The sequence below is a fragment of the Anticarsia gemmatalis genome, chromosome W (genome assembly GCF_050436995.1).
Source record: "Anticarsia gemmatalis isolate Benzon Research Colony breed Stoneville strain chromosome W, ilAntGemm2 primary, whole genome shotgun sequence".
Classification (NCBI taxonomy): Eukaryota; Metazoa; Arthropoda; class Insecta; order Lepidoptera; family Erebidae; genus Anticarsia; species Anticarsia gemmatalis.
Window position 1 is genome coordinate 9,245,836 of NC_134775.1, and position 144,179 is coordinate 9,390,014.

A 144,179-nucleotide genomic window follows, 5' to 3' on the forward strand; every position below is an offset into this window, starting at 1 on the left:
AGATCGTCACTTTGGAAGAGCTGAAGACGTTAACTGTCCTGCATGTAAAGGTGGCCACTGCAGTCCCATCCCCGGCCGAGGCGCGGAGCGGCGAACGCAGGATCATCCACGGCGGGATCTACTAAACCGCGTAAGATCTAAGTAAGTGTACTTGATCGTATCGTGAAGCGTGTGTTGAGGTATTGTAGTGGCTCTGCACAGTTCGGTACGCGCGGCCATCAAGTATGTTCATTATTTTATTTAATAAACTATCACCCTCGTATAAAATTATTGTCATAATTGTTATTTGCACACCCACTGGGTCGCAGTGTTGTCACTTGTCAGCCGTCAAACTGATAGATGACAACATTGTGACTTTGACAGTTATGTTCAGAAACGTTCGGTGTTGCGTTTTGTTGTCATTAATTTTTTTTGTTTTTCAATTCACTTACCGTTTTTATTTTTTCTAGTACTGTGCTTTTTTTTTTTTTTTTTTTATTTAGCCTGTTTCTGGGCATTTTCTAAATCTTTTGACCATTGACATAACATAGTGTCTACTGACTTTGCTATCATATTATTTAATAATTATAAGTGGAACTCCCATGTTTAATATGACAATCGATAGCAAATTTAAATAAAAGTAAATTAAAATTAAAAATTTTCAAAAATAACATTTAAATTTAAAAAAAATATATAAATGTACATCTAAATGCCCCCCAATTTCACGATGTCCCATGCATACCGACCTTACTTTAAAGTATCGTAATCACCAAATATTATTATAATACTCCTATTAAAATCATTTGATTTGTGGTAAAACAAAATAAAATTATGTTTTTTAATGTCTTTTATTTCATTTTATATCAAAAGAAGTAAATAAATCAAGTTTTATTTTGTCCTAGAATTACGATAATACCGGAATTCCCAGTTAGTAACTATGATTTTCGTCAACTTTTTAAAAGAAAACAAGTATTCAAATATTTTTTTTAATATGGCAATCATTTTTTGACAGTAACATCATGTGTCACTGTCATTCCGTGCCTCTTTGAATTGGTTAATTTCCGTTACTTAGTTTAGAGCATTGTGTCGACAAAAACATTGTTCCGTTTAGTAAAGTAATTTTGTACGATTAAATACTATTGTTTTTACACGAACATTCTATAAAGTTTTGCACCAAGTATCTAAGAATAACCTAAGTTTATTAGAATCATAAGTTTCAGTGTATAGTTTAAAAATATCGTGATGTGAAATCTTCAATTGTACTTTCGTAACAGCAGGTTGGTAACGTTACATATAGCCGGAATGAATTTTGTCACTAACTGGAATTATAAGGCCGAGTACTCAGTAAACTAAAAATAAAAGTAGGTAGGTAATTTCCTTAAATTAAGTGCTTTTTATATTTCTTGTGCAAAAAGTTGGTAGGTACCTAGAAAACACGTTTACGGACTTCAAAAAAAGAGGAAGTACAATTTTCGACTGTTTATAATATATTATATTTTTGTGCACCTACCTACTTATGTTCACTGACTTCTCTGCCAATTCTGTTAGATTTTTAGTTACGGGGTGAGTACATTCGAAAATAAATTATGGGTTATGTTGCAGGGCTTCATCTTAACTAGGTATAAGACGATATGCTGGAGATAATGTTTATTTATCTATTCATTCAGACTGGAAAAAATGGTAGTTTTTCTAGACATTGAAAAGTTTTTGACTCGCAAAGATTTAAATCTTCTCAAAAGGACCAAGTGGCCATGGAAAATAACACATTTTATACTAGCACGGAAATGTTATAACTGCAACACTTATACTGACACATCCGCCGGAATACCGACCCATTTTGTTATTTTTAGTGACAGCCAAATAATTCGTCTTTTGAATCATACATTTTTCTGGTGCCAAACCTGTTCACTATTTACTATTTATGATCACTTTTTGGAAGACGAATGTGAATACTGTCACAATTAACAAAACTACTCAGTTATATTTACAAAAACAAAAATGCCGCTTACCGGAGCTGAACGAGCTAGGAGATATAGAGAAAAGTTAAAGGAGGATCCTGAAAAATATAAAATATATAAACAGAAACAAAGAGAATTAGTAGGAAAGCAAAGAAAAAGAATTGCTGATTTAGATGATAACGAGAAAAAAAAGCAAAGGGATCAGTGGAGAAAACAGAAAAGAAATCAGAAAGAAAGAAAACAAACATTAGTTAATCATGAAACTATACCAAAAAATAAAATTAAGAAACAAAGTAGTAAATTAAATAAAAAGTTACGACGGGTATATTCTAGTTATTTATAATGTGGCACAAAAAAAAATTCAAAGGTTAAATACAGTCATTGGTCGTCTTAGAAAGCAGTTATTCCGTTCTTAACAAAAAGAAAAAGATTTGGAAGCGGCTAAAAGTAAATCTGAAAAAGAATTTGAGAATTTGAAAGATGCAGTAAAAGACACTTATGCAGATTGCAAGACACTTAAGGAAAAAAGGTTATTGAAAAAAGTCGCTTTTAAAGTTTCGCAAAAATCTGGATCAAATCTGCTGAAACTGCCTAAAATTTTGGGCCTAAAGAATAAAATTAGATTTTTCAACCGGAGGAAGAGCGATAGCTATAGAACATCATTAAAGGTTTTTTCCCTTATTATTATTAATCTACCTATACGACTTGAATATTCCACTATAGAGTTATTTTAATCATATGTTTGTTGTTGGTTCTTATTTTTCAGGTTCGAGATAGCATTGCGGAATTTTATCTCCGAGATGACGTAACTAGATGTGCAGCAGGCCGAAAAGAGTGCAAAACCAGGAACAAGACGAAGATGCAAATTAGGTATTTGTTGGACACCCTTCTGAACACTTATCGTATGTATAGAGAAGAAGGCGGAAAAATGAGTTTTTCAACATTTTATAGTTATAAGCCTTTTTATGTTATAGCGCCCACCCGTGCTGCTAGGGATACGTGTATGTGTATAAAACACAGCAATTTTGAATATTTGTTTACTGCTTTGAAATTACGATCGATCATTTCTTACAAAAATATTGACGAAGTAGTCAACTACTTTTCTTGTGATATTACTTCATATAATTGTATGCACGGACTCTGTGAGGTTTGTAAAACTCCTCGCTTGATATATAATGACGATCAAGCCAATGATAGTATTAAGTGGTACCAATGGGTAAGAGTCGACCACAAATACCAAAAAGCCGGTAGAGAATATGTAACCAAAAAAACTACTAAACAAGAACAGGTTGGTACTGTCGCTGAATTGACATCCTTATTCCTAGAAAAAATACCAATTTTTAAAATGCACTCTTATAACTGGAAAGAGCAGCACAGACAGTACCGAAAATGTGTTCAGAATTTAAAAAGTTATGAGATTGCAATTTTATGTGATTTTTCAGAAAATTACGAATGTAAGTATGCACATGAGGTTCAGTCGATTCATTTTGGTGCATCCAAAAATTCTATAACTCTCCATACCGGTGCAATATTTTTTAATGATAAGTGTCAAACATTTGCAACCGTTTCTGATAATAATTGCCATGAACCTGAAGCAATTTGGGCACATTTACTACCTGTAATTAAATATGCTAAAGAACGTTATCCTGACATTTCTGTTATTCATTTTTTTTCGGACGGACCTACTAGTCAATACAGACAAAAAAAAAATTTTTTTTTGCTTAATTTGTTTACTTGTAAACTAAAACTAGATTATTCTACATGGTCGTTCTCAGAAAGTGGCCACGGTAAAAGCGTGGCGGATGGTGTCGGGGGTAGTATAAAACGCCAATTAGATAAGAGAGTGTCCTACGGCTGTGATATCACTAATGCAACAGAAGCCCATAATGTTTTGTTGAATGCAATGAAAACTGTAAAATGTTTTTATGTTAACGACACCGACTTAACAAATATTGCTAAACTCATTCCATCTAATGTTACAGCTGTGCCTGGAACGATGAAATTACATCAGATAATTTCGTCATCTGAAAATACCATCAAATATCGCTTGCTTAGTTGTTTCTGTGGTGACAAACCCGGTTTATGTAATTGCAGTAGCCCTAAGTAACATAAACTTGTTCCTAATAAACCAAGCTCAAAAACCGAATCAAAAGACAAAGTCGTTTTAAGTAATGTTAGAGTTAATAAGCCATTAGTTAAAGAAACCCCCCCAAATGTATCTACTATAAGCTGTGATGCTGATAATAAAGACCAACCAATTGTTATAGCTGTGCCCTCAGAGTTAGAATACGCTTTACCTTCTCCGTCTCTGTCAATTATTGATGTTGTAACCAAGCAAATTGATCTTACTAATTTAAGTTTTGATCTCGATATAAATTTCGATGATGTGGGCAGCAGCTGTGATTCTCCTGCAGTCTCAACTCCTAAATTTGTGAAAAAACACGTCCGCGTCAAATATCCTGGAGACTCCCCACCACAACCAAAAAAAAGATGCGTGAGGTCTCTTCTGTACAATGATGGCACTTCTAATAAACTTAAAAAAAATTGCATTATCTGTAAGTTGTGTGAAAAGGTCACAAAGAGTAAAGTCAAATGCATGGTTTGTAAAAATGATGTATGTATTCAATGCAGTGGAACAGACTTTTTTGATTACATCTGTCCTTCTTGTTTGGATGTATCAGATGAATGCTAAATAAAATCTAGTTTTATCCAGATATAAATAACTAATTAAGTAATCACATTGTCACAAAATAACGAGTCAAACATGCACGTTGTTATTGTTTCTAGTTTTCTCATTATTTAGTAACAACATGATGGTCGTTCACTCTTGAAGAAAGCCAATCACTATTCTGAAAGAAATTGAAGTTGAGCATGATGGTTATTTTTATGTTTTAGTGAGTTTCAAGTTCAAAAGATGAGACTAAATTTAGCGTTTAAGCATTACGACGTACAAAGTTAATAGACTGATTTGAAGAAAATTATATTTTGATAGGTTAATCTATACTAATATCTATACTAATATTATAAAGCTGAAGAGTTTGTTTGTTTGTTTGATTGTTTGTTTGTTTGTTTGAACGCGCTAATCTCAGGAACTACTGGTCCGATTTGAAAAATTCTTTCACTGTTAGATAGTCCATTTATCGAGGAAGGTTATAGGCTATATATCATCACGTCTACTAATAGGAGCAGAGTACCAGTGAAAAATGTTACAAAAACAGGGAAAATTTTGACCCATTCTCTCTTATGTGACGCAAGCGAAGTTGCGCGGGTCAGCTAGTTAATAATAATTGTGATAATAATGTAACGGATGTTGTTACCGGGTAATTCTCAACAAGTAGGTAGGTAGGTACATTAGTTTTCAATTTCGGTGGTGCAATATTATCTTTTCTCTTTGTTAACATTGTGAACTATTGGTCTTAATAAGTACCTTTATCTAGCACAATGAAATTGTGTCATCGTTATAGAAAAATCAGTACCTAAGTACTTACCTATTTGTTTAAAATAACCCTTTATATATGTGATTGAATTGTGATTTAAATTAAAATTTACGAGAGATATTTACTGTCATTATTAAAATTGTAGAAGTATCAACTTACGTCTACATGTTAATTTAGTAGGTATTAGAAGTTAGGTAGTTTTGTGAACTCAACTTTATGTTCCTGTAAGTAACTAACATTTCCAATTAGTAATTTGTCAAAGTGAGACTTCAGTGTAGAAAGTGTTATGTTTTTTGTTAATTTTCTTAAAAGATGATTAATGTTACAACTAAATATTGTTTGTTTTAATATGTTTTATCCAAATTTCTAAGACATTGTGTTTTTTATCTTGTATCTTTCTCACAACAGAGAATAATTTAATGTCATTATGAAACAAATGTTACTAATTCGAAGTATTTTCATTAATATTATGTGAAAATATGCATATTATTGATTAAGTTTGCTAATTTAATTAATGTAACTGATTTGAATGATCACATTTTTAAATAAAAAATTACAGAATACCTAGGCTTTTATTAAAAACAGAAAATTTAAAAGTGTTATTAACTGGAACTACTTGTTGCCTGAGTGCTCAAAGAAACTCATTTTTTGTCTTAACTGCTTGTTTAATTATAAAACGATTAGTATTTTTAAGAAGTTCATTTAATAGGCTTTTCAAACGTTTAAAAAATATTACAAAATCACTTATTAAAAAAAATAACATTCCGGTTCCGTAACAGTCAGCTTTTTTAGAAAACGCCCTTCTATGTCCTACTGCTGAGCAAAGGTCTCGGTCGATTGTTGCGTCCGGCCATCCATCCAGGAACGCATCCAGGTCATCCCGCCATCTCCGTTTAGGCCTTCCTCTTCGCCGCCGACCATCTTGTGGCGTCCACTTCGTGGCAATGTTAGCCCATCTTTCCGTGTGCATTCGGTGGACATGTCCGGCCCAATCCCACTTTAGCCTAACGGTTTTTTGGCTACATCGGCTATGCGCGTTTTGGAGCGTAGCGTTGAGTTCCGGACGTGATCCGTCCTCTTTACTCCAAGAATGCTACGCTCCATAGCTCTCTGACAAACCTTCAATTTGGACTTCTGAATCTCAGTCAGGGACCATGTTTGGGCACCGTAGGTTAGGATGGGCAGTATACACGTGTCGACGAGCTTCCACTTTAAGGTGAGTGGAAGGTTGCCCTTCATTAGATGCTTCATGGACCAGAAGCTCTTCCAGGCGTTCTCAATACGTCTTTCAACCTCTTTGTGTTGCCTGTTGTTGAACGAGACTATCTGGCCCAAGTAGACATATTCGTCGACATAGTGTATGACATGCCCATCTACCTCGATCCTACGCGTCGTGCTATTGGTCATGACCTGAGTCTTTGTCCGATTCATGTGAAGTCCAACTTGAAGGCTTGCTGTGCTTAGATCTTGAAGCATCAACTGGAGCTCGGATGCCGATGTTGAAAAAAGGACAATGTCGTCGGCAAACCGTAGATTTGTCAATCTTTTTTCGTCAATAATAATGCCTTGTGACTGCCACGGAACCGCTAGGCTGCGGAAAACTTCCTCCAGGGTACTCGTAAATAATTTCGGAGACAGCGGGTCTCCCTGTTTGACGCCTTTTTCTATCTGGAAGGATTGACCAGAAGACTGAACCTCTGCTGTACTATTGTTAAATATGGTTTTTATGACTTTGATGTAACTAGGCTATATGCTTTTATGTTATGTTTTTTTTTGTCTTTTTACTTGTGTGTGTTAGCTGGCGGGTTGTGCAGAGAGCAATTTGCACCGTTTAATATTTTGTTTTTTTTTATACCTATTTGTTATAATAATTATATTTAAATATATATATATATATATATATATATATATATATATATATATATATATATATATATATATATATATATATATATATATATATATTATATTATGTATAGCAGCGATGATGCTTCTTTTGCAACAGCTGACAATTCCAGCTCTTCTTCAAGTGACAGCTTTTGTTCCACAGAGGACACGCTCGGTGATTTTGTACGGCAAACTTTTATAGGCTCTAATGAAAATATTTTTAATGTGTGTCACTTTAATGCACAAAACATTCCGAGCCACTACGCTGACCTACGAGAAGAATTCGCTGATGCTGACGTTCATGCCATCCTGATTTCAGAGACTTGGCTCAAACTTTACCTACCTTCTTCTTCCTACTCTCTCTCTGGTTTCTCTTTAATACGCAACGGCCACACAGATAAGAGAGGTGGTGGCGTCGCTATCTACTTTAGGGGTGACTACCCTTATCAAATTCTTAATTCCTTCTGTCCTCATTACTCTGCATCAGCCGAATTTGTTTTTCTCGAGGTTTGTGTCAAAGGAGTCAAAGTCCTTCTCGGCGTTGTATATTCTCCCTCTTCCATTGACTACTTCTCCAGCATCGAGGCGGTGCTGGAATCTACAGGGTCTAGTTACACACATCAAATCATCATGGGCGATTTCAACACCGATATCCTTTCTACCCGCTCACCTCGTTCCTGTAAACTCCTTGAGAACGTCGAGTCCACCAGCCTTCACGTTCTACCCCTACATGCCACTCACCACAACACTGAAGGTAATACATGGCTGGACTTAATCCTCACGTCTGCTTTTCTCATCTTGTCTCATCCTCTGGCCAATACCCAGCTCCTGGTTTCTCTCATTACGACTTGATCTTTATGTCCTATACCCTAAAGCCTCCTAAATCCCGCCCAAAGGTTCTGTACAAGCGCTGCTTCGGCCGTATGAATGTCGACAAATTAGATACGGATGCCGCTAACCTTAACTGGGAGGAGCTAATAACAGCTTCGAACATTGACAACAAGATTTGTATTTTCAATAAAGCTGTTTGATGTCCACGCGCCGGTTAGGAAAGTTAAGCTCAAACGTCCACCCGCTCCCTGAATGTCCGAAGGCGTTCGTATGGCCATGAGACGAAGGGACAGAGCCTTTGCCAGGTTTCGCCGAGACCGCTGCGACGAAAATTGGATTAGGTTTAAAGCTGCAAGAAACCGATGCAATCAGCTGATGGTACGCAATGCTAAACGCCGACATTTTCAACAGTCTTTCCTCCTCCTCCCCTGTCGATATCTGGAGGTTTCTCGGGACCCTGGGTATTGGCAAACATCACAGTAACGACTTACATTGCACTGTTGGTTTGGATGATATAAATCGCCATTTCACTTCCACTTCACCTATCGATCACCAAATCAAGTGCAATACTGTCCGTTCTATTTTAGAATTACCCCGCCCAACCTTTAAATCCTTCTCCTTTTCTCCAGTAACGCCGGAGTATATAAAGAAGATAACCCTGTCCATTAAATCGAATGCAGTAGGCGCCGATGACGTCAGTCGTCGGATGATTGTCACTGTTTTGGAACACTTGCTCCCAGCTATTTCCCATATTATTAATTTCTCCCTTACCGTCGGTTCTTTCCCTTCTTTGTGGCGCAAAGCCTACATTATCCCTTTACCTAAATTCAAATCCGTCGTTTTCAGCTCACTTCCGACCTATTTTCATTCTCCCTTTTCTTTCCAAAGTGCTCGAGGCCTGTGTGCACAAACAGTTAACACATTTTGTGTTCAACAATAACCTTCTCAGTCCATTTCAATCCGGGTTCAGACCAGGCAGGGGATGGAGGATACAAAAGTCATTGTGATGGCTCTGGTAGACTTCTCAAACGCCTTCAATACCGTCAGTCGTGATATCCTCCTGTCTATCCTTTCTCATCTTAATATATCTTCCGGTGCAATAAAATGGTTTTCCTCATATCTTCAAAGACGCCAGCAATCAGTTCACTTCGGTGAATCCTCATCGAGCTGGCGTGAACTTGATTCTGGCGTCCCGCAAGGCGGCATTCTTTCTCCCTTATTGTTTTCTTTCTTTATTAATCTGGTTACCCAAAATCTTCAAGGAGCGTATCATCTGTACGCTGACGACTTGCAGAAATATTCGCATGGAACCGTGGACTCCATATCAACAGCGATTGATGTCGTGAACGGCGACCTAGAACACAACAAGTCCTGGTCCGAGAACTTCGGCTTAGCCGTTAACCCTACCAAATGTCAGGCTATACTGGTAGGCTGTCACCGTAACATCAGCAGGCTTGGTCACGTTCGCGTTCCAACTATAGTTTTTAATGGCTCGATTATTGAAACGAACGTCTACTGTGCGAGATTTAGGATTATACATTGACTCATCTTTAAGCTGGAAAACCCAAATAACCAATGTTTGTCGCAGAGTCACTAGCACATTGCGGGCTCTATATCGCCTCAAGAACATGCTGCCATCTAGGACGAAAGCGATGCTTGTACAGACTTAAATTTTCCCTCTCATCGACTATGGTGACGTGTGTTACTTTGACTTGAATGCAGATCTCTTCAACAAACTCGACCGTCTTCTTAACAACTGCATTCGATGTATATTCAAGTGTCATGGCGCGAGCGTCGGTGACGTACCTAGCTCCCGGGAATTTATCTTGATTTGAATATTTACTTGGACTATAAAGACCTAAAATGTGTTAATTGTGAACTATAAACCTTTATCAGCTCGTGTAAATGGAGTACAGTGTGAACTCATTGGATTTTGTGAGTTATTAAATCATAAAACTTGTGCATAATAACCGCGTTACCGACGCCAAGCGAACCATGCACCGTTCTCGCTCGCACTTAGCGCGCGTGAATCTATCCGTCTTTGTAACGCAGTGACTTGGTGAATTTTGACAATGAGTTGTGGTGAATGCAACAATAAAATTGCACCGGGGGAGCTACTCAAATGCATTGGATGTAAATTGGAATTCCATTATACTTGTTAGAACATTACTTCGGCTCAGTACATGGATAAAAAGATACAATTAAAAAGCAAGTTCAAGTGTGATACTTGTACGAACGTTACTAAACGCGTTCGAATAACCGATGTGACGCCGGCACGCACCATGAGCACTAGATCGGGTCTGATGGACAAAGAAAAGAAGGACGACGCGTCGCAATCTATTGAGAATTGTACTATGGAAGAAATATTACTGGTCCAAAAGTCAATCCAAAGCGGTATATCAGGTATTTTAGACAGTGTTAATGGAAGCATTATTGCAAAAATAAATGCTTTGGAATCTAAACTTACGCAAGAAATTAGGACTACAATTAATAACTTAATACTGGAAAATAATCAATTGAAAGATGATTTGAATATACATATGTAATAAACGATGTATTATTTTGGAAGAAGAAATGAAAGTTCTGAAGTCGGAAAAACAATATGAAAGTTTAGCGAAAGTCGATACTCGCGCTAAAACTCACTTGCATCAACTGACGTTGATCCAAGTACCGAATATCGTCGAAATATCGGAATCAAACGTAACCAAACGCAGCGTAATCAACTCGTTGCATAGGCCGTCGTTCCCGCCACTGGAGCACCTACCGGTGCAGTTCGCGCCGCCCGCGTCGTCCCCGCCACGATTGCAGGGAGTCGCGCGCGCTGACGTAACAGCGACAGCGGCCGATTGCTCGACTACGTACGCGAGTGTGGCCAGAAGCACAGCGGAAACTCTTGACAACGGCGGTTGGACGGAAGTTAAAACAAAAGCAAGGTATAATCCTATCAAAAAAGGTGGAAGTAGCACTGCTGAGTTGTTGAAAGCCGTCGAACGGAGGAAATTATTGCACGTTTGGAGGTTGGATAAGGCAACTACTGAAGTGGATTGAACTGAGTATGTAAAAAACATTCTAGGAGATAAGTCAGATATACAAATTGTTAAACTAATTCCAAAGACAGACAGAAACTATGCGTCGTTTAAAATAGGTGTTAATGAAAGTTAATTTGAAAAATTATGTGATCCTACGGTGTGGCCATTAAATGTGGAGTTCAGTGAGTGGATTTGGTTTCGTCGCTCAACCCCAACCGCAACAAATAACAAAGCTCAGACAGTCAACATATTTTATCAAAATGTGCGTGGACTTAGGACAAAACTAACAAAATTCTTATCAGAAAAGGAGTCGTCATCATCGGATATATTTGCAATTACGGAATCCGGATGCAACGAGTCAATTCATGATAACGAGCTGGTATTACCAGGTTATTCTGTATTGCGATGTGACAGAGCGGATGGGCGCAAACAGGGCGGAGTGATTTTAGTGGCCACATCGAAGTTTGAGTTACGTCGAGTACAAACGCCTGATAATATTAATATTGATAACCATAAGTTTGAACTTATTTGTGCTACAATTCATATGCAAAATCGTTTTCTGTTTACATGTTGCGTTGTTTATATACCACCACAATGTGATGAGAGTGAGTATATGGTAATGTTTAAAATATTAGAAACTTAATGTGTTAAATATAAGAATAATGTTATAATATTAGGAGATTTTAATTTATTTTCGTGCAATAGTAATGTAAGTAATTATTTTGAGTACTTCGTGGCCTTTTGTGAAATAGTTCAGTTTTATTTAGTGTTGAGTGGACGTAGTGATTTAACAGTTTGTGCAAGCGTAGGGGGTCTACAACCGGTAGATGCATATCACCCGCCGCTCGCGGTCTCGTCGACATCACCGCGTCTCACCTGAATTCACCCACGAATAGTAGCGATGCATCACATGACCTACCGTTTAAACAGTGGAACTTTAACAAAGCTGATTTTGCCCAAATGTATAGTTTATTTGCTGCAATAGATTGGAATGATTTGTATAGTATTAATGAGCCAGATTTAGCATTAGATTCTTTTATCAGAAGTTTAACGAAGTTTTTGATGATTGTGTCCCTATTAAAATTAAATCAAATAATACCCCGCGTAATTACCCGGCATGGTATACACCAGACATCATAAAATATATTAATTTAAAATATAAATTACATAAGCTGTATAAAATGACAAGATCAAGCGCTGATTATGAAGCATTTTCTCTATGTCGGGCGAGAGTCAAGGCAGATACTAATTTGGCTCACGACCATTATCGTGACCAAGTGCAAAGTCATCTAGCGTCGGATCCGCAAGGTTTTTGGAACTATATTAGATCAAAAAGAGGAACCTCTAGTCAACATACTTTGATAAAAAATTAATGTACACAAACGGGTCAAGAGTGTGCTGAAGAGTTCGCGCGATTTTTTAGCTCTGTATACAGTTCAACACTGGCTGTACTGGACGTGGCGGCAGCGAGTGCGACAGTCACGACAGTAGTACTTGGGCTCACCTCGATATCCTGGAGCCGTCGGACGTAGGACGTGCTCTTTCCAGGCTTCCAACCAAACGGTCGGTAGGTTGGTACCGGTGGTTCCGGTACCAAAGGGTAAGGGTGGTAATCAAGCCAGTAATTATAGTCCAGTGGCAATTTTTTGCGCTCCTGCCAAAGTGTTTGAGGCGACTATCCATAACTCTTTATATTCGCAAGTGAGCGCGCATTTGTCCAATGCACAACGTGGGTTTCGTCCAGGCAGGGGAACAACTGGTAATCTGTTGCATCAAATGACATTGGTGACACCGGCTTTGGATGGTGGTCTACAGGTGGATGTGGCATATCTGGACTTCAAAAAGGCGTTCAATACAGTCGACAATGATGTCTTGATCTAGAAACTAGCGGCAATTGGTTTTACACCACACACGCTAAAATTCTTCGCCGGTTATTTGAGTAATCGCCGTCAGTTTGTCGACTGTGACGGATATTTCTCTGAATACTACTACACGTGGTCAGGAGCGAGTCAGGGGAGTAATTTGTAACCTTTTCTTTTCATTTTAATGATTAATGATTTACCGACAGTTATTGACCAGGCTTCATGTCTTCTCTTTGCAGATGATATTAAATTGAGTATTGTGGTGAGACTTGAAATTTTTGCTCTCAGTTTTAAAATTCGATTTTTATTTATTTACTAGCTGACCCGCGCAACTTCGCTTGCGTCACCTAAGAGAATGAGTCAAATTTTCCCCCGTTTTTGTAACATTTTTCGTTGCTACTCCGCTCCTAATGACTGTAGCGTGATGTTATATAGCCTATAGCCTTCCTCGATAAATGAGCTATCTAACACTGAAAGAATTTTCCAAATCGGACCAGTAGTTCCTGAGATTAGCGCGTTCAAACAAACAAACAAACAAACTCTTCAGCTTTATAATATTAGTATAGACTAGCTGACCCGCGCAACTTCGCTTGCGTCACATAAGAGAATGGGTCAAAATTGTCCCCGTTTTTGTAACATTTTTCACCCGTACTCTGCTCCTATTGGTAGTAGCGTGATGACATATAGCCTATAACCTTCCTCGATAAATGGACTATCTAACACTGAAAGAATTTTTCAAATCGGACCAGTAGTTCCTGAGATTAGCGCGTTCAAACAAACAAACAAACTCTTCAGCTTTATAATATTATCCCTTCCTCCGCCGGCTCTTATCGGTATCGGACGTGTGTTTGTTGCGGTAGCGATTTTATTCCTAAATTCATTTACTAAATTCTCATTGGTCAAGACACGAAGTTACGATTCCTTGTCTCTCAAGTGGAATTTGAACCAGTGACCCCACCTACTGGGCGGACCTAGAGCAGGACAGCGGCTGTGAGTGAGTTACATCTTTTGATTTATACGTTTTCCGAAGAAACAATCACTAATGACTCTCAAAAAGCGAAGCTGTTGAAAGTCAGGCTCGAACCGGCGACGCATCAGCGCAGTTCATATGCACTAACGACCACGCCACCAACGCATAGACGCGGCGCGCCAATTTGGCGACCACTATCACCTACGTACTCTATTTACTTATACAGCTAATAGGTGTCGCTACCAGTACTATTTGTTTACATTGAAACTTGGAACATCCATAAACTCCTACTCTTCAAAAATGCCACGCGTCCAAAAATCACCACAGTCTACGAACATAAGTGAAGCACATTCAGAACCGAATGTAGCGGCTATAAGCGCTTGTGAAACAGTGGATCCTATCAATGTAACTTCTAGAGCAAAGCGTTTACGCCGAGAGGTCTCATTCACACACTCTACTGAGATAGAAGAATTAAAAGAAATGTTACTTGCCTGGAAAAATGACCAAGCTGCGATACTGGGTGAACATTCTACAACATTAAAAACAATAGTTTCAGAGATAGCTGATTTAAAAACACAATCATTCCAAATTCAGAAATCTAACTCTGACATAGAGAAAGCAATGGAGTACTTCAATAACACTTTTGAAGACATGCAACGTAGAATTACCGACCTAGAAAAAGAGCGTACCTTCTACAAAACGGCATTTGAGGGCTTAGAACTGAAATTGAAGGATATTGAGCACAGGTCACGCTCCTCAAGTATTGAAGTTCGGAACATACCATATAAGGAAACGGAATCGATTGAGGAACTACAGAATATTGTAATCCAGATAGGATCTAAGATACAATCTAACGTGCAGCCTGCAGAAATTAGAGACATATATCGGCTGCCAGGAAAACCAAACACCAGTAGGCCGATTATTGCAGAATTTTCGTCAGTACTGATAAAAAATCGTTACATATCTTCCGTACGATCTTACAATAAAAATCGAGACAGAGAAAATAAGCTCAACTCTTCACATCTAGGCTTGAAGTGTGAAAACCGGCCAATTTATATCAGCGACCACTTGTCTTTATCTGCTAAAAAAATATTCTACATTGCAAGAGACTTTGCCAATAAACATAATTATAAGTTCTGTTGGTGTAAAAACGATAAGATATTTTTGCGTAAAACTGAGGGTGAGAAACAGATTTATATAAAATCTGAAAAATGCCTTGAAGAACTGTTAAAACCACAATGACTAAATTCTTTTAAATACTGTTTTAGTCTCTTTCAGTCACTGATTTGCTATTTTTATAAGTTACTCTATTTGTCTAGTTTTTCTAATAATTTTAAGATTTTATACTTTTTTAAACACAATCATGATCTGATTAACACAACTTCCACATCCAACTACAACACATCAACTCAAAACATCACTCTGTTAAATCTGTCACCTACCATACACACAACTAACCTACTCACCCTATACCTCACATACACTGCATACACAGTAAATAATTATGAAAATACCAAGTGCTTACCAGTATCAATAAAACCTATGATAAACAATATTACAATGTACATATTGATCTTTCATTTTGCGTTCCTTAATAATATAAATATGGTTAATCAAATTAACGAACTCACACAGGATTTAGAGTCCATCGAAGACTCTAAATCTTATAAAACTAAATATATAATACTCAAAACATCACAATATACAGTCACACAAATATCAATTTCAATACATACAATCTATTTAAACTTCAACATACTTATCCACCCTTACTTACCGTCCTCTCCACCATCATCGTACAATCATTCAATACTCATAAGTGCATTCAATCATCAACTTTCAACATATATCCCTACCTTTTTATTTGTGAACTTCCGCTATCAACTGCATAAATCAACCCTGCTTTGTATACTTTTAAAACTTAAAATTCGATAACTTTCAAGATCTACACAATGACTTAGATCACATTTCAGTGGCTCATTCATCGGTTTGTATAATTGAGGATTGCCCTAACATAGCTCGCTCGCATGGGGAATCACTGACACTTCTCTGTCAAAATATCAGGAGCATCAATAAAAATTTTGATGGTTTACTCAGTCTTGTAGAAAGAAGCAACGTATCATGGGATCTCTTGATTCTCACAGAATGCTGGTTACAAAACTCACCTCAATTACCACCAATACCTGGGTACTCTTCCGCTGCAACCAGTAGACTAAGTTCACAGAATGAAGGGGTAGTAGTGTACTACAGTAACAATCTTCAGATCTCTTCCTCTGAACCCCTTGTTCTAGATGCAAACTGCTTAGCTATTACGATAAATAACGACACGGTAGTGATAGCCATCTATCGCTCCCCTTCGAATCAAAACGTTTCATCGTTTATGACTTCGTTAAATGAGATTCTTGAATCCTACAAATCCTTTAAAAACATTATATTAACGGGTGATATTAATATCGATATCTCAGAAACTAATAACGACTCTCGCTCTTATGATTATCTCAATATGATGGCGTATCACGGAATGTTACCTGCTCACACACTTTACACGAGACTCAATCGCTCCTGTCTTGATCACTTAATATTAAAAACCAAATTACGAGCTTTTTGTTATGTAGCAAATACTTCTATCACCGATCATGACACACTCCTATTTTTTCTCTGTTCTAAACAATTCTCTAACAACTCCTCCTTTAATTACAAAACTATAAAAACCATTAATTTTGAAACTATGGAATCGGACATGATCAATACTGACTTCACCCCTGTGTATAATTACCAGGATGTAAATGAAGCAACAAATTACTTTATTAATACCATAAACACGATTATAACAGCAAACACAGTTTCAAAATCTGTGCCAAACCGTAAGAGGCTTAAAAATCCATGGATGACTCCTGGTTTACTAAAATGCCTGCGCAATAGAGACAACCTACATTTAAAACTTAAAAGCAATCCTAATAATGAAATTCTAAAACTAACATATACAAGGTACAGAAATTATTGCTGTAATTTAATCAAGAACATAAAAATGAACTATAATAAAAACCAAATAAACAAAGCAAAGGGTAATACTAAAAAAGTCTGGGAAGCTATAAAATCTATCACGCACTCAAAAAAAGATACCTCACAACCTATTGAGCTCCTGTCGTCAATAGATCCAAAACGCTCGGTAAATGAAGTTAATTCCTACTTCGCTAATGTAGGACGATCACTCGCAGAAAAGTCATCTACTGTGTATACAACTTCTAACCCGGCTAATGATCTTCCTTATCACCAACACACACTAGCACTTTTGGAAACAGACGAGGCTGAAATGGAGCTTCTCATAATGAACCTTAAAAGTAACTGTGCAGTTGGGAACGATAATATCTCTGGCAACCTACTCAAAAAATTCAAAAACTTTTTGGTTTCACCAATTACATTCATATGTAATTTAGCTTTTAACACAGGTACATTCCCGGAAGCATTCAAAGTTGCAGAAGTTCATCCCATCCATAAAGGAGGTGACAGAGACCTTCCAAACAATTACAGACCAATTTCTATTCTTCCCACGCTTTCCAAACTGCTAGAAAGATTAATGAACAATAGGCTGGTGAAATTTCTCGAACAAACCCAATTTCTGTCTCCTCGCCAATATGGCTTTCGTACTGGTCTTTCTACAACACAAGCGGTACTGGATCTTACTAACGAAGTTGTCGCTAAGCTTGACAGGAAGCAGAAGGTTGTTGGAGTCTTTCTAGATATCGCAAAGGCATTCGACACTATTTCTGTTCCTATCCTAACAGCTAAATTAGAAAAAGTTGGAATAAGAGGTAACCAGCTCTCCCTCTTCAGAAGTTATCTTACGAATAGGAAGCAGTACGTTAAAATTAGCGATTACTATAGTGAGGAACTTTCTATATCCTATGGTGTCCCCCAAGGCAGTATCCTCGGGCCTACACTATTCTTACTTTATATCAACGATCTTTGTCAGCTTCAACTTTGCAACACCACTATCTTTACTTATGCCGATGATACTGCCCTCATATCCTTCGGAGCCTCCTGGGACTCAGCATTTCAGACCGCTCAATCTAGTTTTAGTACTGTTACTGATTGGTTAGCTTCTAATAAACTCACCCTTAATGTTGATAAAACTACCTACCTCACTTTTTCATTAAAGAAACCCAATAACTTAAATTCTTCATCCAACTCTATCATTGCCCACTCCAGTAATCCTCATTGTCATCGTTCATGTAACTGTCCCTCTCTATCCCAAACAAGCTGTGTTAAATATCTGGGGATACTAATTGATGATGCCCTATCCTTCCATCAACACATAGACCTACTTACGATTAGAGTGCGGAAACTAATCTATATCTTCAAAACTCTTGGCCCTATAGTCGATACACAAATCCTTTACACCACTTATCTGGCTCTTTGCCAATCTATCACGCAATACTGTATCGTCGCCTGGGGAGGAGCACATAAGACTTATCTCTTAAAACTAGAACGTGCTCAAAGAGCAGTGCTAAAGGTTGGGTGGAGGCTTCCATTTCGGTTTCCAACAACAGATTTGTGCAAAAAGTGTAATATTCTCTCGGTCCGGAAACTATTTATTCTTAATCTTATTCTTATGACTCATTCTCTCACTTCTTACGACCCCGCAAAAGAAATCTCTGTACGTCGAAAACACCAAGTCCACCCACCGATTTTGGTAAAAACAAGCTTGGCCCAAAGATGTTACTACTTCCTTGGTTCTTATGTATATAATAAGGTAAACAAAATTCTAAGTCTATATCCCATGACTAGAAAAGAGTGCAAAGCAGCAGTAACGAAATGGCTTAGTGACCTTGATTATGAAGAAACTGAACAGGTCCTTTTCATTACAAAATAATACTAAAATATTTTCAACACATTTTCTAGCATAAACGGTTCGGGCACAGAGACACATATGCACACACATACGCATTCGCACTCGAACTTGTATACGCACACACACACGCACATGCACAGGCACTCGCACAAGTACACGCGCAAACGCGCGCACACACACACACACACATACACACACACACACACATACACACACACACATACACACACACACCACTCACATTAGTTAATCTCTTGCATTATATAACCTGTGACTTCACCATCTATAACATTCTGTAAGTACATTATTTACATCTGTGATTGTAAACCTAACTTTTGTAACCGGAAAGGAGGGAGCCTGGAGATTTGTAACACAGGTCTCAAGCCTAGTACAGACTCCAGCTCTCACTAAGGTATTAGTTTTAAGGCTTGTTATAAGTGAATTATGTACTTCACCTTTGTGAGAGATAATAAACTATTCTTTTATTTATTATTTATTATTTATTATTAGTACAGATTACGTATTTGTCAATAATTGTGTCTAAAAGTTGTAAATAAGTGCAATTAGGTTGTCTTCTGCTAATATAATAGTCAATCAAGATGGAAAAGTGTGATTAAGACAACAATATAGTTACGCCAACCAAGTGTCAAGGCGTCAACGTATTTCAAATTCAAACAAGGAATAAGTGTTTGATAAATACAGGGAGTATTTCGTATCGCTTGTTATTATAGACTTATTAGATTTATCTAAAATCCGCTAGATAAAGTGTAGCATATTCAGGCTCACTACCGCCATACTCTTCAACATTGAATCAACGCAGCACTGATTCAGTGTTATATTCTTCCATTGTAGCTTATTGCCCTTATACCATTCAGTTTAATTAGTATTGTAAGAGTCTAATTGTTAGGTTTCCTACTAACTGCAACGCTATAGTTTTTTTTATTTTATTAATTTTTTGGTCTAAACCTACCCACTTAAAAAACATTGTGTAATATCATTGTAATTATAGATTATTTAACTGCAAGGTCCAACTAACCCCTTATTATTTATCCCCTATATCTTTATCTGTGTTTTCCTCTTTCTTTTGTTAGTTACTTTGTGTATATTTCTTCTAGAACTATTAACAATACTAACATAGACCATCTCAATAAATACTAACTTTCCCCAACTAATTCTCTCTATATTCTGCTGTATATCTCAACTTCCTTTATAACATTTCAGATCCTTTGTTGTTAATATCAACCATGATGACCAGGAAGGCAACAGCAAAGGATACTGAGAACAAGCTTAAACTTGCTCTGCTCGAGCTCAAGAAGTGCAAAGATGAGAACAGCCTGCTGTTGAGGGAGCGTGTTGACTGTGAAGAAGAGATCAGCGAGGTTAACCACAAGGTTGTATCACTGAAGGGGGAACTTGCTGAGCTCCATATTGAAAATATGGACTTACTGGATCAGCGGGACAGGCTACAACACGAAGTTAGCTCATTTGGCAGCTGTAATGAGACCTATGAGTGGTCTCTGAGCCGCATAAGTGAGCTAGAGACAAGCCTGCATGAAGCCCACACTAAGATCATCTCATTGGAACGGTCAATACAATCATTTGACAGTAGTGCAACTCATCATTTGTATTCTGAGCTTATAGGCTGTAAATCTTTGTTAACTAGAGTAAGAAGCAATAAAAAGTTTAGGAAATTCACTAGAATTAGTAAGATAATTAAAAAATTAGAATGAAAACTCAAGAAATTTAACAAACTTAGATTATTGGTTAAATCAAATAAAGATTTGATTGAGGAACGTAGGGAACTAGTTTTAGAAGTCAATAGTTGTAGTGAAGAACTCCTCTCCAGTAGGCTAATGTATGACAGACACACTCTTGACCTTAAGTCACAAATCTCATACCTAGAATCTACGTTGACAAAAATTACCTTAGATTATGAACGTGAAACTCATGATTACATACTAAAATACGATGAGATTGCTAAAGTTGGCAGGGAAAATTTAGAGCGTGTTAGGGCCTTAGCTGATAGCACTCCATGCACTAGGTATTCTCAGTCTCAGGGACCCCCTTGTGACTTAGAACAGTTAGAACCTTCTCAAAATAGTTTAGGTACTGAGACTTCACTGACCGACTCATCTGACTGTATTCCCTCTTCCTTTATAGATCTTAACACAAAGAACAGAGTAGCTATGTTCTCAGATAAGTTAGGCATTAACTTAGGACCTATAATAAACAACAACTTACATTGTAGTTTTAAAAATAACTGTTACCATAACCTCAAATTAAATCAAATAGTAGATAGAATTAGTAACACTCGCTTAGATATAAATACAACAGTAGTTTTACTGATAGGTGATAGTTTAGGTTTAGATAAAACTGATATTATTGGTAGTATTAGCAGTTTATTGCAATTAGATTTAGGTAAATTAATTATCTGCGCATTCCCATACTCACAATCTCTTACAGAAAGGGAAAATAAGCGTATACATAGGTTGAATAATCAATTACATTTAATGACATCTTATCATAGTGATAAGTTATTGTTTTTTGACACTAATAAGTTTATTAGTAGTTTTATTTATACTCAAGAAACTATGTTTCTTAATAGTTCGGACAAACGACAAATTGCTACATTGTTAGCTTATAATATTAACACAGTTATAGGTGCTATAACGCAGTTTAGGTTAAGGGACGACCCAGTATTGTGTAGTTATTCTAACAATACTGTGATTAAATGTATAGGTAGTGTAGTTAGCGACAAGGTTACGAATAATGTATCCGATTCTTTAAACTGACAGATAGGACAATGGATAAACAGCTAGGCTCATTAAATTTAGTACATCAAAACATACAAGGTTTATCCAGCAAGGAATTAGAAGTAGAATTGTTTTTACAAAAACATAATGTAGGTGTTTTCTGTGTGACTGAGCATTGGCTACACACGGAACAAATAGCAATAAACAATGAGTTTTATACAATTATTAGTGCGTATATTAGGAACAAAGCTAGACATGGTGGTTCACTGATTATGGTAGCTAACAGTATTAAATGTAAAGAACGTAGGGACATAGTTAATTTGTCAATAGAACGCACGGCTGAGGTTTCCTGTGTCGAGTTAGAGCGACACATAGTAGTTTGTATATATAGACCACCAAATAGTGAGTTTACTTTATTTGAGTCGATAATGGAGGACATATTAAAGCGTTTAAGTATAAGCAACAAGTATGTAGTAGTGTGTGGTGATTTTAATGTAAATTTACTTGAGCAATCTTCGACTAGTACGAGACTTAAGTCATTATTTAAATCATTTAATTTAGTTTTTTTATTTAATGAGCCCACTAGAATCACTGCACATTCTGCTACATGCTTGGACAATATATTCTGCAACTGCGAATGCTTAGGTAGGGAAATCTTAAGTGAATTAACATCGGACCATTGTGGACAGAAGGCTATATTTCCTGTTAGGGTAGATAATAGGTTAAAGAAAATTACTTGTAGGCCTATTACTAGGGATCGTTTAGTATTATTTAATAGTGAGATAGCTAGTGCTATGACGAAGTTAGACGACACCGAAGAACACCCGGATAACCTTTACACATCGTTATTCAACATTATTGAATCCAAGTTCAAAACTATCTTCAAAGAGAAAACCGTACTAGATAACAATAGGAAACTCAAATTTTGCGATTGGGCTACAGCAGGTATTTATAAAAGTAGAGCTAGGTTGTATGAGCTTTATTCCATGAAACAGTTCAATTTTAATCCTAAATTTCTTCAATACGTTAGGAACTATTCAAAAATTTTTAAGAGAACTTGTGTTGCTGCTAAATCCTTACACTTAAGCAACAAAATTAAAAGCTCAGACAATATGATCAAAACCACATGGAATATCATTAACAACGAAACAGGTCGTGCTATCCAGCGCGAAAATAATTTTGAACTGAAAGTAAATGACACGATTATCACCAACAACTTAGAGGTTGCTCAGACGTTCAATACTTTCTTCGCTGATATTCCCACAGCTACAACTAGCTCCTTGGATTCCTGTCCTGCCAAGGCAGAATGTTTACTTCGAAATAGTGTAGAAGAGTGTGGTAGTGTTTTTTTCTTCAAACATATCAACTCTAATGATGTAGTTAAGGCTTTTAGGTCGCTCAACTCCAAAAAAACACCTGACCTCTGGGGCATCTCTGTTAAATTAGTAGAAAGTATTATCTTGGAAATAGCCCCCCATTTGGCTTTAATATTTAATAGGTGCGTAGATGCTGGTGTGTTTCCGGATTTAATGAAACACAGTAAAGTAGTACCACTCTTTAAGAAGGGATCTAAGAGTGAGCCCAGCAATTTCAGGCCCATTTCCATCTTGCCTGCGGTTAGCAAAATCTTCGAAAAGGTCATCTTAGAGCAGCTTGAAAGTCACTTTAACTCGAATCAGCTATTTCATGGTAAACAGTATGGTTTCACAAAGGGTAGGTCAACAATCGATGCAGGTATTTCGCTCGCCAAGCATATCTATGATGCTTGGGAGACATCCCAGGACGCCATTGGGGTGTTCTGCGATCTCTCCAAAGCATTTGACTGTGTCCAACATAATACGCTCCTTAGGAAACTGAACCACTATGGAATTAGGGATACAGCGCTCGATTTACTTGCGTCATATTTGGGTAATAGGATTCAACGAGTAGATATCAATGGTGTAAGGTCTTCAGGTTCAGCTATTTCTCTCGGCGTGCCTCAGGGTTCGATACTCGGTCCGTTTCTTTTTCTCGTATATATAAACGATCTCCCCTTTCAGGTGCAGGACTTATGTGATATTATATTATTTGCAGATGACACTTCACTCATTTTTAGAGTAGATCGTTCGAAGTCTTGTTTTATTGATATCAATAGTATTCTTGAACAGGTCCACAACTGGTTCACTTGTAATAATCTGTTATTAAATTCTAACAAAACTAAGTGCATTAGGTTCACTATGCCCAACGCGAGGAATTTAGGTACTAACATAGTCGTAAATGGGCAAACTATCGATTTGGTAGATTCGGCAACTTTTTTAGGTATCAGTCTGGATAGCAAGCTCCAATGGGGCACTCAAATAGCGCATCTCTCGGGGAGACTCAGCTCCGCCGCGTACACAATCAGAAAAGTAAGACAGTTTGCTGGTGTGGATGCGGCAAGACTGGTTTACTTTAGTTATTTTCACAGCGTCATGTCTTACGGTATATTACTGTGGGGTAAGGCTGCTGATATAGATGTTATTTTTGTCCTTCAAAAAAGAGCTATCCGTGCAATTTATAGTTTAGGAGCGCGAGACTCCTTGAGAGAGCTTTTTGGGCAGATAGGGATACTGACGGTGTCATCACAGTATGTGCTTGCAAACTTGCAACAACAAAATTTAGGGACTTTCGCAACAAATAGCGATAGACACAATTACAACACTAGAAACAGACACAAATTAGTAGGTCCCCATCATCGTTTACACAAGGTGCACAATTCGTTTGTAGGTCTCGGCATTCGTTTCTTCAACAAGCTTCCCAAGCACATCATGGATTTACCCCTGCCAAAATTCAAAGTTGCTGTTAAGGAACATCTCGTTAGGAAAGCTTATTACAGAATTGATGAGTATCTAAACGACAATAGCTCTTGGGATTAGTCGCTCGCTTGATTAGGATTCTTTGAAATTAGGGAACTTTGCTATAAATTGTATAAACTCAGTAGCAGTAGGTCTAAATATTGTAAAATATGGGCAATTAATGATGCAAATAGATGATGTTACGTACAATTTGATGTTATTCATAAAACTGTCACTTTTTTTCTTTTATAATGTTCACAACCAGTGTGCTCACTTGCTGCCCATATTCTTATTATCACATGCTAGTAGGTGCTCCCAACATACGGTATGATCAGAGACTAATGAATAACCTAGCTATACTCATTTAACTCAATTGACGTTTAGTCTATATCGCTGATTGTTGGCAGCTCCTCGCATGATCAATTATTGTATCAACCACATTGTAAAACTTTTGGCGATTGAAAAGAGTGGCCGTGAGTTTCTTGCTAGCTCTTCTCATAAGGCTCTACCCCCTTTCCGAGCTAGTGGTAGATTCAGTAATTGTAACGACTATCATAAGTGTCAATATTTGACCTAAATGAATAAATGATTTGATTTTGATTTTGATTTTTGAGAGAAGTTGGTGATCATTACTTGCTTCAGAAAGACATTGACAATGTTTTTAAGTGGAGTATAGAGAACAAACTATATTTCAATATAGATAAGTGTTCTTTAATGACATTTTCTCGTGCGCACAACCCAAGTTACCATCCGTACCAGATAGAAGGGCAGTTGATACAGCGATTTATGGAGGTTAAAGATCTGGGTGTTCGCTTCTGTGCAAGCCTAAGTTTCCGGAATCATATTGTGAACTAGCTGACCCGCGCAACTTCGCTTGCGTCACATAAGAGAGAATGGGTCAAAATTTTCCCCGTTTTTGTAACATTTTTTACTGGTACTCTGCTCCTATTGGTCGTAGCGTGATGATATATAGCCTATAGCCTTCCTCGATAAATGGACTATCTAACATTGAAAGAATTTTTCAAATCGGTTTAGTAGTTCCTGAGATTAGCGCGTTCAAACAAACAAACAAACTCTTCAGCTTTATAATATTAGTATGTCGGGGCACGGTGTGTTCTGTGGGGTTGTTTCCTGACATTTCACTTCTGATATTGAAGGCATATGGGGTACCTCGCTATCAGATTGGTCAGTGATGGCGAATAGTCCAAAATAATACGCACTAGACTTAGCTCACTGGTGTATTTGTCCATTACAATGATCACATTACAAAAATAGACTAGGATTTAACCGATCTAGCTGGATGCAAGACAGAAACGCGGTGAGTTCGGTACAACGTGGCAACGACGTCTTCTCTTGAGTTCGAATGTTGAATAATCTAACCACACTAACGTTCCAACCATCATACCTCTGAAATGACAGCTGTCGATTGTCACAAGTCAGCCGTCATCTGCCTGTGCTGCCAACATTGTACCGACCACACCCAAGTGTAAACACTTGACGTTTCCGTTACATTAAATTATTTCTTAATACTTAATCAAATCAATTTAAGATAATTTTAATTAGATTGTTCAAAGATATAGCACCTCGATGCTGACGTTCCGACACGGCTGTGCTTACCTCTCACACGTCCTCGTGTGAGTCATCTGTCCAAGAGGCCCATCCTAAAAAGGAGAAAAGAACTCGAACAGTAAAGTCCTTACCCGCTCGGTCAACCTGACCAATGATAAGGAAACATTTTTGTTTTCAATTCAGTCGATTAATCTCAAACTATCTTCATAGATGTGTCATAACTAGATACATCTTCCAAAAATAACGTTAGAAATTACGTCACTAACTAAGTATAACCAATTTTAATAGAATACAGAAAATAAATCTGTCGAACAGCATCAAACGTCACTGTAAGCATAAAAAATGTACTCTGTTCAAAATCTTTACAGCTCATTAAAACTCTTTAAAGACAACCTTCATCTGGCTCCTGATAGTCAATCTGCCAATCAAGACAACCAACACTGGCGTCTGACCAGTCGTCCGATAAGCCATTCAAGACAACCAACACTGGCGTCTGACCAGGCGTCAGATAAGCCATTCAAGACAACCACACTGGTGTCTGACCAGGCGTCTCATAAGCCATTCAAGACAACCACAATGGTGTCTGACCAGGCGTCTCATAAGCCATTCAAGACAACCAACACTGGCGTCTGACCAGGCGTCTCATAAGCCATTCAAGACAACCAACACTGGCGTCTGACCAGGCACACATTAAGACAGCTTCGCCTCCTATCCAATAATCCAATTATACACTTCAACACAGCCCAACTGGCGTCTGATGGTGTTAATGACTTTTCAAGACAACCTCTACACTCAGCGTCTGATGGCGAGTGTCCGAGTCAGCCACCAAAGCCAACTGCACTCCTTCAAGACAACTGCACTCAGGTGTCTGATTAAGTCTCTCACATTGGGTCAAAAGGCTAAGATCTTTAAAAACGTGGGTTTCTTGAAATTACCAAGGGAGATTAGTGCTCTATAATCAATACCTAAAGTACCTTGTCACAGTCCGTATCGTCAATTTCGCAAATACTGCGGGGCATTCTCCTAAAACGGTCGTGAGCGTATTCGTATGTGCGATTTAAGTGTAGGGCTTTCAAAACATACCAGACTTCTTTTAAGACTTCTGCGACTTTAAACGGACCTTTGTATTTGGGGTCAAGTTTGGTCTGATTACGTTCTGCGTTTTGCTAAAGAACGTAACCTCCAACAGAGAAAGGCTTCAAGCTAGCTTTAATCCTATCAAAACAATCCTTGTCGAACTTTTCAGCTCGCTTCATGTTTTGAATTGCGGTAAGTGCCTGAAGTGCCTTACTGCGTTGACAACCGCTAGGGTATCCAACTCGTAGTACTGGTATCTAGACTCCACAGCTGTTATACGCTTGTATTAAAGTAAGCGATAGCATGTAACTTACCTTCTGACTTTTGCATTAGAACGGCACCATACCCAATTGCATTTGCATCTGTGTGTAGCTCTGCGTCCAAGTCCGGGTCTTATATCATCAGCACTAGTTCACTCGTCAGCACTGAAATAATCTGCTGTCTGTCGTCTTCGTGTTAACGCTTCCAGTTTAACTTACCGTTACTCGTCGTCAGAGCATAGAGTGCACAGAAGTTTGACTATTCTTATCATAGCTACATCGTTATCAAATCTTTTACCACAAAGCTTGGAAGCTAATGACTCCTTCACTAAAGAACATTCTGTATGAGAATCATAATGAAATGAAAGTTGCTCACCGTTATGGCGTAGGATTCCAGTAGGTGCATCCATAATGCACAGGTCAACCTGTCTGTTACGGAAGTTACGGAGGAACTCGAAGATCGCTCGACGTAAGGTAAGAAACGATAAATATCACAGAAATCACAACGAACGAACTCAAGCGCACTTTGCCGATGGTCCGGCAAGGAGATGTAGTGAAACACTTGATGGTTTTTAAGTAATTTATTTTACATATACTGAGTGCTTATATACTAATAAAGGACGTGCGTTTTTGCTATCTAACTTAATCTCTACTTTATCTTATGGTGTGCCTTATCTGGTTACGTCGATTATATGTACGATGATGTCGCTACATATACTCCCCCCTTAATTAAAAAATATATAATTAAAAAAATGTTTGTTGTCACCCGTTGCACTTATGTTGATTACTTCATGTTATTGATCGTATTCTTTTGTCCACCGTCTTCATTATTCCGTATAAGAGGGCAATTCCTAAGGAGACTATGATTTGTCCGATGGCGATGTTCCTCGTCCATCGTAGTTCTTCTAAGACGAGGCTCTTGAGCTGGTCTGCCTCGTTTTGGTTGAGGCAGTTGTCCGTGTTGTAAGTGATCTGGTCCTTGGAACTTTGGTTGCCCATTCTTGAGATTTTGACGGTGAATGATGTTTTCCTTCTAATTGCCGTGGGTATTTATACAGGTGATTGGCTTGAATCAGCTATTTTTAAATCGTACCACTGGCTTGACGGCTCGTCCTGTTCTCGTGATGTACGTGCTTGAATTGCTTTGTGTGTTCTCTGAGATTGGCACGTACATAGTTTCACTATTCATCGTAAATGCAGGTTTTAATCGGTCTATGGATATTGTATTGTCTTTATTTCCTCTTTTAATGATAAATGCTTTGTCTGTTCTGCTAATCACTGGGAATGGCCCTTCATAGGGCGGAGTCAGACTTTTTCTTAACCTATCGCATCGCACAAATACGTGCGAGCATTTGTTCAATTCAGGGTGAATAAAAATGGTTGCACTATGTTTTTTGCGTTTTGGAATTGACGTCATGTGTGTAATGTCCCGTTGTATACTTTTGATGAATTCTTCGTACGTTGAATTTTGGTGTGATGGTTCAAAAAATTCTCCAGGGAGAGTGATAGGTGTTCCGTAAATCATTTCCGCCGCACTGTATCCTGTGTCTTCTCGTACACAGCTGCGCAAACCGAGTAAGACGGATGGAATATCATTCACCCAGTTAGCGTTCGATTCCCTGGTTGTGAGTGCTGCTTTTAAAGTTCTATGGAACCTTTCTATCATTCCATTAGATTGTGGGTGATAAGGCGTTGTCCTAATTCTATGTACTCCCAAAAATTGTGAAAGTGATTCGAATATTCTTGATTCGAATTGTCGTCCTTGGTCTGTAGTGATACGTACGGGACATCCGAATCTTGAAATCCATCCCTCATATAGTGTGCGAGCCACCGTTTCGGCTGTAATGTCTTCCACGGGAAATACTTCCGGCCATGAGGTACAGCGATCTATAATTGTGATTAGATATCGTTTTCCTTGAGAAATAGGAAACGGTCCGACGATATCTATGTGTAAATGTTCGAAACGCTGCGATGGCATGAAATTTCCGACCGGTGATATTGTGTGGCGTTGCACTTTTGACTTTTGACAAGCTATGCATGATCTACACCAGTTGTTAATGTCTTTGTTCATAGATGGCCATAAATATCTTTGCGTTATCATCTTTCTTGTAGTTTTTTTCCCAGGATGGCTTAGTCCGTGGATGACGTCAAAAACTTGTCTTCGGAATTTTTCCGGTAAATAAGGGCGATTCTTTCCAGTAGATACGTCGCAACTGATGTTTTTTGTAGAACCCGGAAGTTTGATGTTTCTGAATAACAATTTCTTATTGTCACGAAGTCTTATTAATTCTTGGTCGCTGAGTTGACATTTTGCTAATTCAGCGTAATTGATTGGTGATGGCATATCTATTTGTTCTATACGTGATAGTGCGTCTGCGACAATATTGTCACGTCCGTTTATGTGTTGAATATTGGTAGAATATTGTGAAATAAAATCTAATTGACGTATTCTTCGTGGTGTATCGTTGGGTGACGATTTTTGAGAAAATACGTAAGTCAAAGGTCGATGATCCGTAAAAATCGTGAATTCTCTTCCTTCGATTAATCTTTGAAAATGTTTGACTGCCATATATATCCCGAGTAATTCTCTATCGAATGTTGAGTATTTCTGTTGTGTATCACTTAGTTTTCTTGAAAAAAATCCTAATGGTTCCCAAATGCGTCCATTTTTTTGTTGTAGAACTGCGCCAACACAGGTAGAGCTGGCGTCCGTCATGAGTGCCAGTGTGGCCTTGCGTGAAGGGTGCACTGTCAATGCTGCGTTCATAATGTTTTCCTTGCATTTTTCAAAAGCTTTTTCGGCGTCTGTTGTCCAAGGAATAGGAGAGTTATCGTTCTTTTTTGAGATATGCAGGTAGTCGTTTAGGATGTTTTGATATTGAGCGGCGTGTGGAAGGTTGTTTCTGTAGAAATTAATCATGCCTAAAAATCTTCTTAATTCTTTGATTGTCTTCGGTTTAGGGAATTCCACTATTGCCTTGTATTTCTCTTCTGTTGGACGTATTCCTTGGCTAGTTATGTGATAGCCTAAAAAGTCCATTTCGTTTTTGAGAAAATCACATTTTTCGAGATTAATAGTAATACCGTTTTCCTGTAAACGCCTGAAAACTGTATCCAGTTGCTGAATATGTGTTATTTCATTTTCCGAGGCGATTAAACAATCGTCGATAAAAACGAATACAAAATCCAAATCTCTAAATAGCGAATCCATGAATCGTTGGAAAGTTTGAGCTGCATTGCGTAAACCAAAGGGCATTCTAGGGAATTCAAAAAGTCCAAAAGGAGTGATTATAGCGGTTTTCTCCACGTCTTCTACGGGAATACAATGGTAAGCCTTCCGGATATCGATTTTGCTGAATATTTTCTTATTTTCTAATATGTAAGTGAAATCTGTTAATCGTGGAAGCGGGTATTTATCCGGTACTGTCGTGCTATTGAGCCTTCGATAATCTCCACATGGTCTCCATTCACCATTCTTTTTCTTCACCATGTGCAAAGGACTTGCCCATGGGCTGTCCGAGGGGCGACAAATTCCCAGCTCCATCATATTTTGAAATTCCTTTTTTGCTATGTGGTATTTATCCGGGGGTAGTGGTCTTGCGCGTGCTGATACTGGCGGTCCTTTTGTTACAATGTGATGCTTAATCTTGTGTTTTGGAGTAGAGCTGGGTGAGGACGGTTTCGTAATATCTTCGTATTTTTTTAATATTTGGGTGATGCGTGTGTCGATTCCAACGTCAATAGTGCGTATTGTTTGCTGCGTCGATGTGATTAGGGTTGCCGGCGTTGTCAGCTCAGTTACCCTATCTATTAGTTTCCGACCAGCTATGTCGACTAATAATTTAAAATGCTCTAAAAAGTCTGCTCCGATAATTGATTGTGTTACGTCGGCAATAACGACGTTCCATTTAAAACTTCTTCGTAGTCCCAAGTTCAATGTAAGTGTTTTTTCGCCGTATGTTTTGATTTTTGTTCCGTTTGCGGCATAGAGTGTATAACGTTCGTTTTGTGCGATTATGCGACTCTGTGGCTTGCTTATATAACTGATATGTTTGCTCCCGTGTCAATCAAATATCTAATACCACTTTTTCGGTCCGTAATAGTGAGGCGGTTGGACGGGTGGATAGCACAGAGTTCCGCCGTAGTCTGTGCTTGGATAAGTTTCCCTGATTTCCTGAGTTTGTTTCCTGTTTCCAATCACAAGGTTTTACGCATTTCTTCGCGTATTTTCTGAATTTATCGTGATAAAAACAAAGGTGTCTTCTTTCCCGGCTGTTTGCTCTTGATCTTGACCTTAATGGATAATGCTGACGATTGTAATAATCTTGACCGCTGCGTCGATAGTCTTTGTGACCTTGCTGAATTGCATTTAGTTCCACTCGCATATTTGCTAACTGCGCTAATATGCACGTCATTGTGTCGTCATTTGTTTTGTTTTGATTCACAGCTGACACTTCTGTAAGTTTTGAGTTTGCTAATATTTTGTCGGCGATTTCGCTCATTTTGTTGACGTCCATATTTTCTGTGACAGCCAGGACCGTGGTCTCAACCATAGGAGTTTGATGGTGTCGTCGCCGATTTTTTCCTTACTCAGCACTCGCATTTTGCGTAGAAGGTGTGAAGGTTTTTGATCGCCGAGCTCCATTTTTGATAGTAATTTCTGGACTTGACGGTCGTCTGATTCTTCGTAGCAACCGATTAGACGTTCCTTGATGGCCTTGTATTTTTCGGTTGCCGGTGGGCTGGTGATGATATCGCTAACCTGTATTATTTCTTCTTTTGAAAGCTTGGCTGTCACAGTGTAGTATTTGTAGTCATCTCCTTGTTTTTGCGGTGCTACTATTGCTTCAAACTGCGTAAACCATAGTCTGGGCTGGTCCCTCCAAAACTCCGGAATGCGGGATAAAACGGAGGTACCGGCTGCTATTTCTAAGGTTTCTTGTGCGTTGTTGCTTGATTTGCAGGGTGATTGTGCTGAGGGGTACATTTTGTTTTGACGAATTTTCTTCTTGATCAATTGCTTGCTGTTCGTCGGGGTCACCAATTTGCCGATGGTCCGGCAAGGAGATGTAGTGAAACACTTGATGGTTTTTAAGTTATTTATTTTACATATACTGAGTGCTTATATACTAATAAAGGACGTGCGTTTTTGCTATCTAACTTAATCTCTACTTTATCTTATGGTGTGCCTTATTTGGTTACGTCGATTATATGTACGATGATGTCGCTACACGCACGATAACGTAAACGCAGGAAACGTTAGTAAACAAATTATTGTTTTTGATTAGTGTTGTCAATCTCGGTGCTGCCAGTTATTTTTTGTTATAAATCGATAATCGTTTACATAATTGTTTTAGACTAAAGGTAGCTAAATGCAAATTGATATCATTTTATTGAATCGATTTAATTGAAAAAATAATATGAATAATAGCTTGAGTAGGTAATCTATCTTGAATAATGTAACTACGGTATCAAATAACTAGACCTACTTATTTAAAATAAGATGTATCCGACCGCCAGTATACTATTGCTGCCGAATAGAATTTTAACAAATCAATAGCCAAACAAGTTGTATTATTTTAATAATAATAATAATAAGCCCGCAGGGCACCTTGAGGCGAGGTGACGGGGAGTAGCGACCCCGCGGTACCTGAGTGCTCCAGGGGGAAGTCACCCTTCCTCATCTCCGGCTTGCCTTAGTTGGCTGGTCGGAGTGAAAACTGACGAGGAAGCGGTCCCCCACCTCTGGCTTGCCTTCATTGGCCGTCCAGAGTGGAGTCGCGAGAGCAGAGCTCCCACTCTGTTCGGAGGACGGATGCTGAGCGTAAGTGGCTAGTGGGCCAGTGATGCCGGACCCTCAGGGAGCAAGTGATCTGAGTTTAACGTCCAGCGAGGCCTCTCCGTCCTTCAGCCGCTCACGTCCCTGTTGCCCCCTTGTTGCATTTTGAGCGACTAGTTTGGGGGGCCCAGTTTGTGAGTTGGCGAGTCTCCGCCTGCCACTTTTACGTGTTATTTACATTGTTATAGGCAGGCGCCATAGTTCCCGTAATATCCTAGTTTCCCAGTCCATAAGCACCCCATCCCAATAGCCCAAGTAGTATATCCCGTTAGTTTTGCCATAGGTCCACTCAATCCGGTGATTGTCCTTGGGTGCATTTCATAGTGTGCACAGGGATAATCACCGGATTGTGACATCATACATTTTTGAAATATTAAAGCAGTCGAAAAGGGCCTCTACGTGTTGGCTTCGGCCCCACGCATGCCTTCCAAATGTCCGGGACTCCATAGTCCCGAGATGTGGTAAAGACTCACATAATAATAATAATAATAATAAGCCCGCAGGGCACCTCGAGGCGAGGTGACGGGGAGTAGCGACCCCGCGGTACCTGAGTGCTCCAGGGGGAAGTCACCCTTCCTCATCTCCGGCTTGCCTTAGTTGGCTGGTCGGAGTGAAAACTGACGAGGAAGCGGTCCCCCGCCTCTGGCTTGCCTTCATTGGCCGTCCAGAGTGGAGTCGCGAGAGCAGAGCTCCCACTCTGTTCGGAGGACGGATGCTGAGCGTAAGTGGCTAGTGGGCCAGTGATGCCGGACCCTCAGGGAGCAAGTGATCTGAGCTTAACGTCCAGCGAGGCCTCTCCGTCCTTCAGCCACTCACGTCCCTGTTGCCCCCTTGTTGCATTTTGAGCGACTAGTTTGGGGGGCCCAGTTTGTGAGTTGGCGAGTCTCCGCCTGCCATTTATACGTGTTTTACATTGTTATAGGCAGGCGCCATAGTCCCCGTAGACACATAGTTTTCCAGTCCATCAGCACCCCATCCCCATAGCCCGAGTAGTTTTTTCCCATTAGTTTTGCCATAGTTCCGCACAGTCCGGTGATTGTCCTTGGGTGCATTTTATAGTGTAAACAGGGATAATCACCGGATTGTGACACCACACATTATTGATAGATTAAAGCTGTCTAAAAAGGGCCTCTACGTGTTGGCTTCGGCCCCACGCATGCCTTCAAAATGTCCGGGACTCCATAGTCCCGAGATATACAAAAGACATACATAATAATAATAATAATAATAATTCTTTATTATCTCTCCACAATAACTTTAACAATTGCAAAGTACACACAATAAGTTTAACAATTGCAAAAAGTACACAAAATAAGTTTAACAATTGTAGGTAATGTAGTTTGACTATTGTGGGAGACTGGTGCCTAAACTAGGCTATGACGCCTGTATTTCAGGTCACCAGGTCTACCCCTTTAGACCGCAACAAAAAATAGATAGGTATACAAAAAGAATAGCCATAACGTAATGTTTACAATTTTAGAGTAGTTAGTACAAACTTAATGTGAGGTGCCAAGTACGTGTGTGTGGACGTGTGTATGCTTGCATATGAGTGTAGTGCGTGTGTGTGTGTGTTTGTGTGTGTAGGTGTATGTGTATGTGTGTATGTGTATGTGTATGTGTATGTGTGTGTGAGTGTGTGTGGTTAATAGAGGCATAGGAATTATATTAGGCAGTGTTATAATCCAGTGGTTAATAATTTTTCGGTGTCAGCATAATTAAGCTGACGGAGCCACTTAGTCAACTGGGCTCTACATTGAATCTTAGTTAGTTTGAAGATAGATAACTTTTTGTTAATTTTATTATAAAGAAAACCACCAAGAAAACAGAAGAAACGGTTGGAAAATATAGTAGACAAGGGGGTTTGATGGTCACCTGCAGGGTTAAAGCGCCTTCTATCGCGGCTATGTGAGGGATTATAGGTAATTAGTGTGTGCTGCTTTAGAACAATATTTTGTATAAATTATTGGCGAACTGTTAAGACTTCTGCTTTTTTGAACAGCTGTTCGGTGGGGAAGCGGAACGGAAGGAAGGAGGCTACTTTCAAGACGGCTCTTTGAGTTCGTTCGAGTGTAATTAGAGTAGTTTTAGGAGCGCCTCCCCATATCGTGATGCAGTAGCTCAACAGGGATTGAACGAGGGCAAAATAAACAGATTTTATAAGTTTCTCATTAGCCACTTGTCTTAAGGCTTTAAAGACATATAGTAGCTTACGCAGTCTGGTAGCAAGAGAGTCTATGTGCTCGTGGAATCTCAGCATACAATCTATAGTTACTCCTAAATATTTAATTTGTTCAGAGTTACACAGTTGAACACAGGTGCATCCTTTAAAATGTGGTTGGAGGCATGAGTGAGCTACAATGGTTTGAGGCGCTGTTGTTGATTTGGGTAACATACTATGGTTAAGCGCAAAGGTGACATATTTCGTTTTATCTGTATTTAACGTCAGTACATTACCTCGCAGCCATCTTGACACTGTGTTAAACCCTATTTGGGCGTTAGCAAACACTTCATCCCAGGACTCAGCACTAAAGACAAGGGCTGTGTCATCTGCAAAACTAATGATTTTTCCCCGAGGAAGCGTTATCATGCCTAGGCTATTTATATAAATGAGAAACAAGGTCGGACCTAACACACTTCCCTGAGGCGCGCCATAGGTAACTATTCGGTCATTACTAATATAGTCGTCCACCTTAACACATTGGGTACGCTCAGTGAGGTAGTCTACAAGGAGGTCCAGTTGTATTCCCCTAATTCCCAGGTTTTCCATCTTCTTTGACAGGATAGGAACAGAAACCGTGTCGAATGCTTTTGCAAGATCCAAAAATATGCCAAGAACTTTTTGACCTTTGTCTATATTCGTAACTATAAAGTTCGTTAGGTCATGGACTGCGTCTGAGGTTGATTTTCCAGAACGAAATCCGTATTGTGTTGGCGAGAGAAGACTATGGCGTTCAAGATAATCCACCAGTCTGGTATTCATGATTCTTTCTAGAACCTTCGAAAGGGATGGTAAAACTGCTATAGGCCTATAGCAATCGACACGGTCCCTGTCCCCACCTTTGAAAATCGGGTGTATGATTGATTTTTTAAATACTTTAGGGAACTTACCTTTAGAAAATGCAAGGTTACAAACATATGTAAAAGGTGGAGCTATAATGGCATTGTGTTTTTTTAAAAGATCACTCGAAATCCCGTCCCAACCCACTGCACACTGACTACGCAAAGTCATTATAAAGTTACGGACTTCGTCCTCGTTGGTACGCAGAAGAGCCATGGACTGTAAGGGGGTATTGGGGTAAGTAGAGTTAGAATTTAGGGAGCCTGGGATTAGTTTCTCAGCGAGATTTTTGCCAACTTCAGCAAAAAATTGGTTTACCGAGTCTACGGAGAGTTCTGGAGTGGACGAAAGATGTAGCAGGTGTGTGGAGTTATCTTTAGTTTTAGACTTGTTTGTTATAGAGTTTATTGCCGACCATAGCTGCTTAGAGTTTTTACCTGCTTTTTGCAGTTCATTTTTTTCATACTCTCTCTTTATTTTCTTAAGTAACCCATTACAGTAGTTTCTGTATCTAGTGAAAGTTAGTTTTAAAATATAATTAGTTGGTTCTCCTTTAAGTTTTTTATGCAGTCTGTCTCTGTGGCGGATACAGCGGAGTAGTCCTGGTGTTATCCAAGCTTTTACAGTTTGTTTTCGATTAGCTACTTTTAGAGTTTTGGTGTTCTCATCAATAGTTTTTATGATTAAATTAACCATGGTTTCAGCTGCTTCGTGTGAATCCTGAGTGTTGTATACTTGGGTGGAGTCGAGTTTCACCATATCTGCATCTAACTTTCTACGGTCAATTCGCTTAATTGTCCGCTTTGCAACCGCTTTCGGAATTTCTTTAGCCAGAAATAGTACAACAGTATCGTGGTCTGTTAGAGCTGAGTGGGCCACAAGCGTTGAGGCTGGAAATTGAGTCTTGAGTATGACATGATCGAGACAAGAGTCCTGGCGAGTGGGAAGAATGTGAGCAGGCAGAAGGCCGTGGGAAGCTAGTAAATTTAAATATCTGTGCTTGTTAATATCACGGTAGTTATCGTGAATATTAATATTGATATCTCCAGCTATAATTATATCTTTACATTAAGCGATACGCGTTAGGTTCGAGTCTAATGAATTAAGAAAATTGGTAATATCCTTGTACCCCGGTGGGCGATATATACCTAAAAGCGTAGTGTTATGGTCAATTTTTATGAGAAGACAGTTGGCATCTGCGAAAGGAGGCTCTTCCACAGAGACGACGAGATTTTTATTTACAAAGACTACTACACCCTCATTTTGAGTTATGTTATTTGTGGTACTGAAGCGGTTGTATCCTGTCATATTGGGTAGACTATGTGTGTTAGGTAGCCAACACTCAGTCAATATTATTAAGTCCCAGTCTATTTTCGTTCTGGCAAGGAGTGTATGAAAGGAAGTTATATTTTTTGAGATGCTTCTAATATTCTGGTTCAAGATTTTATGTGTGCTGTTTGGCCTAAGGTTTGGGGGAAAACAATTATCCAGATCACACGTTGCTGAGTCGGACACAGAGACAGAGTCAATGTTAGTTATATTGGTTACTAAGTTATTGAATTATTACTGAGGGTATTTACCGTTGCCCGATAAGAGAAGTCTGGTATAAGTTTATAATGCAAGCTTTTGTGCGAAATTATTCCTGTAATGCCAATATTGAGTACGTTATGAGGTGTGTGATTTTGTGTGTGAGTGTCTGTGTGTATGCTATAACAATATAATGTAAGCCTAAGTGTTGTTTGAGGTGTTCGGTGTGTATGGTAAGCCATTTGAGTTACATAATGATGTTAGTCAATTTATACTTATAGTCAATAAGTCTTCTTCGTGGGAGATAAGTTTCGCCGGACCACCTTCCTTCTGCCGAATGTATATTTTTTCGTATGCAGTCCAACAACCAGCGTAGTTGTGCTTCTTGACATGTTCGCGAGCCAAGTAGTATAAGCGTCTGCCAAAAGTGGTAAGTGATTCCGAGATATATACTGGTTTTGGATCGCCTTTCAATTGTAAATGTGTCGTATTAAGTTTGTCTATGCTTGACTTATTAAAGGTTTTCGATGCTATGATTATGTTTTCTTTAATTGTTGTTGTAGAAAATTCAACAATAATTGGATTAGAACCACTTGAAGATTTTTTAGGCCTAAATATATTCCTGATATCAGAATCTGACACCTTAACTTTCAGTATATCTCCGACGTTTTTGATCATGGTTGTTAATGTTGTTTTGTTCTCCGATTGGGCTTGAGGTACGTTTCTCAGTTCCAGAGAAGACGATTTAGAGTTTAGTTCTAGCACTTCGAATTTCTGTTCCAATGATTTAATTTGATTTTTACAAATGATAAACTCAGAAAATTTTGCTGCTTTGAGTTGACGTAGGATATCGTCGTATTTATCAGATAAATGTTGAATAGACTCTTTAATTTCATTATTCTGTAATCTCATATTCTTCATTTCCTCCTCGAATTTAGAAGCCTGTGATTTAAATTGCTGTTGAAGGTCGGCCAGCATATCTTTTATTTCGATTAATGGGGAGTTGGTGTCTTCCACTTTACGCCTAGGTCGACGAGTAACAACATGCGAGTCCGGTTTTAACCCCGCACAGTCCGATACAGTTTCAGCCTCCTGCGTAGTTAACATAAGTTTCGGTTGGGGTGACTTCTCGGGAGGAGTACGCCGAGTAGTAGCCATCGTAGCGCAAAGCTATTACTATCAAGTAACAGGAGCTCAACAAGTTCAAGGAGTTCTTAGTAGTGTTAACAGGCTATTATTGCCGTCCTTATTCCTCTACCGGTATGTTACAAATAGCTGTCAGGTTCACACCTTGTGCGCCTGCGCATGTGATGTGCAAGGGGTCTAGCTCACTGGTCACGGATCGATGAATTCGAACAAAACCGCTTTCCGTCCAGTATAAGGTGAACTCCGTCGTTACAAAACAATTTTCTGCATGTGTGCGGTAGGGGTCAAGCTAATTGGACGCCAATCGACGAATAGGAGTAAAAATGCTTTCCGTCCAGTTTTAGTAGACCTCCCGTATTGTATGAAAGGATTAAAGGGTTGTTCTTACTTGGACGGTCTTTGATGTTCTCGCCAATTGTACACCACCTCCTGTCACCTTCTTGCGCCCTAGTACTTGAGAAGTTTATTTGCACAGTATTTTCCAAAATTAATGAATATTTAAGAAATATTTAAAATAAAGATTACACTGAGGACACGTCTAAAGCGCTCCGCGGTCCGAGGGGAAGGGGAGGGGGATTTGGACCATAAATGTGTTTGATAGGTGGACCGATGACCTAAAAAAGGTCGCTGGGACTAACTGGGCTCGGAAGGCGGAGGACCGTGTACTGTCGCGCGTATTGGGAGAGGCCCATGTCCAGCTGGACTGCGATAGACTGATTAATAATAATAAATATAACGTTCTACGCGGCTGTGCCTGTGCACAATTGCTTTCATAGCTAAACTCACAGTCGCCATTAAGTTTGCATCGACCCATATCAATGATAAAGGGCCTTACTTAATATATTAGCAACACTAGAGATTTTTTACCAGTTGTGCTAATATATTATTTTGTGTGTATTTTGTATAATAACCTCAATCAAATGAATCAAGAATCTTAGTAATCTATAATCGATTTTTAATTTCCAAAATAAATCGTTATTTGAAAATGGTAATCGATTTTCTGTAACCGTTTTTTTATTTTATTTTGGCAACTATGCTAGACTCTGACAGAAGTAAATCTAATTGAAAAATAATTTGAAAACTTATTAATGTAGTTTTCTATACCCGGCGAAGTTATAATTGACTATTAATTGGAAAAATCATTAAAATCAAAACCATATTTTTTGATATCAGTTTGATTTCAACGCAAGTTGAAACCATGAACGCCCTTACTCCTTTACGGTGCACTGATTCTATTTGATCACTATATTTTCTTCCTTCTGGCACGAGCCCTAAAAGGAGGCAAATTCGACATTGCTCTCATACAAGAACCCTACATATATAAAGGGGAAATCAAAGGATTAGACGACACTGGAGGAACAATATGGAACTCCAGAAACACTAATAACGGTGTGAGAACGTGCATATACACCAGGAATAGCGTAAATGCATGGCCTCTGCACGACTTCTGCTACAGGGATCTGACGGCAGTCAAGATCAACACAGGGGGAAAAGATAGCAGCAAGACCACCATCTCTGCCGCTGTCTACCTTCCCTATGAGGAACCTAACCCGATCCCAACACAACTTGAAGGTCTGGTTAACCACAGCACCCAGCACAAGATGGACATCATTATTGGATGCGATGCAAATGCTCACCACGTGATCTGGGGCAGCTCGGATACCAATAGAAGGGGAGAAAAAGTACTGGAATATCTGGTAAGTTCTCCTTTACAATTACTCAACCGAGGAAACAGCCCTACCTTCGTCAATGCGCGGAGAGGTGAGGTAATATAACCCTAGCCACTAACACTGCTAGCAATCATATCGCTAACTGGCATGTATCAAATGAAATCTCGCTTTCAGATCATAGATATGTCAGAGCGCTAGCATCGAGGCGCTATATCTTCGAAGAATCTTATTAAAATTAGCTTGATTTGATTGTAAAGAAATAATTTAATGTAACAAAAACGTCAAGTGCTTACATTTGGGTGTGGTCGGTACAATGTTGGCAACACAGGCAGATGACGGTTGGCACGTGACAATAGACAGCTGTCATTCAGAGGTATGATGGTTGGAACGTTAGTGTGGTTAGATTATTCAACATTCGAACTCAAGAGAAAACGGTCGTTGCCACGTTGTACCGAACTCACCGCGTTTCTGTCTTGCATCCAGCTAGATCGGTTAAATCCTAGTCTATTTTTGTAATGTGATCATTGTAATGGACAAATACACCAGTGAACTAAGTCTAGTGCGTATTATTTTGGACTATTCGCCATCACTGACCAACCTAATAGTGAGATAGATTCTATGGGATGTGAAGACCACGTGCCACGTACTATGGGATGTGAAGACCACGTGTCACGTGATGTGATGACCACGCACCACGTGCTGTGAAGACCACGTACCACGTGCTATGGACATCAACGAATGACGTGCTCCGAACCATGACAGTAGTGATGACATGCTTGTGCGTGCTATGAAGACATCAGACATCTTTGTCGGCTGAGCTACGACTACCCCATCTTGATCCCGATAAATCCGATGTGGATGCACGATCATGGTTTTCTACCGCGGCCCTGTGTATCAACGATGAACATGATCATGGTGCAAAGCTGATGGATGCTTTGAGCCGTGCTATGAATGGACAAGCCACCACGTGGCTGTCGACGATATCTTTTCCTGGAATGACGTGGAGTGACTTTAAGATGCTCTTTATACAAAGATCTGCCTACGATTGACTCGGAGAAGTAAGAAACAGACGCAAGATCAAGTGAACCAATGAACGAACTGCGAGCAAGAACATCTACGTCATCGTCGGATCAAGAACCGCAACAACCAGCAGCCGTGGTGTACCATAAATGTGCTGGCCACATAGCCGTCCGGTGCATGAGCGGCGCGGCGCGGCGACGGCTGTGGCGACGGCCACGGTGACGGCCAAGGTGACGGCGGTAGCAACGCTAGCGGTGGTAACGGCGGCGACGGCGACGGCGAAGGCGGCGGCCGGATGACGACGGGAAGCGGAATGAGCGGCGGTGGTAGCGGCAGTAGCGGCGGCGGCAGGCCAGGTGACGAGGGGAGCCGAGCGAGCGCTGCGTCGATGTATGACTCGTGCAACCATCATCGTGTACTTACGAACGTAAAGGTGAATCGTTACGCTTTGCTTATGATTCTTGTGCTGAATGCTTGTTGGTAATAATTATAATAAATCTGTAGAGAGGTCAATTCTGTACATTGAATATATTTAAAAAAAAAAACCAATGGGGGATGTTTAGTAACGGATACTGATACCGAATCTGCAATTTATAATTTTCTTTTCTGTCTGTCTATCTGTCTGTCCTCCGTCTGTATGTTACGCTGCCACGTAAAAACTACCTGATAGAATGCACTGAAATTTGGTATATGCATAGAATAAGTAGTGGAGCAACTTATAGGATACTATTTATCGCATAAAATTGTGTGCGTATGCCCAGCGGAAAAATATGTAAAATCGTAATTTGAGTTTAACAGGGAATTAGTGTGTAATATCGTGTAAATGTGTATCTATAGTACACATTTGTGTATCCACCCACTGCAGAGCTATTCAATAAAAACGGTTTCCGCTGGGACTACGTCATTTTTTTTTACAAAGACAACTTTTTTTTTCCAGTGGACGCAGAAGAAAAAAAATGCATGCACAAATTAGTGTGAATTTGTGCATTAATGTTTATCTTAAAACTAGCTGACCCGCGCAACTTCGCTTGCGTCACCTAAGAGAATGGGTCAAAATTTTCCCCGTTTTTGTAACATTTTTCGTTGCTACTCCGCTCCTAATGACCGTAGCGTGATGTTATATAGCCTATAGCCTTCCTCGATAAATGGGCTATCTAACACTGAAATAATTTTTCAAATCGGACCAGTAGTTTCTGAGATTAGCGCGTTCAAACAAACAAACAAACAAACTCTTCAGCTTTATTATATTAGTATAGATTATTATATTAGTATACATGAAATTTGTGCAACATCAAACTGCGAAGATATTCAAGTTTCCGCTGCGCTGACGTTTGGCCATTTGCTGGAAATGATATAAAACGGTCCACTGTAGGCTTGAATTTTTTTATGCACGTTGCTTTCTATTTGTTTATAACGTGTGTGAAAACAGAATATGAAAAAAACATCCCGTTCAGAAGATATAAATAAAAAATGAAATAGGGTTTTTAGGTCCTAGTACTTAAAGTAGGCACTCTAAAGCCTAACTTTCATCGTCAATATAGATCTTGTAAGGGTCTTCAGTGCATTGCCGAGTTTTATATATGTGCATTCAGTAATTAATGAGCAATAGCATAATTTACTACGACCGGACTACTGTATTGTATCACATCCGATTGTAGGACTTTTAAATGGAAACGGAAAATAAAACTTTTTCCAATAATTAGTGTATTGATCTAACTATTCACATGTTAAATTTCAGCTCATAATATTAAATAAATACAGAGATATACTAAAAATGCTGAAACCACCGAAATACTTGCATAACCCGACCAAGTTTGAATGGCCAGAAAAAAGCGACCGTTTAGTATAAACGTGTTTTTATTGAATAGCTCTGCAGTGGGTGGATACACAAATTAAACTCAAATTACGATTTTCCATATTTTTCCGCTAGGCATACGCACACCATAAAATTTCATAGATTTTTAGCAAATTGAAAAAAATACGTAGAAATCGTTTGAACCTGCGTTTCCCTAAAGAGACCATAGATGGCGTTGCAACCCATTTCACAACATTCGCATAGTTAACGCGGCGCCGGCCGTAACGATACCTGTTGTTCGCACCAACCAATAGATGGCGTTATAGTCAGCAACACAGCATGTCTTTCCTAATTAATTTATTTTGATTGCCTATTGTAAAAAACATACCTTTGAAACAGGCTATACATTTATAAGATTTTCAAACATAAATGTTGTATGATATATTACACAAAAATGTTGGTTTACGTGGGTCCGGTGCGGTCGGGATATCCTAGATGGCAAACCGAGTAATTTCGTTTGTTGTCGTTGTTTGCCGCAACTAACAGATGGCGTTGTAGTTCGTATCACATAACCAAATTAATTGGTTGCATTAAGGAAATAAATTGGGTAGCTGTGAAACAGACTATGTGGTAAGTTTAAAAAAATAAACAACGAATGATATATAAAAAATAATTACGGGTTACGCGGTTTCGGACGTATCATCGCAAGTATACATTATCACGCGTGTGAAGAGCTCCGGTGCAAATAGGTCTGTCTGTACCTATAATAATATTCTGGAATCCAGACGTGTAAGCAATGGTCAGTCTATAATAAGGTATTATATTATATTTTGCACTGTAAACTGATACGGATACAGACAAGAGCGGAAAATGAGCCTGTGTCACATTGTGTGCCCTTCGGGTCCCTTTCGTAAATAACCATTAGATGACAAAAGAGTTGTTAGCATTTTTATGTGTAGGTGTGTAGTGCTTCGCAATTCGCGTGTTCAAACGAATAAGCAACAGTACGAAATTCACGCGAGCGGAGCCGCACGGGTCAGCTAGTTGGTAATAATTAGAAAAGTATTAGATAGCAGGTTCAAAGAGCCTTTTGAAATTATTGAGATTGTGGATAGATGTTGGTCAGACAGGTCATGTACCAGTCGATATAGATTTTGATGATAATGAGATTGATGAGTTTGTGGTGAAGGTATTCAAACCAGTGAAGGTTTCTTTCGACCGTATTGAGTGGTTCGACTTTGGAGAAAGTCGTGGTCTTGAGAGACCGTATTGAGTGGTTCGACTTTGGAGAAAGTCGTGGTCTGTGGAGACCGTAGTGTAGTACAAGAGGGATGCACGTGTGAGCAATGTGATTGCTCGTCGGCTGGAGAGCCGTGGTGTTAAAAACTTTACTCGGGGATAACTGTCAACTAAGAATTGTTTTTGTACAGTGGTTTTAAAGATTGATTTGAACGGCTTTGGTACATGACTCAGGCTGATTGTTGTTAGTGAAACTATTTTGAATACAGTCCTAATGTTTGTTTCTAGAATGAGATTTAATTAAAAATCCAAGTGAAGCTCTTAGTAGAGTTATTGAGATGGACCCAGTAATTGTAGAGTTTGGGTCAGGAGTGGCCGAGTGTAACATTGTTCTGTCGTGAGATATTTTGTTCACAGAGTAACCATCACACGAGGACGTGTGCAAGCAACCCTGGGCAAAGCCTGCTGTCACCTGTTTCCGCTGTCAAGGGCAAAACACTACGCATTTAATTACCCGCAACTACGCAGTCACGAAGGAAGAAACAACGTAAGCAGTGGTCCCGGTGCAGCCAAGGAGAAACTGGTTGACCTGTGCATTATTGATGCACCTACTGGAATTCTATGCCATAACGGTGAGCAGCTTACATTTCGTTGTTGTTCTGATACAGAATGTTCTTTAGCGAAGGAGTCATTAGTTTCCAAGCTTTGTGGTAAAAGATTTGATAGCAATGTAGCTATGATAAGAATAGTCAAACTTCTGTGCACTCTATGCTCTGGCGACGAGTAACGGTAACTTAAACTGGAAGCGTGAGCACAAAGACGTCAGACAGCAGATTATTTCATTGCTGACGAGTGAACCAGTACTAATGATATACGATCCGGACTTGGAAGCAGAGCTACACACAGATGCAAATGCAATTGGGTATGGTGCCGTTCTGATGCAAAAGTCAGAAGGTAAGTTACATGCTATCGCTTACTATAGCAAGCGTACAACAGCTGTGGAGTCTAGATACCACTCCTACGAGTTGAAGACTCTAGCGGTTGTCAACGCAGTCAAGTACTTCAGACATTACCTTCATGGTCGCAAGTTATTGGTGGTAACGGACTGCAGTTCCCTACAGATGACACGCAAGCAGCTGGATCTGACACCACGTGTCCACAGATGGTGAGCCTTTTTGCAGAGCTTCGACTTTGTTATTATTCATCGTAGAGGTAAGCTTATGTCTCATGCTGATACGGATCCGAAGCAGATACGTCTGAAAGACAGTGTTTCGCTATTCGGCGCACTAACGAGGGTTATTGCAGACCAGGGACGATGTTAGTCGTTGCTAGTCGAGACTTCAAAGATTACTGTGAGTCTGTAAATATAAAGCTCCACTTGATTGCGACTGGTAGCTCGAGAGCTAGCGGTCAGGTCGAGCGCACGATGAGTACAATTAAAAATCTACTTACGGCTGCTGAAACAGGTAATCGTTCATGACAGGATGCTCTACCTAATGTGCAGCTTGCGCTTAACTACACTCAGAACCGAGAGACAAGAGCCAGCCCATTGGAGTTCTTGATTGGTAAGGTTGCGAGACCACGAGACATTATGTTGGCTAGTGATGCTGAACCTGAGTTTGACATTGATCAGGTGAAGGCAGACACCATTCAGAACAGCTGCAGAGTTCGACAAGGTTTGTTTCGATAGGACTAAAGCTAGTTTAAAGCCTTTCTCTGTTGGAGGTTACGTTCTTTAGCAAAACGCAGAACGTAATCAGACCAAACTTGACCCCAAGTATAAAAGTCCTTTTAAAGTCGCAGAAGTCTTAGAAGGAGACTGGTATGTTTTGAAAGCTTCAAACTTAAATCGCACATACAAATACGCTCACAACCGTTTTAGGAGAATGCCCCACAGTATTTGTGAAATTGGCGATACTGACTGTGACAAGTAAATGTACTTTAAGTATTGATTATAGAGCATTAATCTCCCTTGGTAATTTCAAGTACCCATCTATTTAAAGATCTTAGCCTTTTGACCCACTGTGAGAGACTTAATCAGACACCTGAGTGCAGTTGTCTTGAAGGAGTGCAGTCGGCTTTTGTGGCTGGCTTGGACACTCGCCATCAGACGCTGAGTGTAGAGGTTGTCTTGAAAAGTCATTAACACCATCAAACGCCAGTTGGGCTGTCTTGAAGTATAATATTGGATAGGAGGCGAAAGCTTTCTTAATGTCTGCTGATAATTTAGTTTTTGTGAATGCTTGCGATGTCCAGTCGTGTGAGATTCGCTCTGGCGAGAGGATCGACTTTGATGCTGTTGATACTGACGTGCTGTTGGCGAGTAAAGGTTTGCTGGTGGATATCTTGATATCTTTTAAGAGTTCCTTTACTAATGGTGTTCCTATTAAACGCGATGACATCGATTCTGATGCCAATAAATAGTCGTATGATACCTGCCGAACAGTACTTTGTTGTTTAATTAGTGTCATTGTAATGATTGAGCTCACAACGTCATCATTTGGCTTAATGTGCGCCTGGTCAGACGCAAGTGTTGGTTGTCTTGAATGGCTTATGAGACGCCTGGTCAGACGCCAGTGTTGGTTGTCTTGAATGGCTTATGAGACGCCTGGTCAGACGCCAGTGTTGGTTGTCTTGAATGGCTTATGAGACGCCTGGTCAGACGCCAGTGTTGGTTGTCTTGAATGGCTTATGAGACGCCTGGTCAGACGCCAGTGTTGGTTGTCTTGAATGGCTTATGAGACGCCTGGTCAGGCGCCAGTGTTGGTTGTCTTGAATGGCTTATGAGACGCCTGGTCAGACGCCAGTGTTGATTGTCTTGAATGGCTTATCGGACGCCTGGTCAGACGCCAGTGTTGGTTGTCTTGAATGGCTTATCGGACGACTGGTCAGACGCCAGTGTTGGTTGTCTTGATTGGCAGATTGACTATCAGGAGCCAGATGAAGGTTGTCTTTAAAGAGTTTTAATGAGCTGTAAAGATTTTGAACAGAGTACATTTTTTGTGCCTACAGTGACGTTCGGTACCGTTCGACAGATTTATTTTCTGTATTCTACTTCAAATTGGTTATACTTGGTTTGTAACGTTATTTTTGGAAGATGTATCTAGTTATGACACATCTATGAAGATAGTTTGAGATTAATCGACTGAATTGAAAACAAAAATGTTTCCTTATCATTGGTCAGGTTGACCGAGCGGGTAAGGACTTTTACTGTTCGAGTTCTTTTCTCCTTTTTAGGATGGGCCTCTTGGACAGATGACTCACACGAGGACGTGTGAGAGGTCAGGTCGGCCGTGGCGAAGCGCCAGCATCGAGGCGCTATATCTTCGAACAATCTAATTAAAATTAGCTAGATTTGATTGTTAAGATTTAATTTAATGTAACGGAAACGTCAAGTGTTTACACTTGGGTGTGTTCGGTACAATGTTGGCAGCACAGGCAGATCACGGCTGACATGTGACAATCGACAGCTGTCATTTAGAGGTATGATGGTTGGAACGTTAGTGTGCTTAGATTATTCAACATTCGAACTCAAGGGAAGACGGTCGTTGCCACGTTGTACCGAACTCACCGCGTTTCTGTCTGCATCCAGCTAGATCGGTTAAATCCTAGTCTATTTTTGTGCTGTGATCATTGTAATGGACAAATACACTAGTGATAGCTCACTAGTGTATTTGTCCATTACAATGATCTAGTCTAGTGCGTATTATGTTGGACTATTCGCCATGACTGACCAATCTGATAGCGAAGTACCATATGGGGTACCTCGCTATTCCTCGCCTTCGATATCAGAAGTGAAATGTCAGGATACAAACCCCACACACCACACCGTGCTCCGACATATATATTTTTTTTTAAATAAAAGGACGCTTATTGTGACGTAACTATAAAAAATAGAGACATGCTGTCCTGACATTTTTTGTAGACAGTGATGTATCCTGAAAAATTTTAATACATCATTTTGTTCTATCATTAATAGTTTTCGCAGCGCACGCGATTGAAGGAAGTTTTTTGATATTTTTTTAACACCTTAGGTTAGATTATTCAAATTTTAAAAAGCATCTCAATTTTTTTTTAAATGAATCCAACGGTGAAAGAATTTTTTAAATCGGTTCAGTAGTTTTGGAGCCTATTCAATGCAAACAAACAAACAAAAAATCAAACATTTCCTCTTTATAATATTAGTATAGGAGTATAGATATAGCTAAATGAGCGTGTAAATATCGAATAGAATTTTGCAAGAACAAATGGAACAAAGCGACAATACATGTTAAATTGTTTATTAGAGATTTTTATAGCGCTCAAGAATATCAATAGGATTTTTTGTCGTTCTGTATGTATTTGTACGTGTAATAATAAGATATCACACATTTTAAATCTTATGAATGTACCTTTTATCGGAGAGCGGGATAATTATGTTATTTTCATTTTTAACATAGAACAAAATTAAATACTAAGTAACACTGCATACTAGTGAGTGTGAGGCTGACGGCTGTGTGCGTAATCGTGTCTGTGTGGCGCGCGTAGGTACGCGGCGTGACGTCGACCGTCGCGGCCGGCCGCCGCACAGTGAGCTGAAATCGTGAAGTTGGGACTTAAGGACTAAAATTATTATTTTTGAATTCTATTTTTATTTATTTATTTATTTATTCATTTATTTCAGGCAACTAAAGCCCATAGAAAATACAATAAACAAATTAAAAATATAAATATACTAATACATACATAATTAATATAACTTATAATTATACACGATTACTACTATTGTGCAGCGTCGGCGTCGTGTATCGCGCAGTATCGGGTATCCGGCCACGGAATCGCCGGAAAACAACACCTTTCGGCCAAAATTCTGGCTCCATGAACTTTGTGAGATGCTCAGTTGGCACTCTCACCACGAAGGCATTAAAACCCACATTGTGACGTGATTCCAACCTCTGAACTCTCAAAGTCCACTTCGTTTTCGTCTGTATGTACTCTACAATCTCTTCAACCTTTGTGTAAAGAGTAATGCAGTCTGGACACGTACAGCGGCGTCACAGGTACAGCGGGACGCAGCAAGTAATTCGGTCCGGTCGGTCCAGTGCCGCACTTGTTTTGGTTCGGCTTCTTTTTCTTCTTCTGTACCACGATGAAGCCATCCTTGTCGGCCTGTTCTTTCGGTTGCTCCCTGTTGTCCTTCTGGGTGCATAGGCAGCTGTTCTGTTTAACCCCTTTTATAATTTGTCGCTTTGTCTGCGCTGCAGGTGTTTTCTTAGCGACTATATCTGCGTAGGCACGTGCAGGGGTCGTTGTACCTACGCGTGATGTCACAGTGGCCGGTGTAGAGGCGCATGCGACGACGGCGGCGAGCAAAGCTTCGTCAGCGATATCGGCAGCTGGTGACGCACTTTAGTTCGCCGATGCAAAACTGCCTATGGAGGCAGTCTGCGGTCCGCGGCGAGTGTTCACCTTTGAGGCCTCTGGTGACCTAATTACTGAACCAACGTTGTGCAATGATGTAATTTCTGCACGCAGCTCAGCAATGATAGTGTCTGAGGCCTCTAGTCTGGACTGCATCTTAGTCATCTCAGCTTTTAACGACGTGATGTCCTTCAGCAATCTAGTTACATCGACGTGATCGAACGTGACGGGAGGCAGTTTACTTAGCTCTTTCGCCACGAAGTCAGGCACGTCGTCTGGGTCGGTCTTCTTCAACATATCAATTATATCTTGAAGACTCTTCTCGGAGCCCTCTCTGCGACGAGACGGCATCTGGTCCAGTTTTCCAAGAGACTGGAACAGTAGCAGCTTTGCGCTGCTGACATCTTGAAGTTGGATCGGTATATTTGCAATATGCTCACCTCATCCATGTAATCAATTGCATGGACAAGGAACGCCAATAATTCGTTCAATATGAGTTTTTTCGAACTCATAATGTCACCGTGCAGCGGCTATGGCCGCGCCAAACGCGAATAAAATAATTCGTGCCGTGTACAGTGGATACACGTCCGTAGTCGAGCGCGCATCACACTGCACTGGACACTATGTACTAATACAAATATTTTATGTTATTTCAGGTTTTTGATATACTCAGTATTTTTCGAGCTTTGGAGCCCTAAACTTTGTATGAAATATTAATGGGTTTTTGGTTTTATCTTGCATGTTTTAATATCGTTTTACAAAATATAGTTATAAGTATTGGTTAACATTTCACACCACACTTGTTGACATGACATCATTTGTTTATAACAAAACTCAGTAGCGCGGTGACCCTCATTACCATGTCGTCCAATCAGAGCGCAGTAAAATGATGACGTGTCATTATGTGATTAGGTAATGAATAGCAGGTAAAAAATTACACCGTTACATTTGAAAAATCACTATTTCCAATACGCTGTTACACACGTACTGCACTACAAGTGAACATGAATCTACAGCAAAAGTGTCTACTGCCACGTGAACGAATGTGAAATCCAAGAAAACCGTCTAGTGAATTAGAACCTAAGCAAAAAAAAAGATGTACAGGACATATTCATACAACTATGACTACAGAGGAAATATCTCATGCATGTATTATGAAATTACGAGAGGGTGGTAATCAAGGAATAGCTGAAATCCTCAGACACCTACATACTTCAAAATCAACAGGATATTCAGGAAGCCAAAAATAGTCTTTTGGATAAGAATGAAGATCTTAAGTTTACTCCAGATGAAACTATTGAATAGTTTTTTGTATCAAAACTAAAGCCAAATTAACAAAGAGGCAACAATACTTTAAGAAAAAGCATCAAATAGCAAAAGAACAATATGTTTCCTTCCTGCTACAAGGTGTAAGATGCAAAAAAAGAATGTTACCCGCCCAAGGATAACATCACCTTAACAGATACAGCTGCTAGAATAAAATTACAGCCTTTATTAGACATAACCGCCAAAAGGATATTCAAGGCAATCAATATTGATAGCACAGAATGTAAGGAGTTGACAATTATAAACAAACTAGCTGACCCGCGCAACTTCGCTTGCGTCACCTAAGAGAATGGGTCAAAATTTTCCCCGTTTTTGTAACATTTTTCATTGCTACTCCGCTCCTAATGACCGTAGCGTGATGTTATATAGCCTAAAGCCTTTCTCGATAAATGGGCTATCTAATACTGAAATAATTTTTCAAATAGGACCAGTAGTTTCTGAGATTAGCGCGTTCAAACAAACAAACAAACAAACTCTTCAGATTTATAATATTAGTATAGATGATGGTGGATGGTGCCTCAAATCAAACAAACTAAGCAAAAAATTTCAACGGAAGACAGTGCTTTGGCAGATGATTCAAGTATTTCTACAAATTGAATTACTATAAATTGAAATTAATTGTGTATGATGTTATACACATACACATACACATACACACTCACACATACACATACAGATACACACTCACGCACACAGACACACAATTCATTTCAATTTCGTTTTTCACTCTAAAATCGTTGGCTTATTCTCCTTTTCAAACATAAAGAATATAGGATGACTTATTATTATTTTTATTAGTACTAGACTACCCATAGAAATACTTGAATCATCTGCCAAAGCACTGTCTTCCGTTGAAATTTTTTGCTTAGTTTGTTTGATTTGAGGCACCATCCACCATCATTTGCTTATAATTGTCAACTCCTTACATTCTGTGCTATCAATATTGATTGCCTTGAATATCCTTTTGGCGGTTATGTCTAATAAAGGCTGCAATTTTATTCTAGCAGCTGTATCTGTTAAGGTGATGTCATCCTTGGGCGGGTAACATTCTTTTTTTGCATCTTACACCTTGTAGCAGGAAGGAAACATATTGTTCTTTTGCTATTTGATGCTTTTTCTTAAAGTATTGTTGCCTCTTTGTTAATTTGGCTTTAGTTTTGATACAAAAAGCTATTCAATAGTTTCATCTGGAGTAAACTTAAGATCTTCATTCTTATCCAAAAGACTATTTTTGGCTTCCTGAATATCCTGTTGATTTTGAAGTATGTAGGTGTCTGAGGATTTCAGCTATTCCTTGATTACCACCCTCTCGTAATTTCATAATACATGCATGAGATATTTCCTCTGTAGTCATAGTTGTATGAATATGTCCTGTACGTCTTTTTTTTTGCTTAGGTTCTAATTCACTAGACGGTTTTCTTGGATTTCACATTCGTTCACGTGGCGTGGCAGTAGACACTTTTGCTGTAGATTCATGTTCACTTGTAGTGCAGTACGTGTGTAACAGCGTATTGGAAATAGTGATTTTTCAAATGTAACGGTGTAATTTTTTACCTGCTATTCATTACCTAATCACATAATGACACGGACTCACTGGGGACACTTCACCGCACACCGCACACCGCACACCGTACCTCTTCGACTCACTGGAGTTAGCGGCATACAGTTCCGACTCACTGGGACTAGCGGCATACAGTTCCGACTCACTGGGACTAGCGGCATACAGTTCCGACTCACTGGGACTAGCGGAATTCGAGTTCCGACTCACTGGAACTCATCAATGCATGGCACTGGAGAGACTGACTGACATGAAGAGAAGATCGACCTACGGTCTGAGGGGGAGTGATGTAGCGGCTCGCTACATACAGCGACATCTACTGGGACCAGCGCGCAACCAACCACCACGCGCAGTGTGACTGACGTCACAAGTCCTAGATCGCGCTATCGAAGTTTGCACTGCAACTGACTATATATACAAGTTCCCGACTACAACAGTCGGGCAGCCTAGGCCCACCAGGCATGATCACCTCGCCTGGTCGGAGAATCCTCCCTTTGTGTTGGAGGGACATGATCACCTCGTTCCTCCACAGACTTTCTCCTTTATTGGAAAAGGAAAATAAACTAGCTAGAAAACGCAAGCATGTCAGAATAAAGTGGAGAAAAATAAAATCGTTTAAAATTCCAGCAAAGCTTACGAAGGGTGCAATTCCAAAAAAACTATCCAGAAAAATCTATAGGTTCCCCATACGCGTGTAAAAAGGGTTGTAGTCAAAAACTTAGTCCATCGGAACGACAAGCTATATTTGATCAATTTTATAGTTTAACTAATCGCGAACATCAATGGTTGTATATTAGTAGATAATATATGTCCAAGCACAAAATATAAAAAAATTACGCTAAACAACCGCTCGCAAACTTAAGGTGTGTACGGATTGCGCGTACCCTGGTACGCGTACTCAGTTTACGCGTATCCGGAACGCCTAGTCCATACCTGCAGCTACGCGTTCACTCTTGGGGTACGCGTACCGCGCGAGCCACCGTCGGTCGGTTTTTGGTCGCGCGTCAAAGAGGACGCACGCGGCCGGCTACGCTATATTTGGACGGCAAAATGAATAAACACGCGTGTTCTTCGAGTTTCAATAATGAAAATATTATAGATTGATTCAACTTTATGAATTTCACCGGGTCTTGTGGGATAGCACACTAACTGATTATCGAAATAACGATTTACGCCAAGATGCATGGAAGGCAATTTCAAATGAACTGAACATTCCAATAGGTGAATTAAAAAAAAAGATGACAACTTTATTAGCAACTAATAGAAAAGAAAGGAGCAAAATCAAAAAGAGTTTAGTAACAGGATCAGGTAAGTTTGTCGGAGTCATGGCGAATGACTGGGGCTCGCGGAGCGCTCTGGATCGATTGACCTCGCGTACAAATTCGCGGCGGTCCGTACAGGAGCTGTACGCGTATCCAATGTACGCGTGGACAGTGTTTCCCAAGTACGCGTAACACAGGAACGCGCTATCCGTACGCACCTTGACAATAATTTATTTTTTACCTAATTCTAATAATGAAACAATTCCTGTATATAAAACACATTTTTTAAAGACTACAAATTGGAGAATATGTCGTTTATACGGCAATTGAAAAAGCTATGAAAGCAGATGAAGGACTTAAGATAAACGGGGAAGACATGAATTTTGGACGTGGGTAGTCAGAAGGGTTGGTCACAAATAATTAGCTCCACAAAGTTTTATTTAATTTAAATATATAAAACAGTATATTTACATAGTTTATGTACTCAACCATCAACTAAACACCCTACCTGCCGGTTACAATAATTTCCTGACTTTAATCTCCACTGTGCACAAATGGACACCATGCAGGCTACACTTGATGAGATGAACATCAGCATTCATAGTAGGATGGCAGAATTCGAAACTCAACTGTTGAAGTCCTCCCCTACAACCGTCTCCAGCTTAACAACTGACTTCACAGCCTACCGTGCCTTTGTCACCCAGGCTTTAAAATTGCTACAGTCCCAAATTGACACATTGGCACGCACTGTTGATGTTATGGAAATGCAGAGGCGGAAGAGGATTCTGCTGCTTCACGGTGTGGCAGAGAGTGAGCAGAAGGTCGAGGATGTGCAGCAGACCATCACCAAATTGGTCACCAACCAGTTAGGTGTCAGTGACTTTAATCATCAATGCATCAAGCGCTGCCAACGACTTGGCAAGAAACACTGTCCTAAGCGGCCTAGACCTATTCTTGTGAAGCTGGTGGACTCTGATGTTCGTGACAAGATGTGGTTCTCGAAAACAAAGCTGAAGGGCACGGCGTCACAATGTCTGAGTTCCTCACGAAGACTAGGCACGATGTGTTCATGGCCGCACGGGAGAAGTTCGGTGTCGCCAAATGCTGGACTCGTGAGGGTACAGTGTTCATAAAAGGCCCGGATGACACGCGGTATCGAGTCACCTCGTAGGTGGAACTGAGCAGGATTGGCGAACTCGTGCCTAAGTCGACCTCAGCCCCTAAGAAGTCCGAGGTACCAGTTGCTGCGAAGTCCAAACGCACAGTTGCCAAGAAGTGATGGAAAATCCTGCTATTTGTTACTAGTTCAGGTACACATTTATTTTTCTTAAATTTTCTTCCTAACTTCCTAATACCTTCACTTATGCTACTATTTTTAACTCAAATTTGCACATCATGATGCGTGACAATGACACGACCTTAAATGTTAAACGTCATCTGTCACTGCCCTTCCTTCCGCTTAACGTTTCATTCTCCTATTATCTTGATATATGTAATTATGCTATTATTTTTAAACTATTCCTAATTATTTATTTATTTCCTTTGAATTTCCTTTCTTTGTAGTTTTATTTTATTTAATATCTTTGTGCCTGAACTAGCAATTTTATCTTTTATTTATTTTTTACTCATCTTGCGTTTGCATTATCTGTTACGTTTAGTTTTCACAACCGGCAGATGGAACAATTAACGTTTCGTTACATTTTGTTTCATATTTTTTTTTTTTTTTTACATATAAATATTTTTGTTTTATTTATTTTATTTAGTTATTATATTTATTATTTTACTTTTATATTTACACATACATTATTATTGTTGGAGTATATTTATAGTATCACATATATTATTATAATATATTTCACATTGTTATCATGTCGCTACACGACGACAGTGTCGATAGTGATGATTTTTTTTCAGCTGACAGTGATTCCAGTTTTGCTAGTGTTCCTTCTCTCGCTGAGACAATATCGTCTCATTTCTCTGATGCTCTTAGAAATCTGAATGTTGTCCATATCAATGCCCAGAGTATTCCGGCTCATTATCCAGACATGCCGACTAGTTTTGACTGTACAAACCTACACGCCATACTGGTCTCTGAGTCATGGCTTAAGCCGTGCTTAGCCTCTTCCGCATACTCACTCCCTGGTTATCAGCTCATCAGAAATGATCGGGCTGTGGGAGGTGGGGGTGGCGTTGCCATATACCTTAAAAATAACATCCCCTATTCTATCATTAGTTCGTCATCACATGCTGATGCTGGCAAACACCTTTTTCTTGAGATTGTACTTCTCCACTCTAAAATACTGCTCGGTGTATTTTACTGCCCCTCTTCTCGCATTGATTATTTCTCATCTTTTGAGATTCTTTTAGAAAACTTTACTCCAATGTACAGTCAAACCATAATCATGGGTGATTTTAACACTTGTCTCCTTAAAAACGATTCCCGCTCCACCACACTCCAGTCTATAGTTAAATCCAACAACCTGTCTATCCTTCCTCTCAGTGCCACACACCACTTTCCCAACTGCACTCCCTCCTTACTTGACCTCATTCTTGTCTCCTCCTCAAATCGTGTCTCCAAACATGGTCAGTGTCCAGCTGATGCTTTCTCCTACCACGATTTACTTTTCCTATCCTACCGAATCCGACCATCTAAACCCAAACCGAAAACCCTTGTACATCGTAATTTTCGTGACATGGATGTTGTTAAGCTTTGCGAGGATGCCGGCAATATTAATTGGAGCTCAGTCTTTGACTGACTGCGTTGATGACAAGGTGGCTATATTGACAAATAAATTAACCGATCTATACGACACTCACGCACCTTTTCGTCAAATCAAAGTCAAACAGCTTCCGTCGCCTTGGCTTACTGACGACATCAAATCACTGCTCCATAAAAAATCTATAGCCAAAACTAAGTACAGATGTCGCCCCTCTGAAGCTAACAGAGAAAAATATGTAGCTATTCGTAATCACTGCAGCAAGGTGTGTAGGAATGCACAACGCCGACACATTCAAGAATCCGTTGAAAACGGAGATCCAGCCAAGGTCTGGAAATTTCTTAAGTCACTGGGGGTCGGCAAACCACAACAAAACCCTGTACCAAATAATACTAATATGAACCTTTTAAATCAACACTTCTCTGCATTATCACATTTAGATAGTACCATGAAACGTAATACACTCAGTTATCTTTCTTCTTGTTCGACTCCTGACTGTTCTCCATTTGTTTTCAGTCAATTCACTGCTTGTGATGTTAAGAAGAGCATCTTGTGCATCACATCGAATGCGCAGGGAGCTGATTGTGTCAGCCGTAATATGATCCTTCCCATCCTTGATGTAATACTCCCTATCCTATGTCATATCCTTAACTTTTCTATCACTAGCGGCATCTTTCCGTCCACATGGAAGGATGCCCAAATTATCCCTATACCAAAAAAACGTAACCCGACTACTTTTTCTGAATATCGTCCCATATCCATACTTCCCTTCCTATCCAAAGTACTTGAACGCCTAGTACATATGCAACTCAGCAACTATCTTTCATCAAACCTACTCCTAAATCCTTTCCAATCCGGTTTCCGCCCTGGTCATAGTACTACTACGAGCCTGGTTCATATTACGGAGGACATCAGATCGGGTATGGAAGATGGCAAGCTTACAACCCTAGTTTTGCTAGATTTCAGTAGCGCTTTCAATTGTGTTGATTTTGATGTTCTACTAGGTATATTGTGTTCTCTTAACATATCTCCATCAGTGGTTGACTGGTTTCATAGTTACCTGTATCGGCGCCGGCAACGTATTATCATTGAAAACAATGTCTCGGATTGGTGCGCTGTATCTGCTGGCGTACCGCAGGGCGGCGTTTTATCTCCCTTACTTTTCGCAGTTTTTATAAATTCAATATCCAATCGCTTAACTTCTTCCTATCACCTCTATGCAGATGATCTACAAATTTATTCTTCTGCTCCCGCGGATAGGTTGACGGAAGCTGTGGACAGGATAAATAGTGATCTGGTTCGTATTTGTGAATGGAGTAAGTCGTATGGTCTCAATGTCAATCCTCACAAAACACAGGCCATTGTCATCGGTAGCCCCAGGATGCTCTCTAGAGTAGATTGGACAGTAGTACCCACTGTGATCTTCGACGGGACTACCGTCCCTTTTAGTGATTGTATTAAAAACCTGGGTTTATATTTTGACAGGAGCTTATCCTGGAGTCCTCAACTCCAGGAACTCAGTCGTAAAATATGTGCTTCGGCGGGGTCCTTGCGCAGGCTACGCAATTTTCTCCCCATCAACACTAAAATCGCGCTTGTACAATCCCTTCTCTTCCCCATCCTTGATTATGCCGATGTCAGCTATCCCGATCTAACCGAGGACCAACTTAATAAGCTTGAGCGCCTTCAAAATTTCTTTATCAGGTTCATATTTGGATTACGCAAATATGACCACGTCTCAGTGTATCGAAACAAGCTCAAGTGTTTACCAATACGTTCACGCCGGAATGCTCACATTCTCTATCTTCTGTACAATATCTTGTTTAATCCTTCGTCTCCCTTCTATCTCAAACAACGTTTTGTTTTCTTACATGACACACATTCAAGGTTTTTACGGTCATTAGAGAATTTAAGACTTAAGATGCCTGTGCACTCCACTAAATTCGCAGACAAATCATTTACTGTGCAAGCTGTGCGGTTGTGGAATGCGCTACCGTTTTCCATTAGGCGAGCACAGAGCTTGCCAATTTTTAAAAATCGGGTGAAGGAGCACTACTTATCACTGCAAAACGCTTTTACTTGAATACTTCTCACTCTTTGCTTTCACTAACCTAAGTTCTTTACTTTCCCATGACTGTCTAAACTCCTCTTGCTATCTCTGTATTAATATAATTACATGTATATTTAAAAATATATATATTTATATATTTTATGTATTATTAATATATAATAATAATATATTCTATGTATTACTAGCTGACCCGCGCAACTTCGCTTGCGTCACCTAAGAGAATGGGTCAAAATTTTCCCCGTTTTTGTAACATTTTTCGTTGCTACTCCGCTCCTAATGACCGTAGCGTGATGTTATATAGCCTATAGCCTTCCTCGATAAATGGGCTATCTACCACTGAAAGATTTTTTCAAATCCGATCAGTAGTTTCTGATATTAGCGCGTTCAAACAAACAAACAAACAAACAATCAAACAAACAAACTCTTCAGCTTTATAATATTAATATAGTATATAGTAAGATTTACATATGTGCTTATTTATTTATAGATGATGTCTATTCTATTCTATTTTTTTTTATATGTATACGATTTGTATTTATTCTTTATTTTATATAACTCATACATTTAGGTTAACGTGACTTGTACGCAGTACTACCTCTTTTCTGGTAAACATCTCTTTCCATCCTATGGTTGCCTGTAAGAGATTGCCTTGTGCGATAAGGCCGCCGATTGTGCAAAGGAATTGTATCCAGCCTTAAATAATAGTTTTTATCTACTCCTATATTTTACTGATACATTGTGTACAATAAAGAGTTTTTATTATTATTTGTATGTCTGTTCATTATCTCGGGACTATAGAGTCCCGGACTTTTAGAAGGCGTGCGTGGGGCCGAAGCCAACACGTAGAGGCCCATTTAGACAGCTTTAATATTCAAAAAGTATGTAAGGTGTCACAATCCGGTGACTATCCCTGTCTACACTATAAAGTGCATCCAAGGACAGTCACTGGACTGTGTGGGACTATGGCAAAACTAAAGGGAAAAACTACTTGGGCTATTGGATGAGGTGCTTATGGACCGGGAAACTAGGAAATTACGGGAACTATGGCGCCTGCCGAAAACAATGTCAATAACATGTAAAAATGGCAGGCGGAGACTTGCCAACTCACAAACTGGGCCACCCTAAACAAGTCGCATGAATAGCAACAAGGGGGCAACAGGGACGTGAGCGGCTGAAGGACGGAGAGGCCTCGCTGGACGTTAAACTCAGATCACTTGCTCCCTGAGGGTCCGGCATCACTGGCCCACTAGCCACTTACGCTCAGCATCCGTCCTCCGAACAGAGTGGGAGCTCTGCTCTTGCGACTCCACTCTGGACGGCCAATGAAGGCAAGCCAGAGGTGGGGGACCGCTTCCTCGTCAGTTTTCACTCCGACCAGCCAACTAAGGCAAGCCGGAGATGAGGAAGGGTGACTTCCCCCTGGAGCACTCAGGTACCGCGGGGTCGCTACTCCCCGTCACCTCGCCTCAAGGTGCCCTGCGGGCTATTATTATTATTATTATAGACCTAACAAAATGGGCAGTGCGACAGAAGCTAGTGTAAAAACGCATGTCATCTATACTAATATTATAAAGCTGAAGAGTTTGTTTGTTTGTTTGTTTGTTTGTTTGAACGCGCTAATCTCAGGAACTACTGATCCGATTTGAAAAATTCTTTCAGTGTTAGATAGCCCATTTATCGAGGAAGGTTATAGGCTATATATCATCACGCTACGACCAATAGGAGCAGAGTACGAGTAAAAAATGTTACGAAAACGGGGAAAAATTTCACCATTCTCTCTTATGTGACGCAAGCGAAGTTGCGCGGGTCAGCTAGTCTCTAATAAACAATTTAACATGTATTGTCGCTTTGTTCCATTTGTTCTTGCAAAATTCTATTCGATATTTACACGCTCATTTAGCTATATCTATACTCCTATACTAATATTATAAAGAGGAAATGTTTGATTTTTTGTTTGTTTGTTTGCATTGAATAGGCTCCAAAACTACTGAACCGATTTAAAAAATTCTTTCACCGTTGGATTCATTTAAAAAAAAATTGAGATGCTTTTTAAAATTTGAATAATCTAACCTAAGGTGTTAAAAAAATATCAAAAAACTTCCTTCAATCGCGTGCGCTGCGAAAACTATTAATGATAGAACAAAATGATGTATTAAAATTTTTCAGGATACATCACTGTCTACAAAAAATGTCAGGACAGCATGTCTCTATTTTTTATAGTTACGTCACAATAAGCGTCCTTTTATTTAAAAAAAAATATATATGTCGGAGCACGGTGTGGTGTGTGGGGTTTGTATCCTGACATTTCACTTCTGATATCGAAGGCGAGGAATAGCGAGGTACCCCATATGGTACTTCGCTATCAGATTGGTCAGTCATGGCGAATAGTCCAACATAATACGCACTAGACTAGATCATTGTAATGGACAAATACACTAGTGAGCTATCACTAGTGTATTTGTCCATTACAATGATCACAGCACAAAAATAGACTAGGATTTAACCGATCTAGCTGGATGCAGACAGAAACGCGGTGAGTTCGGTACAACGTGGCAACGACCGTCTTCCCTTGAGTTCGAATGTTGAATAATCTAAGCACACTAACGTTCCAACCATCATACCTCTAAATGACAGCTGTCGATTGTCACATGTCAGCCGTGATCTGCCTGTGCTGCCAACATTGTACCGAACACACCCAAGTGTAAACACTTGACGTTTCCGTTACATTAAATTAAATCTTAACAATCAAATCAAGCTAATTTTAATTAGATTGTTCGAAGATATAGCGCCTCGATGCTGGCGCTTCGCCACGGCCGATCTGACCTCTCACACGTCCTCGTGTGAGTCATCTGTCCAAGAGGCCCATCCTAAAAAGGAGAAAAGAACTCGAACAGTAAAAGTCCTTACCCGCTCGGTCAACCTGACCAATGATAAGGAAACATTTTTGTTTTCAATTCAGTCGATTAATCTCAAACTATCTTCATAGATGTGTCATAACTAGATACATCTTCCAAAAATAACGTTACAAACCAAGTATAACCAATTTGAAGTAGAATACAGAAAATAAATCTGTCGAACGGTACCGAACGTCACTGTAGGCACAAAAAATGTACTCTGTTCAAAATCTTTACAGCTCATTAAAACTCTTTAAAGACAACCTTCATCTGGCTCCTGATAGTCAATCTGCCAATCAAGACAACCAACACTGGCGTCTGACCAGTCGTCCGATAAGCCATTCAAGACAACCAACACTGGCGTCTGACCAGGCGTCCGATAAGCCATTCAAGACAATCAACACTGGCGTCTGACCAGGCGTCTCATAAGCCATTCAAGACAACCAACACTGGCGCCTGACCAGGCGTCTCATAAGCCATTCAAGACAACCAACACTGGCGTCTGACCAGGCGTCTCATAAGCCATTCAAGACAACCAACACTGGCGTCTGACCAGGCGTCTCATAAGCCATTCAAGACAACCAACACTGGCGTCTGACCAGGCGTCTCATAAGCCATTCAAGACAACCAACACTGGCGTCTGACCAGGCGTCTCATAAGCCATTCAAGACAACCAACACTTGCGTCTGACCAGGCGCACATTAAGCCAAATGATGACGTTGTGAGCTCAATCATTACAATGACACTAATTAAACAACAAAGTACTGTTCGGCAGGTATCATACGACTATTTATTGGCATCAGAATCGATGTCATCGCGTTTAATAGGAACACCATTAGTAAAGGAACTCTTAAAAGATATCAAGATATCCACCAGCAAACCTTTACTCGCCAACAGCACGTCAGTATCAACAGCATCAAAGTCGATCCTCTCGCCAGAGCGAATCTCACACGACTGGACATCGCAAGCATTCACAAAAACTAAATTATCAGCAGACATTAAGAAAGCTTTCGCCTCCTATCCAATATTATACTTCAAGACAGCCCAACTGGCGTTTGATGGTGTTAATGACTTTTCAAGACAACCTCTACACTCAGCGTCTGATGGCGAGTGTCCAAGCCAGCCACAAAAGCCGACTGCACTCCTTCAAGACAACTGCACTCAGGTGTCTGATTAAGTCTCTCACAGTGGGTCAAAAGGCTAAGATCTTTAAATAGATGGGTACTTGAAATTACCAAGGGAGATTAATGCTCTATAATCAATACTTAAAGTACATTTACTTGTCACAGTCAGTATCGCCAATTTCACAAATACTGTGGGGCATTCTCCTAAAACGGTTGTGAGCGTATTTGTATGTGCGATTTAAGTTTGAAGCTTTCAAAACATACCAGTCTCCTTCTAAGACTTCTGCGACTTTAAAAGGACTTTTATACTTGGGGTCAAGTTTGGTCTGATTACGTTCTGCGTTTTGCTAAAGAACGTAACCTCCAACAGAGAAAGGCTTTAAACTAGCTTTAGTCCTATCGAAACAAACCTTGTCGAACTCTGCAGCTGTTCTGAATGGTGTCTGCCTTCACCTGATCAATGTCAAACTCAGGTTCAGCATCACTAGCCAACATAATGTCTCGTGGTCTCGCAACCTTACCAATCAAGAACTCCAATGGGCTGGCTCTTGTCTCTCGGTTCTGAGTGTAGTTAAGCGCAAGCTGCACATTAGGTAGAGCATCCTGTCATGAACGATTACCTGTTTCAGCAGCCGTAAGTAGATTTTTAATTGTACTCATCGTGCGCTCGACCTGACCGCTAGCTCTCAAGCTACCAGTCGCAATCAAGTGGAGCTTTATATTTACAGACTCACAGTAATCTTTGAAGTCTCGACTAGCAACGACTAACATCGTCCCTGGTCTGCAATAACCCTCGTTAGTGCGCCGAATAGCGAAACACTGTCTTTCAGACGTATCTGCTTCGGATCCGTATCAGCATGAGACATAAGCTTACCTCTACGATGAATAATAACAAAGTCGAAGCTCTGCAAAAAGGCTCACCATCTGTGGACACGTGGTGTCAGATCCAGCTGCTTGCGTGTCATCTGTAGGGAACTGCAGTCCGTTACCACCAATAACTTGCGACCATGAAGGTAATGTCTGAAGTACTTGACTGCGTTGACAACCGCTAGGGTCTTCAACTCGTAGTAGTGGTATCTAGACTCCACAGCTATTGTACGCTTGCTCAAGTAAGCGATAGCATGTAACTTACCTTCCGACTTTTGCATTAGGACGGCACCATACCCAATTGCACTTGCATCTGCATGTAGCTCTGTGTCCAAGTCCGGGTCTTATATTATCAGCACAGCACTAGTTCACTCGTCAGCACTGAAATAATCTGCTGTCGGACGTCTTCGTGTTCACGCTTCCAGTTTAACTTACCGTTACTCGTCGTCAGAGCATAGAGTGCACAGAAGTTTGACAATTCTTATCATAGCTACATTGTTATCAAATCTTTTACCACAAAGCTTGGAAGCTAATGACTCCTTCACTAAAGAATATTCTGTATCAGAATCATAATGAAAAGAAAGCTGCTCACCGTTAAGGCGTAGGATTCCAGTAGGTGCATTCATAATGCACAGGTCAACCAGTTTCTCCTTGGCTGCAACGGGACCACTGCTTACGTTGCTTTTCCTCTCGTGACTGCGTAGTTGCGGGCAATTACATGCGTAGTGGCTCGCCCCTGGCAGCGGAAGCAGGTGACAGCAGGCTTTGCCCAGGGTGTTGACATCTTCTTGCTGTGGTTTCCTTGTTGAAGAGGTGAAGAGGAGAAGGAGTTTCTAGAGCGCTCATCTGTCGTGCGCCTGCAGCTATGTCTTTTTGATAGGCAAACTGTAGACTAGTGACCCAATTTCCACAGTTAAAACAGTTTATAGAGGAAAAGTACGGCTTTTCTTCACATCCACACTGTCATGTTCAGCAATAAGTGCTTTTCAGTTGAGAAACGAAACAGTCTTGAGTTCTCGTTGAAGCTGATTACGAGTAGTCAGTAGTTAATGACAGTCGTTGAACACGTTGGTGGAAACGGGAAACATGCGCCAAAGCTGTAGCGATAGCAAGCTGATTGACTGTTAAATTCTTGCATCTTGACATGATTGAGGTCATCAATGAGGCAGCATAGGTAGCGAGGCACTCGTTTTGCTTAGGTTTGCTTTTATTCAAATGGAACAAAAAGAAAGCAATCGTTTCAGGATAGTCGTACCTTTGTATAAACAGCTCTTTAAAGTCACTAAACGTCATTCCAGGAAAATATATCGTCGACAGCCACGTGAAAGCTTGTCCCTTCAAAGCATCCATCAGCTTTGCACCATGATCATGTTCATCGTTGATACACAGGGCCGCGGTAGAAATCCATGATCGTGCATCCACATCCGATTTATCGGGATCAAGATGGGGTAGTCGTAGCTCAGCCGATAAAGATGTCTTGTAAAGGATGGATTATTGGAGACAAGTAAAACTCAAGACTGCTAGATACATACTGCGTATATTTGGAAAGCATAACATAATATATATCAAAAGTGCATTCTACATCTCACCTCCCCCGCAAAAGGAAAATAAAATAAATATTAATTTATTTTATTTTCAAACTTGAAAGTTTTTACCTGAGGTATTAATGGTTAAATATAAGGATTATACATTCATAGTACATAATTTTTAAATTTATAGTGATTACACATTACATATTTAGACTTATATGTATATATCATGAATAGCATACAACCTTATAATTAGGAGTATAACATAATTTATAACTATGCTGGTGTATACAACTTGGTTCTATTCTTATGAACTAAATAGCTTTTGTTGTCCTTCATTACTTCTACATTAGGTGAACCTGTAAATATATGTAAATGTATGGCCCTGAGTAAATACTTTGCAATTTATTACCCGTTTCGTTTTTTATTAAGACCAAATCATTAACTCTATAAGACACTGGATTAATATTGCTATCGTGTTTTATTTTCCTAATAATTTTACTTTTAATCAAGTTATCTCTAGCCTCTTTCCACGATAATTGAATTCTATATTTTAATTCAAGGGGATAGTTATCAAAGTTATATAACGGCTCTACTTTACCTGAACTCAAGTTTGATGGTAAAACACATTTTTTCCCAAAAACAAGCTCAAACGGCGTAAAATTGGTTGCACTATGGACAGATGTATTATGGGAAAAGCACCAGAACGGTAGCCAGGTACTCCACGATTCTGTATGTCTTTCTGTTTGTAACCTTAAATAATTACCTAATTGTTTATGGGCATTTTCCAATGCCCCGATGGACTGATGATGGTACGCAGTTGATTGTAGTTGATTAATATGTAAGATCGTACTTACCTCCCTCATGGTGGTCAAAATCAAAATCAAATCATTTATTCATTTAGGTCAAATATTGACACTTATGATAGTCGTTACAATTACTGAATCTACCACTAGCTCGGAAAGGGGGTAGAGCCTTATGAGAAGAGCTAGCGAGAAACTCACGGCCACTCGACACAAACTCGGACCCCCTGTCAGTGGCAATTTCTTTAGGCACGCCGTATCTTAAGATAAAATTATTAACAAAATTTCTAGCTACCTCTGAAGATTGCTTAGTAGTTAAAGGGTATGCCTCAATGTATTTGGTTAATTCGCATTGTATTGTCAAAATATACACGTAATTATTATAATCTCTATCCAAAGGTCCCACTATATCTAAATAGACTTTTTCAAACGCTGACTGTGCCGTAGTGGTAATGGTCATAGGCTCCTTCGTATGGTGTGAGGAATGTTTTAGTTTTTGACATTTGTCGCACTTCTTAACAAAATTTATCACATCAGCCTCAATGCCTGGCCAGAAATAGTACTTTTTAATATTTTTTATCATTCGCCTTATACCGGCGTGACCACTTGTAGGCAAAATGTGGAAATCATTAATTATTACTCGTTGATCATCCTTACAATTTATTCGTACTACCTACGTCTTTTAATATACACAACCGTGGTCCTGACCAATCATCTATTTTCTTTATTTCTGTAATTAATCTATTTACAAAAATATTATTGTTATTATTCTTTACGAAATATAACTCATTTACACCAATTCTCCTACAAAATGTATCTAACTCTCTCACAAATTCGCTTGGCGACAATTGTGATCGAGAAGCTAAATGTATAAAAACGCTATTCCTCGACGGTACAAAAGAAAAACATTTGCATATATTCTATTAAATTTAAACTATGATACTGCTTCTTTTCGTCATCCCTTATAAAACGTAATTCAGTGAAATATTGGGGCTTACTTTGCACTTCTACAACTTTCAAGCTATCAAACTGACTATTATGTTCGGTACAAGCATCTTGTGCTTGTTTCGCTTTCTGTCCACACGTCATTACATTCATAGCTTCACTTTGATACATTTCCTTTAACTCATCAGAAGTGATACGTATACGCGATAGTGCGTCGGCCGCAGCATTATTTTTACCCTTTAGATATTCAACTATAAAATAATATTCATCTAATATTATTCTGAATTTCATTTATCTGCTTGATGGGTCCCGCATACTAAATAAAGCTATAAGCGGCTTATGATCTGTTTGAATTTTAAAGTTACGCCCGTACAAATAAGGTCTAAAATGCTTTACGGCCCAGACAATAGCAAGTAATTCTTTTTCTATAGTTGGGTATAATTTCTCTGCTTTATTCAACCCTAACCCTAGCTTGCTCCTACTAGCGTAAGCCACGGGTCTATTATCATCATTACACAAAACCGCGCCTATAGCATGTCCTGAAGCGTCAGTTTGCAAAATAAACTGATTGGATTCTGAAAAATTAGGGTACTGTAATACAGGCTGAGAAGTAATACTTTGTTTCAATAAATCAAACGATTCTTGACACTCGCGATCCCATTTAAATATTACACTTTTTCTACATAAATTATTCAACGGATGCGCCTTCGCTGCAAAATTTGGAATAAATTTTCGATAATAGTTCACGAATGCCACAAACCGTTTGACCTCGTCCGGATTTGTTGGTACGGGATAATTTTTGACAACATTTATCTTATTTGGATCTGGTATTACACCCTTGGAAGAAACCACGTGGCCTAAATAGAGCAACTCTTTCTCTAAAAAACTGCACTTTTGGGGATTTAATTTTAAATTTACTTTACGTAATCTCTCAAATACATATATCCTGTAAATTACAAATATGAGAAGATAAATTCTGCCCAAAACAGACAAGGTCATCTTGGTATATTAAACATTTCTCATAATTTAAACCTGTCATGGCCATTGTCATCATCCTTGCAAAAGAACTAGGACTTGTCTTAAGTCCCATGGGCATCCGAGTCATTTGAAACTGCCCTGAACAAAATGCAGTGTACTTGCGACTACAGGGGTTTAAACTCACATTATAGTACCCTTGGTGTAAATCTAAATGCGAAAAATATATACTGCCAGCCAACGAATCTAATATTTCCGTAATATTTGGTAAAGGAAATCTATCATTGCATATATTATTGTTAAGTTTCCTATAATCAATAACCAATCTCCATTTCTTATTGCCATTGTCCGATTTTTTAGGCACTAAGGGCTGAAACTGCGTTAAGCGGGCACTCGCGCGGTTTCATACAAAAGTGCTCCGTCGCGGAGATCCGCGCGGGCGCCCCGCACGGGGACACGCGCCTTGCACCCGCGTAGCGGGGCCCGCCTCCTTGCGACGGAGACCGCTGCGGGTGCCCGCGCGGCATGGCGCGCGGTGCCCGCCGGCGGTAACACGTACGGACTCGTTCAGTCAACAACGCTAGGTGATACGGGTCGCACGCACGGTCGGAGGAAAATGTCTTTCGATACAGAAAGAGTTATTGTGGAAATGCAGTCTCACCCTGCCATATGGGACCAGTCGACTGAACTATATAAAGACCGGGATGCACGAACAGCGGCATGGGTAGAAATTTGTAAAGAATTGTTTGAAAATTTTGAAAATTTCAGCGAGGCGGAAAAAAAAACAACAGGTAGGTAAAGATTTTATACTATTTTATTATAGGTAAGTACTTACATAGGTACTATTTGTGTTCTCAATGTTTGTAGGTAATTATAATAAATCTACGGGTAAGTATCGATGCTTTTTACACAAGGTTACTAAGTATCAATACCTACCCGAATTATCTAAGCTAGAATTATATTAATTATTACTGTGTCGGGTGTCGATAGCTATCATCCCTGTTTAGTTTTGTCTATTGGAATAATAATTATACACGAAACGAATGTCTTAGAGAATTATAACGCATAGAAGCCGCGTCTAGTAGGTATGTACAAAACCGACCAATTCATTTTGTTAGTGTGCGTGAACTGAATGTGTCTACTTTGTACAAATGCACACAAATTTAAAATTTATATGATACCATCATCGGGTCCTTTACCCACAAAATATGGGAAATCGCACTACTAGATTATTGTATCAAATCAAGACACTTTTTTATATAAACAGAAAGTAGATAAATGAAACTTATTTTTTATGTAGGTAACATAATACTTTAGCAGAAAAGTACAATTCATACGGAATCGCGACTAATGTCTTATTTACAAAGACAATTAGGTAATTCGGACCTTTAACTGTTCAGTCTAGTGAAAATCGTTATTTGAAATGTATATTATAGGAATTTAAGAACGTTTGGAATACTGAATAAAGTTTTTCGTAGTGTACCCGGTGTTTTTATTGTGTTTTTATTTATGTAGTGTACCCGGTTTCTATGCGTTATTATTCTAAACCTAAAGTAAAGGAATGAATAAGTGTGTCTTTATTTCATTTAGTGGGGTTAGTCTCAAAAAATACTACGATCTTGCCACGACACCTTACCATCTGTGACGAAATAATCAGCGAATTTATCTCGTATTGTATACGCTTCTTTTTGGGTGTTTCCGAACCCATTGTCGGCGTCACGAATGTGGCATGGTGTAATGACAACATCGTTGACATTATCGTCAACTTGTTTGGATCTAATAAAGTTATGTAGAATACATATCGCTTTAATAAAACAAATGGCGTTCTCTTTTGAAACGTTTAAAGGACGATGAAGTATTCGAAATTTATTAGCCATGATACCAAAACTTGATTCAATATAACGTCGCGCTCTTGTTAATCTATAATTTTTTTTTTTTTTTTATGGTACAAATTGAGAGCCCGAGCATATGGCCGCATGACATGGTTAGACAACCCAAATGCTTCATCTGCTACAACAACGTAGGGTAGTGGTACGGTTGCTGCAGTGTCGGTTGGTTTATTGTTGTGTAGCACGGGTAACGCTTTAGCAGGAGGTACATCCAGTAAGTTGTCATTCATTTGTTGGAACAAGCGGCTTTGGGTGAAAATTGCAGAATCAGATTCTTTACCTTGTACCCCCACGTTTATGTAGGTAAACTCATAATTTGCGTTACACATTGCAAGTAGGACAATGGAATAATAATGCTTATAATTGTAGTAAAGTGAACCGCTGTGAGGAGGTCTTATAACACGTATGTGTTTCCCGTCTATTGCACCTATACAATTGGGAAAATTTGCTTGTGTCAAAAAACCATCTGCTATCTCTTCCCATCGCGCACGTGAAAACGATGGCATGCAATCTTCCTTCAACCTCTCATTTATAATTTGACAGACTTCTTTCACTATTTTTCTGATTGTGGTTAATCCTGCCTGATACGCCAGATGTAGGTCCACGAAAGTATGGCCGCTTATCACATACCTGTAATACATATTTTAATTGTTTCAGTCACAAAAGTACAATCACGATGGAAAACTGCAAGAGACACATATATGAAAGTGAAAGCAAGTAAGAAAAAACAGAAATCAGGTGCAGGTGCCAAAACGGGCAAGAAATATATATATTTTGAAATGTTAACCTTTTTAGATTCTAATTCAAGTAATGAAGCAGATGAATCTATAGAAAATCAGAGTGAAGATCAAGAACAAAACTCATCAACAATTTCAATAAATTATAATAACTTCTCGGAACCTAGCACCAGTACGTCAGTACGCACAAATAATAATACAGGGCCAGAACGAAAACGTAAACGCCAGCAATCACCAACTCCTTTTGAAAAGGAATTATTACAATGTGTCAAACAAAACAGTTTTGAAGTAATGACGAAGACATGAATTTTTTCAAATCTTTAATACCAAGCATAAAAAAATTTAACACATTTAAAAAAATGTTATTTCGAACCAAGGTGTTAGAAGCTTTGATTGACATCGAAAAAGAAACAGTTATTACTCTGGATGATTTACCATCAATTAATATAGGTTTATCAGAAACGCAAAATACAATAAGCACGATTGATTTAAGATCACTTAATATCAGACCGGAAACTCAAAACACAGATACAATAGAAGAAGATTAATTAGAATCATATGAGAATGAAGACTTCGAGAATATTACCCAATAAGACTGCTTTAGTAGGTACTGGTGTTAATAATGCTTTAATGGTGGATGGGTCGATTGGTAGCGGGAAATTCAAATATAAATATTTTCTCGATATTTTACTTAATATGTATATATACAGGGTGTAAATGACAGCCTACCGAAAACGAAAAAAAAATGACTTTAGACACGATTCTGGTGCTTATGGCGTTGAAAATTTTCATCGGTTTTTTCTTGATTTTTCCGATTTTTTATGCGTTTTTTTTAAATTTTTTTGGTATTATTTCGTTAATACTACACAATGCAACATGAATATGAAAAAAAATCCGTCATATTACTGTTTTTCACAAAAACAGCAATGGATTAAAACAACGTATAAATTCGCTATCAGCTGTGCGCGGCCAACGACACCGCGCCGGCGGCGGCCGGCCGCGACGGTCGACGTCACGCCGCGTACCTACGCGCGCCACACAGACACACGATTACGCACACAGCTGTCAGCCTCACACTCACTAGTATGCAGCGTTACTTAGTATTTGTTCTATGTTAAAAATGAAAATTACATAATTATCCCGCTCTCCGATAAAAGGTAAATTCATAAGATTTAAAATGTGTGATATCTTATTATTACAGGTACAAATACATACAGAACGACAAAAAATCCTATTGATATTCTTTAGCGCTATAAACATCTCTAATAAACAATTTAACATGTATTGTCGCTTTGTTCCATTTGTTCTTGTTCTTGCAAATTTCTATTCGATATTTACACGCTCATTCATACTTCATACGTAGTGACGCGTGACGCCGCGACCGCGCGTGGATGTTACATAGATGGGATGCGACAAAATGGGTGCTAAGTAATTCTCCGGGGATTATGAATTATGATAAGTTAGTTTCTCTGATAAGAATATTAATGGATATTGATTGTTATCATTGTTAAGTACCTACATTTTTTATGGTTTAATTAAATAAACGTTTCGTGTTTATTTTATTTACTTTAAGCTGATTTTATGTTATAAATATCAAAGTATTTTAAACTTACATCAATAATGTTTGTAATGTTATTTGGTATTTGAATAAAACTACAATGCAACCAGTAACAACTGTGACAAGTAAAAATAGTAATGCCACATCAATATTTTATTGAATCTAATCTCTCGCTGGGATCCTAACTCGTCGCTCGTCACCAAATTGGCGGCGCGCGCGCGGACGGCGCGGAGGGAGCGGGTGGCGCGGGCGAGGGGCGGCGCGAGTGACCGGAGAGGCGCCGGCGGCTCTCTTTGAATTGAATGATAGTTCGAGCAATTCGCTCGCGGAAGACGGAAGCTCTTCACCGGTGTCGTTCGTTATGTCCTATTCGTCGTGTCGTGTGTGAACTGTTGTTTATTATTACTTGTTATTGTTTCGGTTTTGAGTTGTTAGTGTTTTTATTGTTATTATTTTTGTTGTTATTGTTTTCGAAGTGCAGTTGTGTTCGTAAATAGGAAGAAATGTTGATGTGTTATGTATGGTGAAGCACGTGGAAGTGCACGGCGTGCTCTGCACCTGTACGTCCGGATCCAAAATTACTCAAACTCTCGCCATACACCAGGTATTTGCGTGTTGATAGACATTGATAACAATTTGTTTTAGCACTTTCTTATTATTGGTTACATTTTGCTATTATTGTTTGATTTCACGTAAGCCAAGTAGGTACCTACCTACTTACAATTTTACTATGAGCTATTGTAACATACGGGCCTACTTACGATACCATAAACGATACATAAGATTGCTATCTAATGATAGGGTTGCATACTAGTGAGCGCATAGACGTGGTGGTACGCGTACGTACCTACGACGCGTCGCGACATGTCGTCGCTCAGCGCGCCGCCGCCGCCAGAAGTCTCGTAGGCATGCGCGGAGATACATCGCGTTGTTCACTATACATTGAACGCTCAAAAATGACTAACTCGGGAACCAATCATTTCCGAGAAATATCGTTGGAGTAAATTTCGCGCATACAGTGTCACAAACTTAATGTCCGTATACCCAGCAGGGCCCTTCGTCTGATTCGATTGAATACTAAAGTTTCACTTAGGTAATATTTTATACCTTCCGAATAGTGTAAGTAAAATAATTGTACCTCAACAGTTATGCGAGAAAATTGAATTAATTTCCAGCAGGGCCCTCCGTGGTTTGAAGGTCTTCAGACCTGTAGTGTATGTGCCTGTATAGCGGTGCATTAGTACCTTTAGATTATCTTCGTTTTCTTGAAAAAAAGTTATTAGTTTATAAGAAATATACCTACAAAATGTTTATAATGCCAGCAGGGCCCTTTTTTGTTTTGGGGGTTTCAGTCCAAACAATCATATTTCCTAGCAGCATTCTATTTGTACTTTTCAAAAAACTGTTTTTCGAAGATATTCAACTACGTACCTGCCTAAACCTTACTAATATTATAAATGCGAAAGTGTGTTTGTTAGTTTGTTTATGTATTATGTAGCGATGTTATGGTAATTATGATTTTTTTTATAGATAGATAGTTAGGAGACTGGAGAGCGACATAGGCTACTTTTTACCGCGGTAAAACCTCTCATTCATTTGACCACGCGGGTGGAGTCGCTGGCAACAGCTGGTATAACATACAAACTGATTTTTATTTCATTGGTCGCATCACATAAATAATCAAATAATAAGTATAGCCATCTTTAGATATCAGAGTAATTTTATTTTTTTAGATTTTTTTTATCTGATTTATTTACTTATTATTATTCATTATTTGAATTAAGCGATAAGTTTTTTGAAAAGTACAAATAGAATGCTGCTAGGAAATATGATTGTTTTGACTGAAACCCCCAAAACAAAAAAGGGCCCTGCTGGCATTATAAACATTTTGTAGGTATATTTCTTATAAACTAATAACTTTTTTTCAAGAAAACGAAGATAATCTAAAGGTACTAATGCACCGCTATACAGGCACATACACTACAGGTCTGAAGACCTTCAAACCACGGAGGGCCCTGCTGGAAATTAATTCAATTTTCTCGCATAACTGTTGAGGTACAATTATTTTACTTACACTATTCGGAAGGTATAAAATATTACCTAAGTGAAACTTTAGTATTCAATCGAATCAGACGAAGGGCCCTGCTGGGTATACGGACATACAAACTTACCAGTAAAGTTTTCGGTTAGCTGTCATTTACACCCTGTATATATATTTATCATAATAATATCGTTATATTATTATCGCGAATGATAAGATATCATATCTGTTGTAAATTTAGATAAAATATCAAAAAACCGCTTGAATTTCAATTTCCCGGTAGTATTTTATAGTAAATAATGAGTAAAAAGCTGTGATTATAAGAGTGATTTTAGCGCAAAGAAATAATGTTAATTAAGAATAGTCAAAAATGTACGAGTAAAAAACTGTGATTAAAAAAGTGATTTAAGCGCAAAGAAATAATGTTAATTAAGGATAGTAAATAATGTACAAGTAAGAAACTGTGATTATAAAAATAATTAAGAACAAATAAATAATGTTAATTATATACTTAAGCAAAAATAAAGATGATGAAGAACAAATTATATTTTTTTACTTACCGCAATGTAATGGCCAGCCTTTCCATTGGTGATATGACTGATGCAGGTTTTACCCTTAAACTGTTGACCTTCAAATACGGTTCCAGTTTCGAAAATAATTCGTCATAGACCGGTATCGTAACTTTAAAATATTTGTAAAGTGAACTTTCATTTTCTCTTAATTTACTGAACTTTACAACAAATTCCCCGCACAGCAACCTGGATTCAATAAATGGGCTTATTGGCTGCCGTTTCTTTTCTGCTAGTCGTCGTTTTGCTACGTAATAATATATTAGGTTCTCCATGTATACGACTGTACATGCACACCGTTAAAATTGAACTAGCGACACTCCGTAACTCCGGTCTCCGCGACGGGTACCCGCGACGGGGACCGGCGCGTTCCTGCGGAGCCCGCCTGCGTGTCGACGCGCGTGGACACGAGACGGTTGTCCGTCGCGGGCGCCCGCTTAACGCAGTTTCAGGCCTAATAAAATCGGACTGGACCATTCGCTTTGACATGGTTCTATAATCCCGTCTTTCAACATATTTTGTATTTGATTATTGATTTCCTTTTTTAAAGAATGTGGTAATCTATATGGTTTTGAATATATTGGCCGAATATTTTCTTTAAGCTCAATTGAGTGTTGGTATATGTCTGTGGTCGATAACTTGTCGCCTTCCAAATAAAATATATCCGCATATTTTGCGCATAATTTTTCTATATTAATTTTTTCTTCTTTATTTAAACGATTTAGATTTAATTTTGAAAATAACTGCTTGACTCTCATTGCATTATTAGAGCTATTCTCGAAAGCACAAATATTGTAATTGGCAAGGCTGTGGGTGTCAAGATTCAATTCCGACAAAGTTACGTCGTCCTCTGTAGTATTTAAAAGTCGTATCGGTATCCTACCATTTATGGGCCTTACTAAACAACTTGCTACAAAAATACCTTCTCGTATATCTTTTGCAAAAACTACACATTCTCCAGTCAGACTAGTATTAACATAGTGTATACATAGATTCTGACCTAGCGGGCAAATTCATTATATATTTTTTTAAAACTGTGAGCTGTATAATAATTTCTTTTCCACTACACCATAATCGTAATACATTGTCGTTGAAATCAACAATAGACCTATATTTTCCCAAAAAGTCTTGGCCTAATATTCCTTGCGCTTTACAAGGTAAAGAATCAATTACATAGAACTTATGACTAATATATTGCCCGTGTAATGACAAATGTAAATATACATATCCGATTGCACGGACTTCGCCACCGATGCCATTTATGATGATGTTTTCCTTATAAATCGGTACATTCAACTGCGACACGTGCTCATATTTTATGGCCGATATTGAAGCACCGGTATCAATTAAAAAACTATAACTTTTAAAATTTTCCAGACATAATTCTACACAATAACTACTTTCACTAGCTAAAATAATATTTCTTTTAACCACGAAAAAACTCATTTTCAGAGTATTCCCGATGCTCAGATGTACTAGGTTGTGCCTGTATGTATTCATCCGGTACCGCTTGGGACTCCTCAGTTATTACCTGAATATTTGCCTTATTTAAAAGATTATTATTGCTCCTATAATTAGCTCGGTAATAGCCCTTACCTTTACTATATGATTGTGTACCTGCCTGTTGCCCTTGCTGGTAGGACTGCCTGCCCTCGACGCGTGGCTGCGACCAGCGACCAAAGTAAGTGCGTGGCTTATTATACGCACCTCTGCCGTAATTTCTCGGAGTGCTGGAATTCGCCCACTGCCTGGAATTGTTGTTAACATGGTTGCTATTAATACTAGTGCGCCTCATCGGTAACATGTCAACAGTCCCGTATGATGATGAGGACTCCTCATCAACTGCCGCTTGAATGGCATGATTTAAATTCTCAAATTTCTGAGCAGCAATATTAGTGCCAATCCTATGATTACGCAAACCTTCAGTTAATTGTTTGATAGCCTGATTTTCATTCACAGATTTTAGTACATCGTATTTAGTAGAATATCCACCGGCCTGCGCAATAGTAAGGTCCACAAACATTTCAGACAGCTTTTTCCCATAATCATCTACCGATAAATCATTTTGTCGGAAATTTAATAACTGTTTTTGTAAAGCACTGGCCGATTTTAGCGGAAGTCAAATACGTTTTATTTCCTTTAAAAGTGCGTCAACAGTTTCATAGTTTTTGGATAGTTTTAACTTAGCATGTTGTGATAATCTACTTTTCAACACAAATAAAATCAATTCTTTCTGAGATTCAGTGTCAATAATCGAACTGTAATACTCAATACCGTCTATTAATTGTCTTATACTGCCAACCTCATCGGTCATCACAGGTAATAAATTCAAAGAAATTTTCAGTTCGAACTTGCCCATTTTTTTCACAATATCCTTTTCTTGGCACAATTTTATTATTTCTGAGTATAAATTATCAAAACTAGTACAATATTCTGTTAATAAATTGGCTTCCGCCGAACTTATCCTTTTACTGATGTCATCTATATAAGAATTATATTTTTTAATAATAATTTTAGCCTCACAATACTTTTTCTCTAAAATATTCCCAGTTCTACGAGTAGGACCAATTTTTACTAAATATTTTCTAATTTCCTCTCTCTTAACCCTTCATAGAAGGTTTGTAAAATTTCGTCCTCCATATATATCGTTTAATTTATACTAACATTATTCATATAATTAAGACGTGTATATACATTTCATTTAAAACAATTTATGCATGGAAAAAGGCAAATAAAGCAGACAAAGACAAAAAGAAAAATTATTAAATACGTAAGTACTTGATTATCAGAACGTCTCATGCCATGTTATTCATTACTTACTAGATACATGGTTGAATACACAAATGCATTGCTTATACTCAGAGTCCCTGCAGTTGAAATATAGGCACAATATATTAATGTCAAGGTTATATAGCTTTGTGAAAACCGCACCGTACACACCGCACATTATTGACCATTTCACTAGAATTAACCATTGATCACCACACTTATAATTTGGTTTTACACTCCAGTGTTGTTTATCTTCATATCTGGGTAAGCACCACGCTTACCAAGGCCAAAAAATGATCTTCTATTTGCGCTATTCTGAAATTCTTGACGCGCCCAGCGCAAGTGGCATTTTCGATATATACGAAATGCTAAATACAATACGAAGCATGCCGCTATTAACACAAAAATCAACATCAATATATTCGTCGTCGATAGATGGTATCGTAAATCTTCTAACGATACTTGGTTTTGGCCTCCTGATGCTGTTTGCGCAATCACCACTTCTTTAGACTCAGATTTACTCATTTTTGAATATATTGTATACACGTATTGTCCGTGCCACTAATTCCAATGGCGATAATAACAATTAATTCAATCATCGTTACAATCTTACACCCAATGTTTACGAATTACACTCCTTTTTAGGACGGCCGGTTCGAATTCGTGCGCGTTACATGACACGTATAGGCAGGGTCGCCATGCAATGCAGTGCGATGCGCGTTCGGCTACGGACGTGTCTCCACTGTACACGCGTTTGCGCGGCCGTAGCCGCTGCACGGTGACACTATGAGTTCGAAAAAACTCATATTGAACGAATTATTGGCGTTCCTTGTCCATGCAATTGATTACATGGATGAGGTGAGCATATTGCAAATATGCCGATCCAACTTCAAGGAGGAAGATGTCAGCAGCGCAAAGCTGCTACTGTTCCAGTCTCTTGGAAAACTGGACCAGATGCCGTCTCGTCGCAGAGAGGGCTCCGAGAAGAGTCTTCAAGATATAATTGATATGTTGAAGAAGACCGACCCAGACGACGTGCCTGACTTCGTGGCGAAAGAGCTAAGTAAACTGCCTCCCGTCACGTTCGATCACGTCGATGTAACTAGATTGCTGAAGGACATCACGTCGTTAAAAGCTGAGATGACTAAGATGCAGTCCAGACTAGAGGCCTCAGACACTATCATTGCTGAGCTGCGTGCAGAAATAACATCATTGCACAACGTTGGTTCAGTAATTAGGTCACCAGAGGCCTCAAAGGTGAACACTTGCCGCGGACCGCAGACTGCTTCCATAGGCAGTTTTGCGTCGGCGAACACAAGTGCGTCACCAGCTGCTGATACCGCTGACGAACCTTTGCTCGCCGCCGTAGTCGCATGTGCCTCTACACCGGCCACTGTGACATCACGCGTAGGTACAACGACCCCTGCACGTGCCTACGCCGATATAGTCGCTAAGAAAACACCTGCAGCGCAGACAAAGCGACAAATTGTAAAAGGGGTTAAACAGAAGAGTTGCCTATTCACCCAGAAGGACAACAGGGAGCAACCGAATGAACAGGCCGACAAGGATGGCTTCATCATGGTACAGAAGAACTAATTACTGTGACTCATTATCAAATTGGTGATATTTGGAAAAGCTTATTCAAAAGCTTGTAAAATTGATACAGCAGTAAATGGATTTAGCAAAACGGGCATATTTCCATTTAACGAAAACATTTTTGATGACTCTCCACATGCTCCCACTTCGTCCGTTGCAAACAGCACAACATCAGTGGTAAACGCTGTCACATCCGATCCTGTAATAGAAAGACCAACCACTCCATTATCAGAACGTGATATAACTCCATCATCTCTTTTTGTAGTTCCAACTGATTTGCATCCTATTCCGGTTATTGAACCATCTCCAACTTCGACAAGGCGAGGAAAAGCGATGATAGTCACGGCCTCACCGCATAAAAAAGAATTAGTACAGGCAAAAAAAAACAAACAGAAAAAGATGAAAGAGTAGCAGGAAAGAAGAGAATAAAAAGTGTAAACAAAACGAAAACCTCTGAATATAAAAAAAAAAAACCAAGCGACAAAAATTACAGTCTTCTGATGAAGACACATCCGAGAACGATGGTCCAGTTTTGGTCTCCAACGACGAGGGTGATAGCGATAACGATGACGCTGAATACACTGTTTGCCATAATAGGTATTCTCAAGATAAAAAGGGAGAGAAATGGATAAGATGCATTCAATGTTTTCAATGGATGCACGAACATTGCGTTGAAAATTCAGGACCAAAATTTGTATGTTTATTTTGTTTAGAAAACTAGTTACTGCTACTTGTGTTATACCAAACAGTGTTATTTTTATTATTAATTAAGTTTAAAATGAGTATAATTAAGAATTTAAGTAAATGACTCAATGATTAATATTACGGCTAAGTACAAATATTTTGTATAATTATAATATTATTAAGACTTCAAGTGTGTACTGATTAACTGTGATCTCAATATCGTCCCCGGGACAGAATTAGAAGCCCAAAAAATATTTTAGAAAATTTAAGTATTTTTGTTATTGTACCATTTAATGTTTTTGTGATAACTCTATGGCATTTTTGAATATTTTTGTTAATAAATGAATATTAAAGCTCATCTTTGACATTTTATTTATAACTGATAGTATTTTATTTTATTTTTCATGTTTTTTTTTACAAAAAGGGGCGGCATTTGGCGATCCTACCTTACTGTTCATTTTTAAGGTTTGTGCTGACGTGGTCTATAACAGATTTCTTGGAAGCTGAGTCTCTTGTGCAATAGGTTTTACTAATTTTTTTTTTTTTTTTATTAAAAAAGACAACTCCCGCACTAAGAATTGCTCTTGTGTCGCGGGGACTTTTACAAACATACAAGCAACGGACACAAAGCACAATCATACCCGAAACAATTATTTGTGGATCGCACAAATAATTGTCCCGTGTGGGAATCGAACCCACGACCTCCCGACGTAATGGTTGCGGCGTGGTGACCTAAACCACTGCGCCACGGAGGCAGTCAATTTAGTATTTTGTTTTCTTCTTGATTTATTCTTTGTTTGTATTTCTTTTGGGTTTTGTTTTTTTGTCAAGAGGTCAATATTAAAATCACCAAATACTATGGCTCTTTTCCGTTGTTGTAACTGTGCCTCATATAGGTACATCCAAGAACCGTTCCGAATTCGTGTCATCAGGGTTGTAAACGACGCCAATATCTAGTGCGAATTTGTCTATATGCACCCATAAATAGTTATTGCCATCTTGATATATTGATTCAATTAGGTTATGTTTTAATTCATTATGTATAATAATATAAGCTGATACTCCGCCTCCCCTGACATCCGTTCTGTAGTTGTAGTAGTGTGTATAGTTTGTTATCTGTAGTTGTAAAGAAGACGCTCTAAAAAAATAAGTGATTTTTTTATAGCGTCTTCGAATCTCAATATTACCAATGTGCTTTATTAATTATCGTATGAATCGTATGAATTTTAGGAATATCATTTTTACTTTTGATGGCGACATTTAATAAATCAAACAAAAAGTAATAAATTGACTATCTAAAAATGATTCTCCATTTCCATTAGATAAAAAAATGTTGCCATTCGGTACTTTGTTGTTTAATAAGTAGATTTATGTTGTTTTTGTCTATTTAATTGTTTAAATAACTAAATAGTCTTCAACGTGAAATATATTGTTATGACAAGTTATTAAAAACAGTGACTAATAAACTAAAAACTTCTCATTTATTTTGCTCATACAAAGATATGTTTACAGTGAACAGAGATATTTTAGTAGTATTACGTTTTTAAACTATGGTAACGATATTTTCTGCTTCGGTTAGGTTTGATTGTTTGACGTTGACGTTTGGTGATTCTTGGTATTGCTGTGCTGTTGTGCTTTTTCTTTTTTTCGTACCTATTTGAAAACAACTCGAACTTTCTAAGGACACTGATTTCTGCTCTCTTTGTTGACCCTGCACCCTCTAACGGATTTCGATTTGGCTTGCATCTACGTGACTGTGCTATTCATCCCGGACAATTGCCTTGCTTTTTGGATTCTGTGTGTCTATCTGTAGTTTAATATTTCTGCAAGTATGGGTAGTCGTGTCAGGCTGACTCGAATTTTGTGTGTGAATTGTCACATATGTGTGAATAGCTTCCGCCGATACCCTGCTTTGGAACAGAATATGAGAGTTGTTACATTGCTCACTAGCTGGGTTTATCCAATAACCGTAAGTAAAATCTCTTTTTGTTTTAAGTACATCCGAAACAAATAATAACCGAGGTGTTGCTTTCGAAATAATGCACGAAAAAGTGTCAGCTTGAGAATTAAAAGGCCATCGTAAAGTTCCATAATTTTTATCTTGCTTTTTTATGCTGCTTTTTTATCTTCCTTTTTTATGCTGCTTTTTTTAGCTAACTGAAGACGATGAGGTGTGTGAAACATGCCGAGATTTGGCATTTGCAGCTGTAAATAGAAGTTTCCAAGACGGTGGTGCTACCAATACTGAGCCTCACACAGTCATGTGTGTTTGTTGTGTGGTTGTTCAATTATACGAAGACAAAGTGATAAAGTATTAAGAGATAATCCCTCTCAACATCAAATATCTATAATAAATATCATTAAGAATACAATTGCACCAAGACAGGTTTGTATACCTTATGTATTTACATATAGGTATATCTATCGATATTATATAAATAAAAATAAATAAAATATTTTTTGAAATATAAAAATAAATAAATATTTTGGGACAACTCACACACGGTCATTTGATTCCAAACTAAGCAGAGCTTGTGCTATGGTAACCAAATAACTGATAAACATACATATATACTTCTAAATATATACTTATATAGATACATTAACATCCAGGCTCTGAACAAATAGTCGTGCTCATCACACAAAGATTTGTCCCGGGTGGGATTCGAACCCACCACACGCGGCGCTACGGTTGTTGCAGCGAGGTGAGCGCTTAAACCACTGCGCCAAACGTGCAGTTGAATATACACACAAAAACATAAAATATATTTTATTATTTTATTATATATAGCAGTGCTAACCGAGTAGTTTAAGTTAGCACCTCCCACGCTAGTGCTGCGACCACTAGCCTGGGGAGGTGCTAACTTAAATCACTTCGAATTCGAGAAATTTCTTAAACGTTCGAATCCGAGGCAACACACCAATGACTTTTCGAAGTTATGTGTGTATCTATACTTATTTATAATATTATATTATTATTATTATTATTATGTATGTCTTTTGTATATCTCGGGACTATGGAGTCCCGGACATTTGGAAGGCATGCGTGGGGCCGAAGCCAACACGTAGAGGCCCTTTTTAGACAGCTTTAATCTATCAATAATGTTTGGTGTCACAATCCGGTGATTATCCCTGTTTACACTATAAAATGCACCCAAGGACAATCACCGGACTGTGCGGAACTATGGCAAAACTAATGGGAAAAAACTACTCGGGCTATGGGGATGGGGTGCTGATGGACTGGAAAACTATGTAGCTACGGGGACTATGGCGCCTGCCTATAACAATGTAAAACACGTATAAATGGCAGGCGGAGACTCGCCAACTCACAAACTGGGCCCCCTAAACTAGTCGCTCAGAATGCAACAAGGGGGCAACAGGGACGTGAGTGGCTGAAGGACGGAGAGGCCTCGCTGGACGTTAAACTCAGATCACTTGCTCCCTGAGGGTCCGGCATCACTGGCTCACTAGCCACTTACGCTCAGCATCCGTCCTCCGAACAGAGTGGGAGCTCTGCTCTCGCGACTCCACTCTGGACGGCCAATGAAGGCAAGCCAGAGGCGGGGGACCGCTTCCTCGTCAGTTTTCACTCCGACCAGCCAACTAAGGCAAGCCGGAGATGAGGAAGGGTGACTTCCCCCTGGAGCACTCAGGTACCGCGGGGTCGCTACTCCCCGTCACCTCGCCTCGAGGTGCCCTGCGGGCTTATTATTATTATTATTATATTTATATAATATATTATATATTTATATATAATATTATAAAGCTGAAGGTACGATTCAGACCAACCGGCTAGCGTCGCGCCGCCTCGGAACGGAGCCGTACGTGTGCCGCGGCAGCCGAACGCGTCCGTCGGAGCTGTACCACTACTGCGGTATGCGTACGGCTGCCGCGGTAGCCGCACGCGTGCCGCGGTAGCCGCACGCGTGCCGCGGCAGCCGACAGCGTCCGCTGGAATCCAATCATTTGTCTGGACTAAAGAAATTAGTTTTTCTTCCGTATCCATTTTTGATTTTAATATGTTAACTGTCGCTTGAAGAACACAACTTTAATGATTCGCTAGTTGCTGCACTGTAATCTCCGTTCGTATTTCACGACGCACAGCTGACCGGCTCCGAACGGACCCGACGGCAGCCGATTGGATGCCGACGGCGCCGTTCGGAGCCGGTCGGGGCCGGTCGGCTGTCGCGACAGCCGAATGCATTCTGCGACAGGTCGCGACAGGTCGCGACGCGTCGCGGGATGCCGACGGAGATAGCTATGCGTAAGTTGCTTGCAAATATGAACTCTATTTACTGTTGATACATTTCAATGTTCTTTACCGCATTGTAAAATGCCGCCCGGCCCGGCCCGACGCGAGCCGGTTGGTCTGAATCGTACCGAAGAGTTTGTTTGTTTGTTTCGCTAATCTCAGGAACTACGGGTCCGATTTGAAAAATTCTTTCAGTGTTATATAGCCCATTTATCGAGGAAGGTTATAGGCTATATATCATCACGCTACGACCAATAGGAGCAGAGTACCAATAAAAATGTTACAAAAACGGGGAAAATTATGATTCTCTTATGTGACGCAAGCGAAGTTGCGCGGGTCAGCTATTAGAAATAATTATCACATGCTCCAACGGTGAAGGAAAACATCGTGAGGACCTTGCACGCCTAAAAATTTGTTTAATACATTTATTGAGGGCATGCAAAGTCCCCAACCCGCACTTGGTCAGCGTGGTGGACTCAAGGCCTAACCCCTCCCTAATTACGGGACATCACGCTAAGAATTACGGTAGCGGAGAAGCACGCACGTATAACCTGCGGCGAACGGCTAGTTTTATTAAAAAAATATGTATTTGTTATTATTTGATTTTCAGGTATCAACATCAGATCGGGTTTGCCATGCATGTTGGTTACGCACTCAAAGAGAAGCTCGTCGTAGAATGTTGTGGATATTGCCAGATCTACCCCAGCAATAGAACCTATTACTGTTCCGGCAGATGTTCAAGAACAGCCTCAACACCAAATAGAAGCTGAATCGTTTCCAATAGAACCGACTAATGTTCCAGCAGGAAATGATGACGAGCAGCCTCAATCTCAAATAGAAGCTGAATCCATTTCAATTGTCAGTAATGATACTTTAGTTTTGCCAAATTATCGAAGGGCACCAAACTGCCTCAATTACTGTATTTTTCCCAACTGCAGAAATACTAGATTGATTAACATATCGGACAAGTTACGTGCCACTTAGGTACATGATCAAAAATATTATGTACCCAAACGGGCTCGTCATATACGAGCCCGTTTGGGTACATAATATTTTTTGATAATCATTATAGGAGCAACTCCTGGGATATTCCTTTTTCATTCTGATAACAGTATCGTTAGATTCACAGTAGATTAAATACAACACGTGTTTTCTTCTGTGAATAGCTAGTTATGCATCCTGCTAGGCCTCTACAAACAATATCAATAGGTTAGAGAACAATAATTAATGGGTTAGAGTTACGGTGTCAAATGCTAGTTGGTCAATTACTGTAACTTTAATGAGCGCCAAAACTATAACCACTTGATTTACGATTACTTGTTCACTGTTAAGACTATTCATGAATACCATGATTGTATGTATCACGCCATACCGGATACCACGTGACTAAAATCATATGTATCAAAGCTTTGTCATTTGTACCATAATCCAGATCTGTTCCTGTAATTGTCTCGGCTTGATGCTCTGCGAGCACACCTTTGTTTTAATTAAATAAATATATTTTTTTAAATAAAGCTCTGTGCATTAATTTGACTGGCGCAGTCGGGTCGGATCTTAAGTTCGCGTAAAGTTCGTCGTTCCGTACACAAAAATCGGTACTCCGCGGCAACTAATACCCTGACTAAGATTCGAAGAACTTACAAATTTCGTCAAATACCGCATCGGGCAGCAGCAGCATCTCGCTAACACCGTTCCAGACAGCAACTCGGCATGGGCAGCAGCAGATTACTGTGAGTAAATCCTTATTCGCACTGTTTCCATAACCCCGTGTCTATCCTTATATATCTAACTGGACCAAACATCGCCAAGTTGATATATCCACTCGTATTTTCGGAAAAAAAATAGTTTTTACTTGTATTTTTCGACAAAAATCGCGAAATCTACAATTAGTATAGGAACGTGTCTTTTCGGACAAACATAGCCGAATTTACACTTAGTTTAAGCGTATATATCGGACAAAAATCGCCGAATATACTTTATTAATCTTTTGCCTTAAAATTATATATATTTGTAAAAATGGCAACAAATGAGCCAACAAATACAATTCAACTTACTCCTAAGGAAATTCAAGCGATTATCCCACGCTTTGATGGCGACGGGAAATTGTTAAACATTTATAAAATAAATGTGAATATGTAATTAAGTCATTTAGAGGGGAAAACAATCCCGCTCAGGATATCTATTTATATCACTGCATTACCAGCAGATTAGTAGGCAAAGCGGCCATATTAATTAGTGAAAGAGAAAATGTGTTTTCATGGGAGGAGTTAAAAAGATTATTTGTACAGCATTTTGGCGATCCACGCACTGAAACCTGTAATGCCATAGAATTAGAAAATCTTAAGATAAAACAAGGAGAAACGGATATTGAGTTCTGTCATAGAATCCAGAATATAAGATCATCCTTAATATCTAAAGTCAACCTTTTAACTGACGAAGGCATTAAAGCAGCTAAGTACATTATATACAACAATACCGCGTTAAACGTATTCTTATATAACTTACCCGAGGAAATGCTTCGATTCGTAAGATTGAACAAATGCACCTCGCTGGAAAGTGCACTAAGTGTCGTAACGGAGGAGGTCAATTTCCAAACGCAATATCAATCTAAAAATAAATCGAACTATAAACCATTGCAATCTAAACCTATCATACCAACGCCACAAAGTCAATTTAAATTCGGCATTAATGATAATATTCCACAAAATTCTCAGCATAAAACATTCCGTAATCTATTTTATAGAAATAATCCCGTTAATAACCAGATGAGATTCCCTCAGCCTAATAAGTTAGGACAACTTAATCAATTTCGTCACCCGCAACAACAATTGCCTAGAGCAGTTAATAATTATAAACAAAGCGGATTTTTCAAACAAAATCCATTCAGCAATTTAAATTCGGGATACCAAATCAATTAAATCAGAACCGTTTCCCGCAAAATACAACATCTAAGCCTAACACGGACGTCTCCATGCGAACGGCAGTAAAACAAAATAACATAGACAAATATGAGGATTATGAAACATATAGCGAATGTATAGATATGGACAATCAGGAAATGTACGAAAATTACGTAGAGTCTGAGGAAAATGACGAAAATTTTACCATAGAAGCCTCACCGGACGATCACCGGAAATAATCAATTTAAACTATTCGCAAGCTCATAGACTACCTCATATCGAAATACCAGAACTAGACGCTATTTTTATAATCGATACTGGCAGTACGCGTTCTTTCATAAATCCGGAAAAAATAAATGAATATTTTCCTTATAATACGTATGAAGAGCCTTTTCAAGTAGTTAGCACACATGGTTGTAGCCAACACACGGAAGTAGCAAATATACCGCTTACGGAAACCTTTAAAACAGATCTTACTCATAAGTTTTTCGTTTATAAAGTTGACTAAGATTATGACGGCCTAATAGGCATAGATTTGCTAAAACAACTAGACGCTAATGTTGACATGAAAAACCAAATATTACGAACAAATACCACCGAAATACCAATTCTTTATTATGAACACTTTAAAATAAATATTCCCAGGCGTTCTGAAGTCAAAGTAAAATTACCTACAACAGTAGAGAATGGCGAAGCCATCATCCCATTTACGGAATTCTGTTCAGGCTGTGGAGGAACGAGGTGATCGTGTTCCTACAACACAAAGGGAGGATCCTCCGACCAGGCGAGGTGATCGTGCCTGGTGGGCCTAGGCTGCCCGACTGTTGTAGTCGGGAACTTGTATATATAGTCAGTTGCCGTGCAAACTTCGATAGCGCGATCTAGGACTTGTGACGTCAGTCACCCTGCGCGTGGTGGTTGGTTGCGCGCTGGTCCCAGTAGATGTCGCTGTATGTAGCGAGCCGCTACATCACTCCCCCTCAGACCGTAGGTCGATCTTCTCTTCATGTCCGTCAGTCTCTCCAGTGCCATGCCATTGATGAGTTCCAGTGCGTCGGAACTCGAATTCCGCTAGTCCCAGTGAGTCGGGACTGTATGCCGCTAGTTCCAGTGAGTCGGAACTGTATGCCGCAAGTCCCAGTGAGTCGGAACTGTATGCCGCTAACTCCAGTGGGTCGGAGAGGTGCGGTGTGCGGTGTGCGGTGTGCGGTGAAGTGTCCCCAGTGAGTCGGGGCGAGGTGCTTGTTGTCTGCGGTGAGTCGAGACGAAGCGTTGCGGTGCCCTGGGTGCGTCAGAGTAGCGTGACGATGATGCCCAGGTTGGATGCCGCTGAGGCCGTAGGGTATGCCAGTCATGTGCGTGAGCGACATGTTCGTGGAGTGCCCTGGTGTGGCCGAAGATGCTGGCTGGAGTTGTACGACTGCTGCTGTAGGAGTGAGGAGTGATGAGGGTGCGAAGGTTTGCTGCTGCTGGTCTGCTCTTCGTGAAGGCTGCTTCCAATCACGTCGGGGTCACCACTGTGGAGGAACGAGGTGATCATGTTCCTCCAACCAAAGGGAGGATCCTCCGACCAGGCGAGGTGATCGTGCCTGGTGGGCCTAGGCTGCCCGACTGTTGTAGTCGGGAACTTGTATATATAGTCAGTTGCCGTGCAAACTTCGATAGCGCGATCTAGGACTTGTGACGTCAGTCACCCTGCGCGTGGTGGTTGGTTGCGCGCTGGTCCCAGTAGATGTCGCTGTATGTAGCGAGCCGCTACAAGGCGTTCGAACACCAGACGCAATGATAACATGTAAAGATTTTTATGCAGAAACAATCATACAAAACCTTAATAACAAAGAAGTTTTGATTACACTAGAGAAGCCACCCATTAACGGAACCATTTAAAGTAACTACGACAAATCGTAACTTATAGTCAAAAGAATTCAATATTAGAAGCTAATTTAAGCAAGTTACGTTTAGAACATTTAAATAACGAAGAAAGGACCTGTATTCAATACCTTTGTCTAGAATATAAAGACATATTTTATTGCGAAGAAAACCAACCAAGTAAAACATAAAATACGCACAAGCAACGAGGACCCTATATATATAAGACCTTCTAGACAACCTCCAACAGAAAACGACGAAATTAGGAAACAAGTACAGAAATTATTAGATAACAATGTAATAACTGAACCACATTCCGCTTGGAGTGCCCCCGTACATCTTGTCCCTTAAAAAAATTGACGCTTCAGGCGAACAAATAGGATATAATAAGTATCCTCTCCCAAATATTACAGATCTTTTGGCCAATTTAGGTAAAGCTACGTATTTTACTACGCTAGATCTTGCTAGTGGCTATCATCAAATAAAAGTCGAGCCTTCTGATAGACAGAAAACAGCCTTTACTACCCAATCTGGACACTATGAATTTAAAAGAATGCCCTTTGGTTTAAAGACAGCTCCAGCTACATTTCAACGAGCTATGGACAATGTGCTTAAAGGACTACAAGGAATGCATTGTTAGTCTATTTAGATGACATCCTAGTCTTTTCTAATAGCTTACAAAATCACATAGAAAAGCTCAGAAAAATATTCGACAGACTTAGACATGTAAGAGGAGGGGTATTTTCACCATTAAAACCATCTTGATGTTCCATAATTGAATATATTTAAAGTACCACAATAATCGCACACACACACAAATTATCCAAATAAAATAACTGTAAATAAAAAAAATCACTACTTCACTTCTCAATAATTAATTTAAATAAAATATAATTCACTTTGACACTTATAACTTGGAGACCCGTCTAGCTCAAGCGCCGACGATCGAATGGCACGTTTTCGCTCCGCACCTCCTTATAAAGGCGTATCGGTAGTGGGAGCGTAACAACAGATGACGCGTTGTTGACGCTCAGACGGCTTGCGTCACAATCGTACGATGAATTGTTCGTTTACTACCCACTATTTTAATAGTTTTATATTCTGTTTATTTATTGCGCCGATACGGCCATTCTGATGATAGGCGCGTCCCTGCGTCTACATCACGTTAATCTGAAACCATAAAGTCTATTAGTGTTCATAAGTACAAATTCTGTAGGATACATGAGTATCAAACTCATAGCCTCAGCGCTAATTTTAGTTAGATTCACATAACACAGCACGTTTACCTCATAGCCTCAGCGCTAATTTTGGTTAGATTCTCATAACACGTTAACCTCATAGCCTCAGCGCTAATTTTGGTTAGACTCGTGATGCATCAACCTCACAATCTCAATGCTAATTAGGGTTGATACCGCATTATGTTAACCTCATAGCCTCAGCGCTAATTTTGGTCAAACTCGTAAACAATGATCATGAGATCATTAAGCTATAACATAGTAAGATAAAATCGATGTTTTGCCATAAGACCACAGTACTCGTTTTTGTTGACACATTATTGTAATACTCACGCTGGTCACCTCTTTTAGATATAACCGGATTCAGTCACAGTTTTGTCATGATCAATTTGTTTGTTCATCGCCGATATGGCCACATCACTTTGGACACTGAATTTAGGAGCACTTCGTAGTTGCTCATGACATACCTTCCTTGATCGACCACGACCATTAATGCGTCAAATTTCATACCTGTCATGTGGTAATACCTTTCGTATTTCAAAAGGTCCATCGTATTTTGGGCTTAATTTGGTTCCAAGTCTTGGGGATTCTTTTAGCAAAACATATTCTCTTCTCAAATCTTTTCACTTTAGCTTTGTTTTTATCATAACGTAATTTATCTTTTTCGGCCTGTTCGGTCATCCTTGTCAACACAACTTTTTTCAACATTTCTGGATCTATGCGCTCATTTTCTTCGTCTATGAGGTTTAGAAGTTCTGGAGGTACACTACCTTTTTTTCCGGTTAACAGTTCAATTGGTGTCTGACCTGTGGTTTTCGAAAATGTTGTATTGATAGCTAATTGTAGAGCTCCCAGTGATTTCATCCAATGGTTTCGTTGGGTGTTATTAATGACAGTCAATCCATTTTTTATTATTCTCATAATTCTTTCTACTTGCCCATTGGCCCTGCTTGTATATCCAGCACATTGATGAAGTTCAATCCCAAATTGGTCACAGTAGGCTTTGTTGTGTGAAATAAATGCGCCGTCACCATCAACAATAATGCGCCTTGGAGCTCCGAAAAGATAAACTATTTCTTCTAAATATTTTATCGCACTGGCATATTGTAAAATCACAAATTTCGTATATGAGTCAATTGCCACAAAAACATATTCCTTCTGAGAAGCGCTCCCACTGAGTTTGCCAGAAATATCAATATGATGTGTATGAAAAGGCTCCGGAATCTTTTCGATAGTATGAAGACGACTTTGTGTTGCTCCAGATGATCCTTTCATTGTCTTGCATATCACACAGTGCTCTACAAAGTATCTGACAGTTGAGTATCTTTGGAAACCAAAAGTTCTCTTTAAGTTTTGCCAGCGTCTTTTCCCATCCCATGTGCTTGAGTGCTTCATGATACGTATTTATAAGGCTCCATCGATAAGATTGAGGAACAACTTTAGTGAGTTTCATCTTATCGTTTGATATTGTTTTGAAGTGTAAAACATTGTCCTTAAGTACGTAGTCTGGATGCAACTGGGGATTTGTACGAACTTCTTTCATGATTTTACTCAAGTCGGTATCGCGATATTGTTCCACAATCAGCCAATCATCCTTAGTTGACAAATTCATAACAACTTGAATAGGATTTCGGCTGGAGAAATCCGCATGTTTTAGTTGTTCTCCTTTTCGGTACTCTACATCGAATTCAAAATTTTGCAAGAATGCCCACCATCTGTGTATCCTGGGCAGTAATTCTTGTTTGTATCGTGATGCTTTTATTGCGTTACAGTCTGTAATGACTGTGAACTTTCTTCCATTTTTAAAAATGGCGAAAATGCTTAATAGCTCTGACTATTGCCAATGTCTCCAGCTCGTAGCTGTGGTACTTGGATTCTGCTGAAGTTGTTCGCATACTGAAATAGGCAATCACGTGACGTACTCCTTCTTTCACTTGGATTAACACTGCTCCAAATCCCATAGCACTGGCATCCGTATGGAGCTCTATTGAATGGTGTTCTTGAAATATTGTAAAGAGAGGTGCTGAAGTCAAATAATGAATTATCCTTGCTCGTACAGCTTCATGCTTTTCTGTCCATTCCCACTTTACGTCTGTTTTAGTCAAATTATACAAAGGTGTCATTATGGTTGAGAAATTACGTATAAATCGACGAAAATATCCAGCCAGGCCATTAAACTGTCTTAGTTGCTTCACATTTGTTGGAGACGGGGTTCTAGCTAGTGCATCAACCTTGGATGAACTAGGTCTCACCTTCCCATTAGCTACTATGAATCCGAGATATTCGACGGAAGTCTTCAAAAAGGAGCATTTCTTAATATTTATAGAAAATCCACATTTCGTAAGTGCTTCTAAAACTCGATTCAAGTTATTGATTCCTTCATCAATCGTTTTGCTTGGTATAAGTACATCATCCATGTATACGAGCGCTATCTTGCCTCGAAGGTCTCCCAATGCCTTATTTATAGCCCGTTGATAGACTGACGGTGCATTCGTTAGGCCAAACGGCATTGTTAAGTATTCATACAGACCGTCGGGTGTGACGAACGCTGTCTTCTCAATAGACGCGGCTGATATAGGCACTTGATGGAAGCCTGAAGTCATGTCAAGACAAGTGAAATATTTCGCATCAACGAGCTGGTCTAGTTGTTCAGAGATAAGTGGCAGTGGGTAATGATCTCTCACCGTGTTTGCGTTTAGTTCTCGATATCCACACATAATCTGTCTTCTCCATTCTTCTTTTTCACCATTATTATAGGGCTTGCAAAAGGTGACTTACTCTCCCTTATAATATTTTTCTCTTGGAGTTCTTTAATCATAGTTTTAACCTTTTCACGTTCGACTGGCGCCAATCTGTACGGCCGTCGATTAACGATTTTGTCTGGATTTTTCAACCGAATATTTAGTTCACCAGTTGTAATTCTAGATCCAGATACTCGCTCTTTGAAATAATCTTCGTATACATTAAGCAGACTCATCAGTTTATCTATTTCTTCTTTATTTTTTACTAGCCGACCCGCGCAACGTCGCTTGCGTCACTTAAGAGAATGAGTCAAAATTTTCCCCGTTTTTCGTTGCTGCTCCGCTCCTAATGACTGTAGCGTGATGTTATATAGCCTATAGCCTTCCTCGATAACTGGACTATCTAACACTGAAATATTTTTTCAAATCGGACCAGACAGACGGACAGGACGGAGTTCCTGAGATTAGCGCGTTCAAACAAACAAACAAACAAACAAACAAACAAACTCTTCAGCTTTATAATATTATAGTATAGATATCAGTATTAATACAACTTGACGACAATTGCCATATATTACCAGTACTTTGACGTTGCTCATCTCTCGTTATCGAAATTCCATTCTGAGTCAATGTTACTTTTAAACCTGGTATGTTTAAAATATCTCTTCCAATAAGAATATCTGTGGGTAGCTCGTGGTCTAAGACTATATGGAAGTTGAGTTCGAGGTGCATGTTGTCTATATTACAAACTGATGTTACTTGGCTGAAAGATATAACAGGTACCGGTCCAATACCCTTCAAGTACGTAGTCTTGTTTGATTTCGATCCAGGTATCGAAAGCGCAATTGATTCTCTTACTAGAGAACAGTCCGCTCCACTGTCAAATGTTGCTTGGAAATGTTTTTGCCCAATGCCAATTAAGATGTCACTCGTATATACGCCATTGATTCTGGCTTGGCACAGGTTGATGTTCTTTTCAGCGTTCATTCGCTTGTAACAGGTTTCGTATGTGTGTCCAGGTATGGAACAATAGGAACATTCTTTTTTCCTTTTATCTGTGGCCTTATTTGCTTCTGTCAATCCTGAATTAGACGGCTTCGATTGTTGATCTTGTTCAGTGCGTACGCGTGAAATAGCATTTTGTTTACACCATCGAGCTCGGTGGCCTTGTTTACCGCACACAAAACACGTCATGGCTTGATCTGTTCGATCGCCATCAATCTTGATCCTTTTGTTTGCCGAATTGTTTTGAGTAGGCAAAAACTTACGTTTACGCATTGATTTGGCAATTGCAATGAGCTCTGGGACGGATTGACACTTAGCGTTGAGAAGTTCTGTTCGAAGATCATCTTCTTTAATGCTGCCAATCACAAATTCGACAGCATCTTGTTCCGTAGGATCAGGTTTCACTATCTTTTTAAACATCTTCCAAACATTCGATATATAGTCAGTTATGGTGTCAGCATCATTGATGTTGTAGCGTCTAAACTTCAAGACATCTGAAAAATACCTTGATTCTGGCTCGAAGGTTTGTAGCATGTCCTCTCTCATTTCAGCCCATGTGGTCGTTCGTAATAAGCAATCATTAGCCCATGTTTGTGCTCTTCCTTTTAAGACACCAGCAGCTTTTAGACGCACTTCATGGTCTTTTAATTTGTACTCTGATTGAGTTCTGCTTATTAGATCTACCCATTCTCTGACGTCAGTACCTTTGTCAGGGTCAAAACTAGGGAAATAAATGTCGGAGATACGGATTGATCAAGTTCCTTCCGTATTGAACGTTTTCATCATTTCAGCAAGAGCGGCACGATTTTCTTGAGACATCTGTATCATCATTTCGCACATTGTATCCTTAAAAGTGTTAGCCAAAAGCGCCATGGTTGCAGAACCTCCTAGAGCCGGTTGTTGGCGTTGGTTCGTCCCCTCTTCTGATGTAAGAGGAGGGGTATTTTCACCATTAAAACCATCTTGATGTTCCATAATTGAATATATTTAAAGTACCACAATAATCGCACACACACACACAAATTATCCAAATAAAATAACTGTAAATACAAAAAAATCACTACTCCACTTCTCAATAATTAATTTAAATAAAATATAATTCACTTTGACACTTATAACTTAGAGACCCGTCTAGCTCAAGCGCCGACGATCGAATGGCACGTTGTGTCGAAGTCTTCACAGTGCCCCTTACGGGACACGTGGAGCCAACATCGGGACCTGGTAGGTCCCCTTGTTGGGGTGTTTTGTTCGCCGCCCCTAAACTTAGGGGCGGGTGTTTGGGTGTGGGGGGGAATTTCCCCCATGGTGGACGAGTGCCTACGGCCCTGGTCGCGAGGTTTGGGGATCGAGCTTCACTCCTCCCGGCGGTCGCCCCCGCGTCGGGTGAGACCTATGGTTGCCCCATAGGAGGACCAACGAGGGGGCGCCAGCCAGGGGGGAGGCTTTATCGATCCTTACTCCCTGCGTTTAGGGCCGAGGCGGTGTTGTGTGGATTGAATGCAGGATGCGGGGCGAGACCGCCCCGACGTGATGAGAGCCCCCGTCTCCTGCGGACGAGGCGCGTATCGCAGAATATACGCGGTCGTCCTCGCAGGCGGAGAGGGGCAACTGCGGCGGGGCGTGGCTGCCGCATCGCGCAGCGAGGGCGCCGGGCTTGCCGCCTTGATGGCGGAGGGCCCAGCGCAGGTCGATGAGTGGGCGCCGCGCTCGACCTAGAGGGAGCGCGGCGCGTCCTGTTGGTGTTGCACCGGGCTCTACCGCCGAGGCAGGCGGCGGGAGCCCGGTGCACGGTGAGTCAGTCCGGTGGGGCTGTCGCGCTCGACCCAACAAGCGGGTGATGATGGCTCCGCTGCGTGCGACGCACTCGGTCGTGAGTGCGGCGCAGCGGAAGCGGCGGGCGTTGTGTTGTCCGGGGTGCGGGCCACCTGGGCCGCACCTGGGGCTTGGCCGCCGGCCTCTGGTCGCGGAGGGACGTCCTCCGCCTGCGTGGTCGCGAGTAGGTCGCGTGGTAGCCTCTTGCGGTCGGGTGGCCGCGCGTGCCATGGCGCTATGTCCCGGATATGGGCCAGGTTTGACGCGTCGGCACGCGCGAACATGGAGGCGGCGAGGCGGCGCACGAAGTCGTCCAGGCTCTCGACGCGGAGATCGCGTTGGATGGTGGTATTCCTCACGTACCTTGGGGCGCCGGCGATGGTGCGCAGCGCAAGAGATTGTTGCACGCGCAAAGCTCGCCGGCTCTTCTCGTACGTGAGGGCATACCACGCAGGTGCTGCGTAGGTGAGCCGGGTGCGTATGTAGGTCTTATACACACCCAGCTTCACTCTCGTGGGGAGGTGTGAGGTGAGCACTGGACGAAGTATGGCGCGGGCCGCGCGGACCTGTGCGACCACGTTTTTGGCGTGCGGCGTCATGGAGAGGCGGCGGTCAATAGTGACGCCCAGGTACTTGGCCTTGGTGGCCCAATCTATGGTCTGGTCGAGGAGTTGTAGCGGCTGGGGCTCGATCAGCCTCCGCGAGAAGGAGACTGCCTGCGTCTTTCCCACGTTCACGGACAGTCGCCACTGCGACAGCCAGGCGGGGAGGAGGTCGAGGGCGCGCTGCATCTTGACGGCGGCGTGGTACGGATTCAGCGACGTCGTCACGTACGCCGCGTCATCCGCGTACAGCGCAAGGTGGGCCCCCTCTGGGGTCGGTATGTCGTCCGTGTACGTGGCGTACAACGCAGGCGAAAGGCAGCTGCCCTGAGGAACTCCGGCAGCTGCTGGTCTCGGCGGGGAGAGAGCTCCTTCAACCGCTACTCGGTAAGTCCGGTTTTCCAGGAACGACTGGATTATCTTGATAAGGCGACGGGGCATCGGTGTCTGAGTGGTCAGCTTGTAGAGAAGACCGGCGTGCCAGACCCGGTCAAAAGCTTTTTCCATGTCGAGGAATACTGCACACGCGCTCTCCCTTTTATTAAGGGCCGCAGTGATGTGGTGCAGTACCCTCGACAGCTGGAGCGTCGTGCTGTGCTCAGCACGGAACCCAAACTGCTCTGGTCTCGGCGTGATGTGGGGTGACAGGGTTCGCAGCAGGAGTTGTTCGAACACCTTCGAGGTGGTGGGCAGCAGAGTGATCGGCCGATAGCTCTCAGGCTTCAGGATGTTTTTCCCCGGCTTGGGCAGCATGATAACGCGGCCCTCCTTCCAAGCTGTGGGGAAGGTGCCCGTGCGCAGGACGCCGTTGTACAGGCGCGTCAGCGCTGCCACGAATTTGTGCGGCAGGTGACGCAGCGCTGCGTTGGAGATGCCGTCCGCGCCCGGGGCCTTCCTGGGCTTGGTCCGCGCTATTGCTTTGCGTACCATGGCCGGGGAGAAGTAGAGTGGGTCTTCTTCTGAGGCTATCGGCGTAGCGAAGTAGTCTCGAAGGTGTTGCTCGACTGCTGCGACGTGTTCCGTGTCGGCAGTTGGGTTCGGGGAGAATTGACGCTCCAGGTGGTCGGCGAAGATGGTCGCTCGGTCTTCTGCTCGGTACCTGGGGGCCCCGTCGCTGTGGAGCAGTGGACGCACCGGAGCTGGGGTGTTGGTGAGTCGGCGGCAGAGTCTGTGCATCGAGGACCAGTCGTCGGCGGCCTCGGTGATGGTGTGCTCCCAGCTCTCGGCGGTGTGGAGTTTAAGCTCGGCCTTTACTCTGTCCGCTAGCCGGTTGAGCTCTGTTTTCTGCGCTGGACAGCGCGTGAACTGCCACTGTTTTCGCAGTCGTCTCTTGGCGACGATGAGGCTTCTAATGTGAGCCGGCAGGGGGGTGTATCTACGCCCCTGGGTGGAGTGAGTGCTCGTCGCCGCTTCGAGGGCGCTCTTTACAGCGGCAGTTATGTCCGTGGCCAGTAGCTCAACATCGGCGGCGGTATTGGTCGGCCGAGTCGGCGTGATCGTCTCCAGTCGTTCCTGGAATTTGGTCCAGTCCGGTTTGGGACGTGGCGCTTGGGGGGCGAGACGTGTGGGGTGCTACTCAATGACGACGAGTACAGGCTGATGGTCCGATTGTAGCTCGTCGTCAAGCACCTGCTGAGTGATTTGGCAGTTCATGGCGGCGTTGTGGACCAGGATGTCTAGTACGTCGGGGGTAAGGTTCACGCTGTCCGGGTAATGTGTGGGTACCTCCGGACCTGCGACTGTGTACCCCCGCGCTTCGGCGTCGTCGTGGAGTCGTACCTCTATCTACCTGCCCTGTTTCTGGTGGCGCAGTTCCACGCTGGGTGTTTGGCGTTTAGGTCGCCTGCGATGACGACCGGTGCGGTGGCGCTCATTAGGTCGCCGATGTCGGCCACGTTGAGAACGGGACCGGGCGGGCGATAGGCGGCGAACAATTGTAGATGAGCGCCACCGTGGTGAAGTTCAACACCCAGCGTGTATATGGTGTTGAAGGGTCTCAAGGGAAGCTGCTGGTGTACGACTCTGCGCTTCACCATAACTGCCAGGCCGCGGTAGCACCTGAAGCACGGAGACGTCTCGTCTTTCCGATAAGTGAGGTATCCCGGGAACTTAATTTTGTCTGCAGGGCCCAGGAATGTCTCACTTATCAGCGCCACGTCAATGTCCTGTTCCTGCAGCAGGGGGCGGAGGAGGGCGGCCTTTCCCACGAGGCCACGGGCATTCCAGTGGATGATCCTCAGGGGCTTATGCTTAGGGCGCATAGACGCGTCATGCCCCTCAGGATCACCTGTTTAATGCTGGAGGTGTCGCTCCCCGCTCTCAGTGCGAGGAGGACGTCCTGGAGCACCTCCAGCGCGGTTTCGATGGCGGCGTCGTCAAGAGGTTTGCCGCTCTCGTCTCTCCGTGGTTTCGTGGAGGGTGTCGCCGCGGGGATGTCTGTCCCTGCCGCGGAGTGATCCGCCTTCCTTCTAGTCGTTGTTGCGACTTTGTGGGCAGGCGCAGTCTTGACGGCTTGGTTTGGCCCTGCGCCTTTGGTCGCAACAACAGTGGGTTGCGGCGGCGACACTTTTTGGCCGCCCTGTGGTGTTGGCACCTCTTCCGGTGCCTTGGAGTCTGCATCTGTCGCGGGGCGGGACTTCCTTCCGCGCCTCCGCTTTCTCCGCCCCCTTTTTGAGGAGGGTCCGGGTTCTCCGCGCTCTGTGGGAGCATTCGCTGCTGCCATAAGTGATGCCCCCTGGGGCTCCATGTCAGGGTTGACAGTGGGAATCGTTGGCCTCTCGGTGGCAGCTTGTTGCCGGCGCGAGTTCCCACTGATGGCGACCGTGCCCGCCTTCGTGTTCCGGGCCTCCTTCCGGAACACGGGACACTAGATGTTGTTTGCGGGGTGTTCGCCCCCGCAGTTAATGCACGTGGCGGGCTCGTCCTTTGGACGTGGACATTCCCGGGCGGGATGCTCACCGCCGCATCTCACGCAGGCCATTGTCCTGTGGCACTGGTGAGAGGAATGCCTAAACTGTTGGCAGCGGTGGCATTGGGCGGGTCTTCTCTTACCCCGCCAGACCTCTATCTTGACGCCGGGGATGCCGAGCATCTCGTCGACGTTGAAAATCCCCGGCGTCAGGTCCTTGGTCCTCTTCAATATGGCGAAGAGGATGCACCCGGGTCGGTCGCCACGAGCCCGTATGTTTTTAACATATTCGGGCTCGTACCCTAGAGCGCGGAGCTCCTCCTCGACCTCGTCGGGGGTGGCATTGGAGGGTAGCCCCCGGATGGCTATCTTTAGGCTCCTCTCCGCTGGCAGTGAGTAGGAGAACCACGACACCCGCTCACTCTTCTCCAACTCAGTGAGGTACCGCTGGATGAGGCGGTACTCGTGGTCCTCCGTCGGCGTAAATCTAATGCCCTTGCCGAATGGGCGGGCATTTGCGGCTCTGCCCAGGCGCGCCTTGAGCTCCTTCAGGTGGTGGGCCCAGTTCGGCAGGTGCTCTACTACCAGCGGAGGGTAGCGGAGTTTCCTGCTAAAATCCTTGTTTAGCGGCTGGGGCGGCGTGCTGCTGGAGGCATCTGCAGTAGCCGTAGTCGTAGTCGTCCCGGAGGCTGCGTCTTGATCGGTAGTCGCGTTGGCGGTCGGTCCGGCAGGTCGGGCCGAGCACGCCAACACAGCTCGGTATGAGCGTGCTGGCTGCGGCGACACGGGCGGTGTGGGAGCGCGCGGCGCGGCTTCGGCGCGCGGTGCGGCGGCGGCGCGCGCTGCGGCGGGCGGTGCGCACGCTTGGCGCGCGGTCGGTTTCGCGGCGGCGGCGGGGTGGTTTGCGGGGCGCGCGGGGTGCGCGGGCGCGGGCGGCACTCGCTTCGGTAGCGGTGCTGGCTCCGCGGCGGTCAGGCGTGCGGCGTCGCTCGGGCGCGCGGTCGCAGGCGGCACGCGAGCCGGCGGCGGCATGGCGCAATGGCGCTTGGCCATCGCTGCCGTTTCCTCTGGGCTCCGGGGGCGCCTAGAGGGCGGTTGAGGCGGCGGCGGGGTTTCGTCACCCAGGTGGGCCGATTGTCTGGCGTCCAGCGCCGACGTGGAGTGGGCGCGCGCAATCGGTCGCGCGCGCCTCGCCAAAAACATAAAAGTGTCCGGCTGCGGACGCCAGCGGCACCTACCTGGGTTTCCGGAGGCGGCGGAGTCCAGGGACGTCGATGAGCAGGCTCTCGACGACATCTCTGAGTCGGGGGCGGCGGGGGACTCCCTCGCGTCATCACGCGGGGCGTCGTCCTCCGTGTCACGAGCACGCACTGCATTCGCTTCACTCGCGGCACTAACACTGGTGTCACTGTCACTTAGCGTACGCGAGGAGGGCGCAGGGCGGCCCGCGACGGTCGGGCGCCTGCTGCGGAGGGCGGCGAGGCGCGGGGGGACCTTATGGTCACGTTGGGCGGCGGACACGCGCGGGGGCGCAGGCCTAGGGGCCGCGCGAGAGCGCGTCGATGCTCGGCCACGCGGGCCGGCCGCGGGGTTCGCACGAGGCGCGGCGGTTACGGGGTTCACACGCGGCGATGTAGGGCGCGTGGGCTCCTCCGGCGTCCTGCGGGAAGACCCCGGGCTGCCGGTCTTGGCGGTTGGGCTGCATTGTGCAGCCGGTGCAGGATCGCGGACCTCCTGGTCCGGATCCATGATGAGGTGTGGTGGTCTGTCTTCGGAGTGGCCGCGACCCCAACGGCGATAAAAATCCTTGCGGAAGGAAGGCCGGGAAGCACAGGCTCGCACACGGGCGGCCTCGGTGTACACGGTGGCGTCGAATACAGACGTCACCGCGGACACCGCGGCAGTGACCGTGCGCGAGTAAGTGGAGTCCGGGCGGCGCGGCGCGGCGAGAAGCGATACGTGCACTCGCCTCGACGGTCCGAGGGAAAACGAATGGCACGTTTTCGCTCCGCACCTCCTTATAAAGGCGTGTCGGTAGTGGGAGCGTAACAACAGATGACGCGTTGTTGACGCTCAGACGGCTTGCGTCACAATCGTACGATGAATTGTTCGTTTACTACCCACTATTTTAATAGTTTTATATTCTGTTTATTTATTGCGCCGATAGACAGACAAACTTAAAAGTTACATTAGATAAGTGCGAGTTCTTAAGAAAAGAAATACTCTACTTAGGACACACTCTTTCTAAAGATTGACTCAAACCAAACCACGATAAAATTAAAGCAGTTTTAAATTTCCCTATTCCTAAAATTCCCACGGAGATAAAAAGCTTTTTAGGTCTAATAGGCTATTACCGTAAATTCATCAAAGATTTCTCTAAGATCACACAACCTCTCACAAAATTTAACATCAAGAAAGGAGACAAAGTTTATGTAAACGGCGTTAATACTAGGCGCAGTAAAGATAAACCCAGATACCACCCAACTAGCACACAAGCTGCTTATACAGTCGTTATACAGCCTGATAGTTGCATAAGAGTCGTTCAAATGCTGTACAATTCTCTATTGGTTGTATACTAGCTATTTAAAAAACCCTTTAACAGCTAGGCGGGACAGTAGCCGTTTAGTAGGAAACTAATGACTTATAGTGATATATGAGCATGTAATTGCATCGCTAGACAGCCTAGGGAAGTATAACTGAGTTAATGGAATCATCTTTATAACACCGTTAACTGTATAAGGGGATTTTAGGAGATAAAGGAGTTTAAACGGAGTTATGCGTTGCGCTTATAGCGCTCAAGAGCGTAAATAAGCTTTTTGTAATGCCTTAGGTTCTATAACAGATTTTTTTAGGGCTAGTGTATTACTCATCTATAAAAGAGTTGCGTAGGTCTTAAATAGCGCCTTGAGCGTTATATCAGATATTTATATGGCTTCTGTACGGCAAATAGATGTATAAGGTATCATTCGAAACATTTTTACAGCCATGGGGATTACAGAATTATGTTAAGCACCTAAAGCGCTATAACCGAGTAATATACCTTTATACTAAAGCTTAAAATTATTATCATAATATATTTACATAGGTGCAGTGGTGGTTCAGTCCGTCAACTGTTTTTAAAGAATAGATGAAATAAAATAAAATAAAATAAAATAAAATAAAATAAAATAAAATAAAATAAAATAAAATAAAATAAAATAAAATAAAATAAAATAAAATAAAATAAAATAAAATAAAATAAAATAAAATAAAATAAAATAAAATAAAATAAAATAAAATAAAATAAAATAAAATAAAATAAAATAAAATAAAATAAAATAAAATAAAATAAAATAAAATAAAATAAAATAAAATAAAATAAAATAAAATAAAATAAAATAAAATAAAATAAAATAAAATAAAATAAAATAAAATAAAATAAAATAAAATAAAATAAAATAAAAATCATTTTCAAACAATTTTAATATTCAACGACTGACCCCTAAAAGTACGAGTAAAATGCTGGTGTGCGACCAAAACAATTATATTGAAGCACTCCTATGCCACAACTGCAGAACCTTGAGGTCTACAACAACAAACACTAGAGCCTTTGTACAGCTTAAGCCGCTAGTGCAGATGTAACCAACTCTGAGAGGTGCTTGATCGAGACGCCATTATAGCATTTGGTAAACATATTTTTTGAGGTTATTACGATCTTTTGAAGATCATATAAATCTATAGCCTGGTAACGTTAACATAATTAAAATCATTTTTTATTACCTATAACCCTAATTAAACTATCTGTAACCCTCAAAGTCTTATTTATGTTCAAAATACAATTTCCAAATCCACATATCTATATAATTTTTGCATTTAAAACTGAATATTTTGAGGGCGCATGAAAATATTGACGATAATATACATATATATTGACAGCAAACTGGAACTCGCAATTTCATATCACGTACACAAAGAAATAAAAGCGATAGACTACTTGTTATTTTCATAATCCAATCCGTAAAAATAAAATGTCTCCTCATTTGTCACTGATGATTCATTTTAATACAATATATTTAGTTTACACCATAATAAACCGACCATATTACTAATTTAGAGCATTAGCATTTATAACCGTTACACAGTAGCGCTAAAATAAGGTAAAGGTGGTATAATCGCGCTGCAAGAGCTTTTTCGAACGCTCGTGGCGCTAACCACCTCTGTACAACAGCTGGTAAGCGCCACGAAGCTGCGAAAAAGCTCTTGTAGCGCGATTATACCACCTTCATCTTATTTTAGCGCTCCTGTATTACTACTATACTACGTACTATTATAATTACTATTTACGACCACTGTAGATCCAATGTCGAGCTATAAGCTGGACAGTATGGGCCTATTTGACGCTACAAGAGATCTGTAGCCGCTTATAGAACCACTATACTTCTTACTAAGGAGCCTAAGGCGTTATAAAAATCCTTTAACCGGCCATTGTGCAGCTTGTTATAGCGCTTGTGTGCTAGTTGGGCAGAAAGCAACAATTACGGGCGAAATAAATCGCAACACTGTCCCAGTAGTGACTAAAAACAGAGACACTAAGGTCCCTATTAAAGACATAAAACGTCCTACACATGTCCATCCTGTCAATGATGACACTAATAATATAATCCAAGGCCTAGCCCTTCAACTTCAACCGATTGAAGACAACCTAGGCATACTTCCTTAGCTTTTATAATTGGGATATAATTAAAATATTAGACTTAGAATTGATTTGCACTAATTTAGACTATAATATTAATAAATATGATGAAATAAAATCATATATGATAGACAAGTTAAATGATATCGATACCGGAAATTTGTTGTTGGCAATTGTCGTAAAGGACATTTTGACGAAAATGAGTTATATATATATTCGGAATCAGCGTTGCGAGCTCTATCGATTGGTATATTTAACATAATCCTATCTTTAAAAAAAAGTCCCTTACGACCTGGATTTTCAACAGCTCTAGCTCTTTTTTTTTAACTATTTGGGATGTATCGTAAGACTAATTTTCAATACAGAGCGTAAAGTCATGTTTTAATTATTTATGAGGTCGTTATCTCATTGTTGCATTTAACTTTTTATACGACATCATAAAAAATATTATTATAACAAATAAAATGGTCGTAAACATGTGTATTGACAATAGATACCTTTACGCCTTAACCTGTGCTTTGCTTTATATTTCGTTATTAGGGCGTAAAGGTCATCTGTTTTTTATGGTCCTTTACGACCCTTATTTTAAGAAAAAAATATTTTGTCTCGTTCATAATGCCGATAGCGCAAAGGCATGTGCGACAGGTTACGACTCGTGCCGACAAGTGGCGCGGAGGCACGTTGCCTAGGGCGACGGAGGTGTAAGTAACGGGTGCGGGAGGATTGCGACTCATACGATCCACTTCATAACGTCATTCTGTGCGATATCTTTAGTGGTAAGGGACGTATTTGTGATGAATATTAACGATGGCGGGGAAAAAAACACAGATATCTTGGAATTCGTTAGAATCTAGGAAAAGAAAAGTTGATTCAATATCACGGTACCAAAGCAAGATGTTACGGTAAGAGATTTAATAACTAAATCATAAATTTAGTGTTAATAATGTTATTTAACTAAAGTCTAGAATCAATGAAAAGACAATCTTTGTAGGTATTTATTACTCGAAATTTTTTGGTAAGTATTGACATTCGTTTAAGATGTTTTCGTCAGTAATCTATTATTTTTATTTAGTCGAGAATAACATTTGAAAAATCATAGGTTGTTTACAAGATTTAAATTTTGATAACTACTATAGGTAGGTACCTAACTACTATATTCTAGGTAATTAGAAAAATAATATTGGGAATTAATAATGATCTTAATCTCTGATTTTTTTCACAAATTGATATCTACCTAGTTCCTTTAGTTTACTAATAAATTATCGTATCAAGCTCTTCTCTCGAGAACGAGGCTTACGCGTGTAAACTCGTGGGGCGTCATTTCTAAGTAAGCGCGTTAAAGTATTGCTCTTAAAGGACATCATAACAGGATCTTGTTTGCTATGATGTCCTTTACGACGTTTGTCTGGTAAAAAATATAAACTACTTGTGGTTAGCGCGCGTATCGCGAACCCTTTGACCGACTAGATCTACCGATTACAAACCTTCAAATCAATCAACCAACACCCGTTTTCTGAAAGGCTGGTCAACGCAATCATTTCAATATTTTAAGATTACGGTCGTCTGTCAAGCTCTTTTGCCATGCCATTTGGGTAGCTTATAAATGCAAGTGGTTGTTGACGAGTGAATTAACAGACGATTAGTTAATTAATGTTTTTAAATCCTCGCGACTAGTACACATAATATTATAATGCAACGGGTCTTATACGCGATTGAAAATTTAAAGGTTAGGATACCTTATTTGCTGCCCGACGTTTCGATCGCATTACAACGACCGTGGTCACGAGCTGACTGATGTGGCTGCTAAGCGTCGTCTTCTTGCGGCGCGAGTCTAGGTGGAATCCTGTCATCAGCAAGTGCAGCCGTCGCCGGCATGACGTAACGCGCCAGTTTAAAGACGTCGTTAGTGTTGTGTGTCGAAGTACCGACAATTCCGAACAATGTACACTAAGTGAAAACCAAGTGAGGGTAGGCGTCGAAACTCGCGCCGCAAGAAGACGACGCTTAGCAGCCACATCAGTCAGCTCGTGACCACGGTCGTTGTAATGCGATCGAAACGTCGGGCAGCAAATAAGGTATCCTAACCTTTAAATTTTCAATCGCGTATAAGACCCGTTGCATTATAATATTATGTGTACTAGTCGCGAGAGTTTAAAAACATTAATTGCAAACCGCTACGGGCCGGATTTTGTAACAAAAATCAAACATCTTGAATTCCTTCGAGTAAAACGTGTGCGTTTGGAAACATCGCTCAGGTTTCTAGTAAAGTGTCGTGACGCGGACTTAGTACCCTCGGGAGTGCGTATCAAGCCGCGTAAGGACATTCCACACTCGGATGGAATTCTACAAAATGTAAGTGTTCGTCTCTTAAGACAATTAATACGGAATTGTCGGTACAATGTGAATAGTGTGGTGAGTGAACTTTATGACCTACATACGGAGTGCAGTGCGGTATTATCAGTAAGTGACTTTGACCTTTGTGATCGTGTAACATACAACCAGGCATCTCGTATTTACGATTTGTGCATTGCCCGTCATGATGCAAAGTTTGACAGATTATATAACCGTCGCGGGAAGGTAAACGGTACAACCCGAACACCGGCCACGTCTCAGCGTGATACGGTAATTAATTTGTCACGTTCGCCGATTGATAATGCCACACACAGTGTACTGAGCAAGGGGTTAAATTTCGCAGTAACTCCGAACCGGATTCCGTATGAAAATGTCATAAGTGGTGTTGAGGAAGTAATAACGCGGAACAAGGTGCCGTCTAACGATGCGGATACACTTAGACAGGATGTTGCCGGTATTCTACGAAAATCCAAGCCGCCGAAATCGAACGTTACTATGGAAGAGCGTCAAGCACTATCGAAACTGCGGGCTAATCGTGATATCTTAGTGCTTAAGGCTGATAAAGGAAACGCCACCGTAGTAATGGACTCAGAAGACTATGACAGAAGAATACGGAATCTGTTGAGTGACACTTCGGTTTACAAACCAGTGTCGTATAACCCTACTGCCAGAGTGACGAAACGTATACGTTCACTGATCAAGGACCATGAAGACCTTTTCGCGGAGGATGTGTTTCAACGTCTCGCAAGACCCAAGTGCGTTCAGCCGCCTAAGTTATACGGTTTGCCTAAAGTACATAAGGAGAGTGTACCGCTGCGCCCTATAGTGAGTCAAATCGATTCTCCCACCTATGATTTGGCGAAACACATCGCGTCAGTGCTGCAACCGTTAACAGGTAAGACTGCATCCTTCGTGAAGGACTCTCGTCACTTTGTCGATATCATCAAGACCATGAGAGTGGAACCGGATGAGGTTATGGTGAGTTTTGATGTGGAGTCACTGTTCACCAACGTTCCCATACAGGACTGTCTTGATGTCGTCGAGATGAAGTTGAGGGAAAACGGTCTGTCTAGTGAGTACGTCGTTTTACTGAAGAACTGTTTAGAAGGTAATTACTTTCTCTATCGTGGACGATACTACCTCCAGATCGACGGAGTGGCCATGGGTAGCCCAGTGGCACCGGTTATGGCCAACATCTGGATGGAACATTTTGAGCAATCCATAGATATGCAGGCATCAAATGTGAAGCTATGGAAAAGATATGTCGACGATGTGTATTGTATCATGAGAGGAGATAAACAGGACGTAGAACGGCTGTTGAACACCCTGAACTCCATTCATACTAACATCAACTTCACATATGAAATGGAGACAGACAGATCGTTGGCCTTTCTCGATGTCGAAGTAAAGGTGAGAACAGATGGTACCTTGGGCCACACTGTTTACCGAAAACCGACGCACACCGATAGGTATCTCCACGCGAATTCGCATCATCATCCGCGACACCTGCAATCCGTGGTGGCTTCGCTGACAACTAGAGCATACGACCTTTGTGACCCTGAACACCTAGACGGTGAACTCTCACACGTTCAGGAGGTACTTAAGCGAAACGGATACAGGAGAACCGAACGACGTCTGAAGAGGCAAGAATGTCAGACTGGTGTTAGCAGAGTACCAGCTTTTATGCCCTACATAAAAGGAGTAACGGATAAAGTTGGAACAGTACTGAAGAAATACTCCATAAAGACTGTATATAGTCCGTTCTCCAAAGTAGCTAACCATTTGCGCACGCCAAAGGATGTAATTCCTCTTCAGACACCTGGCGTTTACAAGGTGGATTGTAGCTGCGGTAGTTCATACATCGGACAGACCAAAAGAACAATAGCTGAAAGGGTCAAGGAACATATCGCAGCTGTCAAGAACCGGCAAGTCAACAAATCCGCGATAGCTGAGCACTTGTTGGAAGCAGGAACCAATCACTGGATCGAGCTACATCAACCCCGGGTCCTCTCCACAGATCGTCACTATTACTCCAGGATAGTACGAGAAGCGGTTGAAATCAAAAAACATACCAATTTCAACCGTGAAGAGGGATACCGTTTATCATCTACGTGGAATCCTGTCATCAGCAAGTGCAGCCGTCGCCGGCATGACGTAACGCGCCAGTGTAAAGACGTCGTTAGTGTTGTGTGTCGAAGTACCGACAATTCCGAACAATGTACACTAAGTGAAAACCAAGTGAGGGTAGGCGTCGAAACTCGCGCCGCAAGAAGACGAGCTTAGCTCTTAGCTTAGCAGCTTAGCAGCCACATCAGTCAGCTCGTGACCACGGTCGTTGTAATGCGATCAAAACGTCGGGCAGCAAATAAGGTATCCTAACCTTTAAATTTTCAATCGCGTATAAGATTAGTTAATTATCGCGTTGATCAGCCATTAGGAAATCGAATGTTAGTCAGGTAAACGGTTCGCGACTTGTCGACAAACTAATAAACATACAAACGGCAATTTGTTCCAAAAGACTCATAGACCTTCGCTCTGCTCGGTCTATTATACATTTTACTTATTGTCTTGATACTATTTTAGAGTTGATGCTGAGCAAAATTATGATGCTGACCAAAGCAGTACAAGTAATGAAAATAAACGTTTAATTCTTGAAGAAACAATGGTTGAAGATAAATATTATGAAATCGATAATAATATTGTCACGTAAGTTTTATTTAATTATAATAAAACACACAAATTTAAATTCGAAAATGTATACCTGTATATATTATTATAACTAGCTCCGCTCACCTTCACCCGCGTGTAAGTCAGTTATATCGTGCTTCCGAGAAGTCTTTAAAATTTCGGGATAAAAACTATTATATGACACTCCTAAGATCTTCAACTAATTAACCAGGCTTATTAAGTTTATATTTTTCAGGAACAAGAAGCGTCCTAGTGGGAACTCTCTTCAATCTTCTGCTAATAGTAGTGAAGTAATAGATGACACAGATGAAGAAAGTTTTTGTGAAAATGCGAACATTTTTTCAAATATTAATCGAAAACAAACTAAAGTAATTATTGAACAAAATGAAAAAGTTTCCAAAAGGGAGCTGAAAAGACATTTACGATCCGTAAAATTTGGTGAAAATTCTGTTGTTTCCACTAATAATAGTGAAATATTATTATCTTCACCGCTTGCAATATGTCAAAACCGAAAATCACAGCAATTTAACACTCAGGCTTCTCCAAATGACAAGGTACTTACCTCTAACTTAATCAAGGACATACTTCCGAGTGATGCTGTCTTTGCGCCCACACCTGAAATTAAGAAGATCGCTCAGACTACTTCTGTTGTCGAGGTACTTACCGTTACCGCTGACGTTGTCCAGGACATATACTTCCGCGTGATGTTGTCTTTGCGCCCACACCTGAAATTAAGAAGATCGCTCAGACTACTCCTGTTGTCGAGGTACTTACCGTTACCGCTGACGTTGTCCAGGACATACTTCCGCGTGATGTTGTCTTTGCGCCCACACCTGAAATTAAGAAGATCGCTCAGACTACTCCTGTTGTCGAGGTACTTACCGCTGACGTTTTCCAGGACATGCCTCGGGGTGATTTTGTCTTTGCGCTTGCACCTGAAATCAAGAAAATCGCTCAGACTACTCCTGTTGTCGAGTTACTTACCGGTGACGTTTCTCCTACCGACGTTATATGTGCACCACGGGCGCATCATTCCCATCACATTTCTTGTAGTGAAATAGTAACTGACAACGTTGACCAATCAATATTATTTCAGCAACCTCAGTTGTGCACTTCTTTGAAGCCAGTTGTCTTTGAACACGAATGTAAGGACGTAGAAGGGAATAAGGATTCTCCTTCGCTTATCGATAGTTTTGATGCGTCGTTTTTTGATCCGATAACTGACAACAGTGATCATGATGTAAATTCTGAACGTCCCAAACCTAGTAAAAAAATTCGTAATAAGCTATTAAAATCCTACGTTGATTATCTTTCTGATAATGAAGACTTTTCAGCAGGTAGTTCCGACTTTTGGAGTAAGAATGAGTCCGAGAGTTCAAGTAATAGTGAGAATAAAAAGAAGAAGCGTACTAAAAAGAAACAAAAAATTGTAGATAAGAATGGAAAGACTACCAATACCATAGAAAACTTGATTAAAGTCAATACCAAAAAGGAAAACAAAAGTAAGCATAGGAAACAGCAAAAAAACACTGGCAAGTCTTATGAAACAAGATCAGGAAGTATAATAGAAGAGAAGTCAATGAAAATAAACCCGTGCTTACCTGGCGTATGTGCTAGGAAATGTTACGAAATATCAGAGGATAGAAGAATGAGCCTATTTAAATATTTCTGGAATCTAGATATTCAACGTCGAAAAGACTGGATCGTAAGATGCGCACAACCGATTCCAATCAAAAGAAAAAAAACTAAATGTGTAGAAAGCAGAAGAAGCCAATCATTTGAATACGTTATAAATGAAGATGAAGGATCTAGACCAGTTTGCCAAAAGTTTTTGATTAACACATTAGATATTACCCAAAAGTTTATTTTATATACAGTAAAAAATGCACACGAAAATATGGCAAGCGTGGAAAAGAGAACATGTCATGCAAATAAGTTTAGTGATGAAGATAAATCATATGCAAAAGCTTTTATCGAAAACCTTCCAGCCGTGCCTTCGCATTATTGTCGTCAAAAGAGTTCATGTCTTTATTTACCTCAAGAATTTAAAAATACTACAAATTTATATAGGATTTATCTCAAACACTGCCAAAATAATTCTAAAGTAAACCTAAGTGAAAAAGTTTTTATAAAAATATTTAAAGATGATTACAATATTCGATTCCATACACCCAAAAAAGACAAATGTGTAATCTGTACAAAAGCTGAAAATACAGAATTATTATCGGAAAACGAAATCAAAGACATTGCTGTTCATCTCGAGGAAAAAAAGGCCTGCTACCAAAGATTTAAAATCCATCAGAAATTAACTTCCAAAGATACGCTTACCGTCAGCTTCGACCTGCAAAAAGTGCTAAACACTCCTCACGGAGAGAGTATGTTGTTATATTACTCTAGGAAATACGCTGTTTATAACTGTACATTCTATGAAAGCCAAACTAAAATAGGACATTGTTATATATGGGGAGAAAGTGATGGGAAAAGGGGTGGCAACGAAATTGCTACTTGTATTTATAAATTCCTACAAAAAATTGATGAGCGTCCTGTTAGAAATGTTTTACTTTATTGCGACTCTTGTCCTGGGCAGAACAAAAATAAAATAGTTCTCACAGCCCTGCACTACTTTTTACAAAATTCAAAAAATATAGAAGTGGTACAAATAAATTACTTACTACCTGGGCATAGTTATATGCCCGTAGATTCAATGCATGCAGTAATTGAACGCGAAGTTAAACGAGTTATTGCATGGAGTCCAAGTCAATGGCCGACGTACATGGAATCTGCAAGAAAACGTCCTGAACCATACAGTATTAATGTTTTGGAGTACTCCGATTTTATCAACTGGGACAGCGAGGTGTCTGAAAAATTTACTAATATCTCACAAAAGCAAATACAGCTCAAAACTATGCGCATTGTCACTTTCAAGAAAAAAAACGCTAAAAGTATGGAAGTAAAGTATTCAATGGATGAAAATGAAAAAGCTCAAGAAGTAAAATTATACGAGGAATATAAAGGAAGAGGATCAAAAGGAAAAGGAAAGGGCAAAGGCAAAAAAACAAAAAGGCAAAACCAAGATATAGATGTCGACAGAGTGGAAGATACAAGTTCTAATATTGGTTTACCAAAACTTTATGACCAACCCAACCCTATACCAGTCGCCAAATATTACGATTTAAAGCGGTTATGTGATAACGGAACTATACCAAAACGTTTTCATAAGGAACATGTCGATCTACCGTCTTTAGGAACAGTTAAAGACATTCTTCCTGAAACTGACGAGGAAGACGATATTGACACAATTGATCGTTGATCTTAACGATCAGTTGTGTCTACAATCTATTGTGTTTATCCCATATTCCAGTGGGCTAAGAATTCAGAACCAATTCTCCTAGTTCTAGATTCTTAGCCCTCTGGAATATGGGATAAACTCAATAGATCGTTTGTTTCAAAAACAATTTATGATTAAGGTTAATTACTAATTTGAAAGACTGAAATACTTGTCATCTAATTAATACTTTAGAATACACTCAATAGATCGTACGTTTCAAAAACAATTTATGATTAAGGTTAATTACTAATTTGAAAGACTGAAATACTTGTCATCTAATTAATACTTTAGAATACACTCAATAGATCGTACGTTTCAAAAACAATTTATGATTAAGGTTAATTACTAATTTGAAAGACTGAAATACTTGTCATCTAATTAATACTTTAGAATACACTCAATAGATCGTACGTTTCAAAAACAATTTATGATTAAGGTTAATTACTAATTTGAAAGACTGAAATACTTGCCATCTAATTAATACTTTAGAATTTCAATTGTTCGAGTTTTGAGTTCTGAGGCCTTAGCACGAGTTTCCGACGCCCTAGTATCGCTAACGTTTACGTATCGACTGCGACAATTTTGTATGGGAAATTGATGCAATCGATCCGTAAACGTTCGCGATACTAGAGCGTCGGAAACTCGTGCTAAGGCCTCTGGTGTTAGAAAAGTTAATAATCATTTTCGTAATTATATTTTATTTAAAGTTCAAAACTGTTTTTAAAACAATTTTAATTTTATCGAGTCATTAACAATTATTGACTAGTCTATAGATTACTTAAAATACTGATTGTTCTAAAAATTAAGTAATTTTTCAGCATTGCAGCAATGATTGTTTACGATTTAAATAAATAAATAGCATCACATTTTGTTTAAATTTTGAGTTTCTGTTAGAATAACACTTTTTGTCACTTTTGTACTAAATATTTTGATTAATAAATACAAAACAATCAAAAATCTTTTATTTAATATACATTTACTACCTATTGTAGGTGTTAATTAGTTAGATCTTCAGGTTTTTTATTCATTTTACCCCCTTGGTCTTTAATTGTATTACTTGCACTACCCATTGATGATCAAGATTACTCCTTTACGACACATCTGACTTTATCATATCCAATTTTTCGTGGCTGTAAAGTACTTCAGTTCGATTTTTGTGGGCTGTAAAGGACTCTCATTTTCGTAAATAATTAAGTTTGATTTATTTAGTTAAATTATAAGGATAGAACATGAAAAATTAGTCGGAGTGTCTTTTGACATCATAATTATACCATTTTGTTTGACAAAGATATTACACAAAAACTTTTTTTTTTTTTCGTTTTTTGCCTCTACTGAAAACTCGTGTTTTGTCCTTTACGACAATTGAAATTTCCGGTATCGATATATGTCGGAGCGTCAGCATCGAGGCGCTATATCTTCGAACAATCTAATTAAAATAATCTTAAATTGATTTGATTAAATATTAAGAAATAATTTGATGTATCGGAAACGTCAAGTGTTTACACTTGGGTGTGGTCGGTACAATATTGGCAGCACAGGGAGATGACGGCTGACATGTGACAATCGACAGCTGTCACTCTGAGGTATGATGGTTGGAACGTCAGTGAGGTTAGATTATTCAACATTCGAACTCAAGGGAAAACGGTCGTTGCCACGTTGTACCGAACTCACCGCGTTTCTGTCTTGCATCCAGCTAGATCGGTTGAATCCTAGTCTATTTTTGTAATGTGATCATTGTAATGGACAAATACAGCAGTGAGCTAAGTCTAGTGCGTATTATTTTGGACTATTCGCCATCACTGACCAATCTGGTAGCGAGGTACCCCATATGCCTTCAATATCAGAAGTGAAATGTCAGGAAACAACCCCACACGGGCGGGGGAATGGTCAAGCATTATCACAATGCCTAATGATTCTCCTACTCCCGACATCTGTCCGATGTCGGGTCTAACAAATGGTTTAGGGAGTAGCGCAAGTCGCAAAGATCCCCTAAACAAGGCCAGTGGACTATCCTTCTCGAGGTTGCTGCCCGTTATTGGCCAATTACCCTCTGTAATTGGCACAACAAAAACCTCTGGCCGGTACTCTATATCCAAACCTTTTCCTATCCCGAATATCCCTAAACCAATCCCGCAGAGCCGAACCGTGGCGGCGCATTAACCACTCAGGCACACAGAGCCTTGGGGCACCAAATACCCCCAAAAAATTGTACAACACTTATCTTGGGCGGGTAGTGTGAGTTCTTCTTCTTCTTTTCTCTTCCTCTTCTTCTGGCAACCTATGCCAAATTCGCCCCAACAAACCCCAAAAAACATGCAAGCACAGCCTAATAGAAAACTACCCCAGGAGGGTACCACTGTCAGTGGAGAATCCCTCACCGAGCCTAGCTCGGTCCGTCCCACGTATTCTGGGGGGGACAAACTGTGTCTAAAACCAGGCGCAAGCCTGGACTTCTCTGGCCTCGCCGAGGCCATCTCCTCTTCACCCGAAAAGGGAAACACTTCGCAGTGGACGGTAGCCGCTCATAAGCGACCTTGCAAAAGGGAACCTACCGCCCCTGCAAAATCCAAAGAAAGACTGAAGGAGCTACCGGAACGCCGTCGCCCCAACAGGCGCGCGAGAAGGGAATGCCTTCAGTCCAAAAACACAAAACAAGCCGAGACGGAAACCGCAGCAGCGGCAACGCAGCGCGACCCTCAGCCCTCCACCTTAGGAGAGCTTAAAACGGCACCACCAGCACCAGCACCACCACCACCACCCAGCAAGTCGAGTAAGAGACGGACACCGAGAGGAACTCGTGGTCGGCGGAACGCTGCGACGGCTCCCACTGCACCTGAAAAGGAGCAGTCTGGGACTGGGGATGGCCCGGACAAGCGCGCTTCTTCGAAGCGGTCTCGTCTGGACGATACTCAATCTCCCAGAGGGGAAGCCAAACGCGCAGAAACCGACGCGAAACCGAAGCGGGCGATGAGCTACGCGGATGCGAACAAATCGCATCTGCGAGTAGCGATTATCACCGCCCCGCCTAGGGACCTCTCGCAAAGCCAGGCAGACCAGCTGAGGGAAGCTATCGATGATAGCATCCTGCAAGCTGTACTGTCTCCGCCATCTCCGAGTGTACATGCTCCATCTTTCCGCGGCCGCCCCTTCCTCTTGGACGGGGCTTTAGCGATGTGGTGTGAGGACACAAACGCTCTCGACTGGCTGAGTAAAGAAATAGGGAACATAGCGTCGCCAGTCCCGGGAACCACTCTGACTGTAATTAAGCAGTCAGAAATGAAAAAGAAGCTGAAGGCTGGGTTTCTCATCCACACCCGCATCACCGAAGCTGCTACACTGCAGAGAGTCCTTTGTGCCCAGAACCCATGGTACAAAGTAGACTCTTGGCAGTGCTACGACATGACGGTGGATGACAAACCACAAGAGGTCAACTCCAAGGAGAAGATAGTCCATCTTATCCTTGGAATCCCTGAAGACCAAAAGCAAGCCATCCTGGATCGTGATCGCCGAGTAGCGCACATGTCTGGGAGTGGCTACATCAGGTTCTTCTCCTCGGAGGAACCAGCCACGAGCGGCAACAGACCAACAGCGACGGAGGAGTCAACGGTGAGGGCCACATCCAGTCCCGAACCGTCCACCTCTGCTCCCCAACAGGGTTCGAGCGAGATGGAGACAGACCCGCCGCTGCAGAACAAGGGGACTACCAGTGACGAAGATGACGTCCTGCGTAGCCCGTAGTCCCCTTAATATAATACAAACCAACCTCCAGCACAAGCAAATAGCGGCGGCCACTCTACGCAGAGCACTGGAGGTAAACAACAAGACCGTCGCCCTGATCCAGGAGCCGTGGATCAGAAACAACAAAATCTGCGGTCTAAGCAATATCTGCGGTAAGTTACTGGTAAAACCCTCAGTCGACAAACCGAGAACCTGCATTTTCATGCCCAACACCATAACAACCAAGCTACTAAACCAATTCTGTTCTAGTGACCTCACTGCAGTGACAATCCACACAGAAAACAACACAACCCTAGTCTTAGCCTCAGTGTACATGCCGAGCGACGGCGAAACTCCAACGAGAGAACTGGCCGAACTTATACAACACTGCGAAACACAAGACTGGGAGCTGATCATCGCTGCAGGCTGTAATGCACACCATCCTCTGTGGGGAAGTAAGGATACCAACAAAAGAGGTGAGTCACTAGCTGAATACCTATTTCAAACAAACCTAAACATTATAAACAGGGGTACTGAACCCACTTTTGTAAGCTCAAGGTATCAAACTATTTTAGAAATCACATTGGCAACACACGCGGCTGCTAATCTGATTGCGGGCTGGCACGTATCAAACGAGCCATCACTGGCAGACCACCGCCGCGTGTGCTTTCAAATTCAACACAAGCAAAAAGACCCTGACCTATATCGCAACCCCCGAAAAACGGATATATCAAGGTACACAAACTTACTTACCAAAGCACTAAGTGACGGACCAGTAACTGACGTCACTCTCAGTACTAATAATACAGACTTAAACGTAACACTTTTAACCAAAAGCATGTTGAATAGCTATCATTCAGCATGCCCCACTTCAATATCCAAAGACCCCGGGAAAAGTTCGTGGTGGGGGCCGGAACTTGAACGCCTTCGTAAGGGTCTCAGGACACTTTTTAACCATGCAAAAAACACCAGAACCATTGAGGCCTGGGACAAATATAAAATTGCACAAAAACACTACAAGAAGCGCATCAGATTTCGAAGAACGGAATCTTGGCATAACTTCTGTAGCAACATAGACTCGACAAACCAAGCCGCAAGAATAAAGAAAATACTTTCCAAAGGGAACCCGAATCTTTTGGGCACTCTTAAGAAAGTAGACGGCACCTACACAAATACTGACAAAGAAACGTGTGAAATACTGCTGGAAACACACTTTCCAGGCTGTCTGATGACATCAGGTTTTGATTGGTCAGACGAGCACCACAACACACCAACAACTCAAGACTGGGAAGTCCCTAACAAAATAGTAACCGCGGATAGGATGGCATGGGCCATAAAAAGCTTCCAGCCATTCAAATCAGCAGGGCTAGACATGATTTTCCCGGCGCTACTACAATGGCAAAAAGACGAGACGATAAAACACCTATTACCAATCTACAGAGCCTGTATAGCTTTCAAATACATACCCAAATTGTGGAGAGAAGCAAAGGTAGTTTTCCTCCCCAAACCGGGTAAGGAGGACTACACTCATGCTAAAGCTTTCAGGCCAATTAGTCTTACATCATTCCTTTTAAAAACACTGGAAAGACTTGTAGACATATACTTAAGGGATGGAGTACTAAAGAACAATCCACTACATCTCCAACAACATGCGTATAGAAAAGGCAAATCAACAGAGTCGGCACTGCACAAGGTTGTGCACAAAATAGAATCGGCCTTCACAAACAAAGCCTCAACACTCGCTTCCTTCATAGACATAGAAGGAGCTTTTGACAAAACCATGCACAACAGCATTAAACATGCCCTACAAAGACTTAAAGTAGAACCAGTCCTAACTGGATGGATTACTGAACTAGTCAGCAAAAGGGCGGTACAGATAGTGGCAAACACCACAATAAGAGCAAAAGTGGTCAGAGGATGCCCCCAGGGAGGCGTCCTTTCACCGCTTCTATGGAACATAGTAGTTGATAGCCTCCTAACTGGTTTAACTAAAGGGGGGTACACTACTATTGGATATGCAGATGACCTAGCAATATTAATAAATGGGTCAGCTGAAAACGTACTATGTAAAATAATGCGCTCAGCTTTTCAGATTATAGAAAAATGGTGTGAGGAACACCAACTATCAGTAAACCCCAAAAAAACAGAACTAATCCTTTTCACCAACAAAAGGAAGTTACCGGACCTCGAACTACCAAAACTATTTAACACCAAACTCACCCTGTCAACTCAAGTGAAATATCTGGGCATGGTTCTTGACAACAAATTGAATTGGGCGAGTCATATTGAAGCAAAAACTAGGAAGGCCTGCATAGCGTTCGGCCAGTGTAGAAGAATGGTTGGTAACAAATGGGGTCTCAACCCAAACATAACACTCTGGCTATACACATCAGTTATCAGACCTTCTATCACCTACGGATCAGTTGTATGGTGGCCCAGATTACAACTGACAACGGTAAAAACAAAACTCCAGAGCACACAACGCTTAGCATGTGTAGCCACCACTGGATGCATGAAAACCACTCCATCAAATGCATTTGAGTATCTCCTGAACCTTAGGCCCTTAGATTTGGTCATACAGGAGGAAGCACAGGCGGCTGCCTTAAGACTAAGAGCAAACGGGCTATGGCAGCAGAACCCAGAAACAACACACACCAAAATTCTGCAAGGTATCCTGAAGGAAATACCACTTCTCGATGCACCTACAGATAGAACGCCGTGTCACCACGTTTTCGACCGAAGATACAATATCCAACTTAAAGAGGAATCTGAAGATAACTGTGGCATCAACGAAGTTAGGATATACACTGACGGATCCAAAACCGCACTTGGTACAGGAGCTGGTGTCTTCTCGAACGATCTAAATATCAGCCACCCTAGATAAACTAAATACAATCTTCCAAGCAGAATGTATAGGAATCACTAAGGCAGCACAAGCAGTCGCAGCCAGAGATGTCAGAGACCTTAAAATAAAAATTGTCTCGGACAGTGCATCCATGCTACAAGCCTTACAAAACAACGTTATAACATCTGCCCTTGTTCTGGAATGCCACAATGCGCTTCAAGCTATTGCATGTACAAACACGGTTACCCTGCAATGGATCAAAGGGCACAGCAACTCAATGGGAAACGATGCAGCTGATGAACTAGCTAAAAGGGGATCAAAGGGAACAGTATTTGGACCGGAACCACTACTGCCAATCCCCCAAGCACAAATTAAATCTTGGCTGAACAGAAACACCGAAGTGAAACACCTAAAAGAATGGAACAACAGCAAAGGTTGCAGGCAAACTAAGGCTGCAGTTCCGGTGGCACCTAAAAATCTTGCCCGCAACCTTATCAGTCTAAAAAGGGACAAAATACGCAAGGTAATAGGAATCCTAACCGGCCATTGTCCCCTAAACAAACATCTATGTACAATAGGTGTGACGGACAGCCCTCTGTGCAGAGGATGCATGGAGGCAGAGGAAACACCACAACATGTACTTGTGGAATGCAGCAGCGTGGCGGATCAACGAGCGCGAACTAAAATATTGCCAACAACACTCCAGGAAGCCTGCAGCAACTTGAAAAAGCTACTGAAGTTCTGGGAGGAACTAGGATGGCTGGAGTGAGGGTGAATCAATGTAACAATGTAAGAGGGTAGATACACGCACAAAAGCCCAACTAGGAGGCTAAGTGCGGAAAAAGCCCAGGCAACCTTTTTTTTTTTTTTTTTTTTTAACCTAACCTAACCTAACAACCCCACACAACACACCGTGCCCCGACATCAGAAGTGGGATGAGAAGACCACGCACCACGTGCTTCGAACTTTAACGCACCACGTTCTATGGGATATGAAGACCACGTACCACGCGCTATGGACATCAACGAACCACGTGCTTCGAAGGTACCGCACCACGTGCTCCGAACCATGACAGTAGTGAGGTAAACGGTACAGCACGGAGAAGTAAGAAACAGACGCAAGATCAAGTGAACCAATGAACGAACTGCGAGCAAGAACATCTACGTCATCGTCGGATCAAGAACCGCAACAACCAGCAGCCGTGGTGTACCATAAATGTGCTGGCCACATAGCCGTCCGGTGCATGAGCGGCGCGGCGCGGCGGCGGCTGTGGCGACGGCCACGGTGACGGCGGTAGCAACGCTAGCGGTGGTAGCGGCGGCGACGGCGAAGGCGGCGGCCGGGTGACGACGGGAAGCGGAATGAGCGGCGGTGGTAGCGGCAGTAGCGGCGGCGGCAGGCCAGGTGACGAGGGAAGCCGAGCGAGAACGTCGATGTATGAGTCGTGCAACCATCATCGTGTACTTACGAACGTAAAGGTGAATCGTTTCGCTTTGCTTATGATTCTTGTGCTGAATGCTTGTTGGTAATAATTATAAAGTTTTCCTACGAAATATAGTAGTAAAGGTTCTAATAATGTTGAATTGCAATTATTGATATTGGTCAAAGACGAGTGTTCAGTACAGAACAGATTTTATGTTGTGTAGCGATTATGAGGATGATCCTCCCTTTATTAAACAAAAGTCTTGTGTATTATTCGGTCAGTCATAGTTTGTAGTGCTTGATGCATTTCAATAAGATTTAACTTCTGTTGTGACTGACGTAACTGGAAAGTACAGGACTAGACTTTAACAAATAATGAGCGCATTTTTAGTTTTTCATTACGGGTTAACGACATGTTTGACCACAGATGAACTAAAGATGATGTTGATTAAGTTGAGCCTAGAATTATGAGCGGTTGTATTAGGAAAGTATTAGATAACAAGTTCAAAGAGCCTTTTGAAATTATTGAGATCGTGGATAGATGTTGGTCAGACATAGGTCATGTACCAGTCGATATAGGTTTTGATGATAATGAGATTGATGAGTTTGTGGTGAAGGTATTCAAACGAGTGAAGGTTTCTTTCGACCGTATTGAGTGGTTCGACTTTGTAGAAAGTCGTGGTCTGTGGAGACCGTAATGTAGTCCAAGAGGGATGCACGTGTGAGCAATGTGATTGCTCGTCGGCTGGAGAGCCGTGGTGTTAGAAACTTTAGTCGGGGATAACTGTCAACTAAGAATTGTTTTTGTACAGTGGTTTTAAAGATTGATTTGAACGGCTTTGGTGCATGACTCAGGCTGATTGTTGTTAGTGAAACTATTTTGAATACAGTCCTAATGTTTGTTTCTAGAATGAGATTTAATTAAAAATCCAAGTGAAGCTCTTAATAGAGTTATTGAGATGGACCCAGTAATTGTAGAGTTTGGGTCAGGAGTGGCCAAGTGTGACATTGTTCTGTCGTGAGTTATTTTGTTCGTAGAGTAACCATCACACGAGGACGTGTGCAAGCAACCGTGGCCAAAACCTGCTGCCACCTGTTTCCGCTGTCAAGGGCAAACCACTACGCATCTAATTGCCCGCAACTACGCAGTTATGAGGGAAGAAGAAACGGTGGCCCGTGCAGCCAAGGAGAAACTGGTTGACCTGTGCATTATTGATGCACCTACTGGAATCCTATGCCATAACGGTGAGCAGTTTTCATTTCATTATGATTCTGATACAGAATGTTCTTTAGTGAGGGAGTCATTAGCTTCTAAGCTTTGTGGTAAAAGATTTGATAACAATGTAGCTATGATAAGAATAGTCAAACTTCTGTGCACTCTATGCTCTGACGACGAGTAACGGTAAGTTAAACTGGAAGCGTGAACACGAAGACGTCAGACAGTAGATTATTTCAGTGCTGACGAATGAACCAGTGCTAATGATATAAGACCCGGACTTGGACGCAGAGCTACACACAGATGCAAATGCAATTGGGTATGGTGCCGTTCTAATGCAAAAGTCAGAAGGTAAGTTACATGCTATCGCTTACTTTAATACAAGCGTATAACAGCTGTGGAGTCTAGATACCACTACTACGAGTTGGAGACCCTAGCGGTTGTCAACGCAGTAAGGCACTTCAGGCACTTACCGCAATTCAGAACATCAAGCGAGCTGCAGAGTTCGACAAGGTTTGTTTCGATAGAATTAAAGCTAGCTTGAAGCCTTTCTCTGTTGGAGGTTACGTTCTTTAGCAAAACGCAGAACGTAATCAGACCAAACTTGACCCCAAATACAAGGGTCCGTTCGAAGTCGCAGAACTTTTAAAAGGAGACTGGTATGTTTTGAAAGCCTTAAACTTAAATCACAGATACGAATACGCTCACAACCGTTTTAGGAGAATGCCCCACAGTATTTGCGAAATTGACGATACTGACTGTGACAAGTAAAGGTACTTTAGGTATTGATTATAGAGCATTAATCTCCCTTGGTAATTTCAAGAAACCCACGTTTTTAAAGATCTTAGCCTTTTGACCCAATGTGAGAGACTTAATCAGACACCTGAGTGCAGTTGTCTTGAAGGAGTGCAGTTGGCTTTGGTAGCTGACTTGGACACTCGCCATCAGACGCTGAGTGTAGAGGTTGTCTTGAAAAGTCATTAACACCATCAGACGCCAGTTGGGCTGTCTTGAAGTGTATAATTGGATTATTGGATAGGAGGCGAAGCTGTCTTAATGTGGGCCTGGTCAGACGCCAGTGTTGGTTGTCTTGAATGGCTTATGAGACGCCTGGTCAGACGCCAGTGTTGGTTGTCTTGAATGGCTTATCAGACGCCTGGTCAGACGCCAGTGTTGGTTGTCTTGAATGGCTTATCAGACGCCAGGTGAAGGTTGTCTATGAGAATGCCTGGTCAGACGTCTGTTGGTTGTCTTGAATGGCAGATTGACTATCAGAAGTCAGATAAAGGTTGTCTTTAAAGAGTTTTAATGAGCTGTAAAGATTTTGAGCAGAATACATTTTTTGTACTTACAGAGACGTTTGGTACTGTTCGACAGATTTATTTTCTGTATTCTATCAAAATTGGTTATACTTAGTTTGTGACGTAATTTCTAAAGTTATTTTTGGTAGATGTATCAAGTTATTGTTTGAGATTCGTTTAACTGACTTTAAAACAATAATGTTTCGTTATTATTGGCCAGGTTGGCCGAGCGGCTAAGAGCTTTTACTGTTCGAGTTCTTTTCTCCTTTACAGGATGGGCCTCTTGGACAGATGACTCACACGAGGACGTGTGAGAGGTCAGGACGGCCGTGTCGGAGCGTCAGCATCGAGGCGCTATATCTTCGAACAATCTAATTAAAATAATCTTAAATTGATTTGATTAAATATTAAGAAATAATTTGATGTAACGGAAACGTCAAGTGTTTACACTTGGGTGTGGTCGGTACAATGTTGGCAGCACAGGGAGATGACGGCTGACATGTGACAATCGACAGCTGTCACTCTGAGGTATGATGGTTGGAACGTCAGTGAGGTTAGATTATTCAACATTTGAACTCAAGGGAAAACGGTCGTTGCCACGTTGTACCGAACTCACCGCGTTTCTGTCTTGCATCCAGCTAGATCGGTTGAATCCTAGTCTATTTTTGTAATGTGATCATTGTAATGGACAAATACAGCAGTGAGCTAAGTCTAGTGCGTATTATTTTGGACTATTCGCCATCACTGACCAATCTGGTAGCGAGGTACCCCATATGCCTTCAATATCAGAAGTGAAATGTCAGGAAACAACCCCACACAACACACCGTGCCCCGACATATATGTATATAATTTAGATGGTAGTATTATCGACGCCGAGCTCCAAGTTCAATACCTAGTCTTGCCATAAGTATTGTGACAAAGAAAAATTTTTTTTTTATTGCAGATAACACTTATTACTTTTACAGTGTGTTAGGTTAATACATAAATAAAAAGCAGTTAAAAATATAAAAAGCTTATTCGAAGTGGTCTCTATTGGCTGCAATAAAGTCCTTTAAACCTAGAGGCCAGTTATCAATAGAAACACGCACTCTTTCCATAGGGAAATTCTTCTCTGCCAATCGTATGGATTGTTTTAGGGACACCAAATTATTATGGCGTTTAGAGCAAGCTGTACTCTCTAAAACTGACCATAAATTATAATCCAGCGGATTAAGATCAGGGCTAGACGACGGCCAGTCTTCAGCTCTGATGAAGTCCAAAAAGATCGCTTCTTACCAAGACTGCGTGGAGCGAGCTTTATGACCCGGCACAGTGTCTTGCTGGAAGGATCATACTTGGCTATTGAAATTGGTGTTGTTAAGGGGCTTAATTACCGTCTCAAGAACGGTATCTTGATACATCTGTGCCGATGTTCTGATACCTTTTTCACAAAAATATGGCTCAGTCACTCCTTCAAAGGTAGCACCCCACCAAACCATCACTGAAGTCGAATAATGCCCACGTTGCACTCTGTCGACTAATTAGGAAGCTTTCTTAGAGATTTGAGCATAAATACGGTCGTTTTGTTTGTTAAAATGTTGCTCAATTGTAAAAAATTTCTCATCCGTAAACATTTTTTTTCTGTGATCTCCGTTTGCGTACCGCTTCAGTAGTTGTGTAGATGTTACCATCCTATTCATCTTTGACTTATTAAGAAGAAGACAATTAAGAAATGCCCAGTGCATTTTTTATAGGCTGCAAGTCCTAAGCCATCTTTTAAAATACGCGACATGGTTCTAGGTGCTGTCTTCATTTCCCGAGATAAAATCTTTTGCTTTCGGACAGGATTTCTTCGAATTCTTTCCCTTACTGCTTTGACCACCTTTTTCCTACGAATACTACGTGGACGGCCAGATCTTTTTCTTTCACAAACAGAGGAAGTCTCGTTGTACCTCTATTAATCGCCCGGTACACAAACATTTGACTAAAACCAAGTGTATGGAGAGTATTAAAAATTGCATCTGGCTCCTTACCTACTCTGTGTAATGGAATCACAGCGATTCGGTTCTCTTTATCACCCCACTCCATTTTTATATCGCAAAATATTTTACAATATATTAGCGCCAAAATGAGAAAACACAATGAATAATCGTTTAAAAATGTCAGATTACAAATTGAAATGTAATATTTTTGTATTTTTAACTTTAACAGTATTCATGGCAAGACTAAGTACATTATGAATCTTACGCTAGAAAAGTATAACCAACTTATTCCAAACTTTAGAATGAAAAGAGGTTTAATTAACCCGATTGGTTCTATAATTAAAGCAATCACTGGTAACTTAGATAATCAGGATGCCATTAGATATGATCAATTAATAAATAACATCCAAAACAACCAAAATACGATCATTGTTTATGATCGTTGGTGACTTTAATATCTAAGATGGTTGACACCTTTGTCAATACAACAAATTCCACCAGAAATAATTTCATTATATTAGAAAAAACAATTGAGGAAATTCAGGAAATTCTTAACAGAACACAATATCAAAGGAGCAAGGAACTTATTATAAATACTTTTAATTTACTCATACATAATTTTCAAATTTTATTAATTAGATTAGACGAAGTCGTGACAGCGGTCGCTTTTAGTAAGATCAATATTTTACATCAATCCTTATTAACTACCAATAAATTGTATAATATACTAAGGAAAATAGAAAAATCAGATAAAGTTATTATTCCCTGTAACTATGGATAATTTAATTAAGATAGAAAATAGTATAGACATTAAAGCTTATGTAAAGGGCAAACGATTAACTTCTATCATGTCAGTACCAATGGTTCAGTCGGACACCTATAACTATTTTTCCCTAGACCCTTTTCCTATGTATAATCCAAAGCTAAATTTAACTTTCCTTATAGCTCCTAAACATTCCTACATCCTTGCGAAGGGATTGAAACCGTACCATTATCTCAACCTTGTAAGGAGATAGACCAAGGAAAATTCTTAAGTCATGAAGATTATATGTCTGTACAAAACGAAGATAAATGCATCGAAGATCTAATGAAGTTTTCTACACAAATAACGTCTTGTGCAAATACCAGTCGAATCTTCCGACGTAAAGATCAAAGCTATACAACCGGACTCCTGGATAATCTACACCGAAGTTCATACACTGCTAACAGAATATTGTGAAAGCGATATAAGCCAACATAACATTATCGGCACATATATCATAACATTGGACAACGATTGTAGAATCGAAGTTGGGAAGATAACGCTGAAGAAACAAACACATCTTCAGGTAGCATCACTAATGTTCCGCAGTATGCCGAGCATCCACCTGCCCAACATAGTTCCTCCAAAGGAAACAATGCAGCGCAAGGCGATTAACTTGGATCAAGTAAATATGGAAAACTTGCAGTTTCTTTCTCACGCATTAAAAAGTGAAGTGATAACAAGTTAAAAGCCAATAGACATAGTGAATATACACAGTGTTAGTCTAGGAACTATGTATAATAATCTATGTAATCCTACTTATAATATTTCTTGTTCTTGTATACCGTTACAGAGGCAAAATTACATATGTGTAATCAAAATCATCATCCTAAATTTAACAAAAATTTAAATGACGATTTTGAACTTAAGGAGGGAAGAGTTATGCATCCTGCTAGGCCTCTACAAACAATATCAATAGGTTAGAGAACAATAATCAATGGGTTAGAGTTACGGTGTCAAATGCTAGTTGGTCAATTACTGTAACTTTAATGAGCGCCAAAACTATAACCACTTGATTTACGATTACTTGTTCACTGTTAAGATCATGTCATGAATACCATGATTGTATGTATCACACCATACCGGATACCACGTGACTAAAACCATATGTATAAAAGCTTTGTCATTTGTACCATAATCCAGTTCTGTTCCTGAATTGTCTCGGCTTGATGCTCTGCGAGCACACCTTTTGTTTTAATTAAATAAATATATTTATTTAAATAAAGCTCTGTGCATTAATTTGACTAGCTATAATACGACTTTAGATTTTGACCATGTTTTTGAATATTGGATCGGACTTTCGAAAGAAACATTTAACATAATGTTACGAGAAATACCTCGCATAACAAACATGAGAAGAGGCAGCTTGGGTCTGGCAGCCTTTTTATTAAAAACTAGCTGACCCGCACAACTTCGCTTGCGTCACATAAGAATACACAAATATATATATATATATATATATATATATATATATATATATATATATATATATATATTTTATACAGTTGGTACATACGTATATAAAATATATACGTATGTACCAACGCATATTACAATAGCGTTATCTCCATTTCCATAAAGACCGTTTGGTATAACTAAATTGTGTGATCTTAATTGCTCCCTAGTTTGAGTTTCTATCCCAAGATAAATAGAAACAAAATCTTGTACTAATAAATATTTCCCTCACATCATTGATTAATAATTCTAAAGTACGTCGCGGTATATTTAAGAGAGATGATATTCTGCTATCAGAATCACCAGTTCTCATCTATACTTCTATACTTACTAATATTATAAAGCTGAAGAGTTTGTTTGTTTGTTTGTTTGTTTGAACGCGCTAATCTCAGGAACTACTGGTCCGATTTCAAAAATTCTTTCAGTGTTAGATAGTCCATTTATCGAGGAAGGCTATAGGCTATATATCATCACGATACGACCAATAGTAGCAGAGGACCAGTGAAAAATGTTACAAAAACGGGGAAAATTATGACCCATTCTCTCTAATCTAATTACATCAAACTTACAATTTAACTAAAGAATAAACTATATTCTTTAGCTAAATTGTAAGTTTGATGTAATTAGATTAGTCTACGATGGAACAAACAGCCTCTGGCGACATTGGTTTAGCTAATATAACATTAAATATACCGACATCTAACTTATTAATATTCAGTCTACTAAACAAAAAACTTCTTTCGTGCTCATTCCTGACACACTCCACTAAGAGACGATATATATCTTCTACTTTATTATCACATACTAAACAATAAGGAGAATCCACCTTCCTCATAAAAAATGTAAAGACTCTAAGTGGTATATGCCCGGAACGAATTCTGAAAGAAGCCACCAAAATTCTACGACTTACATTAAAACTATTAAACAATGGAACCCGAGGAGGCTCACTTTGAATGGTTTTGTACCATAACCCTTTGGTTATAGATTGGAAATGAAGTTTCCACGCATCATAACAATAATTTTTGAATTTTGCTAAAATTTCCGAGTGGACTGGTAATATAAAAACCTTTTGCCAGTGCTTTGGCAAGGGTTTCAAGGAGACACGAGATGGTTTTAGTCTAATTTATTGTGAGTATAACAAGTGCTTATATACTAACAAATACGTGAGAATGTTGCTGTGTGAATGCTTGTATCCTATCTGTATACCTACGTGCTAATATGTACGACATAGTCGCTACATATACTCCGCCCCTTTTAAAAAATAAAAATATATTATTTACAAATCCTAGGACATATTATTATGTGATTAATTACATAATTATTTGCTGCTTAAAGGTATTTTACCGCTGCTGACCCCCAAGAACTGCTGACTTTTGTTATAATATGATGCGTAATCTTATGCTTGGGAGTAGCACGGAGGGAGGAAGGTTTCGTTATTTCCTCGTATTTTTTAATAACTAAATAATGCGTGGATCCATTCCCACGTCAATGGTGCGAATTGTCTGCTGTGTCAATTTGATTAGGGTAGCAGGCGTTGTCAGCTCTGTTACCCTGTCTATAAGTTTTCGACCAGCTATATCGACTAACAACTTATAATGTTCCAGAAAATCTGCTCCGATTATTGGTTGTGTTACCTCAGCGATGACGAAGTTCCATATAAATTTTCGACGTAGTCCCAAGTTCAATACGAGTGTTTTCTCGCCATACGTCTTGATTTTTGTGCCATTTGCGGCATACAGCGTATAGTGCTCATTTTGTATCGATGAATGTTTCTGCGGCCTGCTAATAACCGAAATGTTTGCTCCCGTGTCAATCAAAAATCTCATACCACTTTTTCGGTCGGTAATAGTGAGACGATTAGACGGGTGAATAGCACAGAGTTCCGCCGTAGGCTGTGCTCCGATTAGTTTCCCTGATACCTTGAGTGGAAGTCCTGTCTCCAATCTATGGTTTTACACATTTTTTTTGCATTCTCTCTGTGTCTGTAATGGTAAATACAAAAGTGTTTTCTTTCCCCACAATGGTAAATGACGTCGATTATAAAAATGTCGAGTGCTGAGCTGATAGTTTCTGTTCTTGCTGAATTGTATTTAATTCTAGTTGCATTTTTGCTAACTGCGCTAGTATGCATGACATTGCATAGTCGTTTGTTTTGCTTTCGTTAACTGCTGAAATCTCTGTGAGTTTTGAATTTATTAATATCTTGTCGGCGAATTCGCTCATTTTGTTGACATCTATTTCTTCTGTAACAGCTAGAATAATAATAATATAATAATAATAATAAAATATATTTATTTCCAAAAATACAGATTTAAGCTTAAAATCTAAGGATATTTTACTAAGAAAATTTAAGCCTAGAATAGGTAGAATCAGCATTGCATGAATATTGCAGGAAATCTGTACACAATATTGTTAAACCCTGCCTCTTAAACTAGGGAAACCTGTATCTTAAGAGACAGTGTTCGACTATAAGATTACATCAATAATGGACTGTGTCGATCTACCATTTGTTTCAATAATAAATCAAAGATAAAATTATACATAATTATAAACTTATAAACTTAGAAGAGGAAATACCATGCAAAATGTTACATATGTGAGTGTGTATGTGTAGGGATGTTTGTGTGTGGGTGTGTGTGAGTGTGTGAGTTTATGTGTGTGTATGTGCGTGCGCGTCGAGTGTGAGTAAAGACTCTGTTTGTGAATAGTTTTGTTGTAGTAACCATTCTGTCATTTTAGATTTAAGATTATATTTGTTTAGGTCGACTATGTTAATTTGTTTTTGTATTTTTTTGTACATTATATGTGCTTAGGGTGTAGAATTGGTGTTTAGCAAAGGTGGTTTTGTGCTGGATACTTGCGGGTAACTTTGTCCGTTTGTTTAAGTCCGATAGAGGTACGCTAGTATGTTTCCTAATAACAGACCGTAGCACGAATAGCTGACGGACTGTTAACACTTTACAATCTGAGTATAGTTGTGTTGTAGGGTATCGGTATGGTTTCCGTAGCATCACTTTTAATATGGCTCTTTGTGCTCTTTCTACTCTGAGGAAAGTAGTTTTGAAGGCACCACCCCACACAGTGATGCAGTACCCGACGACAGATTGACATAGTGCATAAAAAACCATTTTGAGGGTGTCAAGGTCTGCCGACTCCCGAAGGGTCTTAAAGATTTGTATGAGTCTTATAGTTCTGGTGGTGAGGGCATCAATTTGTTTATCCCATCGCAATCTTGCGTCTATTTGTACACCCAAATACCGCACGCAGTCTGTTCTTCTTAAAGCCGTGCATAAACATGGAGCCGATATTTGAGGACAGGTGTGCGCCATTATGGTGAAGGTATGGTCTGGTGCGGAATTATGGCGTATAGCGAATGGAATATAGGCGGTTTTGTCAAAGTTGAGGGTAAGTAGATTTAAGTTTAGCCATTTCAATACTTCCGCCAGTGCCGCTTCTGCGTTACTTTTTACACTATCCCACGTTTCCCCATAGACTATTATCGCGGTGTCATCAGCGTAGGCGTAGATTTTGGAGTTACGGAGAGTTATTTTACATAGGTCGTTCACGTATATCTGGAATAAAGTGGGGCCTAAGATGCTTCCCTGCGGTACTCCGTAGCCAATTGATTCCTCATCACTAAAATGCTCATCAATTTTAACTCTCTGAGTGCGATTAGTAAGATAATCTTTAAAGATTTCGAGAGAATTTCCTCGTACGCCAGTCTGTTTTAATTTAAAAAGAAGCAAGGGAACAGAAACTGTGTCGAATGCTTTAGAGAGGTCTAGGAAGATTCCAAGACATTTGGTTTTAGTGTCTAGATTTCTAGCAACCAATTGCGTCAAATCTAGTACTGCGTCCTCAGTTGAGACTCCAGTACGAAATCCATATTGATTATCCGCTATGATCTTATATTTATCAAGGAATTTCTTAAGGCAGTTATTGAGAATCCTTTCCAGAACCTTAGAAAGCGCAGTCAAAACCGAAATTGGCCTGAAGTTGTTGACACAGCTTCTGTTCCCTCCTTTGTGAATAGGATGGATTATTGCCTTTTTTAGAGCATCTGGAAAAATACCCTTTCGTAAGCAATTGTTAAAGATGAAAGTTAGAGGCACGATCAGCGTCTGACGGCATGTTTTTAATAGCCTTGGTGATATACCATCCCACCCTATTGCACACTCATCGCGTAGTTGAAGAATGAGGGACTCTACTTCGGTTTCATCTACTTCCAGCACCACGAGGGAATTGGGGGGAGAGAGTTGATTGTTCAATGAAGTTGCAGGAGTATGGCTATAGGGCACTATTTTATCCGCCAAATTTTTACCTACATTGCTAAAAAACCGGTTGACCTCATTTAGGGATGATTTAGGGGTGTCACATATTTTTAATAAATCAACAGGAATAGTTTTTACTTTACGCGTGTTTGTTATTTGTTTTATTGTTTAATGTATAATAGAATACGGGAATTAACGCGAACACGCATTTTACCTTAAAATGCCTAACGTTTCGGCGCAGGTTGCACTCGCCGTGGTCCCAGGCAGACTGGAGCAGCGATGACAGGACTTCGTGTATATGAGGCGGACGAATGTCCATCCACCCTCATATTTTGATTTTTCCATGAAAAATCAAAATATGACGCGAGAGTTTAAAAGTTATGATTGTTTTATTGTGTTCCAAAGAGCTCTGGGGTTATTTTTAAATTTTTCAAGTTCCCTTTTTTCATAGGCAATTTTCAGTTTCCGAAGTAGTGCATTGCAAAAATTCCGATAACGCGTATAGGTGATTTTTTGAACGATGTTATCTGGAGCTTTTTTAGATTTTGTGTGCAATTTGTCACGGTTTTTAATGCATTTTAGTAGGCCAGGGGTGATCCAGGGCTTGATGATTCTTTGTTTTCTTGGAGTTTTGGTGTGTTTGGTGTGTTTCGTTGTTATATCTGTTAAAATTGAAATAAAATTGTTCATGGACGCATTTGGGTCATCGGTTTTGTATACTGCCGTAAAGTCAACATTTTGTAACTCGATCCTGATTGCTTCGTAGTCAACGCTAGTTAAAATGTGGCATGATCTTCGTTCCGGATTTAATGTTGCGAATGAAAGGATGAGAGGTCTGTGGTCAGTGATGTGCGAATCTAGCACTAGAGTAGTGACATGTAATTTAGTTTTAACGAGAGCGTGGTCGATACAGCTGTCGACCCGAGTGAGAAATAAGTGGGTTGACATAAGCCCGTGTGAGGCATTTAAAGCTAGGTATTCAAAACTTCGACAATTTCTGTTGCTAGAACTTATATCTATGTTCAGATCACCTACGGTTGCGATATTAGGACATGAAGAAAGACTATCATAGACATTATTAAGGCTATTTACGAACGATTCGAAATTTTCTGTGGAATTAAATGATGGAGAACGATATATAGCCACCACGGCTAATGTTTTGTCTATCTGACACACCAAACAGTTGCCTCCCTCAAAATGTGGTTCCCACACATTGCTATGTAGACTCTGTCTCGTGTAAATTATTACTCCATCATTCTGATTAGCGTTGGTGTTCGTTGAGTGAGACTCAAATCCATGTAATGCCGGAAGATTGTTAATTTTGCTGAGCCAGCATTCGGTTAAGACAACAATGTCAAAGTTGATTTTTGTTAAATTTAGCAGTACTTCGAGCTGGTCAAAATTTTTATTTACGCTTCGTATATTTATATGTAATAGAGTTATGTTACTATTAGAGTTTGAGGTGTTAATATACTTGAAGCAGTCTTCCGGACTACAGATAAAGGAGTTCAGGTTTATGTGGTCCAGTTCGTCATTGATATTGTTTATGTTAGCCATTTATGATTTGTATATGATACCACCAAATAGTGAGGCATGTGTATGAATGTGTATTTTGTTGCGATAAGTGATACGAATCTGTACGGTGCAACGCTTTTTGCATGATGTGTAGATAAAGGTAACTAGCAGTGTGTGTGTAATATGTTATAATATGTATGTCGTGTTTTGTGTTTCGTGATTTGTAGAGTGTGTTTAGAAGTATGTGGAGCAAGTGTATGTTTGTAACGTAAATAAAAATAATTAAGTTTAATCTGATTGCAAAATACAGAAGAAGAGAAAAAATATATAGTCAGATATGTTTGTTGCTAAGATCTTGAAGACACTTCTCAGAATGGATTAGTATTTGTTTATCACCCTCAATTTTGCGCAGAAAGATGTTGCACACCATTGGGATTTTTCTAGACCTAGCTAAAGCTTTCGACACTATTTCTTGTCCCTTGCTTTTGCACAAGCTTGAATCACTAGGAATAAGAGGAATTCAATTGAAATTATTTTCCGACTATCTCAGTGAGCGCTATCAACGAGTAAAAATAGGACAGTATACAAGCTCGGAACTACAAAATAGTTGCTATGGTATCCCTCAAGGTAGTATCTTAGGTCCTACTTTATTTTTAATATATATAAACGACCTTTGTAATTTGAAACTACATAAAGGTGTCATAATGTCATACGCTGATGACACGGCCTTGCTGTTTTCGGCAACAACACAGGATGACGTCTACGAATACGCTCAGAAGGGTTTTAATGTCGTATCTAACTGGCTTAGGGAACATATATTAACGCTTAATATCGATAAAACGAAGTATATTTCATTTAAAATGAGAAATACTAACATGCCGCTTACTAATCATAACATTTACGCACATACTTGCTCGCTAACAAACGCCGACGCTGCATGCACCTGTCCCACATTAGCTGTAACTAACAATATAAAATATCTAGGTGTCACGATTGACACAAATTTAAACTTCCGTAAACATATTGATTTACTGTGCACGAGAGTGCGTAAATTGATATATATTTTCAAGAGTTTACGTAACATTGCTGATTATAAATTAATTAGACAAGTATATTTGGCTTTGTGTCAGTCCATACTTACGTACTGTATTACGTCCTGGGGTGGTGCTGCTAAATCTATCCTACTCCCACTAGAACGCTCACAAAGAGCAGTTCTAAAGGTAGCTACTTTCCGCCCTTTTAGGTTCCCTACACACCAGCTTTACTCAGCATGTAATGTATTAACTGTACGACAATTATTTATAGTAAACACTATTCTTCATCAGCATTCTCTACTTCCTTTTGACCCTGGTCTTGCAGACAAAAGGAGGTCAGACATTGTTTGCACTCGTCCCCAAACAAAGCATGCTTTCGTATCCAGATTTTACATTTTTTTGGGGCCATATCTATATAATAAGTTAAATAAGGAACTACACATTTATAACTTTACATCTAAAAAAGTTAGAAAAATTTTGTCTGAATACTTAGGACAATACGACTACTCAGATACAGAAAAATTACTAGACATTGTACAGTAAAACCATTGAATACTGTTAGTTTTAAAATCTACACCTAGTTTATAGTTTACCACTGTATATAACTAACTTTTTGTATTGTAATCTAGGCAAATAACCAAAATAATGTCGAATAAAATTTCTTTCAAAGTCGCGTCAAGTGAAGTCCTGTAACACAGGTTTTTTTAAAACCTAGCTCAGGTCGGTCACAATTAATTATATTTAGAATTAATAATATTGTATCTCTAGCGCATGTTATAAGTATAATTATTCCGTTCACTAACAATTAAAATAGTCTTTCTTACTAACTCTCTTATATACTGTATAAAACTCAAATGTAGCATTATACTATGTAACATTATAATAAGTTTGGAGCCAATAAATAAATTTATTATTATTATTTATTATTTATTGGTGATCCAGCAGAATTGGTAACCTTTGTTCTTGGCAAACTCGCGGGTCTGATAAAAAAGTTTTTTGGTACTAGCTGGCAGTTGTTCAGCGATATACACTGGTTGGTATTTACCAGGTATACCTATGACTCCGGTGTTTATTTTGTCCTCTTTACCTTTTTCTTTATTGTAGGATCGTACAGCGGATAAGAGCGATTGTTTTGTTTGTACCGTTGAAAACTGTGCAATAATTGGCCGTGGGGTAGTAGAACCCGTAGATTTGCCAGGAAGTCTGTAAATATCACGCAAGTTTGTTTCCGGGATAGGCAACCCAACAACTTCTCCAATCTTGCACACTGTTTTTATTAGGGACGAGGTGGTTTCGTTATTGTCTTGTGGAATGTTACGGATCTCAATTCCAGACGAGCGTGTCATGTGTTGTATATCAATTATCTTCTTTTCTAGATGTTCGATGTAATTTTGTTGCAACTGACGATTTTTTCTTAAATCTTCGATTTCTTTTTTCATTTCTTCGAATTGTTTATTCATAAAAGTCATTGATTGTATGATTTCCTCATTAGCCCTATGAATTTGGGCATTTGTTTCTTTAATTTGGTTATTTTGTGATTTAATTTCTCCTATGTCTGATAGAAGTTTGGTCATTAGTGACGTCTGTTCCTCCAGTGTTCTAGAGATATCTTGATTATTTTCGTGTAAGTCTTGTAAGCTCAAATTAGCCCCGCCTTGCGGGGAATTCCCGTTGCGCCGACGTTTGGTTCTGTTTACATTCACATAATCACTCATCTCAACAGCCGAGTTAATATCGGGTTCAGATTGGGTTTGAGGTAAGGGCGTTTTGGGTGGAGTGCGCTTAAGTGTGCGTCCACACTACGAGCCTAGCGCGGTTGCGACGACGGGCGCGAAGTATCAAACATATGAAACGCGCCTTTGCGTCCATATTGTAGTGACTAAGGCGGAAGCCTAGTGCGACGGTACTGAGCGAGACAGCGCGCGTAAGTTTCAAACGCTTCTGTCCGCGCGTTCTGGCCGCACTACGGGCCTAGTAAGCGAGCGACCCAATGCGCGGGAGGCGGGAGTAACAAACCAGTTCGGTCTTGTCGCTCGGTGTATGAGCGTCTGTATTTGTTTGTCGTAGTATGTAGTACGACAGTATAGATGTTAGTATGTAGTCAAAAGTTGACACGGGCATTCGAGTATACTCAAAGAATTTTGTGGGGTATAATCTCAATTCTTCATATAAATTAAAGAATTCGCCGATTATTGCTCTGTTTTTATTTATTTCGTGCACGCCATCTCTAATGTTCAACACTTCCCATCTCAGGATCGGACTGTCTAGTAAAAATAGCAAATCCTCGTCCATAGTTTGTAACACCTGATAATACGTCGAACCGCTACAAGAGCTCGCGCCTCACTGTGGCCACCGCAAGCCCCCGCTCGCCGCGCCCGCATCAGGCTCCAGTCACCGCGCATTCAGTGTGGACGCACACGTACAGTGGCCATGATATAGACAATGTAGTTAAGAATATTCAAATCAGTTGCTGCTGATGAGCGCTTACGCACTGGACCGAACGTGTAACCGTGTTGTAAGCGCGCTGTGTATTTATTGCATCGGCTACGGCGCGCGGTGTTTGTACCCGCGTAGGCAATTCGTAGCAATGACGTCAGCGGCTACGGCGTAGTAGATAGCAAGCAGCTTATTCAAGTGCTACGTCACTCGCACCGTGGCGCATCGAGTAGGGAGCCGGATTGCCACCACCACTGCACCGTGTGACGCGGGTTCGAATCCAACAGCAAGTCACAGTCACTTTTTGAAAGTCAGTTTGGTATGTAGCTGACGAAATTGATTGTATCTCACTCTAGGACCGCCCAGTGGGCGTTGACTGCCGGTAAAGAATAGTCAAGAGTGACAAGGAATTCACTTTCACTCAAATCCACCAATCACAAAAATCACAAACAAAAATTCCGAGGACGACCGACACACGTCCACTCGGTAACACGTTCGAATACGTATTTTTCTCCGTTATATTCCGTTCTCCGTTATACGTTTTTTTTAGAACCGCAGTCACTGCAGGTGGTTAAAGTCTTAGCCATAGAAGTTTGATAGTTTCGTCGCTGATTTTGCCGTTACTGAGCACTCGCATCTTACGTAGAAGGTGTGACGGTTTTTGGTCGCCGAGATCCATTTCAGATAATAATTATTGAAGCTGACGTTGGTCTGATTCCTCTTAGCAGCTGATCAGGCGTTCTTTGATGGCTTCTTTCCAAAACTCCGGGATGCGGGATAAAATGGCGGTTTCAGCTGCTATATCCAAGGTTTCTTGCTGGTTGCCATTTGACTTACAAGGGAAGTCATGTTATGTAATTTGTATCACGTCGGAATCACCAATTTGCCAGTGCTTTGGCAAGGGATACAAGGAGACACGAGATGGTTTTAGTCTGATTTATTGTGAGTATAACAAGTGCTTATATACTAACAAATACGTGAGAATGTTGCTGTGTGAATGCTTGTGCCCTATCTTTATACCTACGTGCTAATACGTACGACATAGTCGCTACAAACCTCTACGCCTGACGTTGCCGCCATCTTAGCCAGTCTGTCAGCCTCCTCGTTTCCCGGTAGACCAATGTGTGACGGAATCCACTTAATGCACTATGCAAAACTAAATTACCTTTATTTAATAGGTTTTTGTGAATCTTACTCAAAACAGCAAAGGCTTTCGATACACCTCTGTGTCCAGAGGCGCAGCGAGCCAAATGCTGGAGCGCGCTCTTGCTATCAGTGAATATCACAATATTATCGTGTTGTATTGTAGCAATATAAGACAACGCTTCAGAAATGGCAAACAATTCTGCTGTCATTATAGAAACCTCAGATACAAGATTAAAACATTCACTTGTTTTAGTAGTTGCATCATAAAATGCAGCACCAATCCGAGAACTCTTGGAACCATCAGTAAACATTGTATACTACCCATTATATGTATCACCACGCAATTCTTTTAAGATATCACCTCTTAAACAGTTACTTTCAAATGACTTTTTGACCATATTCACAGTTTTTAAATTAACCTTAATTACATTTTCAATTGCAATATAACTACACCAAACATTTAATGAAACATATCTAGTGGTTTAGAGGCGTACATTTTTTCTTCTCTGATAATATTATATGTATCCATTAACACAGGCATTTTTTTATTTGACCAATATCTGTTTGTACTAAGAGCTCCAAGATCTGACAGACATTTATTTGTCAGACAACTGGAAAATGACTTTACCTTAAGGCAGAATTTAAATGCCAGATATTTGCGTCTAATATCGCTCCTTGAATACAAAAGGGCCACAAATCGAAATCTATAAATTTTACAGGAGAGCCAAAACAAATTTTTGAAACTGTTTTTTTATAACATTTCATATATTTATTTATTAAATATAAGATGTTAATATATCATTAGATGCGTATTTTTTAGCTCTATCTTTCTACAAAATAAACTATGTAATAGCTGTTACCTATTAAGAAAAAAAAGCATATAAGTCCCTTTTGCATTCAAAATTTGAACCAATATTATGAGAAATATGTCAAAAATTAAACACAGTTTTACAAATAAAAATGGTTAATTGTACTTTTTTGGTAAAAAAACCGTATCAAAAAGTTTAATAATAATTACTAAGTAAAACATAACTGAATAGACCAGGAAAACATTGTATTAAACAATCTAAATGAAAAAATCTTAACTTTTTATTAAGTAAGTAAAATTATTGAGATCAACTTTGTGCGTAACTTTCATTATTTAGTCAAATTAAACATCAATCATCATCATCAATCAATGGGTAACGTGACGAGTAGACTGAGTGCAGCAGGAGTATTAAAGAAATAAGATAATAGAAAAGGTTTTTGAGTTTTATAAGCCTTTATATTTAGCATTCGTGGATTATTCCAAAGCTTTTGACAGCATTACTCATTCCGCCATAGAATCATCACTCCATCCAAGTCCTACTTAAAGATACTATGTAGAATCAAACCTTCATACATCAAACTCATCAAAGCAATAGACAACAGTATCATTCCAAATCCAAAGAAGCGTGAAACAGGGAGACCCGCTATCTCCCAAATTATTTACCAGCACCCTCAGAGAAATTTTCAGGAGCCTGGCGGTGTTACGGCAATCAAAAGCATAGTTGTAAGTGGTAAACAGTTAACAAACCATTGTTTTGTAGATGACATAGTCCTCTTCTCTTTTTCGGCATCGGAACTCGAATCAATGCTCAAAGATCTGAGCACGGCAAACCTTCAGATTGGACTGAGTAAGAACCGTACAAAAACCCAGGTTATGACCAACAACACAAAACGTAGGGTCGAGGTAGACGGGCACGTCATAGACTATGTCGACGAGTACACTTGCTAGGGCCAGATAACCTCTTTTAACAACCGACGGGACAAAGAGTTGGACAAACGTGTCACAAGTGCCTGAAAGAGATCCTGGTCCAGGAAAGAGCTAATGAAGGGTAACCTTCCACTGTCAATGAAGTGAAAGCTCGTCAACATGTTTATACCTACTACCCGTCCTTACCTACGCTGCCCAAACATGGTCCCTTACGGAAAACCAGAAAGAGCCAGAGAGCGCTGGAGCATAGTATATTATGCATCAAAAGAACAGATCACGTCCGAAATTCTATACTGCGCTCCCAAACTCGCATAGCCGATGTAAGGGAAAAGACCGCCTGGCTGAAATGGAACTGAGCCGGCCACATTATCCATATGCATTCGGAAAGGTGGACCCGCATATCTACCAACTGGATGCCAGAAGATGGTCATAGCAGACGCGGGAGACTTAAATGGAGATGGCGGGATGACCTAGACGCATTTGAAAAGGACTGGTCGGATCTTGCCCCTGAAAGAGGAATTTGAAAGGAAAGGGTGCCTCTTTACTTTGCAATGTATTATTTTATTTTTAAAATTGTAACGAAAACTAAAATTATTATCATACCAAACGGTCATATTTCTTGCCTTCCCATTCTAGCACGCTAAAAATTATTATTTATTCCACAATAATTTAATGCAAAAGGGACGTATTTCAAAATATGCTACTGTTATATTACAAAATATAATAACAAATACTAGTGATTGAATGCAAAACGGTCGTTTTCAGAAATATGGCACTTTTGTATTACAAAATATGGTAACAAATACTATAGTTAGAATGCAAAAAGGACGTTTTCCAAAATATGGCAGTTTTGTATTGTAAAATATAATCACATTAACTTGAAATTTTGCTCCCAACACAGACATATTTTGGATTGTGGCACTTTTTCATGCAACTGACGAGCATTTGCGTTGAATCTCCGGGCGCAACTCAAAGAGTGGCTGTTTTGCACTGACATTACCTGTCAAAGTGAGCTAATGCAAAAAGGGCAGTAAGTCAGTGCAGCCATAATATAAGCAAAATTGATGGGGGTTTTTTTTTTACTATAAAATATAGTCGGTTCAGGTGTCATTTTTGCAATAAAACGATTTTCATTTTTTTTTGAGTTGTGGCCCTTTTGCATTGAAGTAGCGATATGTAATGGGGGTAAACACAACTCGCTTTCCATCACATGAATTGGTGTAGTTTTAATAAAACTACCAACTATTCTCAATGCCTTGTTTTGAATTTTATCTAATTTATATAATCGAGACTTAATACTACTCTCATAGAATACACAGCCATAATCTATTCGACTTCTTAGTAAAGCAATATTATAAACGTCTTTAGTGTAATGGATGCATTCCCCAGTTTGAACCAGCTAATACTTTTAGGATATTTAATATTTTCTGACAATGTTCACTAAGTAAGTTGATGTGTTTGCCCCACCGAAGTGAAGAATCTAAACAAACACCTAGATATTTAACCCTAGATTCATAACCATGTATATGAGTAACATTATTCATAACCATTCGTCTCACAGACGACTATATTTAAGTAATAGGTTTACGGGTGCTGGTAAATAAAATCAAGAAATGAAATATGACACTGTTTATTATATTTAATTGCGCAACAAAAAACATTAAGACTTAATCAAAATTAAGGTTCATCGGCACATTCTACACACATGAGGCCGCGATGGTCCATACACATAAACTTTTTGCATTGCTTGCATTGGAACCTTGTCATACGCCGTTTTTTGTAATCACAATAACCACAAACCTTTTTTTGGGTCCCACTTGGACCAGGTGTTTCAATGGTAGGCGTTTCACCCAAAACTTCGGTGATTTTCCTTTTTAGGCATCTGTTCAAAGTTGGCATTTCGCGCCTTTTGCGTAACCACGGTTCAGTCAACTTCTCTGAAACATTCTTCACGAAACATCGTCTGCTTGTTGGTTTTCGCCCTAGTTTTACACTATTATGTACGTAAATTGCATAAGAATTTATATTGGCCATATTGAGTATACCGTAAAAGTAGCATAATGGCCATCTTTGTGTTTTTCTGCTACAAGACATACTTCCGCACATTTGGTCGAACGTATCCACGGCACCTTTGGTTGAATTATAGAATTCGATGATGTCCGGTTTACCAGAAGCTGCTATAGTACCGTTATAATGAGATGTAGAAAGCAAGAGAACGTTCTTGTTTTTTTTAGGCTTGTAAGATACTAATGTACATTGCCTGTCATAGCAAAACATGGATGAACCTATTGGCCTTTCTTTGATCTGAAGCAACTCAGGCGGTATTTCACGTTTATTTGCTCGAAGCGTTCCCAGTATAGTAAGTTTATATGGTGCCTGTAGTAACTGATGGGCTAAAGGGACAGAAGTAAACCAATTGTCCATTGTGACGTTGCGGTTGCTGCCCCACAAAGTTTCAGTTAAAGTCTTCACATAGTAAGATCCGAGTGAATCACCATTTGTTTCTGTTTTTCCAACATAGGGCATAGCGTTTAGCATGTAGTTTGTTTTGGCGTCACAAAGCATCAAAATTTTTAAACCATATTTATTAGGTTTAGATGGTATGTACATCCGAAACGGACAGCGGCCCCTGAAACCCAATAGTTGCTCATCTATCGTAACATAACTTCCAGCTTTATAGGTATCCCTGCATATCTGAATGAATACTTCCCACAACTCTCTGATGGGAGCGAAATTATCTTGAGCTTTGCGTTCATTTCTGGTTGATTTATCATCAAACCGCAAGCAGTTTAGCAAAAAATCGAATCTTTCACGCGACATCACTGATATGTAGCGAGTTCCACTGAATGTAGGATCAAATAGTTCTAAGCTCGTCAGATGATTGTCTTTTTTTGCAGCTGATAACAGCAGCAATCCAAGTAACGCAGTCAATTCTTCTTCGCTTGTGGAAGAAGTAGTTGCCTTTCTATCTTTATACAGCGCGAAAATGATTTTGAACTGAAAGTTAATGACACGATTATCACCAACAACTTAGAGGTTGCTCAGACGTTCAATACTTTCTTCGCTGATATTCCCACAGCTACAACTAGCTCCTTGAACTCCTGTCCTGCCAAGGCAGAATGTTTACTTCGAAATAGCGTAAAAGAGTGTGGTAGTGTTTTTTTCTTCAAACATATCAACTCTAATGATGTAGTTAAGGCTTTTAGGTCGCTCAACTCCAAAAAAACACCTGACCTCTGGGGCATCTCTGTTAAATTAGTAGAAAGTATAATCTTGGAAATAGCCCCCCATTTGGCTTTAATATTTAATAGGTGCGTAGATGCTGGTGTGTTTCCGGACTTAATGAAACACAGTAAAGTAGTACCACTCTTTAAGAAGGGATCTAAGAGTGAGCCCAGCAATTTCAGGCCCATTTCCATCTTGCCTGCGGTTAGCAAAATCTTCGAAAAGGTCATCTTAGAGCAGCTCGAAAGTCACTTTAACTCGAATCAGCTATTTCATGGTAAACAGTATGGTTTCACAATTGGTAGGTCAACTATCGATGCAGGTATTTCGCTCGTCAAGCATATCTATGATGCTTGGGAGACATCCCAGGACGCCATTGGGGTGTTCTGCGATCTCTCTAAAGCATTTGACTGTGTCCAACATAATACGCTCCTTAGGAAGCTCCACCACTATGGAATTAGGGATACAGCGCTCAATTTACTTGCGTCATATTTGAGTAATAGGATTCAACGAGTAGATATCAATGGTGTTAGGTCTTCAGGTTCAGCTGTTTCTCTCGGCGTGCCTCAGGGTTCGATACTCGGTCCGTTTCTTTTTCTCGTATATATAAACGATCTCCCCTTTCAGGTGCAGGATTTATGTGATATTATATTATTCGCAGATGACACTTCTCTCATTTTTAAAGTAGATCGTTCGAAGTCCTGTTTTGTCGATATCAATAGTATTCTAGAACAGGTCCACAACTGGTTCACTTGTAATAATCTGTTATTGAATTCTAACAAAACTAAGTGCATTAGGTTCACTATGCCCAACGCGAGGAATTTAGGTACTAACATAGTCGTAAATAGGCAAACTATCGATTTGGTAGATTCGGCAACTTTTTTAGGTATCAGTCTGGATAGCAAGCTCCAATGGGGCACTCAGATAGCGCATCTCTCGGGGAGACTCAGCTCCGCCGCGTACGCAATCAGAAAAGTAAGACAGTTTGCTGGTGTGGATGCGGCAAGACTGGTTTACTTTAGTTATTTTCACAGCGTCATGTCTTACGGTATATTACTGTGGGGTAAGGCTGCTGATATAGATGTTATTTTTGTCCTTCAAAAAAGAGCTATTCGTGCAATATATAGTTTAGGAGCGCGAGACTCCTTGAGAGAGCTTTTTGGGCAGATAGGGATATTGACGGTGTCATAATAATCATAATCATAATCATAATCATTTATTTGCGATAATGGGTTAGTATACAATGTTCTTATTATTTAATTTAGTTCCACCATAGTCCACCTTTCGGCGTGCAAATTAACAATGTATTGAGATAAAATTTATGAATGACATTAAATAAGTAATAATAATTCTATAAAATCAATAACAATTCAAAATAGTAAAATATAAAATGTCAAAAATAATAAATACATGTCAACCAATTTCATCATCCGTCATCATCTTTAAATATTATTCAAAGGATCACACATATATTCATTTACAGAATAATAAGCCTTTTCTATTAACAGTTTTTTAATTGTATGTCTAAATATATTAATATTATTAATTTCTAAGATTGAAATTGGCAAGTGATTGTAGACTCGAGGAGCCATACAAAAAATACTATTATTGAACAATGTCGTTTTGTTTGGAGGTATGCAGATTTTGAGTTTGTTTCTTTTACTGTTGAGGGTCTTAAACATATTTTTATTGTTCCTCACATATAAAACAACCTCCAGGATGTATATACACGGAAGAGTTAATATCTTCAATTCGATAAAATACGGCTTACAACTATCGGTCTGTTTTAACTTGCATATTGCCCTCACGCATCTCTTCTGTGCTCTAAACACAGTTTCCTTTTCCGTG